This window comes from Haliotis asinina, chromosome 2 (assembly GCF_037392515.1).
Source record: "Haliotis asinina isolate JCU_RB_2024 chromosome 2, JCU_Hal_asi_v2, whole genome shotgun sequence".
Classification (NCBI taxonomy): Eukaryota; Metazoa; Mollusca; class Gastropoda; order Lepetellida; family Haliotidae; genus Haliotis; species Haliotis asinina.
In genome coordinates, this window is record NC_090281.1 from 19,403,421 (window position 1) to 19,516,540 (window position 113,120).

The 113,120-nt window shown below is 39.2% G+C and overlaps 5 protein-coding genes, 1 long non-coding RNA gene and 5 other non-coding genes across 19 annotated transcripts; 3 read left to right on the plus strand and 8 right to left on the minus strand.

The window, feature by feature from the left end:
* Positions 1–1,226: 1,226 nt before the first annotated feature.
* LOC137272326 (salivary glue protein Sgs-3-like) lies at positions 1,227–6,713 on the plus strand. 2 transcript variants are annotated; one of them, XM_067804693.1, is made up of 5 exons: positions 1,227–1,513; positions 3,968–4,090; positions 4,508–4,633; positions 4,938–5,652; positions 6,379–6,713. In XM_067804693.1, exons 1-5 carry the CDS (start codon positions 1,450–1,452, stop codon positions 6,560–6,562), a joined length of 1,212 nt encoding a protein of 403 aa, XP_067660794.1. In that variant the 5' UTR covers positions 1,227–1,449; the 3' UTR covers positions 6,563–6,713. The 2 variants fall into 2 exon arrangements, with proteins under 2 accessions (XP_067660794.1, XP_067660795.1); XM_067804694.1 differs by having other exon boundaries at positions 1,317–1,513; positions 4,511–4,633.
* Positions 6,714–10,720: 4,007 nt separating this feature from the next.
* On the plus strand, positions 10,721–19,247 carry LOC137272327 (26S proteasome non-ATPase regulatory subunit 5-like). Its single transcript, XM_067804695.1, has 8 exons — positions 10,721–10,921; positions 11,955–12,099; positions 12,626–12,758; positions 14,352–14,455; positions 14,997–15,249; positions 15,849–16,037; positions 17,537–17,646; positions 18,791–19,247. The coding sequence occupies exons 1-8, from the start codon at positions 10,743–10,745 to the stop codon at positions 19,190–19,192; spliced, it is 1,515 nt and encodes a 504-aa protein (XP_067660796.1). The 5' UTR covers positions 10,721–10,742; the 3' UTR covers positions 19,193–19,247.
* A 552-nt stretch (positions 19,248–19,799) lies between these two features.
* On the minus strand, positions 19,800–21,585 carry LOC137273365 (rRNA-processing protein FCF1 homolog). Its single transcript, XM_067805978.1, has 2 exons — positions 21,207–21,585; positions 19,800–20,738 (listed from the first exon to the last, which is right to left on the minus strand). The coding sequence occupies exons 1-2, from the start codon at positions 21,520–21,522 to the stop codon at positions 20,452–20,454; spliced, it is 603 nt and encodes a 200-aa protein (XP_067662079.1). The 5' UTR covers positions 21,523–21,585; the 3' UTR covers positions 19,800–20,451.
* Positions 21,586–21,784: 199 nt separating this feature from the next.
* Positions 21,785–41,597, plus strand: LOC137273366 (uncharacterized). The gene is made up of 18 exons (XM_067805979.1): positions 21,785–22,021; positions 24,701–24,810; positions 25,021–25,135; positions 27,020–27,093; positions 27,975–27,998; positions 29,380–29,471; positions 30,572–30,625; positions 31,756–31,834; positions 32,584–32,662; positions 33,323–33,443; positions 33,971–34,053; positions 34,413–34,476; positions 35,255–35,383; positions 37,209–37,269; positions 38,506–38,620; positions 39,790–39,934; positions 40,296–40,379; positions 41,291–41,597. The coding sequence occupies exons 1-18, from the start codon at positions 21,897–21,899 to the stop codon at positions 41,429–41,431; spliced, it is 1,695 nt and encodes a 564-aa protein (XP_067662080.1). The 5' UTR covers positions 21,785–21,896; the 3' UTR covers positions 41,432–41,597.
* A 6,605-nt stretch (positions 41,598–48,202) lies between these two features.
* LOC137273367 (protein PRRC2C-like) lies at positions 48,203–85,607 on the minus strand. 7 transcript variants are annotated; one of them, XM_067805984.1, is made up of 39 exons: positions 85,440–85,607; positions 82,338–82,512; positions 81,883–82,023; positions 79,677–79,789; positions 79,355–79,427; positions 78,290–78,436; positions 77,795–78,075; positions 77,343–77,419; positions 76,845–77,057; positions 76,531–76,581; positions 76,101–76,305; positions 75,589–75,690; positions 74,913–75,242; positions 73,502–73,627; positions 72,321–72,561; positions 71,600–71,761; positions 71,228–71,309; positions 70,731–70,940; positions 70,137–70,330; positions 69,677–69,885; positions 69,379–69,470; positions 68,348–69,228; positions 67,889–68,036; positions 66,972–67,550; positions 64,058–64,167; positions 62,413–62,594; positions 60,501–60,714; positions 59,587–59,948; positions 58,953–59,042; positions 58,004–58,144; positions 57,282–57,535; positions 55,381–55,663; positions 54,658–54,864; positions 54,043–54,292; positions 53,409–53,610; positions 52,726–52,837; positions 51,540–51,737; positions 50,865–51,051; positions 48,203–50,222 (listed from the first exon to the last, which is right to left on the minus strand). In XM_067805984.1, exons 2-39 carry the CDS (start codon positions 82,450–82,452, stop codon positions 49,804–49,806), a joined length of 7,983 nt encoding a protein of 2,660 aa, XP_067662085.1. In that variant the 5' UTR covers positions 82,453–82,512; positions 85,440–85,607; the 3' UTR covers positions 48,203–49,803. The 7 variants fall into 7 exon arrangements, with proteins under 7 accessions (XP_067662085.1, XP_067662088.1, XP_067662087.1 ...); XM_067805987.1 differs by having other exon boundaries at positions 54,658–54,822; positions 59,668–59,948; positions 72,321–72,624; XM_067805986.1 differs by having other exon boundaries at positions 54,658–54,837; positions 59,668–59,948; positions 72,321–72,624.
* On the minus strand, positions 65,669–65,742 carry LOC137275256 (small nucleolar RNA SNORD83). The gene has a single exon (XR_010956563.1). It is a non-coding gene; the product is annotated as a small nucleolar RNA SNORD83 (small nucleolar RNA).
* LOC137275254 (small nucleolar RNA SNORD83) lies at positions 66,021–66,094 on the minus strand. The gene has a single exon (XR_010956561.1). It is a non-coding gene; the product is annotated as a small nucleolar RNA SNORD83 (small nucleolar RNA).
* LOC137275252 (small nucleolar RNA SNORD83) lies at positions 66,720–66,793 on the minus strand. Its single transcript, XR_010956559.1, has one exon. It is a non-coding gene; the product is annotated as a small nucleolar RNA SNORD83 (small nucleolar RNA).
* On the minus strand, positions 75,785–75,857 carry LOC137275255 (small nucleolar RNA SNORD83). The gene has a single exon (XR_010956562.1). It is a non-coding gene; the product is annotated as a small nucleolar RNA SNORD83 (small nucleolar RNA).
* Positions 77,666–77,738, minus strand: LOC137275253 (small nucleolar RNA SNORD83). Its single transcript, XR_010956560.1, has one exon. It is a non-coding gene; the product is annotated as a small nucleolar RNA SNORD83 (small nucleolar RNA).
* A 9,130-nt stretch (positions 85,608–94,737) lies between the features above and the next one.
* On the minus strand, positions 94,738–102,722 carry LOC137273368 (uncharacterized). Of its 2 annotated transcripts, none has more exons than XR_010956135.1 (4): positions 102,556–102,722; positions 99,454–99,628; positions 98,999–99,139; positions 94,738–96,971 (listed from the first exon to the last, which is right to left on the minus strand). It is a non-coding gene; the product is annotated as an uncharacterized lncRNA (long non-coding RNA). The 2 variants fall into 2 exon arrangements; XR_010956134.1 differs by having other exon boundaries at positions 95,696–97,123; positions 102,556–102,720.
* Positions 102,723–113,120: the final 10,398 nt, after the last annotated feature.

A 113,120-nucleotide genomic window follows, 5' to 3' on the forward strand; every position in this document is an offset into this window, starting at 1 on the left:
AGTGGATTCTAGCTGTGTATTAGCGACATTGTACATCGGATCGGATTGTATATCTGTTGCAGTACCTTTTTAAAACTGGTTGTTGCATATATAATCTACATTTGTCATTATTTAACAGGTGATTTGATGAATGAGTGTGTCTTGTGATCCTGTCAAAGTAGGCGTTTGGTCGCTGCGTACACGGACTACATTCGTCATTATTTCGATCTTTCGAATGGATGTGTTGAATACAACTACTTGCAAATGCAAACTGACTCTAATGAGTAAATCCTGTCTCGACTCATTTGTCATCTAGGTTTATTTAGACTTAAATCATCAGTGTTGCTGGGTGGGGTGTTTTCGGTGTATGTTAAAGTAAACACACGACATGACTGCGACGTCAAACGTTGCGTTGTCAGCTTGTTACCGTCCTTTTAGCAGTGAAGTTGTACAATTTCAAGTTCATCTATTCGCCAAAGTCACTCATAGTGGCACATAACACATTCATAATGAAAAATACAAGGCAACATCAGTTTTGAAAGATTTTCATATTCGATCTACTTAGCTCATCAATAATTGTGTAATTTCCTTCAAAGTTGAAATAATTAGGTATTGTACAGTAGTACTAAATTCAATCTTTTAGTAACGAATTACACTAAAACATACAGTGGTACTCATCACCCACATCAAACACTTTAAACACCTCAATAAAAGATACATTATGCCAGCGTCCTACGTCAACAGGAACTCAAGTATTACCAGGTCTAAACTTTTCAAGTTGTAAAGATGCGTGGTGACTTAAACAGGTCTGAGTGAAGACAAGTGTTGTAATTTAGTGAATACATGTTTCAAGACGTAGTGAAGACACGTGTTGTAAATGAGGACAGGTGTGGAGACGTAGTCAAGACAGGTGATGTGGCTTGGTGAAGACACGTGGGATGACTTCGTGAAACACGTTTGAACAGGAACTATTCCGACCTCCTGGTTCGCCAAATAGAAATCAACTGATAAAGATCTTTTCGTATCTACGTGTAATAATCGAAATCTGTTCATGTGTAACCTCGTTATAACGCCAAGCCCAGCCTGCATGTGGAACTGTAAAGAGAGCTGGTTGATTAGCATGCATACACATAACCGTACACTCGAGTGCTTTTGAGTGAAACAAACCAATCCAAAATATCATCAGAACATACTTTAATATGCTCAGATATGTCTACATAGTAACTGAAGGCTGTAGATTAACAGATGTTGTAGGGTAAATGTTTCTCATATTAAAATCACAGATACGGGTTATTTCAGACTTTGTTTTAATGTAAATACGGAATTCATATTATACCAGTTTGGAAGACGCCGATTGAAATACATACGTCATTCCTGTCGGTTCGTTAACCTTACATAGGAAGAGGAAAGTCACATATTATCCTGACGACTATCCCAATCCTATTGAATGACCTACTGACATATCTCGACATGTCCATGTTGTGTGGAGTCATGAAGTCGGCGCTTATTTTGTTGGCTTTGGCACTTTCAACAGGTAGGTGTTCCAGGACTATTGATACGAGTTTGTTTCAAGGAGTGAGTGAGTTTACTTTTACGTCGTTTTTAGCAACTACATGCCAGTAATATCAGGGCGCGGACACCAGAAACGGGCTCACACATTTTCTCCATGTGGGAATCGAACCCGGGTCTACGACGTAACAAGCAAACGCTTTAACCACTAAGCTACCGTGTTTCTTTGATTGGCATTTGTATTATGAGAGTTCTGATGGTGCCAGAATAGAAAAGTTTCAAAAACCATGATGAGGTTTCAGGATGTGGCGAGTCATCGATATATCGTATATATAGAGCTGATGATACAGATCCTGATTTGATCTTAAGCAACCCATGCCTGTCGGGAGAAGACGACAGTTGAACGTAGATTGATTCTTATGATGTTACTCCCTAAATGTTCAGGTCAGGATAATATACAGACAAGTGTCATAAAGCTTGAATATTGCCGAATGTGGTGTTAAACAGCTAAAACAAATATGTTCCTGTAATCTTTTCGAAAAGAATATTTACTTTCTAAATATAACTACCGCACAAGAAGATAAGGCAGAAATAGTCCCTGTAGATATTACTCAATGCGGTAACCAAAACAAAGTATGAAACTCAATTTTATATACAAGTGTATTTACAGTTATCTTTCTCTTAAACTGAAGATAGTGTATGTCAACATTTAAATTATATTTCAAAAGAACGATTTGTCATGAAAGACTTATAATCATTTCTTTCAAACGTATATAATCTGAAATTTAGGAAGTACAACCTCGAAATAATTATCTAGGATATTCCTTGTCACAATATTTGCTGCTGCGTAGTATGAGAACACCAACTACATTTTGCTAAATTAATCTTAAAAGTTATTAATCGTTGTTGATTGGTGATGCATGATATTTAAACTAACATGAGAGAAAAGGAAATAATAATGGAGTAATATATATATTTATATAGAACCATGACATAATGATACTGAGGCTCAATGTCATGAGTGGGTGAGTGAGTTTAGTTTTACGCCGCACTCAGCAATAACCAGCTATATGACAGTGGTCTGTACATAATCGGGAATGGGCCAGACAATCCAGTGATCAAAAGTATGAGCATCGATCTACGCAAATGGGAACCGATGGCATGTGTGAACCAAGTCAGCGAGCCTGACCACCCGATCCCGTTAGTTGCCTCTTACGACAAGCACAGTCGCCTTTTATGTCAAGCATGGGTTGCTGATGGTCTGTTCTACCCCGGACCTTCACGAGTCGTAAATTTCAAGGAATGGTAAAGGAGTATATTGTTGTTATATAGTTAAGGACAATGATGGACATATATATTGCCTGCCACTTATTGAAGTCAGACACAGGGGTTATCACCAATCACGGTTATAAATGTCGTAATACATGTAACTGTAATTACTGAGAGCAATAACACTGACATGTCCATACACAAGACACTGTGTATTGCTAATTGAGCTTAGAGTCATATATGTCATTGTAATGACGTTATAAATGTCCAGGCTACACAGTATACGAGAACGGATAGGAATATTCCAAATGAGCAATCCTCGGTCTCAACTGTTGTTTCCTGTACGGATGTGCAATGGGTTGTATGGTCCAACACTGGACTGGTCCGATTTGTTTACAAACAGAGTCGTAGCGCTTTTATACTGCTGAAAGAAAAATGTGTTCATGATATTCTCACAGTTACACAATCGACTGTGTTTTTTTATCTGTTTGATTGGCATTTTAGAAGTTGATGACAGGGCTGCAAGAATCTATACCGAAACGTCACATCATAATTTAATAAAGATGTTGTAATCTATAACGAGCTGACAGCGGTTTTACCAGATATACCTATGAATGTGGATAGTGTCTTCTCTTCTAGTCACGATATATCCAAACGCACGTTTGGCTGGAATATTGCTGAGTGCGGCGTAAAACTAAATTCACTCACTCACTTTGTAAGCACCTCATGATTACCCGACAGCCTCTCAGCTCAACGTGAAATTGAGGCCCAGTACTGGTTACACTATTGTGAACAGAGATATTTCACGCTTTATTTGTTAGGGTATTCTTTAGTCCACCAAAACTTGATCCTTAGCTAACTGTGAGCAGTATATTCACTGATTCGGCGAAGATATCAATAAGCGCAGGAGTAATTCTGTTACGAATAGTGCTATTTAGTCTTCATCTCGCATCACTGCTAATTAAATTTATGATTTATGTAATCTATAGAACTTTAAGCAACTTTAATGTAACGGGGATGGGTGGGGTTTCACTGGTCACGTCGCAGGCCCGGGTTTGACTTCTCATATGTGCGAATGTGAGAAGCCTAGGCCCTATGTCTGCTGTCACCCGCTGTGATATTGCCAAAATATTGCTAAACCCATCTCACTCACTCACTCCCTTTAATGTAGTATCATAACGACCTTGTATGATCCGGGTGTGTTTGCCAGGGACGTCCCAGGCCGCTGTAGCCTGTCAGGACCACGATGTTGTATGTAGCACCATGGAGGACGTCTGCAGCGACCCACTCGGGCCCACGTTGTGTCCGGAGACATGTCATGCCTGCCCAACGGGTTGGTAAATTCCTGTTAACAATATATATCGTGCTTCACGTTCCTGTAGGTTTCCAAAATCTATGACCTTTTGTGTGTATGACATTTCACATGTGAATAAAACCATTCCAAAAAGCAGAGGACATTGGATTTACAAAATTGATAAAATGCAAATTATGACGCCAAGGAGGAAACAGATGATGAAGGGAAAATGTGACAATTTATGCCATTCCTTTAGAAATGGTTCATCTGTATATGGCATTGGCTAGTCGTATGCTTGGAGAATTAAATATCTCCTATTTTTTTATGGTACGTGACCTGATACAATCACCATTTTATAGTGTTTCATGGACAACATAGTAGAAAATTACAATGTTCATTTTATCGTTGTTACCTGTTTTTTAAAAAACAAACACTAAGAACCAGCCCATTTAACAGAAGCAGTAACCATGGCCCTGGACCTTTGTCAAGACCACCACATCGCCTGCAGTACCGTGGTTGGTATCTGCAGCCACTCTTTCGGACCCGAGTTGTGTGGCAAGACGTGTCATGCCTGTTCATCAGGTTGGTACACTGTTTATCGTCAGTAGCATGATACTGATTCATAAGCACACGTTCATGGTGTAGTTTGAATTGTAAGTAACAAAGTGGGTGGTTTGCGCGGTCTATGTAGGATCGTTAATTACCATATAAGCCTGCCTATGTAATCAGTACCGTCTCGACATCTTTTTAACTGTAGGCCAATGTTCAGAAACAACAGCTTCATTTAATAATGGATCCGAGATCTGTAACCTCTACAGCCGTTCTACACTAAATATTTTACAAAGGGGCGTCCATATGTCTGAGCCTTCATCTACTTTCATTTCAGCGCCTACGTCGACACAGTCTACTAGTGCTGCCATCACAAACCCAAGAGCGCCATCTACCGCAATCACCACAACCTCAACAGCGCCATCTACCGCAATCACCAAAACCGAAACAGCGACATCAACAGCTACCACTACAGTCTCAGCATGGCCATCTACCGCTACCAGCACAACTTCTACAACTCCACCTACAACTACAACACAAACATCTCCATTTACTCCTTCCATCACAACTCATGCAGCGCCATCTACCGTTAACGCCACAACCCCTACACCGTCACCCACAATTACCGCCACAACCTCAACAGCGCCATCTACAGCTACCATGCCTTCCATCTATGGCTCATCTCCATCCGCAACGAGCAGAACTGCAGCTTCCACGACACTTGACACTGCACCACCTGCCACGACAAATACATCTTCAACTACGGACAACGGCACCGCTGCAACCCGTACAACAGGTGCCCAAGCGAGTGAATGGTCTTCAAATACAGTTTACTCCTCCGTAGGAGTTCCCACTGGAATCCCAACAAGCAAGCCCACATCAGGGAAAGTCATAGAGCGATCCTGTTTTCAGTGCGGAGAAGAAACAACGGGCACCTATTGCACTATTATGGAGACTATCATGCCTAGACCTTACCCTTGTCCAGAGGATACGCGTTTCTGTATGACCGAGGTTTACCAACACATTGATACTTCCACTAAATACATAAGAAGGTGAGGAGAGTGAGTGGGTGAGTGTATTTTTACGCTACACCAGACAATCCAGTGGTCAATAGCATGAGCATCGTTCTACGTTAATAGGACACGATGGCATGTCTCAACCATGTCAGCGAATCGAACCAACCTATCCCGTTCGACATCTCTTACGACAAACATGGGTTACTAAAGAACAGTTTTGTGTTAGTGAACAATTCATCGGTCCTAAAATGAAATCAAACGGACTGTAGTTTAACTTTGCTGCTAGCGATAACTTACGGCCTGTCAGCTGTGGGATCAAAGCCCGAAGTAATGCAGATGCGAATCACCCGAGTGAGTAAACATGGTTTTACGTCGTTTTAGCAAGATCCCAGTAATAACAGGACACAAGAAATGAGCTACACACATTGTACCTATGTCGGGAATCGAACCTGGGTGTTCGGTGGAACTAGCGAATGCTTTAACCACAGGGTAACCACACCTCTCGCGAATCCCACGAACACGCACATGCGAACCGGAGTCCGAACCCGAACCCGCAATCGTAGGTTTCTGGTGTCCCCAAGGGGCGCAACTCTGCACACCTTTGCTCCATTCTTCACGACAGGCCCCCGTGCCCTTTATAGCTTTGATATTGCCAACTGCTGCTTTAGCAAATTAATAAACAATACACAAACTCTTTAGAAATAGAAACCAGTGAGCGGTACTTGACACAATATATGTGTGACTGTGTATTGTTCTGTGTAGATGTGTCGACGAAGCGACGTGCAATATGCAGTGGTACCAACAGACATCCGGCAACAGCGAGTGTGTCGGCGTCGACCCAACAACGCTGTCGTCAAATGTGACGTGCAGGTACTGCTGCACCACCGACAACTGCAACTACGGCATCATACCAAACAGTAACACCCTGTACAAGCCACAACCTTGATGTCGGCGTATCAGGGAAGTCGTCTCTTGCTAGTAAACCCATGTCTCGGGAAATCATTATTTCCATGCTGCAGTATCTTTCATATAACCAAAGAGATTGTTTTTATTCCTTGGGGAAGTTCTTCTTTGCAAATAAAAATATATCTGGGCCAGTTGTTGTTGTTTGTATTTTTACAGATTATCATGAATATAAACATCAAACTGAGTTCGGATGATCCTGGACACTCAGGCTGCTAAGGCCACATGTAAAAGTTTTCTTGTTTCATGTTACCGCCTGACCCTAAAAATTCTACCTAACCCTAGGACTTTTTTTTCTATTTTTTCACTGCAGTAATCAGTAAAAATCAGTAATTTTTCAATTATTGTCGCAAAAATCAAACTGTACATTCTATATGGAGTTGTTCGCATTTAGCAAACAGATTGTGCATTGCGTTGTGATTTTACTGTCCTGGGAGTTGACAATTTGTAGTTTTAACTGCCATGTGATCAAACGTTATTCAAGAGGTATTTGTCCTGAAGAAGAATGTCTTGTTCATGGTAGTTTCTGAATAGCATACTAATTGTTAAAAGACAAGCAACACCATAATTTGCAGACGTTATGGAACATGAAGTGTCATTTTCACTGCTAATGCTTTACGACGACACATTAGTAGATGTCTGTCAGCCAATACTCTCAAAGGTTCTAAACATCATTACAAGACAAACTCCAATCATTATGGTGTACCTTTGATCTGCATAATGTTGAAATGGTAACGTTTTATGCAAATAACGATCTAACAAAGTTTGGGCATACAGGAAAATGTTTAACTGTAAGGTGGAGTGTTTAACACAAACTGTAAACTGTGGACTGTTAGATGACACAAACGTGACATGATGACCCTCAGTAATGAGAGTCACCTCGGTTGTTTATCACCTGACATCTTTGCATCATAGAGAACACTAGATTATGTAAGCCCCACTGGTAAGTAGTTCAGTATAGCATATCAAAGATCTGGTAAGTTGGTCAGAAGTGGATCACACCTGTTTACCTGTCTACATGCATCATTCCATACACTTTTTTTTCTGGTTGAGATCAGGACTCTGACTTTGCCATCAAAGGGTCTAAACTTCTGTCTTCTCGTCTGGCTTCCTGTACAACACAATAGCACGATGTAGGCGAGCATTGTCATCTTGGGTGTTGGAAAGGTATTTAGAGAATAACCAACGAAGTACGGGTGATTACGGGAAATATGTCCCGAGTGAAATTAATGTTTACTATATAACGTGTAGTGCTCAGAAATTAGTCTTATAGACATGCTTGCTTCCCTCCTGCCTATCATCGTGAAGCATGCGAGCCAGGTTCGGTTCTACTCAGCAATATCCCAGCTAGATGTATATAACTCAGTGAGCATCGATCATCGATAATCGATCTTCGCAATTAGGAACCGATGACATGTGTCAACCAAGTCAGTGAGCCTAACCACCCGATCACGTGTGTCGCCGCTTGCGACAAGAATACCCGCGCCATGTTTTGCAGTGTAATGACATATCTTCAACTTGCATTGTCCAAGTCGCGAGTACCTTCGCGGATTTCAGCATGATATTTCGTCTCAGTCTGAGCGTCTTTGAGTGGAGTTTGCATGTATCTATACATGTGGAAACACATGGGACACAAATCAAAATTCCTGCTAAGTTATCATTAAGTACATACTTGGTTCCTTAACTTTTACCGTAAGTATATAAGCATTAGTTCGCCATGCTTTTGGTTTCAGGAAATGAATTCTGAAGTTGAAAGAGCATCCTTCAATACCAATTTGTTATCAAGCACACCGAAAACAAAGAAGAAACAAAACCAGACTGGGTTCCGTCCCACGTCGCAACTTAATATAATAAACAGTCCAGAATTTTGAGACCAACTCCTTCAGCTGGATATAAAAATATTAATCAGTATTATCTGATAGATCTATTGTCTGTATATTGCAACACTACACGTGCAGCACGTGCTCTGTCGTACAGCGTGCCCTTACAAACGGAAATTTGGAAATCGTGGGAATCTCGAAACGAAAAGGTTCGGCGGTCTTGTACGGCCTTGGTATTATATCAATCACGTTGTACGTTACAAAGATGCACTTAATAAGCGCAAAGAACACATAACAGGTGTAACCAGTGAGCCAGATGAATTGTGAATAATTTTACGGACTCATCAACCGGGCAGTCTGTGACGTTTCAGTTAAAGTCATGCTGCCTAAACCCATAAAATATTGAGATACTATTTGTAAAAGTTTGAAAATAAAATTCATTTGTAAATACAATTCTCTTATGAAACAAGGAATTTTAATTACGTGTAACCATAGTTGTTTGTCGTATCTCATTTCACATTCACATGAAAAAGATCGGATTGGCTGAAATGTAGGTCATTGTGTGAGACTCTTGTTTCGATTTGACCTCTGCTCTGCCACACATGCGTATAAGTCTTCATTTGGCCTCAGACTGCATGTTAAGGGGATCCACTGTCGTTTTCATTGCCAAGACTGTGGAAAAGCCTATCAACAACAGTGGGATTTCGACAGTTAATGCTCTAGAATCCATGCAACTACATGGACAGTTAATTACTTCATTCAAACCAATGGACAGTTTCAACGCAATTCGTATAAAATGTACGGTTGGATTTTTCGTCGATAATTGAAGAATTACTGTCGCAATAAAGTCTGCACCGTGAATGAAAAACTAAAATGTCTAAGAAGTGACAGCTAAAAAAAGCACGTCTGCTGATGAGGATGTCATATTTAGCGTTGAAACGATCATTTTCCACGATCTTGTGTCGACACTCAGGACGGCGCCCTCGCTTAACGCACGCTTACAATAAGAATAGACTGTCAAGCTATTACAGAAAGATCTGTAAAATTCTAGATCCGTCTGCCAAACAGCACAGCCTGATTAGCTTGCACAATAATGAAAATTCGAGGAATAACCTACCTTTATTTGGGACACGTGTTCTTCTTTCACTGTCGACCGAGGAAGTGGTGTTCTTTGGGGGCAACTCTTCGCATCATGTTGACAGTGCTTACACCCTATGAGCAATGTCATGATTGTGAACACCAGAAATGGGCTTCACACAATCTATCCAAGTAGGGAATCGAACCCGTGACCAGCTAACCCTTTGAATACTAGGCTACCAAAAACGTCCCTCCGTCTCAAGGTAAGGAGAGAGTGAGTAAGTTGGATTGATTTTACCCCTCATTTAGCAATATTTAATCAATATCACGGCGAGGGACACCAGAAATGTATCTATGTGGGGAATTAAACACGGTCTTCTGGGTGACGAGCGGACGCTTTAACCACTAGGCTACAATTCTCGACAGACGTACACTACAAATGGTTAGAGCACCATGAGTCAAAAACAGATACCCAGATAGCAATTGTTTTCCTACGAGGCGACTTAAATTGCATTGATGGATCGGCTACACAGGTTCGGTGTCTTTGTTGATTACTATCCTGCTGAGGTGGATCGTTGCTCGCTATGTCAGTCATTGGTTTGCAGAGCTCGGACTCGAACAACTAACAGATCTGTCAGTATTTTTCATATGTAACATTCCTCTCATACCTATGGCAGATGTTCTGATGACAGAGGACCCTAGAATACCTTCAGAACTCATGCTTGCAGGAGGAGCTAAAGACGACTAACGGGATCGGGATGTCAGACACAGACTTGGTTGACACATATGTCATCGTATCTCAGTTGCGTATATGAATGCTCATGATGTTGATCACTGGATTGTCAATCAATAACTCTTCAGGTCCAGACCCTATTATTTTGTGATGACAGCGAGTTGATCGTAGGCGAGTTTTGACTTGAGACACGGTGGTGTAAAAACGCTTGCATTGCAAGACATGCAGAGGACTTCTCCCAAAATGACTTTAATCTGTAACAACACTCTAAACTGGTAACACATTGGTTGGATCGACATTTATCAAATAGCAGTGGTAGGCTACCCATCTGTTCTGATATTGATAGAATCTGTCAGCTGTCATTTGCTTTCCTGTGTAAAAGAAGTAGATCTATTTTTCATTTTATTAATAATCACAGTGTTTTGTAGTCCGCATTAGTCGCTATTTTATTGGTAGAGTTCGGAATGTCATCCGATCATCTGTAGAGAAAAGACAGATCTTCCGTATTTTACGTATTTCCGGTATTTTCCAAGATGGCTGCGGCGGGAAGAGTTGTTGAGTTGTTGGATTCTTTGCCAAACTCTGACGACCCCAAAGAAGTGCTTGAATCTGTACAAACCATCGTGACAACTGTTCACCCGTCCATTTTGCGAGATGTTATCCCTAATGTGTCGTTTTCGAACATATTTGACTGCCTAAACCCCACTGATACGTAAGTGAACAGCTTCCGTTCAATCATGACTTAGGCTTTTTCGATGGAAATATCACTTATCATGCTTATGGCACGGGCATTCCATTTTGACAATAGTCACATCATCAACAAAAGAAAGAAAGGGAATATGTATTTTTCAAACTGGGGATTGGGCTCATTTACAATAAATGATTTATTGTTTCCCCTACGTAATATTGCTGGAATAGTGCTAAAATCAGCGTAAAAATAAATTCAATCACTCACATTGGCATGATGCATATGTGATCATTAGGCCATTTGTGCTGTTTCAGAGATATCAGACATTCTTTGCTTGAGAGTCATTAATATATTAATATCCTTAAAGTATGTAAAAGAAATAGTATTTACCATTTGGGGTGTTAGGGGTTTTTGACGATGTAAGACGAAAACGTAATTTTTATCTTAAATGTAAGTTTTGATTTTGCTAACCTTGAGTGATGATGAGATATATTCATCTGTTTCACACAGAAATATCGTGCAGATAACTGATCATGCTGAATTTCCCTTGCTATTGTTTTGTTAAACAGGCAGTTGATTTTGCATCTGAAGTGGTATTAACAATCTTGGGTAAATAATGTTGATTTTTAGTTGCTCACGACAGGAGTGGTTTGTGCACTCCGATCGTGCACATACTTCCCCAATATAGTGCTAGCAATGCAATCATCAAAATCACCAGAACGTCGAATTCATCTTGGGACTAACCCACAAAAAGAAAAGAGTGTCTGCTGCCCTTATTCAGTGGCAGGGGCAGTGGTGTAGCCAAGTGGTTAAAGTGTTAACTAGTCACACCAAAGATCCAGGTTGGATTCCTCACGTGGATACAATGTGTGAAGCCCATTTCTGGTGTCTCCTGCCTTGATATTGCTGGAGTATTGCTACAAGCAGAGTAGAACTAAACTCACTATTAAATGACACAGGTGCAACTTACTGTCACTTGAAAATGGTTTCCAAAATGGACAATACTATAGTTTAGGTCTGCATCAGTTTATTTATTAAGATCCTGCTTAATGTGCAGAGAACTCCTGAACCTTGGCTGTGATGTCTTAGACCGACTGATGTCATCTGTAAGCCCAGCATTGGTCCTGCACAACTTCAAAGTGGAATTCAACCAGTGCCTCATACACCCAGCACTGCCAGTAAAACTCCTGGCTCTAAAACAGGTGAGTGAATTGTATTAACTTTGTTTTGAGGATGTTGGCTTGTTTGATGTTAAGCTTGAGAACGTCTTTTTGAATTTTCTTGTCAGCTTCACATCAGGTTGTAGGTCTTTGTTGATTTGACTACCAATTTATTGACACTGAACTAACAGTAATTAAAACAGCAGACTATATCACGATCATGTTCAATACACCTCTCGTTTGAAAATGAAAGGCATTATCAAAATGTGCATGTTGTAGAGTTGTTTTCAACGTACTTCATTTACCACAAATTGAATTCCCACCACTTCTTACCAAGAGAGAAAATATGAATAGAACCTTTGAGTGAAGATCTCAAATTAAGGCTTGCTAAAAAGGTCAGTAAACGAAAGATTGGAAGAACTGCTAATGATTTTTTATATGAAAATTGTGTCATAGTTAACATAGATAATACATAAACTATTGTGATGAAATAATGTTTCACTTTACTTATAAATAAAATTTATGTTGTTATTTTTTGGCTGCATCTTAATAAAGTTCATGCTTCTAGTTGTCCAGAGCCTCCGTTGAGAATGTGTGCAGTTTGTTTGAAGTCCCAGAACTTGTGCTAAAAGTAGCAGACCATTTGGCTGATGACAGCCTGACAGTAGCCAAACCAGCTGGCATCATCCTCACCAACCTGGGTAAGGGCTGCCTTCTAGGGTTCTCACGAGTCCATATTTTCTACGCGGGCACCCCATCCCCAATTACCCTGACATCAAATTTGTAAGAAATGGCAATATATGCTGAAGCACAGAGACTGCAATTTCAAGATTTTCAATACCTTAACCATGTATTATATACAAACAGACGACTGCACAATTATGTCTAAATCTTCAAGACAATACAACTTTTTCATCATGAAAGAATGACATATTACATTATTTAATCCACTAGTCACATGATCATAATGTATCCGGGTACTATGACTCATTACCCACCTGTCCCAGTTATCTAGATTCCCCGTCCCAACCCTACTGCCATCCACTTCACAACTGGAAGATCGTAATCACTTGAAATTAGATCGTTAGTGAGTTAGCGACTTTAGATCTGGGACAGGTGGGGTAGCCTAATGTTCAAAGCGTCCGATTGTCACACTGAAGATCAAGGTTCAACATGTTCAATTCTCAACATGGGTACAATGTTTGAAGCCCATTTCTGGTATACCCTACTATGACATTGCTTGATTATTGCTAAAATGGTGTATAACAAAACTCACTCCCTCACTCAATCAGATGAATTATGCTGGAACTATAGTCACGCAGTCAGCATAATCAGTATTCACTCCTGCTTGGCTTTGATCCCAGAAAATAGTGAATGCAATGCCCCTGTGAGTGCTAGGGATTTTGTTGAATACGTGTTCCATGGACAGTATTGACTCTGATGTACCAAATGTTTCTGGGGTATTGATTTTATATATGTTCAAAACCCATGAAGGTGCCGAGGTAAAATAGGCCTTCAGCAACCCATGCTTGCCATGATCAATGCTCATATTGTTGATCACTGGATTGTCTGGTCCAGACTTGATTATTTACAGACCGCCGCCATATATCTGGGATATTGCTGAGTGCGGCGTAAAACTAAACTCACTATCACTCACTATGTATGTTCAAGGTTATGCCAAGGTCCAGTTTTCATACGACATATTTATGCCTTCTTTTTGCTCCAGTGTTCATGTTTTTTTCTGTATAACAGTTGATGCCAAAAAATCCAAACAGGAACAAGCTTTTGCACATATGTAGGACTGGTGCCTACATGAGTGAAGTAATATAAATCACATTTCCCTTTACAAATCCATTTTCAAGGCCACACCCCACTTGTTGAGAGGACTCCTGTCATGCTTAAAAGTTAAAGTTATTCCTTTTATCTTGGGTTCTAGTCCCTGATTTCATTTCTTGGTTTGTTAGTGCCATGGACTTCCCTTTGCTTTGCAGAAGATTGAAGGTATCAGTGACCAACATGACTGTAGACATGATTATGGGTTAGGCAGCTGACTTTGTGTGCTGGCGATTAGGTGCCTAACTCTTAGTGTGTGGGTTCGAATCCCGGATGGGACTCAACTCAAAAACGTAATAGAATTTGTACTATACCATGAAAGTGTAATCCCAAATACATGTATAACAATATTATTAGCATATGTTACATAACTTTAGACACTCTTCCCAAATCAAGCTGTACCTGAAATACTGTTCATGGAGCATTAACCCTGACTCACTAACTCACTTCTCTTTGTCCAGGCAAGATGCCTGATGGCCTTGCTGCTCTGTACAGTCCAGAAATGGAACAACGGCTTCAGAAAGCAATGGAAAAGAATGACACAGTCAAGTTCCGAGTCTACCAGGTCACTATTATTTGTGTATTGACTATTGAAAGTGCACTATGGAACACGCCACTCAAACAAGGCATTGAAACTAAATGAAAGTGTGGGAATGGGATAACTGCAGTCTAAGTAAGCGCAGTCTCAGTATTATTCGTTACACTTCCATACTGAGTTTAACAAACCCATGTAAGTCATGTCAGCTAACCTTTTGAACAGACCAGTCAGAACACAGCTTATCATTCCAGGATGTGACCTTGCCTTATAGTAACCATGTCATCAGTAACACCTAGGAGTATATACTGCAGGTGCAATATCTGAGTTTTATGCAGATTTTCATTTGTTGTGAGATCAATGTCAGCAAAGAGGGAAGTGAAAATCTTGTAAGTAACACCGAACCCTAAATTGTAACCATTCTGCCATCTTGCATTTGACTGTATGGTCATATGTCACTCAGAGGTTAGTTGATGCGAATCTTCTGTTTAAAAATGCCAAAGTTGTATTTCTTTTGCTGTTCAGTATATGTGAAATCAATGTGTCAAACTGTCATGTCTGTTTATTTCAGATCGTGGTGGACATCAGCCGGGCATCGCCCGTTGGTCTGCAGAGGTCAGCAGAGGCTGGCTACATCCAGAAACTGGTCAATGAAGTGTACAAGGATGACATCCTAGTCCAGCTCAACTGTCTGGAACTCATGTCCGACCTGGCACAGGAACAGCATGGGATTGTCTTCCTTGATGAGCAAGGCATTGTGGCTAAAATGGAAGATATGATGTCCAATGTGGAGTCCGATCCCATGGCTGGGTTCCTGCTGCCAGGTTTGTTAACTCTGAAATGTCATACAGTGTTTGGTTCTTACACAATTTTATAAGGTTTTTGTAAGCCCATGATGCTCTATGATCTTCATCTATCTTAAATATCTAAATTTTAGCATTTTTAGGTTTTGAATTAAATTCATATGGAATATTAACTTAGTGTTTTGAAAAACTCTAAAGTGTATTGACATGAATATCAAAACAGGCATAATGCTCTGAGGTTTTCCCTTCGTGTGATATAATTTATTATCTGTATCTTGTGTAATCAAGTATGTTCAAAATGTTGCAGTTATTAACAAACCCACTTGAATATAGTATTGCAAAACTATGTAAATACATTAAGTTATTCATGTAAGTTATAAATGTTTTGTAAATGTATAATTTATATATATATCAGCCCATGCTTTATGGCAACCAAAACATTCAATGTCATATGTCTCCTGGCTCTCACAGTCCTGGCTACAATTTGACTACAGATTCTTTATTCAAAAAAGACTTGTGCTATATGCCCTCATCATCATTTAGTTTTTTCCTTACCTCTAATCTCCCAGCTGACCACATGAAGACAGGTTGGGTTACAGTTTTAATGCTTCCTGTTTCAGGTTTAATGAAATTCTTTGGAGGTCTTGCCAGGTACCATCCAAAAGAAGTGTGTGGCAAGTTCAACAAGTTCACCAACCTCGTGTTCCACAGTGTTGATGGAGGGGACTCCACTCTGCAAGCAACGGCCATTGATACGATTGGCTTTATTGGTAGCACACCTGATGGAAAACTGGCACTGGAAAAACTAGGTATGCTTAGAGCTGACTTTGATGTCTAATTTTTTTTCAATGGCACTGACATGTCATGATGAAGAAGAGCAACGTTTATGGACTGACAGCTTCTTTATTGCAGTAGATCTGACGCTTCGGAATATATGCTAAAACTTTTATAAAGCAAGTGACATGAAATATTATGCACTAAGAGGAAGGATATTTGAGTTATAAAAGCTTGTTCCTTTTCAAGACTAAAGTAATTGTGCATCCACTTGCTACACCAAACCCCAACTAAAGGTCTTTAGTCAGTACAGAGTAAAGTATAATCCAAATGTAGCAGGGCGTGGAGTCATCATACAGATGACCTCCTAACTTTGTCAACTTGCTGGGTTAACCTCTTGGTCAGGTGGAGAAAGCGTCCAACGTCTGATCAGAAGGTCAGTGGTTCTAATCCCAGTACAGGACTCAAGAGTTTTATTTACCTGACATTGGTATCCTACATGGGTCTGAGTAGGTTCATATTTGAGTTGAGCAAAATCTCTCAGTACCCTGCTCTGCGTCACAAGACCTGTCTCCTATTGATGGGGAGTGTGTAGCAGGGCGTGGAGTCATACCATAGATGATATCCTAACCTTGTCAGCTTGCTGATGATATTAACATCTTTGATCACTGGGATAGAAAGGGGTCTGACTTCAGATCAGAAGGGTGGTAGTTGTAATCCCAGCACAGGACTCAGAAATGTTATGACCACAACATACATTTATGTACAGTTGTTCAAAACTGCCAGAATTGTTTTATAGCACTTTCAAATAAAGACTGGATCAGAGGTTCATTACAGTCTTGAGTCTTCAGCAGATATTGTAAACTCTTCCAAATTGGATTAAATATTTTGTGAGCTCATAATATTTGATTTATGTGCCTGGTAAGTTACAGTCATTAAATGCAATGTTTTCAATTCAAACATCTTTGAGTAAATGAGAACATTTTTTTAAATTTGCCTGCCAAGTGCATCTTGTTTAAGTAATTACAGAATCCTTAAGAAGCACAGTTTGCTTCGAACAAATACATTTTGATATTTTCAAAAACTGTATTTACAAATAAAGTATGAAAAATATATCGCTTTAACACAGTAAAGTTTGCTTTCAACTTTGCTAAAAAATCTTCAAATACAAGTTGAAGAAGTTTTGTCTTGATGATAGCGTTTGAAATTTTATGCTTGTCCAAAATTCTGAGACCGCTTAGTTGTCCTCAGTACTAGTAAATATCTAATGATAACCCATTGACTTGTGGTGTTTGACCGCAATAATTCTAAATCAGTTTTCAGTGCTCCAATTTTTATTAGAAATTAGAACTGAATAAAACTAAAAGAAAATGTACACAGTAGACATTTCATCTTGTTCATACAGAACTAGCTACAAACTCAAAGGACATGTGGAAGATATCCACAAGTTCTCTGAACTTGTCTTTAAAATACATGGGGAAAGAATTTCAAAGGCTGGATGTCTGAATTAAAGCAAATGGATGTTTGTGCACAGGTAGCCAGATGACAGGGTACATGAAGCGAGTTGGCAAACTCATACAGAACTCCCTTTCTGAGACGAGGACACGATGTCTTCAGGCTGTTGCCTCACTCCTTCAGCTCAAGGTAATATGAACCTCATTATTAAATGATTATAACAGGGTTTTAAATGACGCACAGGGTTTTATACAACACACAAATGTGCATGCAGTATGCTCAAATGTAAAGAATGGAAGCAGAAAAAACAAAAAACATGACTGGGTGCACAATATTATTCACTGTACCCAAAACACATCTATGACTTGGAAAAGTGTTTTAATGGTTACATGCTTCATTTCGTATTTCATTCCACATGATGAATGATTCCATCCAGGTTCTAAAGAAATTATCAAAACACACAGTTGTCTATACTGGCTCGCATGGACCCTTAAGGCTAATAGTTGGGAGTTCCCAGAACACCAGTGTCAGAGTCAGATAAAACCCTGTTATTATGTACTACTCAAAAGTGTTAACAAACAATCTGTAATACTCAACAAAAGATAAGGAACACCTAATTACTATATGTACCTGTAGTTGTGCCACGACAGATCAAATGTAGTAAGGTGGGGTAGCTCAGTGGTTAAAGTGTTCGTTTGCTAAGTCAACGACTTGGGTTCGATTCCCCACATTGGACAATGTGTGAAGCTTATTTCAGGTGTCACAGATGGATATTTCTGAAATATTGCGAAACTAAAACTAAAACTCACTGGTGTTTTCATTCAAGTGTGACCTTTGATGTTTCTGCAACATTGAACCATTTGGTTCTTTTTGTAAACTATGACCCATCAAACGTTTAGACTCACTTAAAACACAATATGTTATGGATATGTGTATGGTTACATTCACGAAGAATATCTCACTACCTTGATGGAATCAACTGCTACCTTATGCAGACGAACTCCACAAAGATTAAGCATCAAATTGCTGAAAAGCATGTGCAAATATCATACATATGAACAGCTGTATGTTTGTGATGTTTTAAGAATTTGCCAATTTTCACAGAGTTTCATCTTTCATTGAACTTTTGACAATTAAATGTTATGCGCTTGGTTTTCAATACATCAGTTTATATGGAAACAGTACCTTGAAACATTATGGAATATTTTGCAAAATCTGGTTAAGAACAGTTGTCTGAAGTAAATGGCTGTATGCACACTAATGAGTCTACACTTTTGATGGGAAGTATATATGCTGAAGGTGAGCTGCAGTGTGTCAGCATTTTCTACTTCAGGTAGAGGACCAGACAGCAGAGTTCCTGGCTCTGACAGAGACCTGGTTCAGTCAGCTGTTCCCCAAGCCCTTCGATGTGCTGTGGGACATTGTTAAGCAACCCTTCTCTGACCTGAGATGCAGTACATACGGCATCTTCCAGGCTCTAGCTCAACAGCCGTGGGGGCAAAAATTGATGAACGAGGCACCAGGCTTCTGTGAGTTTGTTCTAGACAGGACAACAGAAAACTGCAAGGAGGGGAAGGAGAGCAAGTATGAGGTCATCTGCACACTGGCTGAGTCTCCCACTGTCATTGATTCATTTGGTCGGCCATTCTACGTGAGAGTTATGGAGTACTACAAACAAGGTGCATTCTACGTCCAGGCACAGTCTGAAGTTGCCCTCGAAGATGGGGGATCATGAAGATGTTGTAATGGTGAATTTGAAAAGTATAATAAACTTTATTTTTCATGTAAAATTGTCCTGTTTTATATATGTTGTAGTGGATAATAATTCTGAATTAAATAGTCCATCTGCATTGAATTATGAGGAGTGTCAACCCTTACTTGTGCCAGGATCTGCTAATTCTAGGATGAGATTTTATCATTGCGCTATTTGATCCTTTCTTAGCCAGCAAAAAAAAACACACACTCACACGCACACACTCACTTCTACAAATAGCAAAATATTGTTGGCAAGCATCACTACAGGTTTTTCTTAATATGAACTGGACATGTGCTATAACTCACATGCTGGTGAGAATGGCATAAAACCAACTTCACCAACTTGAGTACATTTCTCTGAGTGTAAAACACTAAAGTTTGTTAGTTGTTTGATGCTAAACAGCGATTCATGCTACATGAGAGTAAGTGATCAAATCTCAATCTGACATACCCATGTTCAGTGTTCAGTTGTGCCACAATCTGAGAAGGATCACGTGAAATCAAGTGAGTCGTAACAGGCATTGATCCTTGGAGTAGTTCTGTCCATTACCTTCACTGGGTAATGAAGTAATTGAAAACAACACAGATTTAACACATTTGTTTAAGGCATTTAATAGTCGAAGAAGTATTCACCATGGACAATGGTAAAGATTCAACAACAGGAGCAGTGTTAGTAATATTACCACATTTTGGTAGAGAGCTATGAATTTCAACACTTATTTTTCTAATTTCACATTCAGCTTACAGTGTCCTGTATCATCCAATCAAAATACAATGGGGATAAATAGAACTCAGAAGAACAAGTGTATTTGTTTGGGACCACAAATTCAGAAGAAATCAAGATAACCCACACAATTTTCTAATGCGAGCATGTAAATGTTTTGTACAAGATCGAATTCAAACCCAACAACCCAGTGATTGAAATTATGAGCAAACATCCCTTACATGCTTCGGCAGCTAGGGACAATTTCTAATCTGAAATCCCAATGGCATAAAATGTTTGTCAGTATCATATGGTATTACTTCTGATGTTTGGTTAATCATGTTTACAGATCATATGAGTTAGTGAGTATGGTTTTACACCAGAAAAAGGCTTCACAAATTGTATCCATGAGGGTATTGAAACCCGGGTCTTCAGTGTGACAAGCAGACACTTTAACAATAAGACTACCCTACCGCCCTAATAGTTTTTCAATCACTTGGCCTGTAGGTTTCATTCACATTGCAGGTACGATTAGATTACAGTTTTGGTGCACCATAGGCATCCGGCATTCTCTCAATGGTGTACTGATGTTGGGATAAGAACATGATCGGAACTCCTGGTATTTTCCGTATCCTTCTCTTCAGGGCCTGATCACATGTAGCTACAATGTAACACTTGTGCTGCGTCACACGCTGCACCAGACAGTCATCAGCATATGTTCCTTTGTGCAAACAAGGCAAGCGCTGAAAGCGAGGGTCCTTTGCTATTCTCAGAGCAACTCGGTATTTACGGCCAAGTTTTTCAAATTCTGCCATCACACAGTCTGTAACAGAAAATGAACGAGTGGTTACGTATTCAGCAGTATTCCATTTTCATCTGTAAACATGATACAGTTAACAAGGACATGGCACGCTTATGACAGTGTGCATGTTTTACCTTGGGCTAATGATGTTGTTTGACATCACATCAGCTGGAAAGAGGTCCACTCGTACCCAGGGTGGAAATATTACACCGAGGAAGCACTCACCCTAGAAAAAAATTACTATATAAAAAGACTGGGGTATGGGCGGAACTCTTTCCCATCTGCCAACCTCACAGCATGTTTAAGCATGGTGAAACTAATAAATGTCAAGTATTTGCATGTACAAGGTTTATGTTGAGATAAACTGCAACTTCATGTCATCTATGATAGCAAACACACTTTGATGTATCTTCTTTCCAAAGAAAACAAAATGATAAGGATTCACATATAAGAAATGTTCGAACTGAAAACAATTCAAATTACAGTTACCTGTTATGTAGGGAATGCATTTGGCATATAGACAGTTCATCATTGATGGGATAATGTCCAGTTTATTTTGGATAGAAAAGTTGATGAAGTTAGTGTCAACGAGAATGTGATACGGTGGTCCCAGTTGTGTATTGTATTGGAAAAACATAGCTGATGACGTCTGTGGAATTTCTCTTATGGACATATTTTGAGACGGTCCCTTAGGCTTTGGTTTCTTTTTCTTCTTCTGTCTGTCACTTTTCTTGATTCTTCCATCTTTTAGACTGATCATACGCTTCATAACTGCATACTTCTTGTTTGATTTCGCTTTCCCCATGGTGAATTCGACTATGGACAAACATACGCCACCATGTGCAATGAAATAAAGGGAAGTAACCAAGTCAAATGCGTGAACCAAAAGAAGAATTTAGAGGAAACGAAATATGAGGTACCATTCTTGTTAAAAGCGACGATTACGACGATAAAGGCAATATTGAAATCATACGTCAACTTGTACTCCATTCAGTATAATCGAGACTGAAACGAGAAATCGAAGCGTTATTGAACAACTAGTTATTCTTTTCTGGTGGTACACTTTTAATTCGGTAACAATGGATTGTCTCCCTTAGCAATCCCCAAATCGAAAGATGGTCAAGGCATTTCGCAACTATCAGATTAAATAGTGTGAAACGCAATTCAGTCAACCCTGAAATGGCTGGCTGCCTACCACAACAACAGAAGAAGTCAGCAGTGGACGCCGGGTCGATGTTAGGCATTGACAATATGAATACTCGGACACAAGATGTTGTTGACAAAATATTTGGCGAATATACAAGGTGAGCAGCATTAGTTAGCAGTTTATAGAGATGACAGATTTGATGACAGCTGGTGTGACTGAGTGTTTAAATCCGATACAATAGACAGACATTTATACGATACAGAAATAATTATCTCATTCTGGCATATAGTTCTAATAAATGAAATCCACCCAGAATAATGTTTATTTTTGGAGCTGAGGCTATATTGTAGACACGACCAATAATGGAGTGTGATTTTTTTTAAAAATCTGTTTTTTAGATGTATTTAGAATCAGACAACAAGAGCACTGTCTATTATGTATGGCTGAGTCTGTGAATGGAATGTCAGAGTGTTGTGATGATTTATATCTGCCGCTTCTGTCCTTAGTGTTAGTTGTATTGAGGCTTGATGGGTCACTGACAACTTACACAAGACACTTGAATGAAAATAGCCAAGGATATATTCTACAGCAGTTCTACCATCCACAGAAGTGGAGAGAGTGAGTGAGTTTAGTTTTCCGCCACATTCAGCAAAATGAGCAATATTCCATCTGTATGGTGGCGGTCTGTAAATAATCGAGTCTGGACCAGACAATCCAGAGATCAACAGCATGAGCATTGATCCTCGCAGTTGGGAAACCGATGACAAGTGTGAACCTAGTCAGCAAGCCTGACCACCCAATCCCGCTAGTCACCTCTTACAGCAAGCTGAGTCACCTTTTACAACTAGCATGGGTTGCTGAAGGCCTATTGTACCCCGGACCTTCATGGGTCTCACAGAAGTGGATATGATCTCCTGATACTGGAGATGACTGAACCTGTGTAATATGTGTAATAACTTAAAGATTAGTTATTTGCTTCTGTCTTTATGGTAATGCCAAAAATTTATGCATTATGAATGGGAGCTTCTTAGGATTGACCAATAGATGTAATTCCTGCCCATTTCAATCAGTTGTTACCATGCTTATTTTGGGATTTTACTTCAGTTTGTTATTGTACATAGATGTAAAGTGGTGCCAACAATGTAAATCAGCAGTAGATTTTTTATTTGAATTGATATGTTATCTATTTCCTATGAGGAAGTAATTGCTGGCTTTGAAACAAACATAGTTCAAATTTTAGTGTAACTTTAGTGAAACCTTGATAAGGAAATAACGATACATGAAAAACATCTCCTTTTAACATTTCTAGTTAACCAATTATAACGTAAAGGCTACATGCAACAACAACTAAAAATAAACCATAATTAAGATACAATTATCATTTATTCGTGACATATAATATACTTTCCTGATTGTGAAAAAACATATAAACAAAATTATAGGCAAGAGCCCTAAATCAATGTGTTTTGTTTATAGCATATATCCTGATGAGTGTTAAATTCAATTGCACATGGTCAATGGCTGAAGTTGTGTATTGCATAATGTCATTTGCAGACAAGCAGGCAAACATATAGGTGTCCCGCCTATGTGCACAGGCACTCGTGTCATTGTGAGGATTAAAGATTTTTTTTTTAAAATAGGAAATTTTGGAGATGACCCCTGACTTGAAACGCTTCGCAGTACAATATATCCAGACAAGGCTGGACACTTTGGTGTGCCCCACCCGCCTGCTTTGCAGATTGCTGCACTACCATTGCATGCAATCGATTAAAACTTCATCTAAACATATTCATGGGTGATTGGCCTGTTGATCACCTCTCATGACACCAACCAGTTCTTTATTGTTATTTCTACAAGTCAATTGAAAGCCAATTTTAACCCTCAACTAAACGATCTTGACACAAATGGCGGATGATGGCAAGGATGTAAGGCTGCATAAAAGGAGCTGTGGTCAAACTAAGCCCTCTTATTGGTCAACGCTTGACCAGACAATCCAGTGACCAACAGCATGAGCACCAATCTGCGCAATTGGGAACCAATGATATATGTCAACCAAGTCAGTGAGAATGATCACCCGATCCCGTTATTTGCCACTTACGACAAGCATACATGGTTGCCTTTTGTGGCAAGCATGGGTTGCTGAAGGCCTATTCTACCCCAGGTCTTCACGGGTCTTAGGTTGAAGAAATGAATTAACACACTTTTTTTATGTGATATGTGTATAACATATGTCACTACACTTACCAGGGAGACCAAAGCACATAATCTAAACTACCAATTATTAGATTCCCATGTTGCTACATCAGATGAGTAGGTTAGGTGGCAAACACACCTCTGAGGTTTTGGTAGCGCATGTAAACCCGCGGAGGAGGGTCAACGAGAAATACTGTTGGTTTTGTTTTTGATTGCATTCGTTAAGAGTGTATGCCTGTAGTTTTAACGTCGAGGAAGACCCAGGGACTTCCACATCAAGACCCAGGGACTTCCACATCAAGACCCAGGTACTTGGTAAAAAATTACACATAAAGTAATAGAGGTAATTACCAAGTACCCAGGTTTTCATGTAGAAGTCCCTGGGACTTCCTCAAACTAAGATGCATTCGAGGTTTCCATTATGTTTGAAGGAACCTGCAAGATAACGAGAAATCATCTCAAGAGGTTTATAAATGCTGGTTATTAGCTTTACACTTTGGTCTACAAAACATTTGAAGTAACACTGAAAAGAAAGCTGTCATGTAGGACTGAATAATTTAAACACACAGCAGTCATTCGAAAAAATAATTTGCTCATCAACTCTTTTGTTGAGTAGTGAACACTTCTGTCCCCGATCTTTCAGTGGCTTATGGGAGGTCTTCAAGCGATACGACCTTGGAGAAAACAAGCTGCCAATCTCCATCCTCAGACGTGCCTTCTGTGAGCTGAACCTTTACCCTTCATACTCACAAGGTAGGTCAAGGTCATTTTGATTGAGTGCAACTTTTTTGGTCAGGATCATGTAAAAGTTATAAATATGTTTTTCTCTATGGTACTTTGGACAAAAAAATAATATGGTCAGGGGTGCAGGATGGGAATCTAATTAATAAATATCTGACACATTCTGTCAAATCCTGTTCCAGAGATGTAAATGATATATATGTTTTATTTTCTCACCTCCAGTTCTAGAGATGGTGCACTGTGCAGTCGAGTATGGCAGTCCCTGCGTTCCTGATCACATCACTTTCGGGGAGTTCTGTGTTCTGGTTGATGAGCTTCAATATCACTATGAGAGAGGGTATGTTTCCCTTGAGTACTGGTGATCTAGAAGAAAATGTCACAATTTACATGACACAGGCATTCAATACCTATAGATAGACAAACCCCTTTTCTCACTTGTACCGTTCACCCCTTCTCCAAGAGTAGACTTAACCTATCACCCCTACACTGCAGTTAGACTTTACCTTTCACCTCTCGTCCCAAGACAAGTGAGTATGCTGTCTATGTAGTGAAAGTCCAGGGTCCATCCTTGTTGAACGAGGGAGTAATAATGGAGGACCATTTTGGCTGGACTATTCAAAGTCCAGTCACAATCACATAACAAAGTGCAAAATGATGACAGTTATGCTGATTTCCGTTGATTGCAGAATTTGAAGACCATGTGTTCATCAGTTGGGCAACAGATAATTTCCAAATTGTTTCCTGATTTCAATTCATTTGCTAAAGTAATCTGATGCATTCAACTAAGAAGGAGTCATTTTGTTGCAGCAGACATCATTTAAGATCCTTTACCAGGACACTGCCATTTTATTTAAAGCTAATGCAAGCAGTAAGAAAAGTGGTATCTAATTGGTCAGTAGGACACATTAGGGACAGAACTCCTAATAGCTACTGTTGGCTGTACAGTCAAGCCACAAGATTCCAAAGTTGACTCTGTCAGTGTGTTTACTCTGTTGCCTTGGGAAGATGCCTACACCATGTGACCTGATTACCCCCTCACTCCTGTAAAACATTTGCACCAACCCTTTCACCCCTGCAAGACAATTGTACACTTTCAAGCATATTCAGTTATTTTATCGTTTTGGATAGTCAGTTTCTCCATTTTTACAAAAGGATCAAATCAGTGAGACATGGTATAAGACAACATGTTCTCCAACCATACTCAGACCTATTGGTGCTTGTTGACAGAGGCTCACCTTTGGCACTCAACATACCATGGTGTCCTTTCATTAGTCACACTGAGTACATATTCATAGTTGTGAACAGTGTTTGCCATGACACAGAAAACCTGTGTATAGGACGCACTGATTATCTCAAATACGCAGTGAATATTGAAGCTTGCATCATTGTTGACACAATGCTACTGGGCCCTACTAGACTCACCCTACACACAGAGGTTCACCCCTGTAACGCAAGTTGATCCACCCCTGCAGCACAAGTACTCATGCCTACACATATGTAAGCTCACCCCTTAACACAAATAGACTCATCTTACACACAACTAGACTCACCCTACATACAAGTAGATTCACCCCTCTAACACATATATACTCAACTTACACACAGGTAGACTCACCCAACACACAAGTAGGGTCAGATCGAAAGCACAAATAGACTCACTTTACGTACAGGTAGGCTCACCCCTGTAACACAAATAGACTCATTTTACACACGTAGTCTCACCCCAGTAACACAAATAGACTTTACTTACAAGTAGACTCACCCCTGTAACACGAATAGACTCAACCGACACTCAAGTAGACTCACGAAACTATGCGGAAACTCTCATTGCGCGTTTCCTGAAACTGAAACCTAGCGGAAACCTACATTACCCAGTATCCATCAGGTTTCCGCAAGAACGGAAACCAAGTTATTTTTGCTGTGCACCCTATACACGTACAGACTCACCTTTTGTAAGTACTCACCCCTGTAACAAGTAGACTCTTGCCCCACACAAGTAGACTCATCCCTGTAACACAAGTAGACTCATCCCTGGAACACAAGCTGACTCACCCCCGTAGCACAATCTGACTCCCCTCTGTAGCACAAGTAGACTCATCCCTGTAACATAAGTAGACTCATCCCTGTAACATAAGTAGACTCATCCCTGTAACACAAGCTGATTCACCAATATACCCAAGTCACTGTTGGCACGTTTAATTCCTGACTGTTTCTTTTTCAGCATTGCTCTCCCCCAGCCTCGGTCCTTGTTAAAAAACAAACCAGACGCATATGAGATGAGAAGAAAAAGAAAAGGTACTAAGCCATGACCAGTGTTAGTCAACAGGTTCAGTGTCGTCAGCAACAAACCTGATTCAGATTGCAGGCACAGAGAAAGTAATATGATGCATTCGTTGTCACCGAAACTATTGTGGCATTTTTGTAATCCTGTCTGTTGTTTGACATTGACAGAATATAACAAGGACTGCCTGCTTGCATTCATTTTACTGCATCAAAATGTATTTATTATGGCATTATCTAAACAGGCTATCATTATAAAGCCATCATTTGTCAAGCCCAGTATATTTACACACCTGCACAAACACACATATTTTATTGTATATTTGTGTTATAATCTGTAGTAATATTCAGCACAGTCTGATACCCCATTTCTCCTCAGCTTTTATGACAATAGATTTGTGGGATTCTGCGTCAGGTTCTATACCCATACTGACATCATCCAAGTTTATATGCTGTCCTCACCTTCTTCAAGACCCCTAATAGTTGCATATTGTCAGAATGGAGGGGTGCTTGCATTTCCCCGATGTTGTCTATCAACATTTTAAACATCTTGTCATGGCAGTAGTGTTACATCTTTTCAAACATATAGGATATGATATGAATCCTAAATTTTGCCACACAAGATAACTATCCATGTTGTTAGAGGCGACTAACAGGATCAGGTGGTCAGGCTCGTTGAGTTCCCAACTGAGCAGTTTCCTGTGGTTTCACAGATTTCTATATTACTTCTGGCAAAATGTTGCTCTTAACTGCAATAAAGAAGCAGGCTGCTGATATATCATATCTTTACTTAGAATTTCAGCTTGAAGAATTTGATTAGCTATATGCTTTTTCATTAATAAATGCAGACACTTCAGCTTTCTTAGTAATGCAGATATTTTGCATTTTCATTTCAGAGAGTCTACAGGCTAATTTCCAAGGTAGGCTATAGAAAAATATTACACAGTAGGACAGATGCTATAAGACTATATGCCTTGGTCAAAGGCGTCCCCGAACTGAAGAACTATTTTGTGTGCACTTTATGCCTTGTACAGTACTCACTCACCCTCAATATCACCAGGGTATAAGCACCAATAAATATCCATTATATATGCTGGATGCATTTACAGCTCGGCCTGATAATTGTATTACCTCCCTTGGCTGGCTTTTTATCCAACCAAGTGTCAACAATAGGAAGTTGAGCGTACCAATCACAGCTTACTTTTGCTTTTGAAATTATCTAACAGATTACACTTGACAACACACATCATGCAGAGGAACTCTGAAAGAGGTAGGAGTTCTTACAAATATTTTTTTAAAGTTTCGGACCTGACAATTGTCTGTGTGATTTCCCCCAAATTTGAGACATACTGCAAACAAACCTTCTCAGCTGCGAACACGATCTTTGTTGACATTGGCAAACTCAGTTGTAATGGTGACTTAGCTGATTGGCTACTGTGAGAATGCAGAGCCAGTAAAGGGAGGTAATAAAATTATAAGACTGTAGATGCATCCAGGGTATAGTGGAGATTTATCAGAATGTATAGCCTGGAGATCTCAAGGATGAGTGCTCACTGTGTTAGATCAAAGGCCAGAGAATATATACGGACATCTGCACAAAATGCATTAACTGTCTTGATTTGGTGTATTTGTACAGTGTTTATGGATGTTTTGAGAGTTTAGATATGGAAACACAAAATTATTTGTTTCAGTATTTCTTGTTGTAACGAGAGTTTTGACTGAGGGAAAGGTAAATTCATTTGTAATCTGTTAGTATTATGAGTTTATATTGACTATAACAACCAGTTATTTGTTCCAGTGTTACTGGGTGTATAAAGAGTTCTGATTGGGTGTATCGTGAAGTAATTTGTTATGATATCTTTGTGGATTATTGCTGTGTGTTGTCACATATATTGGGACATATTTGGAACCTAAGTGTTTAACAGCAAATGACACTAATTTTACATGTCAATACAATTTTTTAAATTATAAGTCCCTAAGCATATATGTTATGGCTCTGATATTGGAAATTTAAGAATAACATTGCATAGTCATGGATTCTTTTTCTTACTAAATGCTGTTTTGTCTTTAAATAACGAGCAAAACTATTTTAGTGAATGAAAGTATTGAGTATGCGCCAGTTTTAATTTAAACTATAGAGATAATCACAAAAGCTTGATACATGTTCTTTACCTAATATACCAGTTCTCAGAAAAAATATTTGAAAAGTGTATTGCGTATTACTGATATACCAATAATACCGTACATTTCAAGTTTTGATTGAGAGTTTTGCTGGCCATAACACCTAGTTATCTGTTCCAGTGTTCCTGGGTGGGTCATGTTCTGGTACATCATGGCGCCAGGAAAAGGCCATCCCATATCTCAAACTTCAGTCACTGACATTCTACAATCCTGTGAGTCTGAATTGAGGGAAACGTATATGTAATGTTACTGATCTTAGCTCATATGATTTTTACATGTGCATGTGTACATGCATGCAATTAGACATTACAGAAAGACACGTTAATGAACAGTCATGCAAACCAGCATTCGTAATTCACAGTTGCATGGGTGATGCTCATGATGTTAGTCATTGGAATGTCTGTTATATCAAAGCTGGAATATTGCTGAGTGAGACATTAAACAACAGACACCATGTTATGTTCTCGTGTACGCACTAATCTAACCATGGAGCTCAGAACACACATACACATACTGCTGATGTTGGGCAGAGAGGCCGTTGTCACATGGCTGGAGTATTGCAGAGCCAGACATTAAACAACAGACACCATGTTATGTTCTCGTGTACGCACTAATCTAACCATGGAGCTCAGAACACACATACACATACTGCTGATGTTGGGCAGAGAGGCCGTTGTCACATGGCTGGAGTATTGCAGAGCCAGACATTAAACAACAGACACCATGTTATGTTCTCGTGTACGCACTAATCTAACCATGGAGCTCAGAACACACATACACATACTGCTGATGTTGGGCAGAGAGGCCGTTGTCACATGGCTGGAGTATTGCAGAGCCAGACATTAAACAACAGACACCATGTTATGTTCTCGTGTACGCACTAATCTAACCATGGAGCTCAGAACACACATACACATACTGCTGATGTTGGGCAGAGAGGCCGTTGTCACATGGCTGGAGTATTGCAGAGCCAGACATTAAACAACAGACACCATGTTATGTTCTCGTGTACGCACTAATCTAACCATGGAGCTCAGAACACACATACACATACTGCTGATGTTGGGCAGAGAGGCCGTTGTCACATGGCTGGAGTATTGCAGAGCCAGACATTAAACAACAGACACCATGTTATGTTCATGTGTACTGACTGATCTATCTACTGAACTCAGAACACACACTCATACTGCTCTGAACAGACAGGCTGTTGTCATATGGCTAGAATATCAATGCATCCTTCTGTAGCAAGAACTATCCATCTTGCAATCCTTGAAATAATATACATTTACTGATGTTTTGACACGTTTTGCAGGTAGTAAACACCTGGAGACCAGAGCTGATTGAGCTGGAGGACCGAGCTAAACAGGTATCCTTAACATCATCCACATGTGTGTAGGGTTATTATTCTACATGTGTTGTTTTAAAGGCACAATGTCATGCTTTTCAACAATATTTTGGCCAGTGTTTTATATATTGGAGCCTATGCACTCATTAAGGAGGTTGGATACAAAATATCAGAAGATCAAGAAATTGCTAAATTTGGTTTTGTTTTGTAGAGAAATGTGTCCTGAATCTAATTATGAAATATATTGTTTGACAAGCGGCACCCCCTTGTGGCACCGTCTGTTATAAGTAATATGTCAGTGAACGTTCTCTTAAAGATAAATTGTTTACTTTTCTTATTCAGTATGTGTTTTCCTATAAAGATATTTCAGTATTTGTATGAAGTAAAGCAGGAAAATCAATTTTCAAGGCAATATGTTGGATTTGACTCATTAATTAAAAACAGGAATTTTAAAAAAGTATTAATTCATCGATGAAAAAAGATTGTAACAATAACAAGATGTTTTTTATAAAATGAATTGTATGTAGTAAATTCACACAAGATTAATAATCAAAAATGAAAAATATAAGTTACAAGTGATTATCAACATTATCTCCAATTAAAACAGCATATCCATATTAAATTTGGTAAGGGGAGATAACTCTTGCACAGGTTTACCTCAGGGTAAATGCTTGTGTGGCCAAAATATCATAAGGTATGATTAGAAGCAAGATAAAGGAAAATAACTGTGTCACATATGGTATATACACAAACCACGGTATCCAGCCTCTTGGACATATATGATACACCAACAATTGGACAGCCATTATACACCACTGTGTATACCAGCTGTGCTCCTGCAGGAATATGAGGTGGTGCTGAAGCCTTGTGGTTAAAGTGTTCACTCTTTACGCCAAAGACCAAAGTTTGATCCCCCACAAGGGTACAATGTGTGAAGCCTGTTTCTGGTGTTCCCTGCTGTGATATTGCTGGAATATTGCCGTACTACATAAAATGTTTCAATTATACAGAAACCTAGTTCACAGATCCAGACTGTGAATTTCAGTAACTAGCAGTGCTAAGTGCAGCCTATTGTGTCTAATTAACCAGACAAGGACTTTGCTTGACGATGCTTGTATTTTGACTGAAACATTGTGATAATGTTGTTCCAGGCAGCACAGCTTCTGTTCTTCATGATTGACAATCACACGAGGGCTGTGGTGTCCATGGTAGAAGTGGCCTATCTAGTCGGTGGGTGCTTCAGCATCTTCATGTGTCCTCACCAGCTACACTGAATCGATATTCTTTGAAAATCAAATCTGACATCTCAGTTTTGGTTTTCGATAACCATTATCATTATTTTGATTCAACATTTTTGAGAAATGTAATTCTTAGTCTTACTGAAGCTGTCTTGAGTGTTGAAATGAGGCAAAACATGATTGCTTGATGGCGTCTAATTATCCAGTGAGCATTGTCGTCAGTAGTCATTGCCAAGTTGATGATGTATTTCATGCTTAAAAAGCAGGCTTACTTGTACTCTGAGAGTTAAATGATGTCTGAGGTTTTTGCTTTTTGAAGAATCAAATCGAAAATTATCGAATCGTGGGTTCAGTGTCGAAAATTGAATCAATCTAGGTCCGGGTGAGTTGTTGCAGCCCTAGTCCGCACACCTACTTACTGAAGGGCAGTACTGATGGCCAACTTGTATCTTTACACCTGGACTGGTGCATAGTTACATCCTTTAAGCATCATTCTTGTCATAGTGGCCTGGCTGGTTGAAACAAATGTCCCTTTAGACCAATAAAGTCACCATTCTCATGGTTTTCATAAATTATACTGCGAAACATGACAGCTTTTAATTTTTGTTGGAATTTGGAAATAGTATTCATTAATTGGAAAATGCATTGTGGAATATAAATACTTCAGGCTTTGAAGAGACAGGTCTGTTTCTGTTTCTGCGACTACGTGCAGACACCTCAAATGACTCCCAACTGTTCCAGGTTCTCATCGCCAGGTAGTACTGGTCTATAACGACACATGGGAGAAGGTCGTACTTAATGGAGAATGTCCCTCATCACGGTGAACACTCTTTCTCTATATATTTATACATGTAGTGGAGGTGCTAAGGCAATGAAATTAACCATGTTGTGTTGCCTCCCTCGGCAGGATTAGGTGACTGAGAGTTTCAATCAAACATTTGCCCTGATTACTGTGGTTGGTTTGTTAGACCATATTCATGCTGGGTTAAATTCCTGCATCTTCACTTGGGCTTTCCTGAAGATACCAACCCCTTCAGGGATACAATAAGCTGTACCTTGTCAGTGGCGTTCCCAATGCCTCAGTGCATTTGCTACATGCCATAAAGTTTGTATCTGGTATAACGACGCCCATGATTATTATTCTTTGCCTTTTTTTCTTCCGAAGGGAGGTACAAAAATTTGTACTGGTATGCCTATGTAGTTTTATTATATTAGCATCAACTGTAGACCCTGATACACAGATTAAGAGGTATCAGTTATGCATCATGGGTGTTTTTTGGCACCATCAGTTGGACTTTCCTTCACATGAAGCTGACATGTCTTGATTGATAGTTTAGTTGAGTCGTAAAGTCTTTATATCACTCCTAGATGTACACTATCTCATTAGAACACTCCCATACAATGCTGTTCAAGGTATTATCCTTAATCAGGGTGTTGAATAAATGTATACTAATATGTTCTCACTGTGTATACATTACAGGGAACTTGGAGACATTGTGCGAGCTCGAACAGTTTTGATGGATATTGTTGAGCGAAACGCGATACCTGTCTTCACAAACATTCACAAAGCTCTGCAGTGTACTGCCACGGGGCTGAAACAGGTAAGTAGCGCTGTGTGGTGTGTTGAACCATGTAGATGGACATTGCTGTACAGAGTTATGAAGGGACCGGTCATTTGGAGATAATGAATGGTTGTAGCGAGATGCAAATTGATGTACAGAGTTGTCAAGGGACCAGTCATTTGGAGATAGTGAATGGTTGTAGAGTGTTGAACATTGATGTGCAGAGATGTGAAGGGACCAGTGATTTGGAGATAATGAATGGTTGTAGAGACTTGAACACTGATGTACAGTCATTTGGAGATGATGCATGACTTGGGAGAGTTGAATATTGATATGCTGTGTAATTGATGGACCAGACATTTTAAAAAAATGACAGAGTCAAGAGAGTAAACCCAATCTGGGCCAAACTGAGTACCTCACTCGGTCTTTTGGTGACCTATAAAACTGCTGGTGGCATGGACTGGTGTTTGAGTAAAATGCCACCAGTGATTGATTACTGGTGTTATGTCTCATTCACAGAGTCAGACAGATTGAGCATATCAAGAAAATTAACTATTTCATTTCAGAATATGCGGGTCCAGGATTTGGAAATAAACCACGGAGCACAGCCTGTCAAATTTGGCCACACACAAGTTGGGTCCGCTCTGCTGTAGGTGTAGTGTTCAGTCTGGTTGACATGAGGATGATCAGCCACAGTTGTTTGTATGATAGCATGTTGAAGGAAGGGGGAACTGTTACATGTAAGTTAAGATGAAATGTGCTGCTGCTGCTGCATTTGCAGGGAAAGCAAACCACGATTGTGCTGCAGGCATCTCTCAATAGAGATTTGGGTTCGAATAGCAACTTTTTTGTGATGTTGTGGGAATTTTGTGTTAAGACTTGTCTGCAACGACCTGTGCTTGTCTTGTGACGATTTGGGGTTACAATATGTGCACAGACTTAAATCCTCAGCTGCTTTTGTAATGTATTTGAGTAACCATTAATTTGGTTTTATACCTTTACCTGCAGGAAACTGAGAGAGACTTTTAATTCCATCAGTTCTAATGTCGGAGGAAAGATGACCAAAGAAGATGTAAGATATTCTCCGTCTTTTCATCATTTGATACACCAGCTTATTCAATTGAATATTGTTGTCCAAACTCACCAGATCAAACAATAACTTGGAACCAGTCTATCCTTAATAACTTGTGTTAATATAGCCAACAAACTGCACTCAGGTGTTACTATATATGTCATTGCCACTCACTCACTCTCTCAAACCCACTCTCTCACACACCCACAGTCACCCACTCATTCACTCATTCATCGACCCGCCCATCAACTCACCCACTCACCTATTCACTCACTCAAAGCTCATTCACTCACTCAAAGCCCACTCACTCAAAGCCCACTCACTCACTCACTCACTCAAAGCCCACTCACTCGCCGTGTGATGATCTACTGTCGTTTGTTGGCGATCTATAGCCTGTTTTTATATTGTATTGTCCACATAGTGATATTAGTTTTAACTTTCCTTGCTAGTTTTAATGATGATTGTGATACTCTAGTTGTTTTACTGTCCTTCAGGGACAGGTTTTTATAATAGACATATATTTCATTGCTGTATTAAATGTTCTCATCGCGATATGGATGAAATATTGCCGATGTAACATTGAATGTTAACTCACTCACTCACTCATCAAACCACCCACCCACCCATGCATTCACTCACTCATAGCCCACCCACTCGCTCGCTTGCTCGCTCACTCACTCCCCAACCCACCCACCCATTCACACACACACACACACACACATGCACCCACTAACTCCCTATGTCAATACACAACAAACTAAAGCACCTGTGTCCACAGGTCAAGCTGGGCTACAAATGCTATTCAGGACTGGAACTGGACATGAAGTGGCTCAATCAACAGCGTCCAGTGCAAGATTCCTTCTCTTTTGAGGAGTTCTGTTGTATTGTTACAGAGATGAAGAGAAAGGTGAACTATCCTACAATGTAACTATTTGTGCATCTGGGGACCTGTATAATGCAGGGTTCAATTTAGTCCTTTGTTACTTACACGCATACAATCCAGTATTACAGAGTGCACGCCTAGTTATTAGGCTGACTTGCACCAGGTGCACCAGGTGCAAGTCAGCTTTTCAGTGGGTAAACTTCTGAACAAAACATTTGTTTAGGTCAGTTTATGTACTGTTATCTTCCGGTTAACAACAGACTATAACACTGATCTCATTTTCAACATGGGTGCCATTGATGTTCAGTTTCTGCTTTCGTGATGGGAACCTGATTACAGCGTAAATTTAACTCACTCACTCACCATATTGAAAACTGTTATGTAAGTCTATTATTCAGCTAGTGTGTTCTTCAAACTGGAATGAATTTTGTAGCCATACAGAAAGCTTATGTTTTTTGTTTCATTCATGTTTATTTTTGTATATTTTTTTCTGACCTCTTACATTAATCTTTGTAATCAATTGTTGCAAATATACTTGGAGAGTTCAAGTGAGCTACAAAGCACTGGGGCTGTGTTAATTAACTTCAAGTGCTGATAGCGAGAGATAATTTGACATGTAGCAACAGCAAGAAACACAATATATTACTACCTAACTACGATAAATGATTCATCATTTGGTATATATATGGTTAAAAAAATGTAGGGGATACTGGATTTATAGGGTAAATACAAATGATGAAGCCATGGAGGTAAAGATCAAGAGAAATTAACTGACAATGTGACACTTTATTCCATTCCTTTGTAAATGTTTCATCTGTATGGATATACTGTAAGTCATGAAATTAATGTGTCACAAATTTAATGTAAGTACGAGGGTCTAATCTAAAATACATTACGAAATGATTGCGAGCTGTGTTGATAAAAATTTGGTACCCTGAATCATTGATGTTTAATTTCTTTTCACACTTGTTCTTTCGAAATAACCTGAATAGAGCTTGTTAAGCAATGAATGGAAACAAGCAGACAGTGTTTTGATATTGCTGCCATGTTTGATCACGTGATTGCTTGCAACTTCTTGTCTGATGACTACATTTATAGACATAATTTGACTTGAAAAACTTCAAAGGTGAGCAAACATCGCAAAATGATCCTCCATGGTTAGAGAGTGTCTGGTCTGGCTGACGTGCTTGAGTGACTTAAAACAATGACCAGTGAATGTAACCAGTGATGTGATTACATGTGACTTGCAACACTTGTAATGAGGAAGTGACCTGTATTGGTGAATATTCAATGGATATCAGTTAGTGTCATGGAAATTAGTGCTCATTTGTCAAGTAATTATATGAGAGATGTCTGAATTGTGTTTGTATACAGCATCATTATGATGAATGCTAACCTGAAGATAATAAAGATGGCCAGAGTTTTATTTATTAAGTAATCAAATGTAGACATGGTCAGACTGAAATGTGTCATGATATCAATGTGAAAAGAGTACAGACACATTTTTTGCATGAATAAAATGCTTGCATTAATTTCATGATTTCCTGTACATATTACTTTTTCTTATGCATTTGCACTGGCTAGTGGTATGCTTACAAAATGAAATATCGCAAAATGGAATATCCCAACTTTTGAATGATACACCAATGTCATCTCTGATAAAATCAGTTCCTAAACCTGGGCAGGAAGGTTTGTTCTATTTTATCCTTCCAGATAAAGGCGGTGAAGTTGCCTTCTTTTAAGGTGTTTGCCTGTCATGCTGAAAATCGATGCTTGATTTATGACATGTGTGCATTATGTAAAATCCATTGTTGGTGTGACCCCAGACTGGCTTATCTATTGTTTCCAGAAGCCGCCCCTATTGACCAGTGTGCTCACGAAGATGCTGACTCCTGTTTTCTGGGTTCTCAGTAAGTGTCATTAGTGTTCGGCCATTTCTGAAAGCATTGCTTGCCTGCTGAACTGTTGCTGGTCAAAGTGTTAGCGGAATAGAGCCACTAGCCCAAGTGGATAATGCGTCATCACTTGATTATGATTATATTCCTCCTGAGTAACAGACACATTTGTTGCAAGTTATCCAGAGAAACAAGAATATCTGTCATACAATTAGGAAGTTGTAGGAGATTTTTAAATTATGAAGATACTTGTAGCTACCATGGTTGAAGATTATACCTATAGCCATTGAACACATTACTTATTGAAGCACTCTCCACTTAGCACTATGGGGGCAGTGGGGTAGCCTAGTGGTTAAAGTGGTCTCACGTCATGCTGAAGACCCAGTTTTGATTTTTTAACAAGGGTAAAAAGTGTGAAGCCCATTCCTGCTCTCCCCTGCTGTGATATTACTGGAAAATTGCTAAAAGTGGCATAAAATTTAATTCACTCATTCACTCACTGTTAGCATTAAGGGGAAAGCAAGTCAACATTCAAGGCATGCGAGTGGTACCAGTGGCCAAGTACTATATTACATGTAACAGCATTATTGTGTGTTTGAAATCCTTGTTTGGCCCCAATTACAACACCTTTGCTCCTTGTACAAAGCCTTCGTGTATGTAGGAAAGTTAGGAATTGCTTTCTGGACCAGAACCCTGGGTGCCATTGTACGAACAGTGTTAGCGTTAAGTCTTTGTTAAGGAATGGGACTTCACCTTAGCACTAAGATCACTTTGTACAAAGGCACCCAGAACTGTGGGTTTTATGACAAGGATATCTCATCTTGATATTTCACAAACTGACTCGGCAGACTTTTTACTTTCTTTCAACACTAAATGAATATCTTGTGTTACATTCCAGCTTGCTTGTAGCATTCAATCATCTAAAAAAACAATTTAGATTCTGTAATCATATTCATTTGGTCAAAGATCTTTACACATGGTGAGATACTAACATGATGTTTTGCTATGTAACTTCATCAAGAGTCAGATCAAATGTTATTTAGGCAAGTGAGTGTTCAAAACTGCCTCTGTTCGCCCAGCAAAACGTGAGTACCCACTGGGATAAGTCATGACCAATAACCTTTTAGCACCTCACAGGCAGCTTGGGTTATCTGGGGTAATAGTGTGTTAGCACTTCAATTATCATTTTCTCATTTTAATGTATAATGTGGTCTTGTCATAGTTGTGTAGAACAAATTGTATGTTTTTCAGATCGCTACCGTCCTGAGGTGTACGATGAGGTGACAGAGGAGGTGCGTGATGTGTACCTGGGAGGTAGCTGCGGGGAGTCCAGGTGGCGTGAGGAGATTGCAGTCCCGATGTTGAAGTGAGGAAAAATGTCCATCATCCTTTACCACCTCCTCTTGCCCTGCTTCCAATATTTTATTATATATATATCTTCATCTTGTCCTGTTTCCACTTTCTTCTTATACATATCTTCATCTTGTCCTGCTTCCACATTCTTCTTATCTTCATATTGTACTCCTCCCACATTGTTCTTATATATATCTTAACTTGTTTTTCCACTTTCTTCTTATATATATCATAATCTGGTCCATCCTCGATATCTCCAGGGTATACGTTCCGAAAAGTCTCCACTATACCCTGGACGCATCTACGGGTCGGCCCGATAATTTTATTACCTCCCTTGGCTGGTCCTGCTCCCACTTTCTTCTCATATATCTTCATCTTGTTTTTCCACTTTCTTCTTATATATATCTTCATCTTATTTGTCCACTTTCTTCCTATACATATATCTGCATCTCCTTTTTCCTTCTGAGACTTCTCTTCCTCTCAAACAGGGATGGGCGATAAAACCAGTTAACCGAGATATTGCAATTTGAACCTCACAATAGAACATATTGCGGTGCACTTTTTGTGAACCGGTTTACCCAGTTTTGGTTGGGTAATTTTCATGATGTAGTGAGAACTACAAATATCATTCATATTCTCTTAATATTGATGTACATTAATAGTTTTGAGAATGTTTATTGGTCATATTTGCGTGACTTTTAAACTATATGAAGAATAAAAATAGATTGGTACTGGCACTCATTGTGAGGATGTACTGTCACTCGTTGTAAGGATAGACAAACCAAAATCTCGAGTTCCAAACTTCAAAACAAAGTCTTCATTTTCGAACCATTTTCAGTTTATCTCTTGCACAATCGCATATAAATCCTGACAGTGGCATTGCAGTGGAATCGTTTCAAAGGAAAGGAAGCCATTATTTCATTACCTTCCCCTAGGCTTTACACTTTCACAGTATTTTACAATACATACTGCAGTATGCCAACACATATCACCATATATTGCCATACACAAATTCTAGCAATATCCAACCCTAGAGAGAGCTCTTCTTCCTCTGACATGTCAGTGGGGTAGCCCAGTAATTTAAGTACCTGCACATCTCACCAAAGCTGCTTACACGCTGTATCAGTCTTTGGCACGTTGGAATCTATGCCAGACTGTAAAAGAATAATTATTATCATCCAGACGAAATGGACTGTCCTATCAGGACCCACATGTGTCAGAGTGGGTAGCGAGACTCATCCCCATGCAGGTGGCGCTGCGAGAGAGATGCCGTCTGCTCCTCTATGTCTTCACACGGAATACACGAGGCCTGGCAGCCATGGTGGAGGTACGTGACTTCAAACAGAAAGTTTTGCTAGCAATATTTAACCCATATAATAGAATACTGCAACAGGAAACAGGATACAAGGCCATGCCATTTCTAGATGGGATTCAGGTGTGAAAAACGTACTCTGTAACTTCAGGACAGTGCATGAAAACATATATGGGTTTGCTTCATGACGACTGTTGTCATGTACATTCTATATTGTAAAGTGACCAATTCAATGAAAGGCTTATGTCATAGCTGCATCTTGTCAAAATTCATGTGTTAAACCAATTCACTGAAAGGCTGTTCCTGAAATACAAGTGTGAAAAAGACACTCATCGTTATCAGGTTTATTTGTCTCAGTGGAAATATTGTGTTTCAGGCTGGCTACTACATCGGGCTAGGTTGTCGTGTGGTGCTCTGTATTGAAATGATGAGAGATGCAACAGTCATTGCTGGTGAAGAGGTGAGTTGCACTCCAGAATCTACCTCAGTCTCATTGAAATCAGAGTCATTGGGGTAAACAAACAATGGTAGGTGTTCACTGAAGACCCAGGTTCAATTCCCCACATGGGTACAGTGTGTGAAGCCCATTTCTGCTGTCACCACCTTGATATTGCCTGAATGTTGCTATAAGCAGCGTAGAACCAGACTCTTTCACTCATTCACTCAAATCGGAACCTGCTTGTATGAAACATTACCTAATGGCTGGATTAAACTCTAATGAGGTATTAAATTCTCATGGAATCGTTAGTTACCGAATGTTTAGAGACATGTTAATGCGTCATTAAAGTTTAAAAAAAGTTTCGTACTCTGACTTGACATCTCTGTCTAGAAGAAAGGACAAAAACTTCTTTCTAAAATGATTTGATTTCATTTCTTGACAGATATTTATCTTATGCAAACAATTTATGAAATTACTTTTAATTATACACTGTTTGAAATACACTTTGTCATGTATGTGGGAACCTGGGTAAGGAGGTTTTCCTTTCTGGCAAGAAAGGATAAGTTGGACTGGCACAGAGAACAAGTTTATGAGAAGCATGGGGGGCATGGCATTGAGCACACCCATCTGGTTTGTGAAAGGGAGATCAGATGTAGGCTGGTGCACGTGGAGTGCATGACGATAAAGTTGATTCCATGTCATAAAACTCTCATGTGTTTGGTGTAGCAACTACACTTGATTGCGGACAACCTGGGGTCCCTTCGCTCACAATGGCAAACGGCAGTGGGCAGCACTCACACATACTGCCGGGCTGGTGCTCAACTTATCCTTGTTTGCCAGTAGATGTTTGATTTTCCAGTGAGGTTTGATTAGTCTGTCCAAAGTAGCAACTCTCTGTCCATGCTCATAATTACTGATTTCTTTTACTTCAGCTGACGGAGTCGGCGCTCAATGACTACAATCGTGGCCGAATGTACCTGAGCGACATGGCGAGCCGAGAAGGTGTTCCCGTGTTCGACAACATACAGGATTCAGTGCAGTGTGCAATAAGCCAGCTGCAGAGTGCAACATAGCACTAGAGTTGGAACAATTTAAGTATTCGACAGTAAGCCAACATGTAGAAGCAACTATTTGATCTTACTAATTTGATTATAAAGACATTGTGTTGAAATAGCTTATGTGTGCAACATATTAAACCACATCTTGCAGCTCTGTGCTTAAAATGACTTGAAGCCAAAATTAATTCCCAACAGCCCTATCCAATCCCTTACCAAAGCCCAGTTAATTCCCCATTCGCCATGACAACCCATGCTACACCCCACCATGCCACACCCAATTCTCCATTCGCCATGACAACCCATGCTACACCCCACCATGCCACACCCAATTCTCCATTCGCCATGACAACCCATGCTACACCCCACCATGCCACACCCAATTCTCCATTCACCATGACAACCCATGCTACACCCCACCATGCCACACCCAATTCTCCATTCACCATGACTACCTATCGTACACCCCACCATACTACACCCAATTCCTAAGTCACCATGACTATCTGTCTTTTACCCCACCATACTACCTGCCCTACACCCACCATACTACACCCAATTCCTAAGTCACCATGACTACCTGTTTTTTACCCTACCATACTACACCCAATTCCTAAGTCACCATGACTTCCTGTCTTTTACCCCCCAATACTACCTGCCCTACACCCACCATGCAACACCCAATTCTTAATTCACCATGACTACCTGTCTTACACCCCACCATACTACACCCAGTTCCCCATTCACAATGACTACCTGTCCTACACCCTTTATGCCACACCCTATTTCCCATTCACCGTGACAACCTGTATCAGCACCCCACCATACTACACCCTATGCCCCACTCACCATGACTACCTGTCTGACACACTTTATGCTACACCCAGTTCTCCGTTCACCATGACTACCTGTCTTACACCCTCTATGCTACACGAAATTATGCACTCACCATGAACACCTGTCCTACACCCCACCATACTACACCCCATTCACCATGACTACCTGCATTACACTCCATCGTACTACACCCTGTTCCCATCCACCCTACTATGCAGACCCAAGTCCCCATTCACCCATACAACCCCTCTCTCACATGTATGGTGTTTCATTTGTTCATTGTACACATACATTTCTTTATCACTATTTATGGTACACATCTTGGTTTCACCATTGTCCATTGTACACATGCACTGTCTCACCATTGATAATTGTTCATTGTACACATGCATTGTCTCACCATTGTTCATCATACACATACATATGTATTATCATTGTTCATTGGACACATGCATGTTTTTATCATTGTTCATGTGCCCATGCATTGTCCCACCATTGTTCACTGTACGCATGCATTGTCTCACCATTGTTCATCATACACATACATATATATTATCATTGTTCATAGTACACATGCATGTTTTTATCATTGTTCATTGTACACATGCATGTTTTTATCATTGTTCATTGTGCACATTCATGGTTGGTCCCATCATTGTTCATTGTACACATGCATTGTCTCACCATTGTTCATCATACACATAAATATTTTTATTATTGTTCATTGTAGACATGCATGTTTCTATAATTTTTCATAGTACACATGCATGGTCTTGCCATTATTCATTGTGCACATGCAGGGTTTTATCATAGTTCATTGTGGATGGTCTCACCTGATCACTTGTGAGTGAAGTGTATAATTATTAAGTCAAGTTGTATGTCATGTGAACAGATCTGTGCAGGCTTCATAGTATATACAGAGACAGGAGCATTGTCACTGCTCAAGTCTTATCACATTGTGTAGCCTGGCTCTGAGCCATGATGTCTGTATGCTGTGATATCATAACTGTATTAATGTATTACTGTGACTGTATTACTATGACTGTTTAAGTCTATTTTTGAGATGTCAGTTACCCGATCTATAATATGAAGATTCTTTCCATAGCTTCAGTTTAAACGTGATTCCAGCTGAATCACCAACTGAAGCCCATAGCTTTAGTCACGTTTTGTATTCAGCTTTGTTAGACCCTTATTCTGTGTACATGAGTGACATTTGCTCCTTCATTTATTAAATGCACCACCTCTATAGTCCACACAGAGTGTCTGTCTGAAGACAAGAAGATCTGTGGTTTAATCGCAAGACTCGTCAATTTAGAAGTTACTTGTTTTCAACTGGAGCTCTGCTTTAGTGAGACAAAACAAGGACTAGTTGAGTTGGAATTAGCATGTCCTGTTTGTATGGACTATCCATGTCAAAGTGCTTTATGGTCAGGACTATCTACTAACATTATAGGCCCTGGGTATAGCAGTGCACAACCACACTCGGGAACAGCAGAGATAAGCTAGCATCTGTCCTTTGTTGGGTTCCTTAGGGATCTGCTCAGCATGCCCATGCATTAAGACAGCCCTGGATCCCTTTCCACAAAGCTATCATAGTCCTATGACTGTTGCAGTCTCTGGTACTATGTAGGAGATATGACAGTCACAGCACTACAATAGCATTGTGAAACAGGGCCCTGGCCATGGTTATTTCAATGGTCTAGCACCATACACAAGCTGCAATATCTGGACAGGTACACACATGCATATGGTATGCATGCACAAATGTAACTTTTGTGAACCCTCATTTCACTTCACCTCAGTTTATAAACATTTGACATGCTGTGATGTAACTGTACAGTTGAATTAGAATTCATGCAGAAACATGGTCCAGTCAAACCACACTGATCTTCCTTGATGGAAACTGGCTCTGATAACATTACAGAACTTTTTGTCCTGTTGAACGCCATGTAAAATTACAATGAGAATTTTTATCTTTTCCGTCTAATGATTTCTTAAGAATCTTGTGTTTTCATGTCTGCATCTCATTAAATATAACAAGATGGCCATTTGAATGTTGGTCTGTGACGAAGATGAATTTGACTAGTAGTTGACTGCCTAACTCATAAAAAAGGGAGGTTAAGTGTTCCGTGATGAGAGATTTAGTTCTGTGATGAAGATGGTGTAACTCTGGAACGAAGCTGAATCTCACTGGAATCATAAGTAAAATTCCAAACAGTTTTCTAATCATGCAGTGTGAAGGGTGAACATAATCCAAAAGAATGTCAAGGCATTATGATGGAGTCCATAAAAATCATCATCAATCGCTTGTATCAGTATGATAAGGTGTATAACAGAAAAGACTTCTACATACTGTAATGTAGACAGCCAAATAGTCTTGGCCATCCATTTTTCTCACTTACCACATTTTCAATTGAGAACTTTTCAAAATGTTTTCCAAGTGTAACTTGAAGGGAGGTCACATATTTGAAAGCCATAAAAGCATCTTTCTGATTGCCTGGTGTAGACATATTGTCATACATGCCATTGGTTTGTCAAAGTTGGAAGCAGTATGTCCAAAGTATTTATCCTGATAGACATTGATTCCATGGAGGGTCTAGGATGATTTTTCCCTTTCTGTATGTCCACTTTACAATACTGTTGTATGTTTCACATACTGTGTAACCCTGAAAGTATTTTGTAATTGGAGTCATTTGTGAAGATTAATTGTGTCTTTATATATGTATATATATATATTAGGATTTTTTTATTGTTGTATCATTGTGTTGTGGGTTCATATGATTCAGTTTAGTATTTGTTTTTGTTTGCTGGTTGCATTGAAGTCAATTATAAACTCACATGGAGTCAGTTCATATGAGCTTACGATATGAAATTTTGTTAGTCAATTGTGCATGGTCAATATTTTCAACAGGTGCCCTGAAACCACGTGGCAATTGATCCTGTCTGATTCCAGCAGAGGTGTCTCATAGACTTCCAGATATGGTTATGTGGAATTCTGTTGGTCATCTGTGCATGGTCAGTATTTTCAACAGGTGCCCTGAAACCACGTGGAGTATGTCATGTCTGATACCAGCTGTGGCATCTCACAGACTTCCAGATATGGGTCATATCCAGAACTTTAAGTTTTCATGCGGCTCAAGCACATTTGAATGAAACACTAATCTCAGTGGATGTGATGCTCTACATTTAGATGTACCTTTTTCAACCTGCTTAAGGCTCCACCTAATAATATTGTCACCATGAGATCAAATGTTGCACAGAGCAAGGTTACGGAATGGAAGTGCCATTTAGTTTTACAATCATATATGGAACACATTATACTTGGTGTGTGTGTGTGTTTCTATATATCTATATAATAAATGAATATACAGACAGTTACAAACAAAATAAGTGGTTGTAATTTGATGGTAACTGGATGTATATTGGGATATATATATAGTTTTCTAGCAAACAGTGTTTGAAGAAAGAGCTTCGGGGGAGGTGGGTTGGGAGGTATCTAGTCAAGACTAAATTGCATACCTTTTTCCCTTATTAACCATAGAGGTTGTGATAGATTCATGCTTTCAAGGGCTTCAGTGAACAAATAGTTTTTCTTTTTCGCATGTGCCTTAACAATGTGATTCCTTTGTTTTCCAATTACCTTAGAAACATATTTCAACCACGAAGGTCAAGGACAACCCAGATGGCACAAATGTTGGGTGAAATCAATATCTTTCCAATAAGTCACTGAACCAGTTACAGGAACAGCCGTTTCAGTTGAATTTGCTATTCAAAAATAAAAATTGCCTTGGCTGATGTTAGTCCCAGATACAGTGGAAGCTGTCAAAACCAGCATCTGTCCAATCCGGCAAGTCGTCAACACCAGCATAAAATCTCGGTCCCATCTGTGGCTTGAACATTTATCATCAGCTCTACAATCCGGCACATTGTCTAAACTGGATTATTTCTTCAGTCCCAATGAATGCTGGGTTAGACAGCTGCCACTGTACTTTCATAGGAGAAATTTAAGGTGCCATGATTGTCAAATGATGTTCACTGGTCATATTTTTGGATTGACAGATATGGAAAGATTAATTTTGTTGAATCAATACTTGTACCAAACCAGCTGTGTCCATAATTGTAGGAGGTTATTCTCACCATGACATAAGTAAATCCTTTACAATGTTCCCGTCAGTGATCTGAAGCAGAACTGTGTTAAGTCTGGTGGATCCAGGGAGTCGTGGACCCATTGTGCAAGGCCTCCTTTCACAAAACAGGAAGGTGATTGTAAGTCACTAAAGTAACTTTATTGCAATGTTAAAGCATGGGACTTGGTTAGCCTTAGTAAAGGTTGCTTCATGCAAAGAATTTGCGAACTCTCTTTGATACAGATACTTGCACAAAGCAATCCTTGCACTATATCATAAGGCCAGACCAATTTCATTTGTTTAATGCACCTGGTGGTCATATTTTTTTCAAGAAAAAGTAAAAATTAATTTTCCCCACTGAAAAAGTACAATCCTTATGTTTTTATTGGCCAAAACTGCAAACTGACAAGAAAATAGTTTTTTATTATATTTTGCCCCACATACACTTCATATATAAACCTGACGTGTGCTTCTCACTATATATTAGGTCATCTCGTTTTCCCAGAATAACTGCATTTGAGGTTTTTGTTTTGAAAGGTCAGGTTTTACTTTTTTAAGACTGCATCCCAGGGTTTACTTTTCCTAACTTTATATGCACATCAACATTCAAATGATATATGAGTATGAAATCAATTGAAAATATCATTCAAGATTAAAGTCACTATGCAAAGGTTTTCTGAAGTGGGATTGGAACTGCAATTCTTTCATCCGTAGACAGAAGCTCTACCTAAAATCTGTAAAACGAGAAATATAATTGGTCTGGCCTAAGCCTATGTAAAATATGGAAATTACAAAAACAACAGTGCCAAGAAACCTTTGTGAAAGTGGACCGAGCAGTCAAAAATGTAAACCCACTTTTGTTACTACCATTAGATATTCCTGGATCCACCCATTACAGGTGTTTATGATCTTCTATTGTTTCAACTTGAATCAAATAAAATTTATTAAGCCAGATTGTCTTGTGATTTATATTTTGCTATATACCACTGGATCATCCTTTCAGATTCCAAGTGATAGTGACGAATGTAACATTTAGTAAACACTTTCTCATTAAAGCACAGACCCTATGAATGGAATCCTATCGCAACCACAGAATTTGGATTCTAATTTAACTGATGCGGTTAGATCACAGACTTTGTGTGCTGGCAAATCAGGTGCCTCCCTGTCAGAATAAGATTTTGAATGTTCCACAATTCTGTGCTTATGGCGCACTCAATATTCCAGCTACATGGCAGAGGGATGTAAATAATCAAGGCTAGACCATAAAATCCAGTGACCAACAGCTTTGATCTAACCACCTAATTGGGATGACATGACATGTGTCCATGGCCATATCCTGTTAACTGCCTCTTACAAGCATGGCTCACTAAAGAAAAATTCTAACCCTGATTTTGATGGGTGGGGAATTGGGTGTGATGGGGAACTGGATGAATTGTCGTGAGGTGTATACAGGTGGCAGTCATGGGAAAAGAGGTTATGATGGGTCAGATCTTCACGGGTTGTGTCAGGTCACATTTGACCACTTCCTAGTGGCACTGCTCATGATGTCTTCACACTTTTTGTAACTTGATGGAATCCATCAAGAAAATGTCAAAGATGATCAGGAACATTCTGGAGTTGTTTAGATTGCCAATCATTCAACAGGTGTTTATTGTTCTTTGAGAACCAATGGTAAAGAATTTATCATTGTAACCATTTATTACCTTCACCAAAGCCAGTTTCTTAAAGCACTCGGGCAATTAATACACAACATAATATAAAGATGAATTGATAAAGTGGCATTTGGCATACCAATTCCTGATGAAAAGAGAAAACAAACAATAACTTTATAAATGTACAAGCATTTTTATTTTTTTTCATTAGCTACATACAGCTGTAATTTGCAGCAGCATAGATCTGAACATACATACACAAACATACAAATGATTATCTTTCTTCAGACCCATTAAAAAAATGTCAAAGCTGGAATGATTGCTCATCGTCCAAACTTTGAGATTTCCAGTTGAAAAGTGTTGAGATGTACTCTGGACAACAAATGAGGGACATTCACGGATTCAAACCACGGGCTAAATACAACAGGCATAGTACATTCCTCACACAGTCAGTTCATAGACTGTGTTCACACACTCACCCGATAGATACATTTATCCCACATTCGATCTCTCACTTGTAACATGCTCAACACAATTACTATAAATTAAAGTTAAAACAGTGAGGAAACACCTATTAGTTAGCTAGAGAGAACCCACAAGGCAAGTATGTAGAACTGCTAACCCGGGGCACTGGGTTGTTGCAGAGTCTGAACACACTGCCAAGCCCCCTTCACAATAGGGGTACGGTAGTTCAGTTAGTAGACAAGATTGCAGGGGCTATGCATCCTGTAAAACATCTGGGGGCACCATATTTCCTCAGAGGAATTTCTTTTCTACACCTTGTGTGTAAAATAAAATTTGATCGAACCACAATTTTCAATCGCCATTTTGGTAAACATCTTCATCAATATGACCAGGGTGACTCTTTTTGTCAATATATTACTATAGATTGAGTCACAAACTCTACCAGTTAGATCTTGGTATTGAGCCATAACACCTTACTCCACCTTCCCACATCATTTGAAATACTTATAACCACAGAAATGTTACTTCTCCACCATGTTAAGAGATCTGGCTTTCATGCATGATTTTAGAACAAAGCCAGATTTAGGGGCATCTAGCCAGTGTGTACACCAATACTTCCCCAGCATATAGCTGTCTAAGGCTTTGATAAGCATCATATTTGCCCATCTCCCACATCAAGTATTTCTACTATGGGCACATCATATTAAAATCATCAGACGCTATCACGAAGCCTTACCACCTTTCTCTGAACCACTGCCACCTTGACATATGACACTTTGGGCTATCAAAATGCTCAAGTAAATCTTACAGACTTGACAACACCTGAGATTCGTCTTCGTCACACATTCGGTACTTCACCCTACCTCATTAACACAATGTCCAATTCACATTCCTTGAGCTGGAAGTGCCGATTTCACACCTGGATGGTTTACAAACCTTTAATACCACTTCCTCTTGGCACATATCACCTTCACCTCCACGGAAGCGCGCATTACTTGATGAGTAAGGTTCTTCAGGCAGTCTTAATACACATAAAATCCACAACTGAACATGTCCGTGAAAAGTCACACAGAATAATATTCATCAACACAGTCTCTAAAAGTCAATGATGCAACTGCTAAACAGAAATGTTCGTCACAGTAACATTGGTTTGGTACACTACACAATAGTTTCTAGTAGTTACACATCTGTATTATGGAGTTCAAAGACTCGTCACACTGTCACTTGAAATCACATCAGAAATAATTTAATTCTTAAACTCTTCAGTAATCATTGAACATATAGTCCACATTAAGAACAGACTTCCAGATTACTTCTTATCCTGGGAGACATCTGTAGGTTTGGTTTCATTCGTGTTTGTGGTTGTTGAAGCAGCAGAAGGGTCAGTCACACTGTCAGCCTTGGCTGTGCTTTTCATTGTAGTTTTGTTTTGTGGGTTCAAGAAATTCTGAGCTAGAGCCAGGGCTTCCTGCCTCTGTTTGGCTTGCTGAGCTTTCAAGGAGGGCGACTGCGTTGTGTGTCGTGGTTGTTGCTGCTGCTGCTGCTGCTGCTGCTGTTGTTGTTGCGGTTGTTGTTGCTGTTGCTGCTGTTGCTGTTGTTGCTGTTGCACTTGGATCTGTACTCCAGGTCGCTGGATTGGGTTTGGGAACGCTGGTCTCTGCTGGGGAGGAGGAGCACTGGAGCGGACAATGTTCCCCACCATCATCTGATGTCTCACCACTGGAGCAGCTGAAATAGATGTAATTACATAGTAGATTATCAAGTTGTATTTTTCTTTGTGGAAAGAGGCATTCAGAAATTTCTAGAAATTTTAAAGTTCCCTTTGGGAGGTAAAAAAACCCAAAAAAGTAATGAGTGTGAACCACACAAACCAGTGATTGAACCCTTGAACTCAATGCATCCAGCCTTATCCTTTTATTCATATATTCGACAAGTATAAGTTACTTGTTACCTGCTCTTATGTCACACCAAATATACACTACCTAAAGGTTAGACATCACACAGCTTTTAAACACAAAGGTTTCTGTTTCGCCTAATTTTGTTCTGCAGAGTAAAAAACAAATGGATTGTGCTGTATGAAGAAGAACTACAGTCAAGTCTCGTTAATCCGACATCGTCAGTTGCACAGCTAACTGTTGGATTAATGAGGATGTCGGACTAAATATATGAGAATAAGTTACATTTATTCAATTTGTCGCTAACAAAAGTGTCGGATAAGGACGATTTGTCGGATTAATAAGACTTGACTGTACTGTATTTATCTAATAGAGATAACAGTACCTGGAGTCCAAACCAGTAGTATAATGCCAACATAAAAAGCTACAACGTGGGTGCTCTTATCAGGGAGATTGTTCAAGCACTATGACATACCTTGAGTCTGCATGGGCTGCCCCAAAAATTGAGAACCAAATTTAGGTTGAAACTGTTGAATATTTTGGAACCTTTGTTGAGTTGTTCTGTTGGAGATCTGCCCAGTAAAATGCTTGGCACTGGAGCTCTGAGACTGTGATGAAGAACTCAACAAGTTGCCAGACATGCTTTGAGGGGGAGACTTCATCTGCAGGAACGCAAAATGTCATTGGTCACCATGTCCTAAACATTTCTGCATAAATTACAAATTGCAAGAGAATGGGTATGGTTTTGAGTAGAAGCACCTAAATGAGCCTGAATGATCACTCAATCTTACTGGAGGTGTTATTTCTTCAGCCAATACAAAGTCAGCTATCTAAATTTAAATCATATGGAAGTGATGGTGGTTGAGTAGGATATGTTAGTGATTCTGTGTTGGCAGTTAGTTGCCTCCGTCACTAAGACTCTGCAGTTTTGAATCATAGATCAACCCTTGAAATATCTTAATCTCTACTTTACCTGAAAAAATATTTTCCGAAACATCAGTTGCAGCTGATAATGAATTATTTACCAAATTAGAACATAACCTTAAGACACACAAAGGAAAGTCTGAATCTGTCTTAACGCTATTTGATTCAATCACACATGGCCCAATACACATGATCACAATGAGGACTTTAGGGAATGCTAACTTACTGGAGTACTCTGTGGTGACTGCTGCTGCAGTACAGGGTTGTTGTACTGTTGGGTGGACTTGCTCGGCTGTTGTGGGTTGAGACTGAGTCCCTGTCCATGGGTGTGACCTGGGGGTGTCAGTGCAAGTCCAAGACCACCCTGGCTCCCAAATGTCTGCATTGAGAACTGCTGACCAGCTGCCGCCTGCTGGAGAGCACCCTGGACAAGAAGATAAACTTATCATAGATCAATTCAGAGAAAACATGTAGGTGGAGAGGTTTTGAACAATGTTCCAGTTAAATGCCACACTGAAATGAGGTTAACCATGGAAATCATGTAAGATCAAGATGTCTATTAATTTGGTGAAACCAAAAAGCACACATCGGATACTAATAAGCAAACACTATAAACATAACACAAGTAAATCCACATCACCCAACACAAAATGGAAAAGGCTGGAATATTTTCAGCTAGTGCTGAGCTTGGGACACCAGTTAAGGGTTTTCACAAATGTGGGAACACACATAGAAAAAAATCACAGACCATTAGAATGCCTTGTAGCTACCCCATGAGAAATCAACACAAGGGTAACGCTATTTTTCACAGAATTATCATTTGCAGATGTCTGAGGTCTTTGACAAATGGCCTCTGCAAGCACAACATCGGTTTTGACACACTTACTGTAACAACAAACGACGGATGTCACTGACACACTTTTTACAAACAGGGACGTCATGTAACAACCCAGATGACGTCACTATGGAGAGTGACAACGTTCAACCTTGATCTTTGCCCATATTGCCAGCTGCGATTGTTTTCAGTGCTCAACAACGTTAGAGTTTGAGTCGATGTTTTCATTGCTATATAATTTATGATGCAATTGTTATGGTTGGCATCAACAAGAAAGTGCATAACGGTACAGGTACATGTGACGAATTTGAGTCAGAAATATCATCAATAATGAACCGCCATTTAAAACGGTAGGCGATTGAACACTAATAGCTGAGCTACTTATGACGTCACTAACAACTTGATAATGCCATTATCAAGTTATAGTGGCCCCTCATTTCTGATAATGTACAGGCATTTTAGTTATAAGAGTCAATAATACATTCAAATGTCAAACTATTTCATGGGGAAGCAGCCTAATGGTTTTATTAAATAAAGTCACTATAGCTATGACGAAGCCCTGGACATCAATGGTTACCTGTAGAGCTGATGTAGGCTGCTGAGCGAAGAAATTCTGCTGTAGTGATGGTTGCGTCTGCTGGAAGAAGGACGACGTTGGTTGTACCGGCTGCACATTTTGTACTGCATTCCTGAACACAAAGTACATGGTTCAATGTCTCAACCATCCAACATGGTAAGTGCTATGAAAGTTCATGTCAAACTAAAGAGCTAATGGAGAGAAGCATGACCTCCAGGCAGGATTCAGAAGCCGCAAAGGGAGAACACGGTTTGTTTGAGAAGTAGGAGCGGATGAAACACGTTGCATTTGTTGGCTGTCATAAAAATGTAAGTAGGAAAAATCCCACAACACCCAAGAAATGGATAAATCAGATTTCCGTCCCTATTTTTCTTCGTCATTCTATACCTAACAACATAGGGCTAAGGTTTTATAAAAAGCCTAAACCTAACCTTAAACCTAAACCCCTCAAACTAATCCTAACATACAGAATACTTTTCTAGCTGGGGATACGAGCAGAACTAATCTATTCCAACAACTGTAAAATTGTTTCACTTATTTTCTAACAAATCAGGTCACAAACTGTTTCAACATAACCATTATATGAAAGAAAACATTTAACAGACCTATTCTGGTTGCCTCGACATATTAAATGCCAAACGTGTAAATCAAACCAATAAGCCAATGACTGATTTTTCTTTTACCTTGGTTGCATCAGCTGTGAGCTGAGAATCTGCGAGTTGTTCTGAGGAGTCTGTGTGCTCCCCAGCAGGGGACTTGTACCAAACAGCTGACTTGGGTCATATTGTATGAACATCTGTGACGGCTGGAGAGAATTGTTGTTTAAATTCTGACTGAACTGCAACGAACTGGGGCCCATGCTTGGCATACTTTTTTGGAGCTGACCTGAAAGAATAAACGTGTGAAAAGACTGCTGCTTCCATTCAAGAAAGAAAGAACTTTCAAATCAGAGGAAAGAGCTCTGCCACAAATATTATTTTCACTGCAAACAATACTGTCTGAGTCCTGATTATGAGCACCAAGGAGATAAAAACTGTTACACTGAGTCAGCTGACAACCTGAAATTGTCTGTGAATCACTATGTACAAATTCAAATCATCTGTATTGTACACTACAGTAAGCACTATTTCAGTGCATTACACGGTTGTCTCATGAAGCTAAATTTATCATAATGGAGAAATACGGATCTTTTTGTGAGACAAAGTCCCCCTCTGTTAGTGTTTGTCACTCTTCACATCAATGTAAAGTCTGACAAATTTTGTTTCTGAACGTAAATGGAAGTCCAGAGAAACAATTGTGTGAGGAGGTTAAACCTACTGTATGCATTCTGTGTTGGTGGTTTGATTGTTGTGGACATAAGTGAGGAGGTAGCTGAAGACACCATGATGGTGTTCTGTTGTGCCGTCTGTCCATACGGCTGGTTACGAGCAAATGCTGACAGCTGGGATGGGAACAAGTCTGGTTGTGTAGGAGTTGTGGGCAGAAAGAGACTAGGCTGTGTCAGAGCAGCCTGCCCGATCTGCGCCTGAGGTTGTGATAAACTGAATCCGTAGTTGGGCTGTGAGAACTGAAACATGGACAGTAAAAGAATATTATTCCAAAGACAAAGGGAGTATATGAACTTTAAGGGCTTCCTGGGTCATTAGGTTTGATACCCTACTTGACCAGAGGGACACTTAAAGTCTAAATTTTCAAGGATTATCATAAGGATACCAAGCAATGCAGTGCTCATAACAGGTAGTGCTCATTGCAATCTCCGATCATGATAAATTGTTCAAAACATTTCACCTTTTTCAGTAGAGTAAACCACATACATGTGGAATTGTGGCAGGATGACTGACATGAAGATTTACCAACAAGATTTTAAAGAACTATGTACAAACTGTTTATCATTTCTGACACAATTATCACCAGCAAAATGGCTTGACTCACCCGAGAGGGCTCCTGTGTCAGCAATTGTGACCCCAATATGGGCTGGAAAGGATGCTGATTGGGCAGGACAACAGGAGGACTTGGAACAGCCGACATGTTCTGGAGCACATTGGATGTGGGCTGGCCCATTGAGTTTCCACTGCCACCAGCACTGTGAGGCTGAAACTGTTGAGGCTTTACCTGCAAGATGGGCAGACCAGGTTGTGCCTACAGACTAGTTAATTGAATGGACGAACAGCTAGCATGACATCAATGGAAAACAATTTAATTTCATTTACATGGCTGAAATGAAACTAATTAATCAAACTGAATGTCTGCAAAACAACTCAACAAGAACACATTATGTTCATGAATGGAAAGAGTCCAACATCAAAGGCTTTTAAAAATTTGTTAAAAAGCCCTAAAAGATTCTACACAGGTTCATGTGAAGATTTGGTTCCACACAAACATTCATATAAATATCTGTACTCTGAATACACATTAAAGTCTTAAAATTTCCAGTAATGTAAACAGTGCATGACTCATGCTTAACAATTTAGTTGGCTTGCACAACAAGCAAAGGTCACTATGACTCCATACCAAATAAGAAAACTGAGAATTACTGTTGAACATATTTCATTTAAAGTCCTCCTGCCCATTTTTCGGTCTCCACAACAAATTAACTATAATCAAGACTTACGACCAAAACCTGTAGGGATGAGTCAATAAAAACAGCATACTTACTTTGCAGACATTAGTGGGCTCAGCCATCGGCATCTTCTCATGATGTTTGAGGTCAGACACCTCTGGTACAAACACCTGTATGTCCTGTGGTCGAGGCGATAATGTGCTGGGACCAGGTGACAGGCTGCTTGTATTTTCATTACGGTTGACTGTTTCCAAGACAACCGATGTAGCTGACACTATGGTTTCCACCTCAGATGTGAATGTGGGAAACGTGTTAGCGCCAGCAACACTGTCACTGTTTGTTGACAGAGCATTTGCCAGAGAACATCCACTTGAGATTCTGAAAAGGAAAAGTCAAGTCCATTAAGAAAGAGTGAGAACACATCATAGCATGCGATCAGCAACGCAAACTAACAAAACCTAGGATAACAAACTAGCGCAAACATAGAATGTCTATTTCAAGCATAAGGGTATATTAGTGTATTAAAATCAGTTTGGTTTTGAAATTTCTGTAGTGTACTTCTCATGCTGTGAAGGAGCATAACAACCTATGACCAGTTGATCATCAGTTCGTACAACCACAGGCAAAATGTACCGCAGTTATAGAAAATGACTGATTTTCATACATCAGTACATACCCTTTGTTGTACCATAGGCAAACTGTAGCACAAACAGGGTTGCGTAACATGGAGAATATGACAAGTCTACTTACATGCAAGCGAAGCGAGCAAAGGTTGGCAACGTACTTTCCTCGCCTCGAAAAAAAATTTTCGTGTCAAAATAAAATATCGCCATCATTAAAGATATACAAGTTCTTTATTGGGTTGTGCTTTCACATTTCCAACCACCTGATGAACAATTACTCAAGCTAAATATGTTTTATTCAACACTTTAAGCTCAACTCGTGATTTATCAGACCGTTTTTTGCCTCCATTCCCCTTTCCATCTTCCGGTTCAACGGCGTGAAGGAACAGGAGGGTGTTATTCCATACGGAATACTTACAGTTACCTCCCCTGCCAGGAGTGTTTTTATGTAGAATGTTACGAAAATTCTAACAATAACAACAGAAAAGACAAATAAACTCCAACAGGTTCATGATAAAATTAGGCAATATGGTATGTCTTTCTAATTTCTGCTTATGTTTGTTCCGTCACTTTGTTCAATGGGAGGTTGCAGAGGTAATGGAGGGGTAGAACGAATGCCACAAGCGGTGCATAAAATGTTGAATAAAACATATTTGACGTGATGGGGCAGGAAATCTGAGAGCATAAGAAAATGAGGAAATGGGAGTATACCTTTGATGTTGGCAATATTTTATTTTGACATGAGAAATATTTTTTGAGGGAGGGAAGCGAGGGAGGTACGTTGCCAACCTTTGCTCACTTTACATGCATGCAAGTAGACTTGTCATATTCTCTATGTTGTGCAACCCCATTTGTGCTACAGTTTGCCTATGGTACAACAAAGGGTAGTGAAACCTATTCAAACCAGGAATCCCAAAAGAGAGAGAGAGAGAAAAAAAGTGTCAATTTTGAGTCCCAGGCAGATGGTAGGCCAAGTGTTGGAGTTAGTCACATTAACAGTACTGCTTTAGCCTTCATCCAATAGACACATCACAATGAAATGTCCTGGTGACATTTGGCAATAAACCTGGTGGTATTCATACTGGTGAAGAGGATATCTGCTACCGTCAATGTTTCCCTATTGCACTCTTATCTGCCTTCACATTACCAAATACAGACGGACGTCAGTGTTTCTCCCAAATTACCTAAATATAAGCACATTTCTGGGTCCCCTTGTCTCTCTGCCTGATGGAACAAGAATCAGTTATCATTTACACTGTTTAAGAATGCCTTCAACAAGCAATTTGTAGAAAAGGTTGTGGTAGGAAAACTCAATTTAATATGACCTTATGTTACCCAGGTCATCAATAATATTTTGCAAAGAGTCAACTTACGGTTGCTGGTCAAAGGGACCAGGTGCCATTTCCCACACACTCTTCACTGAAGCTATCTTTAGGTTAAGGTCCTGGGTAGCATGGGCAGTGGGGGAGTTGATACCAAGTCCATTTGCTGAAGTCACATCACTGGATATTGTCACAGACTTTGGAGGTTCTACAATCTCAGTCTTCTCTGGTTGTTGGGGTTCAGCCTGGTAGCTTGTGAGAGCCTCATCAAACTCAAACTCGAGTTTCAGCTCTGTATCATCACTCTGACAATTGAAACATCAACAATGTATTTTAACAACCCTAATTTCTTTTCAAACTAAGGCCTCTTAAGTTTATTGCTTACATGTGCTTTATGCATTACATAAATAATCAACAGATCATAATATATTGTTTAAATTTGGCCAAATCAGGGTCACCAGGTGAGGTTATTCATTGTACACACATAAGAACTGAATGTCACAAGGTGAAGGGCAGCTGAATTCAATATCATGTATGGCCTCTATGGGAGTCCATAACTACTGGCATTCCTCTTAAATTGCCCCTTAGGTGTACAAAGTGTATTCTATCGGTATGGGAGACGGTGGCTATTATCATTACATCTTTAGTTCACATAAAATGACTGTCATAAATATTATATGTTTTCTCAATGATCTTGTCTGCCTTGTGATTTGATTGAAACATCTTTTACATCGACAGTCCAAGTAATCATGGTTCTCTTTGGACTGACTTACCTTGAAAAAGCGGTCCTTGATACTGGGTGGCATCTGAATGGGATCTGGTTTCTTATCCTTTACCAAGTCAGGTTTTTTCACAGCCTTACTGCTCTCTTTGTTTAGGGCCTCTTTCACACTCATCTTTTCACTGCGGCTTGGCTGCAAGAAGCAAATCACTGGCTCAGTTTAACTCCATGGAACGGCTCTAACATGAATGATGAAAATGGGATTTTATATCACTTTTCAGTAATACTCAAAAATAATACTAAAATAATACTAACAGTTCCTTCCACCTGATCGGAGCTTCATGCAGTGAGTGAGATGACAAACAAATGCCAGTAAATGCAAGGCTACCTCACTGCAGACGTCATACACTGTACCCCTGAAGGCTTTGTTCATGCACCTTCACGGTGAGGCACACATTTACAACTTTCTTGAAATCCATGAGTGAGTATGGTTTTATGCCTCTTTAACCAATTTTCCAGAAATATCAAGGCCGGGACACCAGAATTGAGCTTCACACAATGCACCCATATGGGGAAACGAGCCTGGGGCGTTACAAGCAAACTCTTATTTACTACTAACTAGGCTACCCACTGAAATCCATGAGCTTGCAAATGTTTCAGTACATTTCCATTTTATAATTTCATAAAATCCTAGTGACAATTTGCATGGGTGTGTCCAAGAAAATCCATTAAAAATACATCACAAAACCCTGCACTGACAAACAGTGCATTTCTAGCACTCAAACCCAGACTAGCAGACCCTGGAAATACAACAGGCCACAACAAATTGTGTTTTTGAAACCTGTGCCACCAGTGTTCAGTTAATTCCACAGATATAGGACAACAATGTAGTTGAACATCCAACCATGTAGTAAGATGTACTAAATACAATCAGCTGAAATTCAACAATTGATCATGGCTTAACTGTAACATTGCGAAGAATACAGACTGATCAGAAATACCTTAGGTTGCCTCTGAGGCTGTGGCTTGGGTGCATCAAAGTTTGGTGTGTCTTCCAGCTCTTTGTTTATTCTATCTTCAAGCATTTTATCCTGAAAAAGTAGGACACATGTAACAACATTCATAAACATTTTCTCTCAGGCATAAATTTCCCAAACAGTGCGGCACTCTTAACTTAAAATGGGTCATCTAATTTCAGTTGCAAAATAATTAGCGTCAAAATTAAAACCAAGTATGACACTGATGTAAAAGAAGCAATGAAACAGAGAAAACAAATTTAGACAAATGACAAAATCATCTACAAATGGCCAAAGTTAAGCTTATTTAATCATGCTTACTTATCAACATGTAATACATTATGGTATGTGCAAGCTCTCTATAATTAGAATTAGTCTAATAACTATATCAGTCCTACAACCATGCTTACAGTCTATACACATATTACAGGGTCTTCTTTTCTCTGAACCTTGTGTCCATAGACAACTGGTATCTTTGGCGATGAGAACATTTCTGTTGCATGCAGGGTACAAGTAACAACTCAAACTGAACCACAACAAACTACAACCAAAGACGAGGAGGCTGGACGACAACTCTGAGGCAAGCCGAGCTCGTTCTCTTTCAATGTTGCTTCTATACCTTAGACTCATCCTTATGCTTGTTTTCTGCACTTGGGGAGCTCCGGGTAGATGAGGCGGTAGAATTAGGCTGGTCACTTACATCTATCCCACTGTCGTGTTGGTCGCCCTTGTCCATCTTGTTATCCACAGCTACGGGGGACTGCGATGGCCCCAGAGTCATGGAGAAGTTGATAGGCTTAGTCCACGCACTCACAGTAGGGATTGGGGCTGGCGTCATCGACAATGGTGGCACCTGGGACTGCATACTCAGCTTCTGGGAAGACATGGCAACAGTCATCTGCTGGGATGGCTGCTGCTGTTGTTGCTGTTGCTGCTGCTGCTGTTGTTGCTGCTGCTGCTGATTTGACTTGGGTGCAGAGTCTGAAAGTAAAGAAACAAATGTGAAAAAAACATTTATACCTGATAATTACATTTATCAGTAAACTGAACTAAATATCTTACTTACGTATAGGATTTTACCAAATATAAAAACAAATCTTCCACCTTTCCAGAAGTAGGCTATACCAAAATGTATTTCCTGAACTTATGAATAGTTCAGCAAAGCATGGAAGGTGGATGTTTAAATTCGGTAACGTCCCTTGCATAAGATGATGTATAAAAAAAGTATCAACAAAAACATAAGTTGATACAGAAATACTGTTTTGCAACCTGAGTGCATCACATCTGTCATCCAAACCCTGTAACCATGACATAACTGGGGCGTTGGAGTAGAGTTGGCTTGTCATAAAGACAAGGGATCAATTCCCAACCTGGGTACAATGTGTGAAGCCCATTTCTTGTGTTCCCCACCATGATATTGCTGGAATATTGCTAAAAACGGCATAAAACCATACTCACTGACCATGACATAACTATGCGATAATAACAAAGTCCCTTCTTACAGTATTGAAGTTTCCTACTGTGTAAACTTACTACTGGAGTCCCCATTTGTGAGGTGGGCTGGAGCAGGGATGTTGTTAGCAAGGTCATTGTTCCACTGTTCAATCTTGGGCATCACATCCAAGTTGGCCTCTTTCTCCTTCTCCCTCTGCTCTTTTTGCTTGGCAAAGCGTGGTGGCAAACGACTCATTTTGCTGAATCTGGCACGCTCAATCTTTGGTGTGAGGCCTTTGGGTTTCGCAATTACCTGTAAAAAAATACATCATTCAAATTTGAGTTGAGATGGACAAAAGCTACCATTCCAACAACACCCTAAACAAAAGAGATGATCTGGGATATCCAAACTCTGTTGTGAGATATTAAAAAACCAAAAAAAAGGAACACCCTTCTGTTAAAAGTTGCAATTTGGACAGCCTATGTGTCTGTGAATTATCACTCTAAGCCAAGCTAACTCAAGGCTGAGTTACAATTGATGACAGTTACATAAAACAAGTTTACCAGCCAACAAGCAGACTCAGATCTTATAAATTTTAAATCAGTTTTCTTTGGATTGACAGATTACAAACATTCATCACTGCATGCTGTTGGTGTAATACAGACATAATTCAACATACATCAACACAAAAACATCCCACTTATCCATTACTAGTGACAGGTAAAATATCTGGGTGCAAGTGACCTCTTGTGTTGGCTGGTTCTTGTTTAATGCTGCATTCAGCTATGTTTCAGCTATATCGCAGTGGTACGTAAATAACCAGACAATCCAGTGATCGTCAGCATGTGCACTGAACTATGCAACTGTGATACGATGACAGGTTTGCTGAAGACCAGTTTAAATCCGGATCTTAACACGACTCATGTGTCTGCTGTAGTCACTGTTTGTGACATCCAAGACTTCAATCATCAATGTAACAACCATACGACACAAGTAATCGATGCAATGACTGGTTACAAAGCAATCTGGATACTTAGCACCACAACTTGGAGAGGAAATATTATTTGCCATGTTCCAGACACATCATGGCAGACTGTAATAATCAAGTCCAGGGCAACTTTTGGTCATCGTACAAGCAACAATACAAGTCATAAAAGTCAATGATAGTCATTAAGATCATGTATTGCCAGCATCTGGCAAACCAATCACATTTCTTGTGTTACAGTTTTTTGATCTCAGAAAATGTTTATAGCTACTAAACTCAAGTTAAATGAGTTTAGATTTCACACTTATTTCAAGAGTAATTCACTTATGTCAAGTTACATTAGGATTTTATTTTTTGAATGGAGAAAATTAATTTTTCATTACTTACTCCATAGTACTTTTCGTTATACTCCACTACTGAGTCTAACAAAACCTTACAGGAGGTCGCGTCAGGTAACCTTTGAGATTCTCGAAAAGGTTCATACCCAAACGATTCCGAATGCTATTTAGTGTACGCTCGCTTCCGGGTGATGCACACGGTGTATGTACAACCATGACAACGGTGAGTAAGCAGTCACTGAAAATGGTGTTTTGGGCAATATTCAAGGATGTCTTCTTGAGGAAATATTAGCTAATGGTAACAATTAGGTCAAATAATTGTGTTATATGGGGATTTTTGTATGTGGAGAGATCTGAGTCAGTGATCTGAATATTTTGAAAGTCCCTCCAATTCCTAAGTAGTAGCCGTTGTCTGATTGGTTAAATCTATTTAACCGTCTCGCATTGGATTGGACTGTCATCGGTCACTCAAAGGTTACCTGACGCATTCTTCTACTAGGTTTTGTTAGACTCAGTGGTGGAGTGTAACACTGAGACTAAGTTTACTTAGACTGTTCTTACTCTTAACAACATTTTCACTATCGGGTCCATAAAATAAGAAATAAAATTGGTCTGCCCTAAAGGCTTGTTTACTCATCTTGAAAGACAAGGGAAGGCACACTTGTGACAATTTGACATATATTTTACCTTTGATGCTGGGTCTCGTTTTTTGTGAGTCTCAGACATTTTCTTCATCTCTGCTTCCTGCATCTTCTGTTTTATTTTGATGGCCTTTTTTGATGTAACTTCCTGAAAGCCTTCATTGTTTTCAAACAGAAAGTTGGGGTCATCGATTGTCACTTCAGGCTGATCATCAATAACCACCACACCTGCAACCCGCAAGAAATGGGTAAATATACCAGATTCCACATGATATTATTGAGAAGGGTGTTGGGGTATCTACAAATCCTTGACTTGCTCAGTTGCTTTAAAACATAATCAGCCAATACACATTGTCATTGGATTGATAGATATTAAAAGTCATCCTTGCAAGCCATGTATGTTGCATCCCTCCCTGCACACTATATATAGCTGATGAAGTAAAAAGTAGCACATACTTAATATCAATTACCAAATTCAGAGATGCCAACCCTAACCTTACCTGGCCCAATCAGTATTTTGGCCCCAAAGTGATGCAAAAATTAGTATTAATTTTTTCCGGTCATCATCATGTGTGAGGTCAAATCACACCTGCACACTCAACAAGATGAATGATTTTTTCATGAGTGGAAACATTATAATGACTTTCAATTTGAAACCGATGACTCCAACTTTGTGCAAGAGCATCAACAACTTCCAAAAACAAGTTTATGCAAAGGACATAACTAGCATCCCAGTGGCTTTGTTTATCTCTGGTTTGCATGTAATAAAGTTAATTTATTTTCAATGATGACTTCTGAGCTTTGTAATTGAAATCAGTAAGTTCGATACTGAATAATATGTTGAAACTTATTGTGTACAGTATGTATGCTATTCCATGTCTTGCTGGATATTTTTTTAAACTAGTATTACTGCTACAGTAGTCACACATTTTGTTGTTTCTTCAAATTTTTTAGCTTGAAAAGTTTTCTGTGGAAAGAGGAGATACTTTAGCCAACATAAAACATTTTCCATTTTCTTCACACTTATCGGAAGGTTAGACCACAAGAAGATGCCTAAAACCTATCTTGGAGAATACTTTTCAAGACTTTGATACATAAATCACAAACATTCATAAGTTTCCATTATAAAAACCTGACAGACGCTAGGTTTCTTTGTTAATTTCTTGTTACATATTAACATTCAATCTTCAAACAATCTATCATATCCAACTCAACATTAATCTACAAGCATGCTCAGGTCAAAAGAAATCAAATCACAGTTTTCATTGGATTGACAGATCACAAATGTTCATCACTGCATGCCGATGGCGTGATAATTGAAGATATTTATGCCATATGTTGTATCTTTTTAAGGATTCATGTGGGGTGACTCCTTTGCTGTGAAGATATTTATGCCATATGTTGTATCTTTTTTAGGATTCATGTGGGGGTCACTCCTTTGCTGTGTGTTACTAACATTCCATGTTAATGCTTTTATAACCCTAATCCTATTGCTACAAGTATGCCAATGAATACTTCTTACTCATACAATGAACAGTATTCCATTTTGCATACACCACAACAACTACTGTAAACACTCTTTGGTCAACTCTAACAAGCATGGCTTGTATGGGTGCAATTTTTCCTGGCCCCAATCTGGGCCTCATAACCAGCAGATCAATGTCAACTTCCACAGCACTACACAGACTTACTTGCATAGTTGTTTATGTCAATATTAGCCAAGGCGTCTTTCTTCTCCTTCTCATTCTTCAAAGGTTTTGAAACGTCTGACAGGTCCGACTTCCTCCCCATGTTCTTATTTCTGCAACACAACAGAGATAGGTACAGTAAGTTCATCACAACATTTTGGGAAAAGGTTTGCACATGTAACTAAGTTAAACCTGAGTTTGAGTTTTGTGCATATAGATCAGCTGAACTCCCTTAAAGGTCACATGCAACGTAAAACACAACTTTGCAGATTCTGGTACCTTTTGATATGCAATTACCGAAACAAATAATAAAAAATGCCAATTCAATCTATAAAGTTGAAAAAAACGCGATGAAAAAAAAGCCCGCGAAATCGGAGTTCAAATGTTTCACTAAATTCCCCCCAGCGCTGGGGGAAAAACTGGTTTCAACAGCTGTGCTGCGCTGCGTCCATAACGCATGCGCACTGAATAGATTCGCGGAGCTTGAAACAGTATGCATACTGAGGTCGTGAGCAGTAGTCTAATCTTGGTTGTGTACACAAACAAGTAAATAATCTGCTCGTTACGTAAAAAAAACATGTTGATTATGGTGAGCAGTCTCTGTCACAGAGAAAGCTCAGTGTCTGGTTTATTCACACCAATATGTCTGCCTGCCTGTCTGCTAAAGACAACATGCAATACACAGCTTCAGTCATTGACCACGTGCGATTTGAACTTAACGCCTATCAGACTATACGACATAAAGAAAATAAGCTGATTTATGACTCGTGCACCCGAGTCCCGTGTCTGCCACATTATGTAATTAGGCACGTGTGATACACATGACATGTTTTTATGTTTGAGGGTTGCAAACAAACTACATCCATTTTTTTCGGATGACTGGATCTGACGGAAACTGGTGCAAACTCTTGTCAGTTTCAAGTCCTGCTTTGTACTTGGACGAATGACAGATTCCAGCCGCGCAGTAGTTTACTATCTCTACTGACATGATTTTTTTATTGGATCGAGCGCAAATTCAGAGAATATGTATTTTCCAAACCCAACATCTCTATATACATTCTTCATGGATAACAACTTCTTTTAGTGTATATGATTTTGTTTGACAATAGTATATGAATCCATACTGAAACGACGGATCAAGTACACTAAAAGAAGTTGTTATCCATAAAGAATTTTACTTTCTGGTGACTGGCTATACTTCTAAAATGCCCATCAAACAGATCATCTTTCTGTACACACAATGAAACCTAGCATATCAGCAAATGAAACAGCCAATCGGAAGCCGTTGTTTCACTTGAGTGCATATCCACCCGCTATGGCTGGGTTCGGTCTCCCGAGGGCTTCGTTTCGGGGGAAGTAAGCCCAAGTACAAAATATTGCACTTTTGAATCGCGATTGTACGCTTATAATTGTGTTTATTTGTTTTTTTAAAAGGAGCAGGGTATATTATATGTCATGAATAAGTGATATATGTGTTTTAATTATGTTTGATTTTTTGGTTGCATGTGACCTTTAAGCTATGGATAAACAAGTGTGAAACCAAATGGTTATCAACATTATAAACTATTGGGAACATTCTATTCTTCACATAAAAAAGTAACGTTTACTAAGACAAGCCATCAGTATTATGGGTGATAGATAGATAGTTATCACTGCAAACAGCTCAATCAATTACTGCATCATCTGGCTGTCTTCAACTTTCACAGGGTTTACCTTTAATTACAGAGAAGCACCAGTCAATAGACAAGTCAATATTAATACTTGGCCTTCATTTAAAAAAAAGGCATCCTCAGTATGGGATGACAGAATTTTGCTTCTGAATCTGATTATCAACAAGTAAAGTGAGTGCGTATCAGCTTCTGAACATTAATAATCAATCTTAATGACATCAAGCCAGGAAAGATCATAAACAGCTGCCTTAAAATTGTTTCAAACTAAGTCATAAGTCTATTCTTCACAAAAGACGAGCCATCAGTATTATGGGTGATAGATGAAGAGTTATCACAGCACAAAGCTCAATCAGTTACTGCATCATCTGGCTGTCCAAATCTACTCAAGTTCTATTCTCAATTACAGAGAAATGCCAGTGGCTTCAGGCATTAAACAAATAACCAAGTCATCAGGTGACAGCAACATATAATTATAGCACCTACTCAAAAGATGTCCCATTGTGGCATTTGGAATTTTCCATTCTAACAAACAGCATTTTCTGAGTGAAAATTGTGTTTGGTCTCAGATCATAAACAGTACAGAGATAATGCACTGCGGATTCTCTGTACTTTCTATGTGGATGACATAACACCTACAGGGCATAAGAAGCTGTCCAGTGTTTCCAATTAAGTCCATACAATTCAAGATGTAAGGGACAATGAAAACTGCAGCTCAGGGAAATGGTAGATCACAAATCACAAATACGATTAACATCAGTGATTAAAAATGTCGACACAAGCTACTCACCTAGAGCTATCATCCATATGGAGGGGTTAGTATGTCAAGAATTAACATTGTATGTTATCTAATTTCTCAGAATGGTTACCTTGACTGACATTGAAGGCAATTTTAAAGGTGGGGGTAAAAAAAAAACCTGAAGATACTTAAAAGTTTATTTGTTATTAACATCATCATGAACTGGTTACTTGGGACATTTTATTTTTCGCAAAAGACAAGCCATCAGTATTATGGGTGATAGATGAAGTGTTATCACTGCACATAGCTCAATCAATTACTGCATCATCTGGCTGTCCAAATCTATTCACAAGTTTTATCCTGAACTGTAGGGAGTGTGGTCCCTGGATTATGAAACTATGACAAAAAAAAATCAAAGACCACCATTATTTAAAAAAAAAACCCTGCAAATTCTGATCATTGGAGCTGTAAGGAGTAAACTAATTGACATAAACAAGGTTTTCTTTCTCACCTGTTGTTCATACTGTTAATGGCATTGTTGATGGCCGTGGGATCATTAGGCACAATTCCATCCACACGGTACACCGTCTTCACATTCTCCTTATGGTTCACATTAACAGTTGCCTTGGCTTTTGGTACTGAGTTCGCCGGACCTGCCCCGTTTTTTGTCGAGTTTGGGGACTTTTCCTTATTTGAATTCCTCCTTTCCATGCTATTTGACTTCCTAGAATCCACACTATTATTTACACGTCTATTTTGGCGGTCATTAAGAGGCCGCTGGCTGGAGAAACTTTTTTTCGAGGGTTGATCGCGCTTATCTTTATTAGCGTCTCTTATCTCGTTTTTTGGATCCTTTTTTTCAAGGACATCACTACTTTCAGAAGCAGTTTCCCACTCTTCCCCTTCATTTGACGCCTGCTTTGTCAATGGGGGTTTCTTAGAATTAGTTGTAGGGGGGGCACTTCCTCCTCTTCCTTTTGATCGACCACCCCTTCCTCCACGTTCAAAACCTCGTCCTCGTTCAGCACTCATACCTCCTCTTCGGGCAAATCTCGGAGGAGGGGGGTTTCTTTCTTGTCGCCTATCCCGTCTGGAAAGTAATATACAGCATAAATATTTAACTAACAGAAACGACCTTAATCCCTTGTTTCCAATGTTGTTAATAAAGCACAGTATACATTTACTTGCATGTAGTCAAGCAGCCTTGGTAGTGTGAATATGTTTCTTTTCATCATAATCCCATCCACAAATAATCCGTGATTCTGAAAGCTCTTGTAAGGTTCAACAAATTTACTGTATTTCAAATGAGCAGAAATTTTACTGATGAATAAATTCTTTAAACAAGTTCCTCAATATTACTTCTGGTATCATGAAACATTTATTCATTATAGCCATCCACTGATAAACATACAAAACTTGCTAATTAACCTGTTTTGAGGTCCCATGTCCCCATAATCTCTCCTGTCTCCATTGGTCATGGGTGGGCGACTGTAACCACCCCTCTGAGGTGGGGCCGAGAAGTACCTCCCTCCTCTGCCTCGACCACCTCTCGGCGGACCTTGTCCTGCATTTCCTCCTGGGTGTAACAGATCCAAATTAATACAGATACATACATCAACAGTGTTGAGTTTTAACAACATGCCTCTAGATTTAATGATAATAATTAGGTTCGGCCAGACAAGTAATAATATGTAAATTAGACTGCCAATCAACATCTGCCTCCCAGTTAAACAACCAGAACCACATGATCTCTTTTTTAACTTAAACCCTACATTACACTGCGTAATCCTTGATAACTACCACTGCAGTTAAATTCAGCACTACTGTTTCTTTTTCAGAACAATTACATGTGCAAGTAATAAAGGCATAATGAGGTAATGAATTTACCTCTCCCTCGTCTAGAAGGTTCCCCTCTTGGTGTGAAGCCCCCAGTGTTGGCACTGGCAGTTGCACTGGACTGTCGATATCCACCACCTCTTTCTTTACTATCGTCGTCAAGATCAGCACGTTCTCCATATGGTTTCGGCTGAAATCGATCATTATTTTCATATCGTCTATCTCTCATCCAAGGATTATTACGTGGCCTACCCCGCTCTTCCCGAGGGTGTGGCGCACCTTTATCCTTCTGACTTGCAGACTTTTGAGTGTTGTTGATCTCCTCCTTCGTTTCTTTCGTCAACTTCACATCCTTGTTCTCCTTATCCTTTCCCTGAGAAACTTCCCTGGCTTCCGATGTCCTCTCACTCGAACTTTCACTGTAAGTGCCACTTGTCTCATCAACAGACACATCACTCTCCTCATCACGTCCACGTCGCCTTTTTGACGTGTCTACATCCTCCCCCTCAGCTTGATCATCTTCAGGACGATCTTTCCAGTGACCAAATGACTGACTCCTGTCTGATCTTTGACCTCTAAATGGTCTATCCAAACTGTGGAAGTCACCTCTTCCACGTCCTCGGCTAGAACCAAGTCCACCACGGGCACCTCGTCCCCTGCCACGTCCTCGACCACGCACAAACTCTCTACCACGACCTGGAACACTTCTGGTTCTGTCCCTATCACCACGATCTCGGTCACGGTCTCGCTCAAACCTGTCCATGTATGGCTCCTCTTTCTTCTTTTTCGCAGGTGGTCTGTCCTTGCCAGGCCCTCGATCCCGCCTATCATCAAATCCATCCCTCTCAATTTGGGTTTTTTCCTTCTTATCTTCACGGCTTTCAAATTTTGGCTCAGGTGCGGATTCCTGCTGTTTTTCCTTTGCTGCATTTCTATGTGATAAAGACGATAAAGTATCATTACTACAACTCTTAGAAAGTGGAAATTATTATTATTATATGGAATGATTATTCAATTTATTGCACACACTGAGCATTAGAGAGCTATAGAGTATTTGTTCTGTTTGACAAATTCTCACATACTTTTCACTCTGTCTCCTGCTCCAGACTGTTTCAGTTCTGGAAGTGTCTGGGATTGCCACCACCTCTCTCTGAGTCTCTTTCTTGATTGATTCCTACAACAAAAATAAGCATTCATGAAACTTCCTTACTATCTATCCAGTTCCTTAAAAACGATTATTCAAGGATTTTAATTTGATTCATACAAACTCTGGGGCAAATTAACATTTGAGAAGATATTTTCAATTTGTGTGCACTTTCTTCTGTAACACTAGCTTGAATATCCTTCATCACATTCACTTAAACTGATATTTACACTTACCCTGCTTGGTTCTTTCCTCAAGCTGGTTGGTTTTTCATGGAGAACTGGCTCCTTTGGTGAATCACTTTTTCGTTCTGACGATGCAGCAGAGCTGGTTGAGTTGTTAGATGCACTTCTCTTGAGTGACATGAAGTTACTGCGTGGTGGTGGTGTAGACTGCGCCTGCTGTGGAGGTATCGGTGGTGGACAACTTGGGTGATGGTCTCGCCCTGACAAAACAAAACACAATCAGTACAAATGGTGACTGGACACAATTCTTTCTTTCAGTCTTGAAAGTACAATTTGAGTTATACTCATGTCCCCAAATGCCATTAGCCTTCTGATACTGTTAACATCTGACATGTTTATGATATTTGCAAAGTTGCATCACTGTACTCTTCAAGCCACAGATCATTAATTTTATGAGCCTCAATACATACTGACTGGGTACTGATTTGTTAACGAAGGTAATGTTGCTCACGTGATTTGCCCTCATCCATTCCTCCCCATGCTCTTTGTGGTTGAGATGGAGGACCTCTGTCATGTCTAGTTTGTGAGCTTTGAAAACTGCTATGACTTCCCCAGTCCTTCATCCTCCTGAAATCAGAATCCTTGTCATCCCTCTTATCCAAATCAGGTTTTTGTCGTCGAGGCTCTGGTGGAAGCTCTTCAGACCTGAAGATAAAGAATGTAAGATACACTTTTGTTCCTGAGGCAGTAAGAGATTCCTTTCCCTCAGAGAAAATGACGATAAAGTGGAGCTTGTACACTGCATCCAGCAATATTCAAATTATATCAACATTACCTTTACATAATCATTTGAGTCCAGCAAAATTAGTGGCTGATATTATCATAATCATGGTCATCAGCGTATGGTTGAAATATTTACCAATATGAAGTTATCTTAATTCACTCAGTTCTGGCTGCTCTAGAGACAAGAATGGGATGCAAGAAATGGGATTCTGGCTTGAATTTCAACTGAGTAGAATACATTAATGGAAGCATGGTAACATCTTAATGTCAAGCCAGTATGTCAAAATGTCTTCATTTAAGCATTCTCTAGTAAACCACTCACTTTTCATCAACATCCCAACTTTCCAATTTGTCATCTTTGCCAACTGTTTCATCAAAGGGATCTCTCTGTACAACTGGGCTCCTTGTCACTGAACTTCGATGTTCAAGCTCCTTAGGAGCTTTGTCTGCAAGTGGGGGTCCGTCCTGATCAATTTCTTTATCCCTGTGATGGTCATCTCTGTCCCCTAGTTCTCCTTGATGGTCATAATCTCTGAAGCAATCAAAGCATATCTGATGGATGAAGATATATGGATAAACATTTGAAAACCAACTAAAATATTTATGGTACAAACAGACATTTGGGTAGAATCCAGTCATTTAAAAAATTAGTGTCTAATATATCCATCACTTTAAAAAAATGACAATTTTTTACAACTTGATATTGGCATGCATGGTTGCCTTTGCAAAGACTATGAACATCAGAAGTATCTATCAAGGTTATAACATAAATCAAATTTACCATCATGCAAATGTACATGTAATTACAAATTCACTCACTTTCTGTCATAGTCATATCTTTCATAGTCATGGTACACCCTCGGATCAAAGTATGGGCCTCTTCTCATCTCATCATATGGAGCTATGGGAGATAAACATATTTTGAAACAAGAATACTGACGTACAGAATAAATTTGTTCTGTAAGTTAGTGAAAAATTAGTAAAAGTAATTTCCCTGAAAACACATAAACATCTCAGAAACAGTTATTCTTAAAGGATAGTTATCTCAAGGTTCCTTGGTGATTGAAGTGAGTGAAGTCGTGTCATAGTAATCAGCATGATCTCACTGTATCTGAACAGCAAGATCTGTTTGTAAACCAGCCAAAAATTCTGGTGTAGAAATTCTGACTGAGGAACAGTTTTTAAACACACCTGGTGGTGGAGGTGGATATCCCCTCTCCATCCATGTACGTGGGTCTCGTGGATCACGTTCGTACTGATCTGGCTGTCGGGTTTCATTGTCTTGACTGTCTGTGCCAGAACCATGACTGTCTGTGCGGCGACGCATTGGCGGGGGAGGGTACATGTGCATGCCTGCAAAATGAGAGTTTATGTTAGAAATTATGAATCTAGGAATACCAAATTCAATAGCCAGATAAACCAGTAACATCTCAATAGTACTGACCAGAAACGAAATCTAGATGTCAACACTGACAAAGACTAGACATAACAACTGTGCATCAAGAAGTTGTTTTCAAATACGCTTCAGTTTACATCAATAGCAACTGTGGTTTCATATGTATTATTACTCAGGGCATTGTAAATAACTTTAATCTGTACTGGTCAATCCTCATATCAAATTAATGATTAGGATGGTGTACTGACTTTTCCTTTAAAGTAACAAGATAAACCAGCATTTGTATTTCTTTTCCCTGCTCGTTTGCTTCATCTCCAAAAAGGGGGATCCATACATACATGTCATACAACCTGGGACTATGATCTTACCACATTAACTGCTTCCATGCTTAAATTCATTAACCAGTATGTGCTTTTTGTAAAGAGCACAGGGCAACTAGTTTAGCATTTTTTTTGCAGGGGGGTTCTTCATTTCTTTTTCATTTTGTACATGAAAACTTCACTCTGAAATACTCACCAGCCATTTCCATTCTTCCAGCATATCTGGGATCCATGAATGGGGGTGGTGGCATACCTCCCCATGCCCGGGGATCATATGGAGTTCCTACCCAATGTGGTGGTGGCCCTTGCCCTGGCCGGAAACCCTGGGGTAACTGTGGGTGTTGTCCTGATCCCTGCTGTGCAGGCTGTTGCTGTTGCTGCTGTGGGGTCTGGGAGGAGGGGGACTGCGAAGTTTGCTGACGCATCATCTGCTCCTGCTGTTGTTTTTGAAATCGTGGAGGCACATTCCGAATATAGGCTCTGGAGAAGGTCTGGTTACTCTGTCAGAAATTGAGATCAGAGACTAACTCACCACTCATATGGGTCTAGCAAGGGGCAATCTGATAGTTAAGAAAGGTTATATACAAAGATGCTTCAATTGATTACATGAAAGACAGGACAAAAAAGCTTGTTTCATGCATATGTAAAATCATGCATCTAGAATATAATGAAAATAGTAAAAGCAGATGTGACAACAGTCTTGCCTCAGATACACCCTTGCTGTGAGTTTAGTCTCTGAGCTAAATACACTGACTATTTCTATAACACACAACCTTCTCATGCACAAAAGAATATGCTCGATTTTCATGTCAATTGAGTCCAAATGATTTTCCTTTGTCCATTTCAGAGAAAAGTTACTAAAAATATTTCACGTTTCTGAATAATGAGCATTTCTATTGTGAATGTTCAGTAGCCATTTTGCATCTTTCAAGGACAACTTGTAAGTGGTAAGTTATTAGAACAATGAGCTACATAAGACAAAACACAAACATTTTGTTTAAAACTCAAACACCGACACCAAACTACCAGTCTACAGATAATTAAACCAAATTCATGCAATAGTAATCAAACAAGTGTCTCTTTCCACAACGGTGACCCAATACAAACTATTATTACTTCGAGGTAGAAATGCATTTTCAGAGATAGGAATTGGGACTTGCTTGTGTGTCAAAAGAGACCCATATCCTCAGGGCTACTAGAATGTATTTTTACATATGTGCTTACACTGCTCATTTTCAGAAAGCTCCAACTGGATCATTTATTGTAATTGAAGCTGATACATTTAAAGAACCTGGCATCACCAAAACTTATATTGGGTCACCTATGTATTTGAGACTGTAAAAATGTATTGAAATAAATAATGACACAATAACTCACTGTTGCTGGGTATTTTGATACATCCCGATGAGATCTCTCTCTTCCTTCTCTTGAATCTTTCTCACTACTCTCACTGGGAGTCCGGCTTGAGCGGCCACCATCAGATTCAGCTCCATCTCGGCTCTCCTAGAACAAAAAATGGTCCTGTTCAAAACACTTATTTCTAATTTCGGCTATTCACACTTTGCCCTCTACCACAGCGAAAGTCATAATCAAGAAAGAAAGTCATGGTGTACTTTGTTATATCATATCATCATGATAAAAAAAACAACAACAGTTTAACTAAAAATATTAAAAACCAAATCATCAACCAGCAACCATTTTCAAAGCAGGGCATAAAAAGAAATTGTTACGTGGATATTATGAAACCATTCAATAGTTCAAAGTCAACAAAAAATAATTCATTTCTTCGGTGCAACATATGAACATGTTAGCTTACATACTTATCAATCTCCAATTGTAAGCTATAAACAAGTGTTTATGGCCCACACTGCTGAAGAAAATTGAAACATAACACAACCACTTGTTCTTATCTTTTGGTCACACAGGAGAGGAACTTTTGTTTCATACAGTTTTAAGTCATGGTCACCTTTCATAATATTCTCATAATTCAGGAGATATTTCAGGAATATAGTAGATTGGAATGCATAGATGCAGATTTTCACATCTACTGTCAGCATCAGTGTGTATTAGGGCTGGACTGTACCAGGTCCAAATTTCAGTCCAGGGTACCCCAACCCTTCATACCCCACCTTATGAGGATACCCATTATGCTAATTCCCAACATCAAATGTTTAACATATGGCAATATATTCTTCAGCTCAGAGGCTAAAATTAAGGGAACATTTTACAAGATATTGTGTTTACACATTTTAAAAAAGTTGAAAGTGTCATGTTCACCCTGAAGATGTCAAGGACACATGAATGAACTTGTGTCAATATCACAGTGCATGAGATATCAAGTAAATGACTCTGAAAACCAACAGCAAAACCAAACTCTGCCCCTCTCCCCCTACCATGTAGGCTGGCACAAAATATGAAGACATTGGTTGGTAGAACATTTCTAAGAACAAGGATGTCTAGTACAAGGATCATACAATGCCCACTGCAACCCGGAGCTGAACAAGGAGTCATTTCAATAATGTAATAATGTGACTTGCACATCTGTAACCAGTAAAATAGGACCTATCAAATTGAGTATGACAAGTGAGTGACTGTGGGAGTTTAGTTTATACCACTTTCAGCAATATTGCAATCACAGGATACCAGAAATGGGCATTGTACAAATAAGTGAAATTGAAATCAAATCTTTAGCATAATGAGTGAATGCACTGACAAGGCTTCCCAGCAAAACAATATTTAGATATTTTCCCCAAAATTTACTTCAAAACTTCAATTTAATCAAGCCAACCTTATCCTCTTTCTTTTTGCCTGTTCTCTCATCCAGCTGCTTTAATTTCTCAGCAGCTGCAGCTTTCCTCTCTGCCTCCATGCGTCTTTCATCTTCTTCTCGTCGCTGTCGAGCTCTCTCTACAGCTGCGTTTACTTCTTCTCCATGTTGTCTTCTCTTTTGTCTCCAAATCTCATCCTCATCCTCTGCTCCAGAGTGTCGGTTCAGCTGTGGTGGATGTGGGCCATATGGGGGAGCTGGTCTCTGGTTGGGTGGAGGAGGGGGCATACGGAAATGGGGAGGGTATGGCCCTTGTTGAGACATGAAGTTGTAGGGATGCATTGGCCAACGCTGAAACCACAGTAGATAATATATAATAAACTAGTTTTGTCATTGAGATGAATGGGAGGGATTAACAGTGACACAAAAGAATGCTGCTACCAGGTATTTTGCTACCGATTTTTAATCCAGGTAGCAAGTATTTCCTACTTACTAAAGAATGCCAATTTTGAACACTGAGGTACCAAATATCAAAAGTATCTAGTCAACTGCAGAGTAGCAGAGGTTTTGCTTAGGTAAACATGAAATTTAGTGCAATGCAATAAACAAAATTAATGAGGTAAATGACTTTTGGAAACAAACCTAAAAAATCAACTTGCTCTGTTAATTCGATAGATTTAGAGAAAAGTATACACACCCCATCCATTCCTGGTGGTGGAGGTCTAGGACCACCTCTGTACTGTGGGGGTGGAGGTCCATGTGTCCATCCCTCTCGGGATTTAGGAGGGCCCTGGTCATCCTACAATGCAATGAAAACATTCCAAGAAGGGATCGAGTTAACATGGTAAAAAAAAATAAAATCGATGTATGCCCTACCTGTGAACTCATGAGACAGCCATCAGGTTCATGGGTGATAGATGAGAAGTTATCATTGTCAACATTCAATGAAAAAGTACATCATGTGGCTACCTTGTGACAACTTATTTCTTTATAATTTTTCTAAGGCAGATGCATGAAAAGGAATTTCTTTACTGATGCATACCTCACTTAGTAATTTTCCAGTAATAGGAGTGCAATTAAATCTGGATGACTTATGAAAATATAGCTGGTGGGTTACAATTAACACATGATAGATTCAGATGGCACATAAAATAATCTGTTGATGGTGATAAAAAGTTCAAAACCGAAAAGAACTATTCTTCAAATTACCTTTTCCTTGTCATATTTGGATGTTTCCCTGTCCCGATCGTGTTCAGAATCCTCACTGTGTCTGTCACTGTGTCGTTCTATCGGCCGATCTCCTTGCCGATCTGGTCTGTCATGTGGTCTGTCATGCTGTCTGTCCATCTGGCGTTCACCATGTCTGTCTCGTGTTTCTTCTTGTTTTCTAAGATCTCTTGGTCGCCGGTCTCTCCTTGTAATTGTGAACACTCAAATTATAGTTTTGGCAAAACAAATACCACAATGACCAAGTCAATACATCTTTTGACAGATAATATTGATGCAAACTGACACTGACCTACCAGTCAACTTATTAAATCACAAAGGTATCCCAGGGGCTAATAGAAATTTTTTTCATTTCCTTACATGTAAAATGTCTTCTAAATGTTTTTGGGCAACCTATACAATCAACACTTACTTTCGTTCTTTGCCTGACTCGTCTTCATCATCACTGAACACAAGCTTAGCACTGAAAGGTTGAAAACAGAGTTTGTATTCCAGAAAGAGACATACATATCACACTGAAGTTTTCAAGTTCAGTTTCTTTAAACAATTGGTTCATTTTACTATAAAATGATGACAAATTCGGCTTATTTACATTCATTCCTAGACAACTAATAAAGCCATCAGGTTAATGGGCGACAATAGTTGTCATAGGCGAGATTCAATACTTTGCTACGAGCCGTAGTCATTATATCCTTAACCTTCCTTTTTTTCAAAAACACATCTCACCTATAATCAATTTCTCCTTGAGCATCAGCCCATCCACCATCATTGGGCTCTGTGCGTAAAAGATCATCAAACTCTTTCAGGTCCTTATCCGATATAATGGCAGGTCTCTTCACACCCTCTTCTCCCTCTCGATCACCTCTGTCCCGATCTCGATCACGTTCTCGTTCTCGATCAAGTGGTCGAGGTGGCATGTGTGGAGGTGGGCCTCTGTATCTAAGACATCCATGATAAAAGTATCAGCTTAAGGAGAAATGCTGTGGTCAAAGTTATCAACGTAAATAAGCAGGTCCCTGCAAATGTGACGATCACAAATATAACCAAGGAGCCTGTTCAATACTATAAAATCTACTAACTTCTCAGCCAACACTTATCACACAGATATTCTGAAGCAACCTTTCCTTTAATGAAAATGAATTAAACAATGCTTGCTCCCACTGACATTAGCACACACAAGCCAAATCTATCATAGACTGATGGTGGAGCAAATGTTTGACTTACCTTCCATCATAAGGGTAAGGTGGCCGTGGCATCCCTGGATAATTAGGTGGATAGCCAGTCGGCATTCTGCCAAACATCTGAAACAAGATCATAGGCAATAAACCATGAGATTCAGCAATATTATCCCCTAGTGGTAGCACTTTTCAGCATATCAAACTTGTGTTCAGTTAAACTACGACTTATGGGTTACAATTTTCCCTTTTGAATTTTCAGCTGTCTCTTCTAATGAATGATCACATCTTGCCCCAAATAATATTTGAAAAGCAGATGCACACATATTCCGCTCATTCATGAACAATAATATAAATGACACCTACAGACAAAGCCATCAGTACTATGGGTGATAGATGTGAGTTCTCACTGCATGAAGCTCAATCAGAAACTGCATCATATGGCTGTCCAAAACTACAACTGAGTAACCAAGGTATACCCTTGAATAGCTAAATACTTACATAGGGTGGCATCATTCCTCTGTATTGGGGGTGTGGCATGCCCATGTGAGGTGCCATGGGCATGGGGCCCTGAGTTGATGTGGGGCCCTGGTTAGAGCTGGGTCGTGGGGGGATCTGCGGGGAGGGAGAGGGGGTGTCGCCCCCACCGGGAGTCGGGGGGCCATTCGGCTGTGTTTCTGTGAGGGTCTGTGATGGTGAAGACGTCGGTGATAGACTGTCTTGTTTTGGTTGTGGTTGCTGCATGGCGCCACGCCCACCTCCTTCTCGCCAACTCCCTACATCTGCAATATACCATTACCAGTTACAAATAAAGGACCTAACTCATCATAATTAATGCACTGAACTTCTTTCTGGATAAATTGAGTAAACATAATTTATTCCCGATATAAGCCTGTTACATTCAGAGGTGTGAACAGAATCTTGGGTAGGTGTCTAATCAGCAGATTTTGCATCTGAATGCAAATTATGAAGCGCTATAGGTTACAAGTAACTCACTTTGTGGTCGCAAACTTGGCCCTGGTCCATATTGAGTATCTGTTTTTTCTTCCTTCTTTTTTATGTCCTTGGTTTCTTTTTCTTCCCCCAATGCTAGACTTGGAAATTCCTCTTGGAACAAGGGTGACTGATGACTCACAAGAGATCCTTGCAATCAAAACAACTACATTAAATTTAAGTGTGCTTATGCATCTCAATTGTATGAAATGTAAACCAAAACTGTTTCGTTGTATCATCAACAGTGGTGACATCATTCAAATCATATTGTGGCATAGAGTTAGAATGACGTCGCAAATGAGCAACTCAAGATGCTGCCATGAGAACCAGCTAAACAGCCAGCTGATGTCGGGTCACTGCTGTACACGTACTCAATTTAAACTAGTGCAAACAAATAAAACTCTTTAGTTTACATTTTTGTTTACAATTTCGATAAACATGTGTTGGCCAATTTCCAGGTGTTATTGAGTATTTGGAGCACAGGAATATTTCACTTGAAACCTCCAACTGATGCCGTCAGTTCCAAATGTATTCCCATGCTTTAAATACTTGATAACACCCGGATGTTGGCCAACACTCCAAAGTGTACTTAATACATGCCCACCAAATCTTACAACAGCAATATTATGCAATACAGGTAGATTAAATAAACATTGGATGGATTTCTGTAAGGCACGGATTTCCTTTTTTCCTTGTTTGCCTTGTCTATGGTGATATTTGTGATCTCTAAAGCGTCCAAAATGAAATCTTCAAAACATAGCTCTTAAAAGAAAGTTGCTTTGCGTCAAATAGTATTCGTAATGTTTCCGTTGTCATTAAAAAAGGAAAGGGTATTTTATACACAGTCAATGCCACATTAGTGGATTTGGTCCACAGAAGATACTCTAATACATGCATTCTACGAAAGACCATCCATCATCTCTTGTTCAATACATAAGAATGACATTCTTTATGCTTTAAAACATTGAACTGTTATCATGAATTGTTTGTGATGATAACAATCAACAGAAATCTCTTTGAGATTCTTCTGTTATAGAAAGAGCTGGGTTAAATGTGACAAAAACTTACCCTGTGAGGTGCCCCCACCAGTAATACTGCTCCATGACTTTACCCCTGTGTTGGTGCCCCCAGATACACTGGTCTGAAAACAAGTTTATTACAACATTTGAAAGAAAATCATCCGTAAAAGCAACAGTTTCAAATTTTGGATAACCCATGATCGAATATAAAACAAATATCAACAGTTAAATCATTTGAGGCAGGTTGAAGACATATCAAATAAACTATGCACAAGACAAATCAATACATCACAGATATATGGGCTGTCCCATTGAGACTGGTTAAACCATCAAATAAAATCACACTAAAGTCTCGATCTCTTACTACAGACCTTGGTAGTTGGTACTGATTGCCCAGATGGCGCCGACGTAGCCGGCTGCGGCTGCGACTGTTGCGGCGGTTTTCCACTGGCTTCCTCTTTCTTCTCCTCTTTCGTGCCCCATCCTGACAAAAAGACATCTCAGAAATTGACAAAAGCTAGAGTGCGGTAACCAGTGTTTGCAATGGCTACAGGGGTAAAATCACACTAATTTGAATGTGTTATGCAAAACATTACTACCTATACGTATACTAGGTAACTCTGTGGACATGATCATGCCAGGTTATGCCCTGTGACAAAAATGCCTCATGCATTTTTTAGCATTAAACATTGTGTCTGAGCGCTAAGTTTGAGGCGATGAAAGCCAACATGTCACTTGAATTACATTACACGATCGCTCAAATTAGATGGAAATCATAAATTATAACGAACAACTATTGCAAGTACTCTTATTTTATTTTTTAGGTTCTTCAACTTGTTTAATTATTAACTCAAAGCATTGTTACTCTTTGACAACTCTGAAGTGGACCCCTTACTGAGGCATGTGTCTGAGTATTATGTTTTTATAAAAGCATTGAGAAAAACAGTGTATAATTCTAATCTGTCCATAATATATGGTCATCTGAAATTTGAAGTTAGGTACCGAAAATTCTATATCATTTTGATGCAACTACTGCCTAGCCGGTACACCAGCCTACAGTGTCGTGGGACTAATGATGTCTTGGCTGGTTTACCGACCTATGGTGTTGAATGGGCTAAATAAATATCTTTAAAATAGAACAGCACTAGCCCATTCAAGGACATACTTCTGCTTGTAGCCAATATTCAAAATTATGTGAATATTATGAATCCCTAATGGAAAGGTATGTTGGCTGCATGGGGAAATCTGAATATTATAAAACACATGAAACTGATTTTAACCTTATCTGAACCCCTTTGGTTCAACCATTAATTCCAAAACTATGACCAAGGTATTTTGTCATTTAGTGAACTTAAGAAAACTTAAAAAATCAAAGGCACAATTTTCTATCATTATCAGGTTCTTTCAAATATGCAAAGCAATTGGAAAGATACTTTTAAGAAATAAATTACTGATTGCTCATAATCATGATCTCAGAACATCACTGACAGGTTTATGAGAAACTTAAAAGGACTGAAAACATACTACCTGCATGTGAAAAATGCCAAAATATCTTTGATTTTGCAATTCCATGGGGACATATATTTTCAAAAAACATTGACGAATAAAAGACACTAAACTGATTGACTTTCAATTAATATGTACCCATGATATTGTATATAAAAAAATAAGAAAGAAGAAGAATTTCTGAAAATGAAATTAGTTGATGAACTTTGCTCATTTTGTAAATTACTGTCAGAAAATTTGATACAGGTTTACTGGGAATGGGAATGTGAATGGGTGTAAACATTCTGGTTGAAACTTAAAGAATATAATGAAGATAAATCAACAGAAAATCTGGCCATGACAAAATATACAGTCTTAATTGGTGGAAATAATACTGACATAATGAACCATATATACTTCTTGCTGGTGAATAATACTTCCATGTATGAAGTATAAAAAAACAACTTATCACTGGATACATTTCTAAAAATATTGGGCGATGTTTTTAAAGACGAATGTTTATTGTCAATAAGAATCATAAGATTGCAATCTGACAGAAAATTATCACAACTATTGCATATAATCCCAGCAATAATATTAATGAAATTTCTAGCATGTAGAATGACTTCCCATAAGAACTTTTGTGTTATTGTGTAATTGCACTGTTGCAGAATGTATTTTGTGTATTTACATCTACTGACTTGAATTAATTGCGAATCCTATGTATTAGATGTTTTATTTCTCATGGACTGTTGTATACATGCCTATCTGTAAAGTGCTGAAATACCAGGAAGTGAAACTAAGTTATAGTAACATGGATGAATCCCGAACGTTAAAAATGAAAAAAAAAATTCAAGAGGTAGACATCATGAATACTGACTGGGATACTAATGAACAAAGTTAGAAAGCTGTACTGCCCAATTCTGCTGGTTGCCTCGTGAAGAATACAGTGTACTATATACAGAAAAATTCTTACTCACATTTTCACTTTTAATTTGATATGTCACTTTATCAAGGAGATAAAAACTGTACTTGTGCTATTTCTGAGTTTGCTTACCAATGCTCTTGGGAGTACAAAGAAAAAGTTTTTACCTGAACCTCCGGTCGGAACAAGACTGATATTTGGGTCGTTTCCACTGTTCTCACTCTTCAAACTGGGCAAATTAGCCGGAGGCGGCATACGCCGTGCTGTTCCCACCTTACCCAAGCTTTGTAGCCCATGTTGACGAGGGACTATATACAACAAATAGAACTGATGTAAATAGATTCAATATCACATCACACAGACAATTCATTATAATGGATTAGCACCTTATCTACATCATCGGCCTGATATTATTTTCAGTGGTAACTGTAATTTGACATCTGTAGACAAGTTCAAAATATGTAAACTGAACAAACTCATTTTAAAACTCAGAACCAAACTTTGCACCGTTCCTTTAAAGAAAGAAGCACTTTTCCAAATTTTAGGACATTTGGACCAATATTTTCAATTCATTACCCCAAACAGTTGGATAACTGGTTAGCATAAGTCCATTTCAACTTACCCGCAGTCTTTTGTGTTTCAACGGTTTTGCCCTTATATATGTTGTTGATATTTATCGCCGTGAACTTGCCCTTGCCTTTCTCCCCCCTATTGCCTAACCCCGAGACTGAGGACATCTTGCCGAAGCACACACATTGAAGGCTTTCTCGTATACCCTATGAACGAACCGCAAGTATCTGAAAAAAAAAAAACAACTGCAATATAACACACAAATGAGAAGGGTTAAAGCAACAACATTCAATGTTGTCAAACGCATCCTGCTGAAAAGAGCGCTGGCATCCTCATAGACTTATTGCTAAAGAGTAATCAAGTTCCTGAAGTTCTCATCTTGCCTCAATTGTGGCAAATGAATTATACTTTTTACAATGCATTACGCAAGGATTTCAATTCAAACAGAAACAAACTGATGGGGAACAAAGAAATAGCTTAACTTCTCATGGGTTCCTTGTTAAAGTTTTTCTCTAACAGCTGTTGACAAATCAAAAGACCAAATCCAAAAATTTAATAACTGGTAAAATTGAACACCTGCTGACACCAAGAAGCTTAATGAATGATAGTTACCAGGGTACTTAATAACACACTCTGAACTAGAGGGTTAGAACACAGGAAAAATTAAATGTTAGATTTTACCATACCTACTACGGGTTATAAAGTATATACACAGGGATTTGGAAAGAGAACTTCGACAATGGGCCATTTTCAGGATTATTAGCCATTTCCTGAATTTTGAATGGGCCACTGCCCTTGTATCAATAGTACACTTCAAAATTGTAATGGGCCACTTTTCATTCTAATATGCAAAATGGCCCATGGTCCATGCCTTTCGCAATCCCATGCGTGTGTCTTTAAGAGAATTTCCCATATTTTTATGTTGCTAGAGTATCTGTCTTTACTAGCTGAATTTTTCAGCATTGCAAAAACAGATGTGTATCTATTAAGAGCAAATGCATTCACGCTTTTTTATGTGATCTGTAGCTCTCACTAGTGAGATCCAGAATTTAATACACATACACATAAAATAAGGAATGGATGAGGGGTATACAGTACACACAGCATTTCCAAAAGGAAATGACACCAACCTCCCCTATCTTCCTTCCAAGACTAGACGACCTACTGAAATTGTAATTTATATAAATGTTGATATCAAGTCTGCATAGTAATTAAACTTAACTGGGAATGAAAATCCAAGGTTTGGTACTGACTATCATCAGACGTTGGGCCCCTGCAAATTTGATTATGTTACACAAAAACTGTACTCACATGAGAATACACCAGTCAACTTTCAAAACTGACCTTGATCTAAATACAGATCATTTCATAGCTCATTGATTGCTAATTGATTGTCTACTAAGCTTTGTAATAAAGTTCCATACAGATTTCTCATAAGTATAGGCATAAGCCATGATGGGTGCAACATTTTCTTGCTCTTGTATTAAGATGCAAGTTTGTTGGACTGCTCGAGCAATGCATGATAAAGGCACTGTCCAAACATATTTCATTCCATCTTACACTAGGCAATGTAGGCAATGCACCAAAGTAAAAATTCCAGTTAAAACTTTAAATGTATTTCCTTTTTAGAGCTGATGTGCGTTCTTCAATCTCCATTTCTGCAATGACATACCAATGGATATTTGACATAATTCCTTTTTAAGATGACAAAATCATTCAGTCAACAATGTGGTTTGACTCTGGAGACACAATTTTGACCTGGGGCATTCAAAAGCTGTTTAGGGAGATACACATCTGATGCGAGCAACGGTCAGACATCATAGGTCAAAGCAAAATACCCAAAACAATGCATGATCTGTATCAAAATTAATATATAACAAGATGAAAATGTCAACATTTTCAGTGAGCATTCATATTTGAAATGCATTCTTGTCTCTGTATGGTTGCATACTGCAAAAGCTTGCCATTAGAAAATGTACTGATAAAAGGTCAAGTCCGCAACTACAAAATGCACAAAAAATCAGGCACCCAACATCAGATAGCTTTCAAAACGAAAACATCACCAGTTAGTTTTGAATAACAAATGTGGCTTGCTATGTACACTAACGAGCACAAGACCTTTTTTGTCATCATTGCCAAATAGCTACCTCTGCTGTTGTCAGTAAATACATCAATGCGAAATATGTCACAAACTTATTACGAAAGTATGCAGCACAAGCTTTTCATCATCTTCAAACAGTAGACAGACCTGAAACTACTTCTGAACGACTGGCATCCTAGAACTAGAAGCTTCACAGTAATTTGATGAAGCCATCATTTAGGTATTTTCCTAATTCGTGTCGATCTAAACGTTTCTGACACAAGCAATGGGCATGTTTTGTTGTGTTTCTATAAAAGCTGAAGTTTTACTTTCGTTTGCAGACACAATTATGCGTAGCAAATCAACAGTGTAGATCTAACTGTCACGTCTAAAAATATTTCATAACAATGAAGTGAAGTGACTCGATAAGAGATCATTTCCAAGAAGCCAGTGAAAGAAGAGCCATATACAAATGTTTCAAACCGAAATATCAAAACCCAAACATTGCCTTTCACTAAAACTGCAAGGAAATTGGACATTTAAAAATCTTGCCGTCTGAAATCGATCTTCGGCATTAGCGAGCTGCAACCCAGGCTATTTAGGGGAAGAGTCTAATGAACAATGGTATGATAAATTTATGCAGAAAGAAGAATTTGGGGAAATGTAGATCCGATAAAGTTATCGATTTAACACAACCTTTCACAATATCTAATACCAGCAAAATACTTTTTGCAGCGGAAGTCGGTGTGACTTCTTCGCTTGCATGTGTCATTCTGTGTTGATCGAGTAAAAAGTGAAGTCAATCCTTGCATAACTTCCCGATAATTATGCACCAGAAATGTATACCGAATATGCAAAACACTAGCATATACGTACAAAATGTGTATGCATCGTAATACATGAGCTATGTGTGCACCCGATTTGCTTATATTGCATTATTAGTAGAAAGGCTGAGTGACGCTATGATAGAATATAACGGCAAGCTCTGCCGAAACGAAACAAAGATAAATAGATCACCCCGGGTCGTTCCGGATTGAATTATCTCGGCTTTTAGGTAAAGTAAAGCATACTTACGCCGGCTCGTTCCGTTGGGTTTGTTTCTAGATCAAACTGACAAAGAAATAATCAAGAAGCAACACGGATGGCTTCTGATTTTTGTTGGATTCTTATCCAAAACACTTGTGTATTAGATGCTAACCAAAATGGCGAGCATACAAATATGTAAATGAGCTCGATGATGTCATAATTTTCCCAGGGTGCACCGCGCTAGTGCGTAGCGTGTATTGGCTTGTAGTGAGTGAATGACGCTGTGTGAGATTTAGTAAAATGTGTAAAATAACGTATTCTTGGATACATAACTGATTGTATTTCAGAAAAATAATATGAAACGGTAAAAATAAATTCAACGGTGGAAATATATCATAATCGAATCAGAAGACAAAGTTCAGGTGAGATCTAAATAGACACGGAAATAAGTTATTCTTGGATTGTTATCTTGCTGACGATTTATGAATTTTCCGTATATTGTCTAAAACGTCATTGTTTATGAAGTTTCTAGTCATATCATACACCAGTCAACCTCACTCATCTGAACTATGACTTTGCAAATAAATGTTCGTTACAGTTATAAAAATATGTATCCAAAATCAATTTTACTGAAAACAAGAGTTACAATTTTAGTTAATCATACACTTCCACGTATATATTTATTTTTCTCTTGTATGGTAAAACACTTCAGTTAACACCTATATATTTTGATACCTAGTAATCATTTACTGCACTTGATGAACCCGTAACAAGTAAGTGCACGAACTCTGACCTTCCCGCGAACAATACGACACCTGAGTTGTACAAGTTTGTAAACACTCTTCCCCTGGAGCACGTGTACCTGTGTGTAGATGTGTTGTGTGTAGATGTGTTGTGTGTGGGTGTGTTGTGAGTGTCAAAGACACGCTATAGGGGGCACAACCGAAACCGGTGGGTTGTGTTACGTTCATGAACACATATAGCAGGAGAAATGATTATTTCTGTATCCTGATTTACCGTTAAAACGTGACTTGGCAATCTTCCAGCTGTGTGTGACGGCGACATGTAAACTATCCAGTCTCGGCCAGATAAGCCAGTGATCGATAGTGTGAGCAACGATCCACCTCTTCAGGGTGTGATGACACAATGTCAAGTCACCGAGCCCCGACAAGTTTAATTAATATAATTTACGCCGTTTTTAGTAATGTTCCTGCAAACACCAGGACGCGAGATAGATGAAAGAGTCTCCATCATTGTACCCTTGTTCCCCTCCACCTTTTTTGTACCCTTGTACCTTTTTTGTACCCTTGTACCCATGCATATGGGTCTGTGGTGTTAAGAACCGTTCATTATTTATGGCTGGTGGGTGGGAGTGATGATGATGTCTAGGGGCTGACTCACTTTGTTCTGGGCAGGTGGGGGATAATCAATTTTGTACACATGTATTGGGGGTTATTGGGTCGTGAGGAGACAGCAGTATTTGCACATTTAATATTAAAACAATAATGAATAATGCCTTAAAGTATGGGAAGGGGGAGGGTTATTGGTTTTGTACATGACACTAGGGGAGGGAGGAGGGTGGGGGGGGGGGGGGGGGGGCGGGGCGGTGTCACATGCTTTGTATACAGATTGTAAATGCTTGTCCATAATAATCAACACATACACCCTCTCTCTCTCTCTCTATCTCTCTCTCTCTCTCTCTCTCTCTCTCTCTCTCTCTCTCTCACACACACACACACACACATCTTATGAGCGGTTTCTTAGGAACTAACGCTTTAACCACTAGCCTAACCCTACCTGGCCATCCAATCCACTTGGCAAACCAAAACTACCTTGTTTCATGCATTCAGTGTATTGCATGCTCTTACTGAATACCATATGATCCAACCACGTTAATTGTTTGCAGTTTATGTTGTTTATACTTTACATGTTGTTGATTTTTTAAAATGTTTTCCTTAAAAGCAACAGATACTGCGAAAAGACAATGAGAGAGTGATGCAGGTAGCTCATGGCCACGTTTATGTGTGGGTGGGTGATAATGAGTTACTTTTAAGCACGTCTCTAAACCCCCATCTTAAACAGATTATCTCGATGTGAGGACAGCTGGAAAAAGTGTTAGTCCATTGAAGCTGAATAATTCCCCTGAAGAAACTTCTAACTTGAATACACAGCGGCTAAAGTTACGCACTAAACCTCCTGTTTGAAAATACGTCCTTTTTCTTGAAATGTGTAATTGAAATGAGCTCTTTTAAACAAAATTGATAAACACTGGATCCAAACATTTCTGAGAATAACATTAACGGTTCGTGGAATAAACGTTGGGCGTAAGGCTTTTCCGAGAGCAATAAATAGAAGGTCACATATTCCAGGGCACAAATTTGGTGTCGAATCAGTTTTGTCTCTAAGGCACACCTGTCTGCCTTTGAAGTTACCGCTACAATTAACGCCTTCAGTCGCAGGTGACACCTACGTTAATCCGGGTATTGAATGTGGATTACGTGCGTTTATGTGAAGTTCTTAATTGCATCATGCTTTCACTGGTCATTGAAACAATAAATACCCGTACTCTGGTAATTACTCACCGCGGTCCTTTATGTTGTAATGGCCTGACACATGTCATCTTCGTAAGTCCCATGTAATAAGAAATCTGTTCTTTTAATTATTAACGAGCATGCAAAATATGCGGAAATCCAATGTAAGATTGTTTTCTGTGCGCAATCATTTTTAAAGCTTTGTGATCATTTATTCGGTCTAATATTTATTTCTGTAGTCCCTATTGGATGTGTCAGTGACATATAGTTTGCTATCTATAGCAACAAGAGAGCGAGTTATTCACAAAGCGGCAATTCCACCTGCATTGATAATGTATACTATCCAAAAAAGAAACGCATAGGCGATTTGTATTTTGAAAAAATCTATTAATTATCTATTGTGTTCCAACAGCCGACAAAATATGTACCAAAATTGTTGATAATATGATTTTACTCAATCGCACAATTAAAAAATCGATTTTATCTGAAAATGTTGATTTTGATGACATTTCTTACAGGGACTAGAAAGGCATCGCCGCTACGCAAAAGAAATCACCTTTCAGTTGAAATTGTTCAGCAATGAGCGTTCACTATCTGGCAAATAAAAATTCAGGTTACTTTCAGAAACTGGCATTCGTTTTTCAAGGTCAAATCACTGCGTTACGTCTTGACTCTGCGAAACGGAACATCGCCATTGAAAGGATGCATGCTGGAGATTACCAGTCTTCTGTTGTCAGCCCTCTGAATGTTAGTCTGAGCAAGATATCATGGCTTGCAGCTCGTTGCAACAAAATAGATATAACAGATGTCGTTGGTTTTATTTTTCAATTTTTGATAGTATAACAGAATACCACTATATAGCCTTTCTCAGGAATTTGTGTTACATCACCAGAGCTATTGACACATAAGAGATATACAAATAATAACATATTTACATAATTCCACGAATATAAGTTTCTTCTCATTTGTTTAAAAGAGATACGGTTCTTGAAACATAGGATTACCGTCTCTCTCGTATTTCACACTTGGAACTTCGTAGCGGCGGACGAATTCCGACCGGGTTTGGAATCTGAACGCTAGACATTTAGCTGGAACTGAGATCTGAATGAAAAGAAATGTGCTTTGCTGTACTTTGTTAATATATGAAAAACAAATAACTGAAAAAGTGTGTTTTTTCTATTATTTTTTTCCTAGCAAATTCTGTTATCTTTCCGTGTCCTTTTTCCTGTTTTTTTTTCTGATCACCGTTGATGATAACCGTTCAACTTTGACTCCAGCGATTTATCTTGCAGTGTTAACAATTTTGTTAATTTTAGATTTGTGTCGAATTGAAAGAGACTCTTACCAACAATGAAAGTGCAAATTTAAAATACTATGAATGAATGCTACATAAAGCGATGACACCACAGGTGGGTTAACATTAAAGGATCTGAGTTGAGGTGAAAGTCAGGAGGTGAAAGCCATAAGGTGAAAGCCATTACTACACAAGACCATGTAGGTCTTACCAGTTTGTGAAGCACGGATATAGTGCGGACAAATCCCAACGCAAAGTTACGTCCCTTGATTGTGGAACAAATTGATGATTTGGGTTCTGATCCTAACACTGGGCATCCTTCCGGGTGTGTCTGTGCCACTCTGTGCTTGTGGGACTTACAAAATCTAAATGGCCTGCATCGCGTCAGGTTTGCATGTCCCAAATATACTTGGAAATAGGAAACTGTTTAAAGCAATGTTAAACACATGTGAAACACGATTAGTAACCAAACAATGCAGAATATCAGGGTAGTACATTGGCATGTTGTCATTCGGTAGTCACATTCTTCACCTATATGCACAGCTCATATGGTGGCGGTGAGATAGCCCAGTGGTTAAAGTGTTTGCTTCTAAGCTTATATGTATTTATTATGCAGCAATTAAATTCCGTTCGTTTATTCAAAACAGTGTTGGTGCGGTGGAGTGGCCTAGTGATTAGAGTGTCCGCTTGTCCGCTAAGACCCGAGTTCGATTCCCACATGGGTACAATGAGTGAAGTCCATTTCGGATGTTCCTGTCGTGATATGGCTGGCTATAAACACTTAACATTATACTGCTTCACTCTACGAATATTGCTAAGAGCGGCGTAAAACAAAATCGCTCACTCACAGGTCATATTTAAAACTAAACGTTATAGCGTACATTCCCCAAGGGGATATTATGGGTTTCAATAAGCACTCTATCCCATCTACCCTGCGACATGGCTCCAGGCTCTCATTTCAATGAACATGTCATCATATTGCCTGTAGGTACATTACGGACAGGTGTCAATGTGATATAAGAGATATCCGTCTCTCAATGAGTGCCCGTCTGCATAATGTTTCGACCGGGACGGAGGGTCACCCGACAAGGCTCACTCTACTGGAAGCATATTGTAAACTAGTGGGCAAAAGAAAGTAAACACCCTTATTAATGACCGATAACATCAAAGCAAAACATACAATCATTATGAAACACGGTGAGTAGACTTTCGTCTATGAAAAACACTCCCTAACAATTTCGTACCAGGCAGTGGCGTACAGTCTTTGCCCACGTAACCTGCCACGACGATGTTCCTGGGTCACCACGATTTGCATGGTTTTCACGCAAGGAACGTCGAAGGGATCTGCACGTAGACGTCGTAGCACGGGACGTCGACTGATGACATGTCATAGAGCCATTGTCGTCGTTGCCGTTGCCGTGATGACCCGGTTGCGCAGATGAAGAGTACGCAGATGGCGGTCTTTGTGTGGGGTCGTCACACGTGGTCTACCTGGCCGCAACCTGTCTTGGGTGCTGCCAGTCTGCCTGTAACGCTGGAACAGCCTCATGATATACCATCACCACGTACCAGGCCCTTGCAATATGGTTGTTGATGGCGCCCATCTGCCTCATACCAATGGCCGTCTGACCCGTGAAGGTGCCGGGTAGAATTGGCCTTCAGTAACCCATGCTTGCCATAAAAGGCAACTTTGCTTGTCGTAAGAGGCGACTAACGGGATCGGGTGGTCAGGCTCGCTGATTTGATTGACACATGGCCTCGGTTCCCATTTGCGCAGATCGATGTTCATGTTGTTGATTATTGGATCGTCTGGTCCAGACTTGATTATTTACAGCCCGCCCCCATGTAGCTGGAATATTGCTGAGTGCGGTGTAAAACTAAACTCACTCACTCTTGCGCTGTTAGTCGTGGCATACTTCCGGTGGTTTTCACTCATCTGAGATGTATTCCTTGCTTTTTTATACCAGTTTTCGACAAGCATTTAGCAAAATCTCCGAGATGCACGTTTTACCATTTTTGAAATTTCACGTGTTCCATCATGCTGCGATTGGAAGAATGATTAGTAAGTGTCTGGGGGACCGTTTCGGCCTGAAAGGATTTTACTTACTTGGACAACTTTGCCAAAAATACAAAATAAACAGTGATCACTTTCTTTTGAGCTTGGGTTATTTGGGGGACTCTGAAATCGGGGAAATTCAGAGCACACGTACAAAAATGGGGATCGAGTGATCACTGTGCCCGAGGTAATCGTGTCACCATACAGTCGGTGATTTAAATGCATTATTTTTGTCAGAAGTTTAGTTCAACCTTTCTTTTGGACATCTAAATCAATGTTATTGTTTTGTTTCGGCATGATTGAACATAGGACGTTAACTTTTCTGAAAAAAGATGCATTTCACCTAAAATATGAATGCATTTGGGATTTTTTCGTGATTTGCATAAGGCTGTGTTTCTTTCACGCCTTCTTGTGAACTAATACCTTTTAACATATCTTTGATAGTTTTTAAGTAAGTCATGGAGTCATGACGGTAATGTGTCTTTTGCCTTTTAGAATAGTCTGAAATGCATTATTGTCCTTACTGCCTTGTCCTTTCAACAATGCTAAAGCCCAAATTGAAGTCTACATACTTGGCTGCGTCATTCTAAAAGACGTTAAAATTGGTCTCTGTCTGGCGATCGGCATTAATTGGTACAAGGACTTGTCGTCTCGGAGTCAGTAGATTTTTTTCTGAGTGGGATATACAAGCATATGTGCGGCATGATATCTCAGCCAGCGCTATAAAACCAGCTGAAGTCTGGGCTTGTACAAGCAGCCACACAGACACACGCATGCACACCGTGAATTCCAGAGGGCGACGTTAAATTCCATTTCACCTCATCCAAGACATCCTTGTCACTGGGGCTCCCTTCCTGTCTAAACGTTATTGTTTGTTTCTATCAAAATTTGACAATTCAGAGACTCAGCACTCATAGGCATAAGGAACTGGTTTCGTTTACAAATGATAGTTTTGTTTTGAAATAAGATTTGTCATCAGTTCATAACGTCATCAGTTATAGGTGAGACAAACATTTGTGTTAAAGGATCTGGGGTTAGATAAAGTCCCAAGAGGCCGTCGAGACCAACAAGGATAGCACTGTAGTGAGTGAGCATAGTTTTACGCCGCTTTTAGCAATATTTAAGCAGTATCACCTGAAACTGGCTTCATACATATTATACTTTTATCCATTATGGACAATTGAATGGGGGTCTTTAGCGTGACAAGGTAACGTTTTCACCTTTATTGGCAACCCGCAGTCAGTAACATCGAGAGGCTTTGTCTAGACTGGATGGCTTGGATCACGTTATCACTATCGTTGCTTATCAGTGGTGACAAAATACAAGGTCAAATAAAAAGCGTCTCAAAATATTTATATGACTGTAGCGTTTTACTCTGCAATATTTCCGCCACGCGAGGGAGAAAGTAGCACTCGTTTTCAGCCACGTGGAGAATCAATCCCGTTAAATCAGATCATATATGTCACCCTTTACTGCGTACCGCCCTGAGAATGGCGTCAGATGAACTCTAAACGAACCTCGACCTCAGATCTATATATAGAGATTATTGGCCGGAGATTACACAGTGGTGAAAGAAACTATACACCTATGTTTGACGGTGGTTAAATATTAAAGACCTGTGAGTTTTTAAACATATTTTCATGACTATACTTTCTTTTGCCCAACAATTTATCAAGAATAAAAATTGTATCAGAGTGAATGAGTTTAGGTTTACGCCAAACTCAGAAATATTCCAGCTATATGGAGGCGGTCTGTGAATAATCGAGTTTAGACTAGATAATCCAGTGATCAACAGCATGAGTATCGACCCACGTAATCAAGATGTGATGACATGTGTCAACCACGTCAGCGATCACCAAATCCCGTTAATCGACTCGCAAGCATGGATCATTAAAGATCGGGTCTATCCCGGATCTTCACAGGTAGTAGTACCATAAGAATATTCACCGAGTTTGAAGATTATTCTTTATTCCTACAAAGGATAATAACTGCACGCATAAACACTAAGAGTCTCGATATCATAAAATGATGTTACAATAGATGTTTAATACGTCATTTCACACATTTTGTTAGGAACAATTGATGGGTGAACCACCCAGTATATATCACATAGCGTCAAAAGGACTAGCAGCGAGGCGTGTTTGTAGAAGGTATATATACTATTACGTCTTGCTAATGATACACCTAAAACGCTCCACGCACGATCTTGATTCAAAGTATAGAAATCTAGCTAGGAACACGTTCGTTCATTGTTTCGTTTTGATGCTCAATTGCAGACGCGTCGTCGTATCCCGCGTTATAATATCTTCAATGCTTTCTCTAAATCAACTGGGGTAGACAAACGGTTAAAGCGTCCGCTCGTCACGCCGAATGCCCTGGTCCGATTACACACATGGGCAGAATGCTTGAAGCCCATTCCTGGTGTCCCCTTTCGAAATATTGCTGGAATATTGCCAAAAACAAAGTAAAAACCGAATCACTCACTCTAAATCAACAAGGTGCAATGATGTAGCCTTGCACGGTATTTAAGTTCCGCATATCACGCTGAAGCCTGTTTCTAAGTGTCCACAGCCTAAGATGTTGCTTGACGTTGTCACCGTAAAATCACTGGCCCATCATGCCAGTAAAACTCCGACCCACAAACTGTTAGCAGATTGCTGATAACGGAATCGTAGTCCGATTTCAGATTAGTCTCCATAGGTTACATGAAAAGATACTGGCGTACAACACGTTCTGCTTCAGGGTCCAGAACGGGAAAGCGTTCGTATTGCTGCGACATTCGTAAATCTATGATGAACTATAGAGGTTGTATAGTTACGAAGGCTTTGTAGATCGGGACCCCTCTGTTTAGCAGGTATGATCTGCTTCATGTGACATTCGTAAACCTATTATAAACTACTGAGCTCGTACCGTTACGAAGGCTTTGTAGATCGGGACCCTGCTGTTCAGCAGGTATGACCTGCTTCATGTGATATTCGTAAACCTATCATACACTATAGAGCTCGTAACGTTACGAAGGTTTTGTGGATCAGGACCCTGCTGTTCAGCAGGTATGACCTGCTTCATGTGACATTCGTAAACTTAAATAACTGTGAAAAAAATAAGAATTATTAATTGGTCACAAAGGGATAGCACTATCTTAAAATGCCAGCCTCATTGTTATTATATTAATGACGTTGTTTGCCAATGCTTATATAATACATACAAACCAGTAAGTGATACATCCTTGATGTTTCTTACCAAATCATGTAAAATGGCACTTGCAAATCCATCTACAGTAGCAATCTTAAGGTTGTAACACAAGTTCTGTCTGGGAATACACTTTCTCAATACAGTACAGATTCTAGTATTTTTGTTAGGTCGAGTCCCATGTGGGATTTGAACCAACACCTTCAGATGCAGGCACCTAAATTGCCAGCACACAAAGTCAGCCACCTTGCCAGCTCAGCTTCCACTTCCATTATGTTTTTTTGATTGATTGATTATGTTCCAGCTATATCCTGGCAGGGAACACCAGATGAAGGCTTCATATATTGTGCCCATGTGGGGAATCGAATCAGGTCTTCAGTGTGACATGTATACACTGTAACCACTAGGTTACCCCAGAACACCTCTTCTGTTATAGAAGCCACGATGACATTGTGTGCTAACCCAACAAAGTACTTGAATCTGTATTTTGCTGAGCGAGTGTAATCCCAAATATCACATACATCACACTTTCTAAATAGCATTGTGTATTCATTCTGTAGAGTATCAGAAAAAAGTTTACTCCATATTAAGTTTGTTGAACTGATTTCCTTGATACTGAATCAGCCTGAAGTGCCATAACTACACACCTGGGAGTTTCTTCTTGTTTATACATAAGGTAAAAGTACAAAACAGATGTCGTCATTTTTTGAGAAAATAAGCAGGTGCTAATATGGTCTCAAATTTTAACATATCACAACAAAATGATTAATTGGGGTTAGTGAGAGGATTTAATTCATTTTAGCAATACCTGAAAGCATTTGGAAGAGGCTTAGTTCATTCTAACCATGCTGGAATCGAACCCTGGCCTTGAATGTGACAAGTCACTGCATGACGCAGAGTGCTAACCTAAATCACCCACAGATTGCAGGAAGTGGGGCTTGTGAGCAGCAGTGTGTAAGTTAGTTTTGTTTAACACTGTTTTTAGCAATATTTCAGCAATCATGGTATGGGAGACCAGAAATTGGCTTCACACATTGTAGCCATGTTGGGAATCGAACCAGGGTCTTTGGCGTGACCAGCAAACACATTAACCACTGTGAGCAACAGGAACTACAATATAGAAATACACTTCAAAGATGTCATGGTGAAGTACATAGAGTACACTTGTATCTGTCCACATAATGGTGTTGACCATATTCGTATATTCATATATTTCTCCAAAGAAGGCAAAACATTACACTAACAAGAACAAGTTTATTACAGTAATATTCATACATACATGACCATGATACATAGGACAATGGGTGAATGTTGTGTTATGCTATGATGTGCATTCCAACCCAATTAAAAGTCCTTCAGATGATCGGGTCTGGACCAGGCAAACAAATGATCTGGTTTTGACATATCCAGTAAGTCACCATCCAGTCAAACAAGTAACAGCATTTTTGACTCAAGACCGAGATGACTAGTACTGCCATGGTGGTCTTTGTTTCAAGGGGATATAGACATCAACTTTTAGATGTTGGTAAATTATGGCAGTGAGCTCCAAATCATATTATCCAACACTGACTCCAAAGTACGTACAGCCTGTCACTTCTACCACTATCCTGAAGCTTGGATCTAGATACATTCTGTTTGGTCCAGAAAGTTCAGACAAGTTATATCATACAATAAAACTAAAACATGCTGAATATAATACAAAGGGCTTAAGAATGGTAGCCTCAAAATATTTTGGTTTTACCCTTCATACACACACAAGAGAGGATTTCCAATGGAGATATATTTGATCATAACAATTCATTCTTATTGTTTTCCTCAAACCCTATTTAACTGAAGATGACATTCTTTTAAAACAGACAAGTCTCCTGTTTTTGACATTGTTACAAAACTTATTCAAACAAGCATAAGAACTCCCACATTCATGTTTCAGTATTTTCTGAAACAAATACACAATTAGATATTTAAATATTCAAGATCTCCAATACTGGGCCACCCTCAAAATTGTCTTAGTGATTAGGAGGCATGTTCCCAGAAAAATTTTCAGTTGAAATTGGCCAAACATAAACATCAGTTGTCAGGAAAATTGCCAGGACATTACCTATATGCAAGAATGGACATGTTTTCAATGATGTCTGTGGAATTTCACACCAGGGTATTTACACTGACACTTCTCAATCCTGTCTTTGGTTTATCCACCATGGCACCAAGACCACAAGTGAGCGAGTTTAGTTTTACGCTGCTTTTAGCAATATTCCTGCAACATCATGGCAGGGGAAACCAGAAAATGAATTTCACATGAAATAGAAGGGGCACTGTACTGCTACAAGGTGGAACAGTCATCAGAGAAGTTGCTGATGGCTCCAATAGACACATATTCCAGAACCATGGAGAAATCAAAGAATGATCTTAATAAGGCATACCAAGATTAACCATCACTGCTGAGGACAGATTCGTTATATGCCTGGAATACATACCTGTCAAAAATCACAAACTCTTTGCCAATGGGCAATCTGAAAGCCAAGGAACAAAATCAATCTGATATCATAATTTGAAACATAAACAGATTCAAGTCCAATTGCATGATCTTGTATCACCAACTCCTGACAAGTATGGGTTGGTGAATGTTGCAATCTAGATCTTCACAGAATGAAGAGGATATACACTGAAAAATGGAGGGTAATACTGGATGATGTGAAGCTTGTCTACCTGATTAAAGACATGATACTGAACATAGAGTTAAAGTACAAAAAAAAACAGGCATGCTGATTTTCAAAATCATTGTCATATGAAATATTATGAGATGTACCAGTACACAATATTCCAAGATAACAGTCTGTAAACAATCAAGTCTGGACCAAACAACTGAGATATGATGACATACAATATAAAAGCATTGAGAAAAACAGTGTATAATTCTAATCTGTCCATAATATATGGTCATCTGAAATTTGAAGTTAGGTACCGAAAATTCTATATCATTTTGATGCAACTACTGCCTAGCCGGTACACCAGCCTACAGTGTCGTGGGACTAATGATGTCTTGGCTGGTTTACCGACCTATGGTGTTGAATGGGCTAAATAAATATCTTTAAAATAGAACAGCACTAGCCCATTCAAGGACATACTTCTGCTTGTAGCCAATATTCAAAATTATGTGAATATTATGAATCCCTAATGGAAAGGTATGTTGGCTGCATGGGGAAATCTGAATATTATAAAACACATGAAACTGATTTTAACCTTATCTGAACCCCTTTGGTTCAACCATTAATTCCAAAACTATGACCAAGGTATTTTGTCATTTAGTGAACTTAAGAAAACTTAAAAAATCAAAGGCACAATTTTCTATCATTATCAGGTTCTTTCAAATATGCAAAGCAATTGGAAAGATACTTTTAAGAAATAAATTACTGATTGCTCATAATCATGATCTCAGAACATCACTGACAGGTTTATGAGAAACTTAAAAGGACTGAAAACATACTACCTGCATGTGAAAAATGCCAAAATATCTTTGATTTTGCAATTCCATGGGGACATATATTTTCAAAAAACATTGACGAATAAAAGACACTAAACTGATTGACTTTCAATTAATATGTACCCATGATATTGTATATAAAAAAATAAGAAAGAAGAAGAATTTCTGAAAATGAAATTAGTTGATGAACTTTGCTCATTTTGTAAATTACTGTCAGAAAATTTGATACAGGTTTACTGGGAATGGGAATGTGAATGGGTGTAAACATTCTGGTTGAAACTTAAAGAATATAATGAAGATAAATCAACAGAAAATCTGGCCATGACAAAATATACAGTCTTAATTGGTGGAAATAATACTGACATAATGAACCATATATACTTCTTGCTGGTGAATAATACTTCCATGTATGAAGTATAAAAAAACAACTTATCACTGGATACATTTCTAAAAATATTGGGCGATGTTTTTAAAGACGAATGTTTATTGTCAATAAGAATCATAAGATTGCAATCTGACAGAAAATTATCACAACTATTGCATATAATCCCAGCAATAATATTAATGAAATTTCTAGCATGTAGAATGACTTCCCATAAGAACTTTTGTGTTATTGTGTAATTGCACTGTTGCAGAATGTATTTTGTGTATTTACATCTACTGACTTGAATTAATTGCGAATCCTATGTATTAGATGTTTTATTTCTCATGGACTGTTGTATACATGCCTATCTGTAAAGTGCTGAAATACCAGGAAGTGAAACTAAGTTATAGTAACATGGATGAATCCCGAACGTTAAAAATGAAAAAAAAAATTCAAGAGGTAGACATCATGAATACTGACTGGGATACTAATGAACAAAGTTAGAAAGCTGTACTGCCCAATTCTGCTGGTTGCCTCGTGAAGAATACAGTGTACTATATACAGAAAAATTCTTACTCACATTTTCACTTTTAATTTGATATGTCACTTTATCAAGGAGATAAAAACTGTACTTGTGCTATTTCTGAGTTTGCTTACCAATGCTCTTGGGAGTACAAAGAAAAAGTTTTTACCTGAACCTCCGGTCGGAACAAGACTGATATTTGGGTCGTTTCCACTGTTCTCACTCTTCAAACTGGGCAAATTAGCCGGAGGCGGCATACGCCGTGCTGTTCCCACCTTACCCAAGCTTTGTAGCCCATGTTGACGAGGGACTATATACAACAAATAGAACTGATGTAAATAGATTCAATATCACATCACACAGACAATTCATTATAATGGATTAGCACCTTATCTACATCATCGGCCTGATATTATTTTCAGTGGTAACTGTAATTTGACATCTGTAGACAAGTTCAAAATATGTAAACTGAACAAACTCATTTTAAAACTCAGAACCAAACTTTGCACCGTTCCTTTAAAGAAAGAAGCACTTTTCCAAATTTTAGGACATTTGGACCAATATTTTCAATTCATTACCCCAAACAGTTGGATAACTGGTTAGCATAAGTCCATTTCAACTTACCCGCAGTCTTTTGTGTTTCAACGGTTTTGCCCTTATATATGTTGTTGATATTTATCGCCGTGAACTTGCCCTTGCCTTTCTCCCCCCTATTGCCTAACCCCGAGACTGAGGACATCTTGCCGAAGCACACACATTGAAGGCTTTCTCGTATACCCTATGAACGAACCGCAAGTATCTGAAAAAAAAAAAATAACTGCAATATAACACACAAATGAGAAGGGTTAAAGCAACAACATTCAATGTTGTCAAACGCATCCTGCTGAAAAGAGCGCTGGCATCCTCATAGACTTATTGCTAAAGAGTAATCAAGTTCCTGAAGTTCTCATCTTGCCTCAATTGTGGCAAATGAATTATACTTTTTACAATGCATTACGCAAGGATTTCAATTCAAACAGAAACAAACTGATGGGGAACAAAGAAATAGCTTAACTTCTCATGGGTTCCTTGTTAAAGTTTTTCTCTAACAGCTGTTGACAAATCAAAAGACCAAATCCAAAAATTTAATAACTGGTAAAATTGAACACCTGCTGACACCAAGAAGCTTAATGAATGATAGTTACCAGGGTACTTAATAACACACTCTGAACTAGAGGGTTAGAACACAGGAAAAATTAAATGTTAGATTTTACCATACCTACTACGGGTTATAAAGTATATACACAGGGATTTGGAAAGAGAACTTCGACAATGGGCCATTTTCAGGATTATTAGCCATTTCCTGAATTTTGAATGGGCCACTGCCCTTGTATCAATAGTACACTTCAAAATTGTAATGGGCCACTTTTCATTCTAATATGCAAAATGGCCCATGGTCCATGCCTTTCGCAATCCCATGCGTGTGTCTTTAAGAGAATTTCCCATATTTTTATGTTGCTAGAGTATCTGTCTTTACTAGCTGAATTTTTCAGCATTGCAAAAACAGATGTGTATCTATTAAGAGCAAATGCATTCACGCTTTTTTATGTGATCTGTAGCTCTCACTAGTGAGATCCAGAATTTAATACACATACACATAAAATAAGGAATGGATGAGGGGTATACAGTACACACAGCATTTCCAAAAGGAAATGACACCAACCTCCCCTATCTTCCTTCCAAGACTAGACGACCTACTGAAATTGTAATTTATATAAATGTTGATATCAAGTCTGCATAGTAATTAAACTTAACTGGGAATGAAAATCCAAGGTTTGGTACTGACTATCATCAGACGTTGGGCCCCTGCAAATTTGATTATGTTACACAAAAACTGTACTCACATGAGAATACACCAGTCAACTTTCAAAACTGACCTTGATCTAAATACAGATCATTTCATAGCTCATTGATTGCTAATTGATTGTCTACTAAGCTTTGTAATAAAGTTCCATACAGATTTCTCATAAGTATAGGCATAAGCCATGATGGGTGCAACATTTTCTTGCTCTTGTATTAAGATGCAAGTTTGTTGGACTGCTCGAGCAATGCATGATAAAGGCACTGTCCAAACATATTTCATTCCATCTTACACTAGGCAATGTAGGCAATGCACCAAAGTAAAAATTCCAGTTAAAACTTTAAATGTATTTCCTTTTTAGAGCTGATGTGCGTTCTTCAATCTCCATTTCTGCAATGACATACCAATGGATATTTGACATAATTCCTTTTTAAGATGACAAAATCATTCAGTCAACAATGTGGTTTGACTCTGGAGACACAATTTTGACCTGGGGCATTCAAAAGCTGTTTAGGGAGATACACATCTGATGCGAGCAACGGTCAGACATCATAGGTCAAAGCAAAATACCCAAAACAATGCATGATCTGTATCAAAATTAATATATAACAAGATGAAAATGTCAACATTTTCAGTGAGCATTCATATTTGAAATGCATTCTTGTCTCTGTATGGTTGCATACTGCAAAAGCTTGCCATTAGAAAATGTACTGATAAAAGGTCAAGTCCGCAACTACAAAATGCACAAAAAATCAGGCACCCAACATCAGATAGCTTTCAAAACGAAAACATCACCAGTTAGTTTTGAATAACAAATGTGGCTTGCTATGTACACTAACGAGCACAAGACCTTTTTTGTCATCATTGCCAAATAGCTACCTCTGCTGTTGTCAGTAAATACATCAATGCGAAATATGTCACAAACTTATTACGAAAGTATGCAGCACAAGCTTTTCATCATCTTCAAACAGTAGACAGACCTGAAACTACTTCTGAACGACTGGCATCCTAGAACTAGAAGCTTCACAGTAATTTGATGAAGCCATCATTTAGGTATTTTCCTAATTCGTGTCGATCTAAACGTTTCTGACACAAGCAATGGGCATGTTTTGTTGTGTTTCTATAAAAGCTGAAGTTTTACTTTCGTTTGCAGACACAATTATGCGTAGCAAATCAACAGTGTAGATCTAACTGTCACGTCTAAAAATATTTCATAACAATGAAGTGAAGTGACTCGATAAGAGATCATTTCCAAGAAGCCAGTGAAAGAAGAGCCATATACAAATGTTTCAAACCGAAATATCAAAACCCAAACATTGCCTTTCACTAAAACTGCAAGGAAATTGGACATTTAAAAATCTTGCCGTCTGAAATCGATCTTCGGCATTAGCGAGCTGCAACCCAGGCTATTTAGGGGAAGAGTCTAATGAACAATGGTATGATAAATTTATGCAGAAAGAAGAATTTGGGGAAATGTAGATCCGATAAAGTTATCGATTTAACACAACCTTTCACAATATCTAATACCAGCAAAATACTTTTTGCAGCGGAAGTCGGTGTGACTTCTTCGCTTGCATGTGTCATTCTGTGTTGATCGAGTAAAAAGTGAAGTCAATCCTTGCATAACTTCCCGATAATTATGCACCAGAAATGTATACCGAATATGCAAAACACTAGCATATACGTACAAAATGTGTATGCATCGTAATACATGAGCTATGTGTGCACCCGATTTGCTTATATTGCATTATTAGTAGAAAGGCTGAGTGACGCTATGATAGAATATAACGGCAAGCTCTGCCGAAACGAAACAAAGATAAATAGATCACCCCGGGTCGTTCCGGATTGAATTATCTCGGCTTTTAGGTAAAGTAAAGCATACTTACGCCGGCTCGTTCCGTTGGGTTTGTTTCTAGATCAAACTGACAAAGAAATAATCAAGAAGCAACACGGATGGCTTCTGATTTTTGTTGGATTCTTATCCAAAACACTTGTGTATTAGATGCTAACCAAAATGGCGAGCATACAAATATGTAAATGAGCTCGATGATGTCATAATTTTCCCAGGGTGCACCGCGCTAGTGCGTAGCGTGTATTGGCTTGTAGTGAGTGAATGACGCTGTGTGAGATTTAGTAAAATGTGTAAAATAACGTATTCTTGGATACATAACTGATTGTATTTCAGAAAAATAATATGAAACGGTAAAAATAAATTCAACGGTGGAAATATATCATAATCGAATCAGAAGACAAAGTTCAGGTGAGATCTAAATAGACACGGAAATAAGTTATTCTTGGATTGTTATCTTGCTGACGATTTATGAATTTTCCGTATATTGTCTAAAACGTCATTGTTTATGAAGTTTCTAGTCATATCATACACCAGTCAACCTCACTCATCTGAACTATGACTTTGCAAATAAATGTTCGTTACAGTTATAAAAATATGTATCCAAAATCAATTTTACTGAAAACAAGAGTTACAATTTTAGTTAATCATACACTTCCACGTATATATTTATTTTTCTCTTGTATGGTAAAACACTTCAGTTAACACCTATATATTTTGATACCTAGTAATCATTTACTGCACTTGATGAACCCGTAACAAGTAAGTGCACGAACTCTGACCTTCCCGCGAACAATACGACACCTGAGTTGTACAAGTTTGTAAACACTCTTCCCCTGGAGCACGTGTACCTGTGTGTAGATGTGTTGTGTGTAGATGTGTTGTGTGTGGGTGTGTTGTGAGTGTCAAAGACACGCTATAGGGGGCACAACCGAAACCGGTGGGTTGTGTTACGTTCATGAACACATATAGCAGGAGAAATGATTATTTCTGTATCCTGATTTACCGTTAAAACGTGACTTGGCAATCTTCCAGCTGTGTGTGACGGCGACATGTAAACTATCCAGTCTCGGCCAGATAAGCCAGTGATCGATAGTGTGAGCAACGATCCACCTCTTCAGGGTGTGATGACACAATGTCAAGTCACCGAGCCCCGACAAGTTTAATTAATATAATTTACGCCGTTTTTAGTAATGTTCCTGCAAACACCAGGACGCGAGATAGATGAAAGAGTCTCCATCATTGTACCCTTGTTCCCCTCCACCTTTTTTGTACCCTTGTACCTTTTTTGTACCCTTGTACCCATGCATATGGGTCTGTGGTGTTAAGAACCGTTCATTATTTATGGCTGGTGGGTGGGAGTGATGATGATGTCTAGGGGCTGACTCACTTTGTTCTGGGCAGGTGGGGGATAATCAATTTTGTACACATGTATTGGGGGTTATTGGGTCGTGGGAGGAGACAGCAGTATTTGCACATTTAATATTAAAACAATAATGAATAATGCCTTAAAGTATGGGAAGGGGGAGGGTTATTGGTTTTGTACATGACACTAGGGGAGGGAGGAGGGTGGGGGGGGGGGGGGGGGGGCGGGGCGGTGTCACATGCTTTGTATACAGATTGTAAATGCTTGTCCATAATAATCAACACATACACCCTCTCTCTCTCTCTCTATCTCTCTCTCTCTCTCTCTCTCTCTCTCTCTCTCTCTCTCACACACACACACACACACACATCTTATGAGCGGTTTCTTAGGAACTAACGCTTTAACCACTAGCCTAACCCTACCTGGCCATCCAATCCACTTGGCAAACCAAAACTACCTTGTTTCATGCATTCAGTGTATTGCATGCTCTTACTGAATACCATATGATCCAACCACGTTAATTGTTTGCAGTTTATGTTGTTTATACTTTACATGTTGTTGATTTTTTAAAATGTTTTCCTTAAAAGCAACAGATACTGCGAAAAGACAATGAGAGAGTGATGCAGGTAGCTCATGGCCACGTTTATGTGTGGGTGGGTGATAATGAGTTACTTTTAAGCACGTCTCTAAACCCCCATCTTAAACAGATTATCTCGATGTGAGGACAGCTGGAAAAAGTGTTAGTCCATTGAAGCTGAATAATTCCCCTGAAGAAACTTCTAACTTGAATACACAGCGGCTAAAGTTACGCACTAAACCTCCTGTTTGAAAATACGTCCTTTTTCTTGAAATGTGTAATTGAAATGAGCTCTTTTAAACAAAATTGATAAACACTGGATCCAAACATTTCTGAGAATAACATTAACGGTTCGTGGAATAAACGTTGGGCGTAAGGCTTTTCCGAGAGCAATAAATAGAAGGTCACATATTCCAGGGCACAAATTTGGTGTCGAATCAGTTTTGTCTCTAAGGCACACCTGTCTGCCTTTGAAGTTACCGCTACAATTAACGCCTTCAGTCGCAGGTGACACCTACGTTAATCCGGGTATTGAATGTGGATTACGTGCGTTTATGTGAAGTTCTTAATTGCATCATGCTTTCACTGGTCATTGAAACAATAAATACCCGTACTCTGGTAATTACTCACCGCGGTCCTTTATGTTGTAATGGCCTGACACATGTCATCTTCGTAAGTCCCATGTAATAAGAAATCTGTTCTTTTAATTATTAACGAGCATGCAAAATATGCGGAAATCCAATGTAAGATTGTTTTCTGTGCGCAATCATTTTTAAAGCTTTGTGATCATTTATTCGGTCTAATATTTATTTCTGTAGTCCCTATTGGATGTGTCAGTGACATATAGTTTGCTATCTATAGCAACAAGAGAGCGAGTTATTCACAAAGCGGCAATTCCACCTGCATTGATAATGTATACTATCCAAAAAAGAAACGCATAGGCGATTTGTATTTTGAAAAAATCTATTAATTATCTATTGTGTTCCAACAGCCGACAAAATATGTACCAAAATTGTTGATAATATGATTTTACTCAATCGCACAATTAAAAAATCGATTTTATCTGAAAATGTTGATTTTGATGACATTTCTTACAGGGACTAGAAAGGCATCGCCGCTACGCAAAAGAAATCACCTTTCAGTTGAAATTGTTCAGCAATGAGCGTTCACTATCTGGCAAATAAAAATTCAGGTTACTTTCAGAAACTGGCATTCGTTTTTCAAGGTCAAATCACTGCGTTACGTCTTGACTCTGCGAAACGGAACATCGCCATTGAAAGGATGCATGCTGGAGATTACCAGTCTTCTGTTGTCAGCCCTCTGAATGTTAGTCTGAGCAAGATATCATGGCTTGCAGCTCGTTGCAACAAAATAGATATAACAGATGTCGTTGGTTTTATTTTTCAATTTTTGATAGTATAACAGAATACCACTATATAGCCTTTCTCAGGAATTTGTGTTACATCACCAGAGCTATTGACACATAAGAGATATACAAATAATAACATATTTACATAATTCCACGAATATAAGTTTCTTCTCATTTGTTTAAAAGAGATACGGTTCTTGAAACATAGGATTACCGTCTCTCTCGTATTTCACACTTGGAACTTCGTAGCGGCGGACGAATTCCGACCGGGTTTGGAATCTGAACGCTAGACATTTAGCTGGAACTGAGATCTGAATGAAAAGAAATGTGCTTTGCTGTACTTTGTTAATATATGAAAAACAAATAACTGAAAAAGTGTGTTTTTTCTATTATTTTTTTCCTAGCAAATTCTGTTATCTTTCCGTGTCCTTTTTCCTGTTTTTTTTTCTGATCACCGTTGATGATAACCGTTCAACTTTGACTCCAGCGATTTATCTTGCAGTGTTAACAATTTTGTTAATTTTAGATTTGTGTCGAATTGAAAGAGACTCTTACCAACAATGAAAGTGCAAATTTAAAATACTATGAATGAATGCTACATAAAGCGATGACACCACAGGTGGGTTAACATTAAAGGATCTGAGTTGAGGTGAAAGTCAGGAGGTGAAAGCCATAAGGTGAAAGCCATTACTACACAAGACCATGTAGGTCTTACCAGTTTGTGAAGCACGGATATAGTGCGGACAAATCCCAACGCAAAGTTACGTCCCTTGATTGTGGAACAAATTGATGATTTGGGTTCTGATCCTAACACTGGGCATCCTTCCGGGTGTGTCTGTGCCACTCTGTGCTTGTGGGACTTACAAAATCTAAATGGCCTGCATCGCGTCAGGTTTGCATGTCCCAAATATACTTGGAAATAGGAAACTGTTTAAAGCAATGTTAAACACATGTGAAACACGATTAGTAACCAAACAATGCAGAATATCAGGGTAGTACATTGGCATGTTGTCATTCGGTAGTCACATTCTTCACCTATATGCACAGCTCATATGGTGGCGGTGAGATAGCCCAGTGGTTAAAGTGTTTGCTTCTAAGCTTATATGTATTTATTATGCAGCAATTAAATTCCGTTCGTTTATTCAAAACAGTGTTGGTGCGGTGGAGTGGCCTAGTGATTAGAGTGTCCGCTTGTCCGCTAAGACCCGAGTTCGATTCCCACATGGGTACAATGAGTGAAGTCCATTTCGGATGTTCCTGTCGTGATATGGCTGGCTATAAACACTTAACATTATACTGCTTCACTCTACGAATATTGCTAAGAGCGGCGTAAAACAAAATCGCTCACTCACAGGTCATATTTAAAACTAAACGTTATAGCGTACATTCCCCAAGGGGATATTATGGGTTTCAATAAGCACTCTATCCCATCTACCCTGCGACATGGCTCCAGGCTCTCATTTCAATGAACATGTCATCATATTGCCTGTAGGTACATTACGGACAGGTGTCAATGTGATATAAGAGATATCCGTCTCTCAATGAGTGCCCGTCTGCATAATGTTTCGACCGGGACGGAGGGTCACCCGACAAGGCTCACTCTACTGGAAGCATATTGTAAACTAGTGGGCAAAAGAAAGTAAACACCCTTATTAATGACCGATAACATCAAAGCAAAACATACAATCATTATGAAACACGGTGAGTAGACTTTCGTCTATGAAAAACACTCCCTAACAATTTCGTACCAGGCAGTGGCGTACAGTCTTTGCCCACGTAACCTGCCACGACGATGTTCCTGGGTCACCACGATTTGCATGGTTTTCACGCAAGGAACGTCGAAGGGATCTGCACGTAGACGTCGTAGCACGGGACGTCGACTGATGACATGTCATAGAGCCATTGTCGTCGTTGCCGTTGCCGTGATGACCCGGTTGCGCAGATGAAGAGTACGCAGATGGCGGTCTTTGTGTGGGGTCGTCACACGTGGTCTACCTGGCCGCAACCTGTCTTGGGTGCTGCCAGTCTGCCTGTAACGCTGGAACAGCCTCATGATATACCATCACCACGTACCAGGCCCTTGCAATATGGTTGTTGATGGCGCCCATCTGCCTCATACCAATGGCCGTCTGACCCGTGAAGGTGCCGGGTAGAATTGGCCTTCAGTAACCCATGCTTGCCATAAAAGGCAACTTTGCTTGTCGTAAGAGGCGACTAACGGGATCGGGTGGTCAGGCTCGCTGATTTGATTGACACATGGCCTCGGTTCCCATTTGCGCAGATCGATGTTCATGTTGTTGATTATTGGATCGTCTGGTCCAGACTTGATTATTTACAGCCCGCCCCCATGTAGCTGGAATATTGCTGAGTGCGGTGTAAAACTAAACTCACTCACTCTTGCGCTGTTAGTCGTGGCATACTTCCGGTGGTTTTCACTCATCTGAGATGTATTCCTTGCTTTTTTATACCAGTTTTCGACAAGCATTTAGCAAAATCTCCGAGATGCACGTTTTACCATTTTTGAAATTTCACGTGTTCCATCATGCTGCGATTGGAAGAATGATTAGTAAGTGTCTGGGGGACCGTTTCGGCCTGAAAGGATTTTACTTACTTGGACAACTTTGCCAAAAATACAAAATAAACAGTGATCACTTTCTTTTGAGCTTGGGTTATTTGGGGGACTCTGAAATCGGGGAAATTCAGAGCACACGTACAAAAATGGGGATCGAGTGATCACTGTGCCCGAGGTAATCGTGTCACCATACAGTCGGTGATTTAAATGCATTATTTTTGTCAGAAGTTTAGTTCAACCTTTCTTTTGGACATCTAAATCAATGTTATTGTTTTGTTTCGGCATGATTGAACATAGGACGTTAACTTTTCTGAAAAAAGATGCATTTCACCTAAAATATGAATGCATTTGGGATTTTTTCGTGATTTGCATAAGGCTGTGTTTCTTTCACGCCTTCTTGTGAACTAATACCTTTTAACATATCTTTGATAGTTTTTAAGTAAGTCATGGAGTCATGACGGTAATGTGTCTTTTGCCTTTTAGAATAGTCTGAAATGCATTATTGTCCTTACTGCCTTGTCCTTTCAACAATGCTAAAGCCCAAATTGAAGTCTACATACTTGGCTGCGTCATTCTAAAAGACGTTAAAATTGGTCTCTGTCTGGCGATCGGCATTAATTGGTACAAGGACTTGTCGTCTCGGAGTCAGTAGATTTTTTTCTGAGTGGGATATACAAGCATATGTGCGGCATGATATCTCAGCCAGCGCTATAAAACCAGCTGAAGTCTGGGCTTGTACAAGCAGCCACACAGACACACGCATGCACACCGTGAATTCCAGAGGGCGACGTTAAATTCCATTTCACCTCATCCAAGACATCCTTGTCACTGGGGCTCCCTTCCTGTCTAAACGTTATTGTTTGTTTCTATCAAAATTTGACAATTCAGAGACTCAGCACTCATAGGCATAAGGAACTGGTTTCGTTTACAAATGATAGTTTTGTTTTGAAATAAGATTTGTCATCAGTTCATAACGTCATCAGTTATAGGTGAGACAAACATTTGTGTTAAAGGATCTGGGGTTAGATAAAGTCCCAAGAGGCCGTCGAGACCAACAAGGATAGCACTGTAGTGAGTGAGCATAGTTTTACGCCGCTTTTAGCAATATTTAAGCAGTATCACCTGAAACTGGCTTCATACATATTATACTTTTATCCATTATGGACAATTGAATGGGGGTCTTTAGCGTGACAAGGTAACGTTTTCACCTTTATTGGCAACCCGCAGTCAGTAACATCGAGAGGCTTTGTCTAGACTGGATGGCTTGGATCACGTTATCACTATCGTTGCTTATCAGTGGTGACAAAATACAAGGTCAAATAAAAAGCGTCTCAAAATATTTATATGACTGTAGCGTTTTACTCTGCAATATTTCCGCCACGCGAGGGAGAAAGTAGCACTCGTTTTCAGCCACGTGGAGAATCAATCCCGTTAAATCAGATCATATATGTCACCCTTTACTGCGTACCGCCCTGAGAATGGCGTCAGATGAACTCTAAACGAACCTCGACCTCAGATCTATATATAGAGATTATTGGCCGGAGATTACACAGTGGTGAAAGAAACTATACACCTATGTTTGACGGTGGTTAAATATTAAAGACCTGTGAGTTTTTAAACATATTTTCATGACTATACTTTCTTTTGCCCAACAATTTATCAAGAATAAAAATTGTATCAGAGTGAATGAGTTTAGGTTTACGCCAAACTCAGAAATATTCCAGCTATATGGAGGCGGTCTGTGAATAATCGAGTTTAGACTAGATAATCCAGTGATCAACAGCATGAGTATCGACCCACGTAATCAAGATGTGATGACATGTGTCAACCACGTCAGCGATCACCAAATCCCGTTAATCGACTCGCAAGCATGGATCATTAAAGATCGGGTCTATCCCGGATCTTCACAGGTAGTAGTACCATAAGAATATTCACCGAGTTTGAAGATTATTCTTTATTCCTACAAAGGATAATAACTGCACGCATAAACACTAAGAGTCTCGATATCATAAAATGATGTTACAATAGATGTTTAATACGTCATTTCACACATTTTGTTAGGAACAATTGATGGGTGAACCACCCAGTATATATCACATAGCGTCAAAAGGACTAGCAGCGAGGCGTGTTTGTAGAAGGTATATATACTATTACGTCTTGCTAATGATACACCTAAAACGCTCCACGCACGATCTTGATTCAAAGTATAGAAATCTAGCTAGGAACACGTTCGTTCATTGTTTCGTTTTGATGCTCAATTGCAGACGCGTCGTCGTATCCCGCGTTATAATATCTTCAATGCTTTCTCTAAATCAACTGGGGTAGACAAACGGTTAAAGCGTCCGCTCGTCACGCCGAATGCCCTGGTCCGATTACACACATGGGCAGAATGCTTGAAGCCCATTCCTGGTGTCCCCTTTCGAAATATTGCTGGAATATTGCCAAAAACAAAGTAAAAACCGAATCACTCACTCTAAATCAACAAGGTGCAATGATGTAGCCTTGCACGGTATTTAAGTTCCGCATATCACGCTGAAGCCTGTTTCTAAGTGTCCACAGCCTAAGATGTTGCTTGACGTTGTCACCGTAAAATCACTGGCCCATCATGCCAGTAAAACTCCGACCCACAAACTGTTAGCAGATTGCTGATAACGGAATCGTAGTCCGATTTCAGATTAGTCTCCATAGGTTACATGAAAAGATACTGGCGTACAACACGTTCTGCTTCAGGGTCCAGAACGGGAAAGCGTTCGTATTGCTGCGACATTCGTAAATCTATGATGAACTATAGAGGTTGTATAGTTACGAAGGCTTTGTAGATCGGGACCCCTCTGTTTAGCAGGTATGATCTGCTTCATGTGACATTCGTAAACCTATTATAAACTACTGAGCTCGTACCGTTACGAAGGCTTTGTAGATCGGGACCCTGCTGTTCAGCAGGTATGACCTGCTTCATGTGATATTCGTAAACCTATCATACACTATAGAGCTCGTAACGTTACGAAGGTTTTGTGGATCAGGACCCTGCTGTTCAGCAGGTATGACCTGCTTCATGTGACATTCGTAAACTTAAATAACTGTGAAAAAAATAAGAATTATTAATTGGTCACAAAGGGATAGCACTATCTTAAAATGCCAGCCTCATTGTTATTATATTAATGACGTTGTTTGCCAATGCTTATATAATACATACAAACCAGTAAGTGATACATCCTTGATGTTTCTTACCAAATCATGTAAAATGGCACTTGCAAATCCATCTACAGTAGCAATCTTAAGGTTGTAACACAAGTTCTGTCTGGGAATACACTTTCTCAATACAGTACAGATTCTAGTATTTTTGTTAGGTCGAGTCCCATGTGGGATTTGAACCAACACCTTCAGATGCAGGCACCTAAATTGCCAGCACACAAAGTCAGCCACCTTGCCAGCTCAGCTTCCACTTCCATTATGTTTTTTTGATTGATTGATTATGTTCCAGCTATATCCTGGCAGGGAACACCAGATGAAGGCTTCATATATTGTGCCCATGTGGGGAATCGAATCAGGTCTTCAGTGTGACATGTATACACTGTAACCACTAGGTTACCCCAGAACACCTCTTCTGTTATAGAAGCCACGATGACATTGTGTGCTAACCCAACAAAGTACTTGAATCTGTATTTTGCTGAGCGAGTGTAATCCCAAATATCACATACATCACACTTTCTAAATAGCATTGTGTATTCATTCTGTAGAGTATCAGAAAAAAGTTTACTCCATATTAAGTTTGTTGAACTGATTTCCTTGATACTGAATCAGCCTGAAGTGCCATAACTACACACCTGGGAGTTTCTTCTTGTTTATACATAAGGTAAAAGTACAAAACAGATGTCGTCATTTTTTGAGAAAATAAGCAGGTGCTAATATGGTCTCAAATTTTAACATATCACAACAAAATGATTAATTGGGGTTAGTGAGAGGATTTAATTCATTTTAGCAATACCTGAAAGCATTTGGAAGAGGCTTAGTTCATTCTAACCATGCTGGAATCGAACCCTGGCCTTGAATGTGACAAGTCACTGCATGACGCAGAGTGCTAACCTAAATCACCCACAGATTGCAGGAAGTGGGGCTTGTGAGCAGCAGTGTGTAAGTTAGTTTTGTTTAACACTGTTTTTAGCAATATTTCAGCAATCATGGTATGGGAGACCAGAAATTGGCTTCACACATTGTAGCCATGTTGGGAATCGAACCAGGGTCTTTGGCGTGACCAGCAAACACATTAACCACTGTGAGCAACAGGAACTACAATATAGAAATACACTTCAAAGATGTCATGGTGAAGTACATAGAGTACACTTGTATCTGTCCACATAATGGTGTTGACCATATTCGTATATTCATATATTTCTCCAAAGAAGGCAAAACATTACACTAACAAGAACAAGTTTATTACAGTAATATTCATACATACATGACCATGATACATAGGACAATGGGTGAATGTTGTGTTATGCTATGATGTGCATTCCAACCCAATTAAAAGTCCTTCAGATGATCGGGTCTGGACCAGGCAAACAAATGATCTGGTTTTGACATATCCAGTAAGTCACCATCCAGTCAAACAAGTAACAGCATTTTTGACTCAAGACCGAGATGACTAGTACTGCCATGGTGGTCTTTGTTTCAAGGGGATATAGACATCAACTTTTAGATGTTGGTAAATTATGGCAGTG

What these genes read in the sequence shown, in the direction of transcription:
- LOC137272326 (XM_067804693.1), top strand. Translation starts at nt 1,450, where the DNA reads ATGTCCATGTTGTGTGGAGTCATGAAGTCGGCGCTTATTTTGTTGGCT. An exon ending in GGCTTTGGCACTTTCAACAG is followed by an intron (nt 1,514 to 3,967) that starts GTAGGTGTTCCA and finishes TGTGTTTGCCAG; the next exon opens with GGACGTCCCAGGCCGCTGTA. An exon ending in TCCACTAAATACATAAGAAG is followed by an intron (nt 5,653 to 6,378) that starts GTGAGGAGAGTG and finishes TGTTCTGTGTAG; the next exon opens with ATGTGTCGACGAAGCGACGT.
- LOC137272327 (XM_067804695.1), top strand. Translation starts at nt 10,743, where the DNA reads ATGGCTGCGGCGGGAAGAGTTGTTGAGTTGTTGGATTCTTTGCCAAAC. An exon ending in GGCTGGGTTCCTGCTGCCAG is followed by an intron (nt 15,250 to 15,848) that starts GTTTGTTAACTC and finishes TTCCTGTTTCAG; the next exon opens with GTTTAATGAAATTCTTTGGA. An exon ending in CCTCACTCCTTCAGCTCAAG is followed by an intron (nt 17,647 to 18,790) that starts GTAATATGAACC and finishes TTTCTACTTCAG; the next exon opens with GTAGAGGACCAGACAGCAGA.
- LOC137273365 (XM_067805978.1), bottom strand. Translation starts at nt 21,522, where the DNA reads ATGGGGAAAGCGAAATCAAACAAGAAGTATGCAGTTATGAAGCGTATG. An exon ending in ATGCATTCCCTACATAACAG is followed by an intron (nt 20,739 to 21,206) that starts GTAACTGTAATT and finishes TTTCTGTTACAG; the next exon opens with ACTGTGTGATGGCAGAATTT.
- LOC137273366 (XM_067805979.1), top strand. Translation starts at nt 21,897, where the DNA reads ATGGCTGGCTGCCTACCACAACAACAGAAGAAGTCAGCAGTGGACGCC. An exon ending in CACTGACATTCTACAATCCT is followed by an intron (nt 29,472 to 30,571) that starts GTGAGTCTGAAT and finishes CACGTTTTGCAG; the next exon opens with GTAGTAAACACCTGGAGACC. An exon ending in CAGTCATTGCTGGTGAAGAG is followed by an intron (nt 40,380 to 41,290) that starts GTGAGTTGCACT and finishes CTTTTACTTCAG; the next exon opens with CTGACGGAGTCGGCGCTCAA.
- LOC137273367 (XM_067805980.1), bottom strand. Translation starts at nt 82,452, where the DNA reads ATGTCCTCAGTCTCGGGGTTAGGCAATAGGGGGGAGAAAGGCAAGGGC. An exon ending in AGCAGGAGACAGAGTGAAAA is followed by an intron (nt 69,229 to 69,378) that starts GTATGTGAGAAT and finishes TTTATCACATAG; the next exon opens with AAATGCAGCAAAGGAAAAAC. An exon ending in AGCCTACATCAGCTCTACAG is followed by an intron (nt 51,738 to 52,725) that starts GTAACCATTGAT and finishes CTTCTTGTCCAG; the next exon opens with GGTGCTCTCCAGCAGGCGGC.